General features: G+C 43.4%; 1 protein-coding gene across 6 annotated transcripts; it reads right to left on the bottom strand.

The window, feature by feature from the left end:
• Positions 1-45,741: 45,741 nt before the first annotated feature.
• AMOT (angiomotin) lies at positions 45,742-110,087 on the bottom strand. Of its 6 annotated transcripts, none has more exons than XM_081808379.1 (14): positions 109,668-110,087; positions 101,936-102,013; positions 95,351-95,499; positions 92,422-93,355; positions 85,559-86,039; positions 80,818-80,962; positions 79,859-79,951; positions 77,209-77,354; positions 62,070-62,219; positions 60,911-61,101; positions 52,611-52,733; positions 51,625-51,857; positions 49,890-50,555; positions 45,742-49,522 (listed from the first exon to the last, which is right to left on the bottom strand). In XM_081808379.1, the coding sequence occupies exons 4-14, from the start codon at positions 93,291-93,293 to the stop codon at positions 49,425-49,427; spliced, it is 3,198 nt and encodes a 1,065-aa protein (XP_081664505.1). In that variant the 5' UTR covers positions 93,294-93,355; positions 95,351-95,499; positions 101,936-102,013; positions 109,668-110,087; the 3' UTR covers positions 45,742-49,424. The 6 variants fall into 6 exon arrangements, with proteins under 6 accessions (XP_081664505.1, XP_081664507.1, XP_081664506.1 ...); XM_081808381.1 differs by lacking the exon at positions 109,668-110,087 and adding an exon at positions 109,586-109,610; XM_081808380.1 differs by lacking the exon at positions 95,351-95,499.
• Between the last annotated feature and the right edge of the window lie 34,092 nt (positions 110,088-144,179).

Raw genomic sequence — 144,179 nt, 5'->3', positions numbered from 1 at the left:
TATTTAAAATACTCAAGGAAAGAACATGTGAACCAAAAATTTTATACCTAGGCTGATTTTCACATAAAAAGCCACAAAACAAATTTGTCAACATGTGAGAATTCAGGGAATGCTGTTCCCACAAGTCCCTCCTTATTTTAGAGAATGAGCTTCTAACAACCAAAACACCTGGAGAAATTTCATCAACCTAAAGACGGATGGCATTGATCATTAATAGCAGAAAAAAAGGCAACCGAACATTACGTGCCTCCAAATAGAACACACTACCACCTATGAAGCCAAAAGAAAAAAAAAAAAATAAACCCAAATCTGATCCTGTAGATCAGCCTGTAGAACCAGCTACCCATTTATAGGAAATTCAGGACAGAGCAACATATTAAACTACAACAGAGGATACCACCAAGCAAAATCAAGACTGTGGGAAACTCTAGAGGACAAGATGCCATTTCTTCAACAAATAAGTTACAAAGACAAGCAGGATAGTCTCTAGATTAAAAGAGATATATGGAGAAAGGGAAAGCATAACTAAACTAGTGCTTAGGAAGGAACATTTGAGTGATAAGTTTATAAAGAAAATTAAAAATTCACTACCATAAAGGTCAGTACTGTGATTACTTTTGAGGAGAGAGAAGGCTTTGTGATTAGGATAGGTGGACGGCAAAATTCTTTTAACCTACATTTGTGGTATAAAGCTGTTTGCCTCATAAAAACTGATTAATCTATACATTAATTTTTAAGGGGTTTCTTATAGCTGTTAGATTTTACAATAAAAATTTTTTTAGAAAATACTATGTGTTCTTTTGTATCGGTTATCCTTTTATTTTATAGCAATGAGGCATTAAGACCCAGCCCCAAATACACATAATTTTATATAGTAGGGCAAGTCTAGAATGGTCTAGTTGCTTAGGAAATAAAGAACTACTCAGGGTTTATTCAGATTGCTGCAGTGAAAAAGTAGTAGTAGTAGTAGTAGTAGTAGTAGAAGAAGAAGAAGAAGAGAAGGAGGAGGTGATAAAGAGAGGGAGAGAGAGGGAAAGGGAGGGAGAGGGAGAGGGAAGGAGGGAGGGAGAGGAGATAAACATCATAAAATACATTCCTCTGCTTTTGTCCATGAGAAGTATCATCACTTCCATTATTTCTATTATAAGTTGTGTTTCCTCATGCTTTCAACAAAGTAATCAACATAGAATTGTTTAAGAGAACATTTATGCACAAAGACTTAACCAAATGTTGGCAGTTGATGCCATTACCTACAGAAGACCAAGTCCAACAAAAGCCATACATAGAAAACTCCTAATATTCTGCTCAAGTTGAAATTTCCCACGTTATAGTCGTACTTATACTGCCAGTTACCACCAGTGCTTATGGAAGATCAAAGCCAACAAAATCAACAACTCTGGACATTTTGTAATATCTTACTAAACTTTAAGTTTGCACTGTAAGGGCTGTACTTTAAAGTTCAATTCATCCATATGAATAACAGGAGAATTTACCTGGAAGCAAGATTTGGGCTAGCCCCAGATATGCTCTAGATGAAATCACTTAAAACTTTGAACCTGTCTCCTCACAGGATGAGTGATACCAAAATTTCCTTGAAGCTCTGTATCTTTAATTGTTTAACAAATTGATTTTGAGTAGTGCTATTTTTCTATGGAGCTAGAAAATAACGCTTAAAAGCTCTTCCCAACGAGTTAACTCTAGTTGAAAAATGCTCTAAGAAAAATTAGGTTAGGCTATATTAGCACTTTAAGAAATATTTTAAAGATAAGTTTTAGCTAAATATACAATCGCTGGTATTCTGAGGAGCTACTATTCCTGAGACTTTTTTTCTAGCATAATTTTGGAAATACAAAGAGAGATTTTTCTCTAAAGAGCTGGAAAAGCATTGCCTGGCTATATAATGCAATACTCAACTAAGAAGTGTGTGGAAATAAAAAAGAAGAAGCACTTTAAACCAGGATTCTGTTTCAGATATATTTCAGAGCCAGATTTTTACCCTGATCTTAACCTCTGGAAATGATCATGTTTACACTCAAAATATGGTTAGCATTGTCATTTCTAGAAAAATATTGAATGTGAAAAATGCTTCCTGATAGGAAAAGTAATCTTTGGATTGAAAATGCTTGTTAACCATTAGTTGGGATTATTAGTGCTCCAAACCCATCCTCCTACCACCACGAAAAAAGCCTAGAGTATGGCATGACTGAGCACATTCTGAATGTTGTCCTTTAGCACATTGCAACTGTCATGTCATAGGACCATGCTCCTCAGAACAATGAGACACAGCTCCTAATCCCCTCCAAATACTCACTAAAATCATTGTAATAAAGTCAAATTACTTTCTGATATCTTACCCATGTAGAGAAAGGCTTCAGCTTTCGTTTTTTTGTTGTTGTTGTTTTAATTTAATTTTATTATGTGATGTTAGTCGCCATGCAATACATCATTAATTTTTGATGTGGGATCCACGATTCATTGTTTCGTCTAACACCCAGTGCTCCATGCAGTACGTGCCCTCCTTAATACCCATCACCAGGCTAACCCATCCCCTCTAAAACCCTCAGTTTAAGGCTTCAGCTTTCAATTCCAATTCTGATCCTTCTGTGGCTGCTCTTAACTGGGAGTGGGGGTGGAAGGTTCGACAACTCACTGGCACTTCTCTCAAAAGTCCAGCAGTCCAGTCTCCAAGATCTCTGCTTCTATGTTGCTGACCTAGCAGATCATGGTTGGCTGGCCACTCTCTGCACACATCTCTATCCACTTGAAGACCTGATCAATGATTCCTGACTACCTGGGATTCTCTGTCCTCTCCTCTTTGCCCACGTTCCTTTCCACTGTAATATTTCTGGCTGTTCATCCACAGTCGGGATTCCCTGGCTGTGCAGTTGCCCACTTTCCTTTCCACTAAGAAAACAGATTTGCTTTCTACTGTAGTTGGAATTTCCTATCCATTGACAGATTTCTCATCTGCTGCCACTGTAGCTGGAGTTTCCTGCCCATGTTAGCTGTCCACTTTCTTTTCTACCATGACCCAGGACAATGTTGCCACTATTCTAGAGTTCCCTGCCCACTCTGAGATAAGACTTCCACCATGATATGTCTATCATAGCTTGCTTCTACCATGTTCTGGTGTTTTCCTCTTGCTAGGAGACTCTCTCATGCTCCTACCTATTTTTCTTCACCAAAATTACACTTTGGGATAAAAACCAATGCCAGTTACATCCACATAGTCTTTTTGATAAATAAGTGGCATATAATTCAGCTTATCTAGCCATGTATTTGGTGGTGACTTTTGCCCCCCTCTTTCTTTAGATAAGATTTACTTATATGCATCAGGCAAAACTAGTAACTAGTCCAGAAACAAACATCACTGCAATTAATTTGAGATGACACTTTTTCTCCTCTTTCTTCAAATCAGCATTCACTTATATTGATCAGACCCCATGACTAACTTTCCCAGGATCCTAGGTCGCTGGAACCCTTTTTGGTATTAGCATTTGTCTCCCTCCTCTTTCACATAAGCATTTACTTATAATGATTAGACAACACACATAACTCATCTAGAAACAAACATCACTTCATGTAATTTGGGGAGTGGCTTTTTTCTTTCTCCCTCTTCAGAGAGGGGTTACTTATATGGATTAGACCCCATGACTAATTCATCCAGAATCCTGTATCACTTGGATTGATTTTGGTGGTGACAGTTTTGCCCCTCCTCCTTCAAATAAGCATTTACTTCTGTGGATCAGACAACATAGTAGAGAAACAAACATTGCTGGATGTTATTTTGGTAATGACTTCTTTACCCCCTCTTGCTTCTGATAATCATTTAAATACATTCTCCAGACCCCACAACTATCTCAGCCAGCCTCAAACATCAGTGGGATTCATTTCAGTGTTCACCTAGAGCCTAAGATTTCCCCTGGATGTTTTCAGCTTCTTTGCCCAGTCCCAGCCTCAAGCCTTGCCCTTTTCCTAGTACTATTCCTATTCTTTTTACACTATTTAGCGCTGTATGTCACTTTTCTTCCCCACAAGAGTAAAAGATTCTCCAACTCGGCATCTCTAAAGTACATGGCTATCTGGTTTAAGGAGTGTCTGAGGCTGACATACTCAAGCCCTGGAATTGGATATCCAGAGTCCATATTTAAAGATATAAAGAGGGAGAAAGGAGGGGCAGAAGAAGATCAAGATTAATACAAAGAAGCTGGTCCCATAATGTGACTTATAATCAGAGAGAGCTAGAAAGTGCCAGCTTTGATAAAAGAAAGAAAAGCTACATAATAAAAGAAGTTGGTCCACTGTCTATTTAGAGTCTTGAGAGTCATGATCATATATCATGATCAGTCTCCCTATCCAAAAACAGCCTCTGCTAGGCTCTGCCTTTTATCACATAGCTCTTTTCCAGAAAGTTCTCCCTTCATTCTTCCACCTTCAGAGAAACACCCAGGAGAGGGGGCTTAGTGCAGTGGTTCCTCAACCAAACACATCTGACCTCACACCCCACCATTTGCTTCTTCCAGAATGCGTGTCTTTGGATCTCTGCCCTTGCAGAAATTCCTTGGGAAGGAGTCCTACTCAGCTCTCCTTGAATCAATCCTGAGCCCACCTGTGATATTTTCAACTAGCACTCACAAGCACTCCTGCTCAGTCTTTTCCTTGTCCCATAGTCCACCTTGTCTGGCCTCTCCTTCAGAGCCCTGGGCCCAGACAAGGCCCTGAAGGCATTCTCTCAGGGGCTATAGCAATGGCAACAGAGGGCTGGTTTGGAGCAAGAGGCCTTGTGGATACTGTCTGCCCTGCTACCAACATGCAGCCAGCCCTCCCCTCAGAACACACATGTGGCTAGATATGCAGGTCCTGGGGAGTGAGCCATGAATACAGCTCCTCAGAGGGAGCTGCTGAGAAGAGGCATGCCTGAAGCCTGAGCTCTAGTGACTTTCTTCAGCTTTTCCTCATTTCCCCATCAGTCCAGCTCAAGAGTTCTGCCCACTCATCCAGACCATACACTAGCTTCTTAAATACTACCCTAATGAAATTTATAAATAATGATGAATGGTTTTATCCTCTTCCAGCAAAATAGTCCCATTCCCAGTGTGTACAGTGATGGTATTTTCATGAAGCAAAAATAAGGCATGTTTTAGGGCATAAGGACTTCGTGCCAGTCAGAGATTTTGGAATTGAGGCTACCTTGGGGCGATCCAGGGTTCTTGCTTCCTGGGGAGTAGGTATAGACTAGTCTTTTGAAAGAATCTGAAGTCCACTTCACTAAAATGAACATAACTCAGTCAGCTGGACTTTATGAGGTGCTCTTGTGGTCAATGTTGTGTGCTATCAGATCAGACCTTCAACCATTTCTTTCCTCAAGAGAATGACAGAGATTGTTCCAGTTCCAAAATATTAGAAGGGGCACAAGGTTCTCCTTAAACGTGAACATATATAATAGCTGGATCTGCAGGGATTCTGATGGCTGAACAGTGTGAACATCCAGTAAACATGCTCAGAGTGATTATTTATAAGATGTAAGTTTGTTCATATACCACTGACTGACAGTACATGTTGCAAATATTTCCAAATAATGCCTTTTACAGGTACATTGATGGGTGACAAGAGCTATGAACCAGTCATCAGAACCCCAGGCATTACCATTCACTAGGTTGTTACCTTAAGCCAATATAAGTTGCTTGAAGCAGGTTACTTAAAAATCTTTGCCAACAATGGATCAGAGTCTGGACCTTTTCAGTTTTCAGGATCCAAAAGAAAGGAGAATAGTAGCAATTTGGATCAATAAATTCTTGGCTCTGTAGGCTCTCTTCAAGTCTAGGTGTACCTGGAAATTAGCAAAGGCATCTCAAAGGAGGACTAACTCCTCTCTTTCTCCAGACTAAGAAAGATGCTGTGGTCTACATTGCTACATTTGCTCAAACACACTGCTATATTTACTCCAGAATAAGGTTCAGGCATTTCTCTCTTTCATCCAGAACCAGACACATGCTGATAAATGTGTAACCACTAGCTCTCTAGGGGGAAAGGGGTCTTGATTTGTAGCATCTATGTATTTCTGTGGTATAAAAATCTCCAACTATGGCCTATATCAAGTCACCGAGGTGATGTCACTGAATCACTGAATCAGTGAAGGGAGAGATATACAGAATTAGCTCTGATAAAATGATGTGATCGGCTCCAGTTCTGTGACCAAAAATATAATCCATCCAGAAGAGAAGATCAAATTAAAAGGATAAAGAGCAGAAGCTTCCAGTGGTGAAGGGTTATCATAAAAAATGGTGTTTATTCATTCTTTACTTCAATGGTGCACAAAACAGTGAAACAGTCTATTGCAGGAAGATGAGCAATTGATATAGAACACAGAAATTAGAGCCAATATGGATCCAAATCCTGGTTCTGTCATTACCAACTTGGTCAGTTAATCTTATGAGACTTTAGAATCCTCATCTAGAATAATTCAATATGGTAGTGCATGCAGGGTTCTAAGAACAATACATGGCATACTCAATAAAATACTAGCTTTCATCAACATAATCATCATCACCACCATTATCTGCAGAGTTGGTATAACAACCAGCCTGCTTTTCTCAAAAAGATATTACAAGGGTGCCTGGGTGGCTCAGTTGGTTAATCTCTGACTTTTGATTTCTGCTCAGGTCATGATCTCATGGTCGTGAGATTAAGCCCCACGTCAGGCTCCACTTTGGGCATGGAGCCTGCTTAAGATTCTGTCCCCCTCCCTCTCTAAAAAAAAGGTATTACAAACTGAAATATTGCATGTGAAAATAATTTGTAATCTACAAACACTATTCCAATCATTTCCATGATGATTTGCTGACCTCAGAGATGTAAGTAAACTAAAGGTATTCTTAAGAGAAATGCATGAGTTCTCCAGAAAGCTCTAAAAATAAGAGAATCTCATTGTCTATGAAGAATCCTGTCATAGTCACAGTCACAGGCAATTTCCTTAGACTTTGGAGATCATCTGATCCAACACCCTCATTGTATAGATGTGAAAATAGTTGCTGAAAGTTTAGGAAACTTAACTAAGAGTTAGCATCAGAATTAGGATTAGCATATGGGGCATTTGACTCCATATTCTTGCCACCAAAGGCACATCAATATTGGACCCTTTTGGGAAAGAAACTTCTTAAGAAAGGGAGTTGATTTGAGTCAGACACTGTGCTAAGTCCTGGAGTGAGAACCCAGGGTGATCTGGTTCCAGAGGTCAATTAGACTTGCAGGTTCTGCTGTCTAGCCAGCCAAAGAGGGATAATAATTTTTTTTTTTTTATTTGACAGAGAGACACAGCGAGAGAGGGAACACAAGCAGGGGGAGTGGGAGAGGGAGAAGCAGGCTCCCCGCTGAGCAGGGAGCCTGATGCAGGGCTCGATCCCAGGACCCTGGGATCATGACCTGAGCCGAAGGCAGACGCTTAACGACTGAGCCACCCAGGCGCCCCGAGGGATAATAAATTTTTAAAAATTAACCAACATCCTGAGATCAGAAATCAGTGGAAGTTTTGTTACAGGTTATATGTTTAATTTGGTATCAGGTTTGGGATTTACTCTCATTATATTTTCACACAAAGTGGAAAAACTGAAGGATTTAGGTTAATCTAAGTTCTACTTCCAGTTATAGTAGAATTCTGGGGTCACTTTTTGCCTATTCTTTCCAGGCGCAAGAAAAAAAAAAAACCCTGGTCCACTGGGATCCAAAGTGTGATCTTGTCCAAAAAGTGCCATCAGTTCCCTGAGATTCAATGTCTTCAGTTCGTTTGATTAGATAATTATTTTCAGTCTGGGAAACATTTATTGAGTGCCTATTACGTGGCAAATGTTGTGCCAGACTCTGGAGATACAAGGAGGAAGATAAGCCCCTATCCCTATTGACTTTAAGAGTCTAATGGAGGAAACAAAGTATGCTACAGTGTAATTATACTACAATTTGTGTAATAATAGCAATAATATGTACACAGTGCCACGGAAGAGAAAATGACTCCTGGTAATAAGGAAGGCTTCAAACAGAAGGTGATATTTAAGCTCAGTCCTAAAGGATGAGGAGGAGCTTAATAGGTGAAGAACTTAAGGTAGAGCACTCTAAGTGGGAGAAACAGCCTTCACAAAAGTAGAGAAGCATCAAAGTGCCTGGTCAGTTTTGATAACATCAAGAAATTTGGAATGACCAGAAGTGAGTGTCTTATAACAGCATCTAACATGTATTGAGCACATCACATGGACCAGGAGCTCTTCTGGAATCAATATAAAATTACTGATGAGATACTTTGCTTTCTTTTAAATTTGATATGCATTTTATGTCTGCTTACATCTCAGTTCAAACCAGCCACATGTCAGGTGCTCAGGAGCCACTTGTGACTAGCCACTGCTCAGCTCTTAAGTGGCTCTGTTTGTTGTGCCGTAGTGTGTAGAGGGGTTTTGTTGTTGTTGCTTTGTTTTTTCTTCTGTTTCAACAATATCGCAGTTCATATGGTCATCCAGGGTGATCCCCTGTAGATCCTGAAAACCTAGAGACTCCCTTAACCAACCTGTTCTGTAGTCTTCAAATTTATGACCCCTTGGTTCAGACCAGTTCATCTTCCTCTGGGCAGCTTTTGTATTCTTGGGCTTGTCCAGTAGCTAAGCGATTGTGCATACCTGTACCTCAGCATAGACTAGACTTATAGCAGGAGGTATGCATGGTGACTTATTCATCAGCACATAATGGGAGTTGAAGCCATGAGAATGAGTGAGGTCAGCCAAGGAAAGTATGTATATTTGGCAGAATGAGAAGACAAGATGGCTGAGGGGCTCAGAAAAGCACCCACACTGAAGGGGAGAGCAAAGGACGAGAAATGGTTTAAAAGTTACAGACAGAGCCAGGGACAGAGTGGTGTTTCAGCAACAAAGGAAGGAGAACCTTTAAGGAAAGGAGTAAGCAAACATATCAACCACTGGAGAGAGGTCACCATGATTAAGGAGCCTGTTGGCTCTACCGTTATATGATTCCATGATCAGTTAACTAGTATGTTTTCAAAGATAACAAAGTTCAATTTTTAATGAAAAGAAAATAAAGATGGCAGAGCCTACATTAAATTGCCTTTATTTTCATTTTAGCTAAAAGCTCCCTCTTGTGTTCAGAATGGGCATTTCCTTGACAGCTCAGGAAAAGGTTTGAAGAACAGCATCTGCTGGCTTATATTTATTTTCCTAATATTCTTCCATAATATTCATTTTTGCCAATCCATATGTATTAATGTTATAATCAAACAGAAACATTATGATAAAAAGAAAAAAAACAAGACTATTTTTTCTCTAGATTTAAAGCTGCATTGGAAGGAAAGTCATCATGTAAACACAAAAAATTCCATTGAGTGGTATGCCTTTCTCAAAGGGGTAGAGGGTTCATTGAAATTTAGTAACAGCTGGGCAAGACTGACATGTTTAACAATCAGCTCAGGTGAACCAGATCACTTTGGAATTTGAAAACTATCTCTCTGGGCCCCAAAACTATCACGTCTCCAATAAAAGGAGAAAAGAGGGATAAAAACCTCCCTTTTAGGGACCCAGGAGATCTCTAAGACTCAAGAGTCCAGACACAGGGAATAGAATAGCAGTGGAAGGTGCCAGAAGCAGAGGTCCTAGCCTCATTTGTTCCACTGGTGGATGTGCTGGGGAATTGAGGGAAAAACACTGTTCTAGAAGGCTGGAGGCCTAGGGACTAACATCACAACTCTGCCTCTAAATGGCTGCGTGTGTGTGTGTGTGTGTGTGTGTGTGTGTGTAACTTTGGACTGGCCTTTCCTTTCCTGGACCAGATTTTAGATCCTTCTCTGATGAGACCTTTCTAATCCATGGTCTAAGTAAGTGTCATACCACGAGGGAGGCCAGATTATAAAGCAGGTGATGTTTCCCATCTTCTTCTCTCACCTGTTTTCAGGGCTATTATCCCTCATGAGAGTCCAAGGCCCCAGGACCCTCTATTTCAGCACCTGAGCAAACCAGGAGCACCTTGGACCACCTTCCTCTCCACGGTACAGTTTACCTATCGGACAAGTTAACAGTAGTTTGGCAATGGTTACATTTGCAAGATGAACTGAGGGTTGCTGTGCAAGGAGTAGAGCTTTTGCTGTATACCTTTTGTTAGGCTTGGATTGTTTACCATGTACACACTGTGTGGGTGCAAGTGTGTGTTCCCGTATGTACATTAAGCCACACCCTACTTTGCTGGACAATTGGAATCTGGTTTCCTCATAGCCAAACACATGTGAGAACAGTGGATTCCCAGTGAAAGATTACCGGCACCCTGCAATGATAGAAAAAGCCCAGGAGTGTTGGCATTGCTGCAGGGGGTACTCCAATAGAAACTTCTTAAGAAAGGGAGTTGATTTGAGTCAGACACTGTGCTAGGTCCTGGAGCGAGGACCCAGGGCAATCTGATTCCAGTGCCTCTCCTCCCTCCATCATATCATGTACTTTGCTTGACCCCACAGTAAGGACTGGAAAAGCTGTAGCTCAAAGAAATATTCTTTGTTTAATGAAGTCCTGAGCAGCAAAGGGGGGACAGCCACACGAGCTATGTGTGGAACCTGGAGATAGTTGTTTCAGGGCTTTGCTCTTTTTCCTTTCCTTTCTTTCCACTCCATTCTCCTTTCCTGTTCTTTCCTTTCTTTACCTTACCTGACTTGCCTTTTCTTTTTGTGCCAAAGGCTGCAAAAACACCTCCCTTCTTCTCACCTCCTGGAGACAGAGGTCAATAGAGTGGCAGCAGTGACAAGGACTTGGTGATGGTGAAGGCTGATGTGTTGGGTGTGGTAGCTGTAGCCTGACAAGGGATTAACAAGCCCACTTCGACTGATCAATGCAAGTCTTGCCTTGGATGAGAGCACAGCTGACCCGTGGAGCAGCAAAGAACAGCAGTTTTGTAGGGGAGGCAGGGAGGAGCAGGCTATTGGAACATTGACTAGGGCTGGGCTTTTTTTTTTTTTTTTTTTTAACTCAAAACTGTACTAAAAAAAAGGTATGTAGGAAACAAAGGATTCTATCCTCTTCTCATGAAAAAATCAAGGGTTACATTTGGATTGGATTGTTACTACTAGTCACTGGGAAGGAAATAGCCTTGTGGGATTTAGGACACATCTGGGTATTAACCATTACCAATACAAATCACACACAGAAAAGTAGTGCATGTCAGGGGCAATGCATATTCTCTCCTCTCTGTCTCCCCTTCCCTCCTCCTCCTCTTCCCTTTTTCTTTTTCTTCTTTTCTCTCTCTGTGTCTCTCCTCTCTCTGTCTCCCTCTCTCTCTCCCCCTTCATCCCTCCCCCTTTCTCTCTCCCTGTCCTCCTCCTCCCCCCTCCCCTTTCCTCTCCTTTCCTTCTCCTTCTCCTTCTTCTTCTTCTCTCTCCCCCTTTCTCTCTCTCTCTCTCTCTCTCTCTCTCCCCCTCTCCCTCTCCCTCTCCCTCTCTAACGTAATCCAACCAGGGAGTATCTTCAGAGATTTATTACAACTACGTTGAAAGAAAGCAGAGTAGTTTGGTTCTCTCCTATAAAACCCTATGCACAGATGGCAACTCAGTACTCACCAGGGAGTTCTCTAACTTCCCTTCTCCCTTAGGAGGGAGAGGATGTAAGCAGCTAGTCGGGCCCGCCTGCTGAATGGAGGCCAAGTGTGGTGGAAATGACTGAGTGCTACTCCTGTGCTGTCGAACGGAGTTTGCCTTGAGAGCCAAACCCACTAAAATGGGGTCTGGAAGCTATCAGAGAAGAAATCTGATACATGTATGTTTTTACCCACAGTCGTCCATCACCAAGGATTTTTGCATTTGAGGCATGTTGCATAGACTCAGGCAAGCTGCTGTATATCAACTGTGATCAATTTTTAACATGCTGTAATAATCTAAAGGGAAACAGCCCTTGGAATCTACATACCTTTTTGTTGTTGTTGTTCTTTTACTAATTTGCCCTTTAGTGCCAAAAAAAAATTTTAAAACAAAAACCTGAAAGGCAAGATTTTTTTTTAAAGATTTTATTTATTTATTTTAGAGAGAGATACAGAGATGGAGAGCACAAGTAGGGGGGGGCAGAGGGAGAGGGAAAGAGAGAATCTCAAGCAGACTCCATGCTGGGCACAGAGCCAGACGCAGGGCTTGATCCAAGGACCCTGAGATCATGACCTGAGCTGAAACCAAGAGTTGGATGCTTAACTGACTGAGCCACCCAGTTGCCCCTGCAAGGCAAGATTTAAATTGAGCCATCACTATTTCAGAAAGACCTAACTTACTTGCATGTTTGTCTGTAGCTACAGGGTAGAGTGTGCATATTTAGGTAAACGAATTCAGATAATGCCATTTGAATTGTGTTGGCCACCTCCTATGTTTCTAAGCACTGTGTTTGGTGCTGAGTACTTTGCGTAGGTTAAAACAAAGAGGAGGAAACTCTAACTGGGTCAAAAGGGATGTGACACTTCAAAGCATTTTAGGTCAATGAAACAAAGAAAATACATTCAATTTTCTGCTTAGAGAGGCTTTCAGGTAAGGAGCTCAGAAACCTTTACTGTGAACATTGTTGCAAAGCAATTTGCAACAATATTCAGAAAAAGGTACTATATGAGAAGTTGAAAATAGGCAGTCCTAAAGTTTGTTAATATCCTCAATTATATAGGCTACAAAACTTTTACAAAGTTTCAAGAAGGAAAGATTGAGGTTACTATATTGGGGTTTCTTACCCAATCCCACAGTCCCTACAATATACAGTCCAGACAAGCACCAACTTTCCTGGACCCTCTCTGTCTTCCCCTCGAATTGTGATAGTCTTCCAAGTTTTTACCTTTGGCCCTCCTTTGTTCTCACTGTACATCTTCTCTCTAGGTGATCTCATCCTCTCTGGTGATTTTTACCATCATCCATCTGCTGATCCTTTCCAAATCTAAATCTTCCATCTTGACATCTCCCTGGAGCTCTAGACTCATATACTGAAAAACGTCCAGTGAACATCTCCAGTTGGATGCCTCCAAACCATCTGAAACTCAGGATGACCAAAACTAAACTCATCATTTTCTTCCAGATTCTATTCTCTATTCTTTATCTTGGTTGGTGAAACCCAAGTTCACTCATCATTTAGACCATAAATCTGGGAATCCTTCTCAACTCTTTTCCCTTCAACCAGCATATCAAACCAGTCACCAAGTCCTGCCACCTTTATTCCCCCGCCCCTACACCCCATCACTCCACTCCTCTCTGTCACTGCTGCCTGGCCTTAGTCAAGGCCCTCATCATCTCAAGTGTGAACTATTACAGTAGTTTCCTACTAGGTTTTCCTGCTTCTGTTCTTGCCTCTTTCATTCCCTCCTAACCCACCCTCCACTGCCAGTCTAATGGGTGCATCAGTACATCTGGTAAGCCCCTGGTTAGGTGATTTCAGTGACTCCCCTTCACCTACTAAATGAATCCAAACTCTGTGGCCTGGCATAGAAAGTCCCCTAAACTTGGCCTTTGCCTTTCTCCCTAGCCCCATCTCCTACCACTCTCTTGCCCCTTACCCTCGATGATGCACTTTCTACTCCATCAATACTGAAGCACTTGTGGCTCCTCCCACATTCCATGCTGTTGCATACCTCTGCATCTTTGCTTGTGTTAGTCCTGCAACTAGAGTGACAACCCTATTCTGACCTTTTCTTCGCTTGGATAACTCTTTTCACCCCTCAGGACTTCATTCCAGAGGCCCCTCTTGTGAGAAGACTTTCCTGAAGCCCCTGCCCCCAAAGCATTGTTCTTTCTCTGTGCTTCTCCAACACCCTGTGTGTGTGTGTGTGTGTGTCACTGAATGTACCACATTGTATTGTAACTGTTGGTTTGCCTTTGATTTGGGGTCTGTCTTCTGCACTGTATTGTCAGCTCCTTGAGGTTAGAGTAGAGGCTGCATTGCAGTTGGACTTATCTCGCCATTGGCATGCCTGCTATGTTAGCGCAGACCCTCACTGTTGCTGGCTTGAACTCTCTCCCTGTATGCAGCCTTTCCATGGCCTTGATGATTCTCTAGAGGGTAAAGTCCAAAATCCTTAGTGTGGCATACACAAACCGGCCTCGGCCAACTCCAGGTCTATTTCCTGGCAATATGTATGCTGCTCACGTCTGTAGTCCAACTATGCTCGACTACCATGCATCTGCCTCCGCATACTTTCATCCCTCTTGATGGACCACCTTAGATGTGCCACCCTCTGTGACGCCTTCCTAGATCTCCCCAGGCAGGATTGGACATGTCCATCTTTGTATTGCTATTGAACCTGTCTGTTGTAGCACCTTCTACACTCAATTATAATCATCATTTTAACTTCTCTCAGCCTCGGTTTCCTCATCTGGAAAAGGGAAGATTATTATAACTTCTACTTCATAGAGTAGTTGTAGTAAGTAAAAGAGTAGTTGTAGTAAGTAATGTAAAGCACAAAACACAGAGCCTGGCACGTCATAAGCACTGAATACATAGTAGCTGACATGGGTTGAGCTCTCAGCCTGTGTGAATTCATTTCATCGTCCTCGTGAGGTACATATAATTACTGCCTCCACTTTCCAAATGAGGGGACAGTGACTCAGAGGGGGAAATGACTTGCCTAAGGTCACATGGCTGGCTGGTTAGCGGGAAATCTACTTGAATTCATGTGGCCTGGCACCAGGGCCATGCTCTTAACCATTATACATCTGAGTACACTTTTCTCATTCTGACTCCTCAGAAGAGAGGAACCCCTCCAGGAGAGGAATACTTTTGCTTCCATCCAAATGTCAGACCCACAGTCTCTAACTCTTTCTGGTGTGCTCTCAAGAGGAGATGCGGATGCTGGTGGCCAGCCCTCAACTCTGCTTAGACAACCAGCACTTTGCCTCTGCTCCCTCACTTGCCCCCTGCACTTCAGCCGCATTGCCCTCAAACATCTCTTAAGTGTTTTACATCTCTAGGCCTGTCTCCAGCAGCTGCTTTGCTCCCTCCCACTGCCTCAATGCACTTAATGCATTCCAGATCTACCTGAGGAGCCCGAGTGCACTTCAGGTGAATAACATAGGGTTCGACGCTGCATAAGGATTTCAATCAATGCTCATTAACTGTTTTATTGAGTATAGTTTTATAATGATTACAAACAGAACTGCAAATGCACCACAGAGGCTGCTATTCTGACTGATACGTCCAGGCCAAAATCTGGGCTCTATATACACCAGCTAAATTCAACAACCATGGTAATCTATCTCAAAGATGTTTAAAAGTTCGTATTGTTGAGCAGTCTTGAAAAAGGGAACAGCCTATAAAGTGAATGGCCAGCAGTAGCTCCAGAATTTCTATACGGGCATCTGTCCCCATATGTCTTCTACTGTTTGTGTTCACATTCTGTATGTGAGAAGGGGCTTGGGGAGGCTGCAGAAGAGTAAGGGGTTTGCCTTGAAGGTGCATTTGTAGAGCAAGCAAGCACACTTTTTGCAAGCTTATTTGGGGTAACTCGAGGGTGACTAATAGCCTCTTCCCCAAGCCAAATGCACTGTCACTGAGAATGGCTCACGGTCACCTAGTGAGTCTTGGGTAAAAGACAGAAGTTTCCGCTTCTCGGCTCCAATTGCCGGGTTCCTGAAAACTTAGTTTCACCATCCTTTCCAGACATTTACTAATTTGGGAGAAGATGGAAACCCTTTGCTGGTGAGAAATCCCAATTAGAAAGATAAGAGAGTTAAGCCAGGACAGGAGGGAGTGGGGGAAAAGTGGGACAGGAGCCAGGAAGAAGGAAATCACACCCACACCAGAGTCAAGGCAAGGTTTGTAGTTTCCACTAAGAAACCAAGAAAGCTCGAAACAGGAAGAAAGAGGTGAGGTGCAATCCAAAAAGCAATCAGCTCACTGACATTTTATTTATTTTTACCTGGGGTAAAGGGGTGTGGGGAGGGGGTTGGGGCCCCAAGGCTGACCCAGCAGCTGCAGCTGCCATAAAGGAAGAGGGTGTTGGAGGAGGGGGAGAGGGGACCAGAGCGGGGGGTGGGGGGTGGGGGGTGGGCAGGGACAGCCTGTTCCTTGCTCCCAACAGAGGCCTAGAGAATCTGAAGGAAAGAACCCGAGACTGTGTGAAGCCCAAGAGACTGAGATCTTTCCAAGCCCTGCAGAAAAGGAAGCTGCTCTCCAAGGACATGGAATTTATCCCAGTCCAGACCTGGAGACCCAGAGGAGACTTCCCTCCCGCATTGTCTTCAGACTGCACTGTTCTGTTCGCCTGGGCCATTTCAAGTCCGGGCGAAGTCAATGGAGGTGCAGAGGGGATGAAGAGAAACTATGCCAATAAAATATACAAAATTAACTGAAAACAAGACTTTCCTGGGATTTTTCCCTGGTCTTATAGCATCTGGTTTCATTTCTCTTCCCTGAAGGGAAAAAAGAAAAGAAAAAGAGAAAATGGGTGGGGGTTGGTGACCATCGCACATGTGTTTTCAATGGAGTCCCTTTAAACCGTACACACAGGCAGCTGGGAGCTAGAGCCCCTGAGGTGGAGCTCGTGTTGCTGTGAGGGCTAACACCACCCCTGCCAGGTGGGGATACAGGACTCTGAGTGGTCCTGAGTGAATCATTTCGCTCTCCATCCCAGCTGCTACCTCACAGAATGGGTAGTGAGACTTCCAAAAGAAGTACCGGAAGAAAACACGGTGAAAAGCACCATAACAATGGCACTAACATTTTCTAGAAGCCTTCTTGTGCTGACCTGCATCTTCTCCTTTAATTCCCACAAAACTCAACGTGATTATTATTCTTATTGTCCCCCTGTATAGGTGAGAAAACTGGATTATACTGAGGTCGACTTGTTAAGGTCAAACAGCCATTAATTGGAGGCATTTGAATCCAGCTCTGACTGACTTCTAAAGCTTTCCACTCCTTGATCATATAAGGTGAGATTTGGGGTATTCTCTCTAAATTGTACACTTCTGCATTTTCATATTTTGTCTGGAGCAAATGTACAATCGGAATAGGATGTTCTTAACCAACTCTGAGAGATGAGGACTGGGGTACTTCTGTCTGGAGAGTGGGAATTGAGAGAAGGGCATTTGATGCCACGACCCAAATTCTGAAGTTATAACTGAAGCAAAGGACACCCCCCCATCAGGCATTCTAGACTCAGTACTGTCAGCCTGAGCTGGTCAAGGAATACTTCCGCTAAGTACTGAAGTCCCCGACCTCTCTGTAATTGTTTTCTCATCTATAAAATGGGGCAATAATAGTACTTATGACGTCAGATTTTGTGAGAGTTAAGTGGGAAAAAATGCATGTAAAGCACAGGAAAGCTTCTAGAAAATGTTAGGGCTATTAGTGTATGTCTCCTGTCACTCAAGAGCACCATCCAGGAGTTACTTCCAACTGCACCCTCCTAAAATCCAGATCGCATTGGGGAAGGAGCATATCCACTGGGTATGGAACTGTGGAAAGATCTCTGGAGCTAAGGATGAGATACCTAGGTTCTACCTCTGGCTTTGCTTTTCTCTTGCAGGATAACCATGGGGAAGTCACTTGCCTGTCGGTATATGGGGTTAATCATACTTGTCCAGTCTGCCTCCCAGAGCTGTAGCCTAAAAGAGAGTGAGTCGTACAAATAGAGAGTTCTATAGTTGGTTCCATAGGCCATGTAATAACTATGCGTTGTAATATGAGAGACTGAAAAAGCATTCTGAGAAAGTGAAAGCAGCCTTTTCACAAAGTGGCCCTATTACTATTTATTGGTATGTCACACCATTTTTTCAATGAAGAGACGAGATTTCGTCTTTGTCCACACTGAACAGGAACAGGCCCCCCTTCACTTCCTAAATCTTAAACCTATACATGGGTGGCTAGGAGAGGATACGATGATCAGAGGCGGTCAGTAGAGGAGAATGTGACCAGCCAGGAAATCACCCTGGAGAGGAGAAAATACAGCTCTCTTTTCTGGCTATGACTTAGCAAGTAAAGATGAAAAGGGAGTCGGAGAAGTGGGAGACAAAATCCGATAAAGGAACAGAGAGGCAGGAGACAGAGCCGGGAGGCAGAGGGGAGGAAGGCAGGGTGAAGGACAGAGAATTGAAGAAATCCAGATGGGAGTCTAGGGCTTTAACACATCCAGCAGATGCTTGACCCTGGAGCAGACATGGAAGGGTGTATGGATTTTAATTTCCTCTGTGGAAAAAAAAAATTACAAAAGAAGCCTTTGGCTCACATGAAGATAGCTTGTGATAATTCTTGAGTCACCGATGCTTGCCTGAGCGCAGACACTGTGAGCTGTGTCTGCTGTGAGCTGACTATACTCTTCCTCCAAGTCTTTCCCATTCCCTGAGCTTTGGGCCTCTCAGCAAGTACTGGAAGCACTGGGGATGGAAGCAGAGGAGGAGAGAGGGATTCAGAACCGAGGTCAGCAGGATGAGGACGGGCTTCCTGGCCACTACAATGGTTCCCTGTGTGGCCAAGGATGTCAGTATAGTCATTAGGCATATGGGCACCGAGGTTAGCCAGACCTGGGCTTGAATCCTGATTCTGCCACGTACCAGATGTGTGTCCTTGAGCTAGTTGCGCCCATCCTCTGTGCCTCTGTTTTCTCACAGGTAGTGTAAATAGAATACCAACTTCTGTCTTTCATGTAACCATGAGGATTAAATGAGTTAGGACAAGTAAAGGACAAGTTTTGGGCCTGGCCCGGGGCCCAAAACGCATTTATAGGCACTCAACAAGTGTTTGACATGACTATAAGAATTTGGTACCAAAACAAGTGCCACCTGAGCCGTATTTTGCCGACGTGTCTTGTCTCATTCAGCGGGATTACCAGAACCAGACTAGCCCATAGCCTCCATGCTTTTTCAAAGGCTTTCTCAAAATCCTGAAAAGGTTTTTCTTTTATGGGTCTCTCTCCCGCCCTAGTGCCCTCCCCAGCTCTCTCACGCTCTCTTGTGCTCTCTGCCTCTCTCCCCGCACCCCTCCTCCCCCGCCATCACCAAAGAAGCCCCCAATGCTCCAAACAGATATAAAGATGTGGCGGTACACAGGCCTCGCTTCATTTGAAGCTGGATAGACTTGCCCAAAAGGGATGACAATATTGCTTTTGTTTCTCAGATCCTAGAATCTGCCACAAATCCTTAAGTGGACATTCCAGCGCCTCTTCAATCCACTCCTAGCTACTTCAGCCCAGGCTCTCAGGAATCCAACAGTGCCACCTTTAATGCCTCACTCACAATTCTGACACCTGCATCCTGGCTCCTATAGAAACGTTTTCCCTCTTCTCAATGTATGTGATGTTGAGAAAACTGCAGGATGAATGGGGAAGGCATAATCATAATGTTAATGGGACTTTAGACATGCAAATGTATGTTCTGAGCATGGGTGAGCTGAACAAAGTCGATGTGAGAGGCAGGAATGGACAAGTGCCATCAGAGCCCCAGATGTGCAATGCTGGGAAGAGAGGACCGAGAGATGATGAAAGGAAACACAGGGGTTATTTAGAAAAATAGGACATTTGAAGGACTCAATGAGAGGTGTGTAAATGGATGGACAGCATGAGAAAGTAGGAGAAAGAAGTCTGAGTGTCTGCAAGGAGCACAGATCAGAGAATTCTTGAAAGCCAGGGAGCAGGAGAGGAGGAGCCTGGGTGGGAAACTGCCTGCAGCTGGGGGCTTTGTGCTCAAAGCACTCCAGGATACAAGGCCATGGGAGCCTGTGCGAGCTGTTTCCACCTGGGACCAAAGGACCCACCTAGAAATGAGGCCGCAAGGATCTTGCTTCCCGCTGATGAGTTAAGCTAGACTGCATCTGGACTTTTCTTAGCTCTCTCTCCTTTGCACCTTGCATTTTTTCCCACTGCAATAATGCATTTCAAATGGTGACCCAAAACTCCTGGCTAAGAGAACCAGAAGAGGCCAAGAGGACACAGGGAGGGCCCGCTCTTGCGTCTAGCTCACATCAGTATCCATGCCCCGTTAAACTGCTCTTCTCTTAAGTGTTTTTCAGACTGTCCTCTGAGAGAATGCTGTGTCCTATGAAAACCAGACAAGCAAACAAAACAGAGTATTCTGTCACTAAAAATGAAACAAACTGAACTTTCAATGAAATGGCGGTCTTTCCCCCCAAATTTTTCAAGGAAAAGCAAAACATTGATGGATAGTGTTCCCATAAATTCTGTGGACATCCGGCTTCCATGGGCCCATACTAGAACATAAAAGTTAGCATCTGAGTTACCATGGAATTATACAGAGAGAAATTTTATGGTTCAAATATGAATATTTCATGATATCACTGTGATTTCCAGTGCTGTGTCACTGAAACAGGTTTAAAAGCACCAGAATCAAGGATTGGGATCATAATCTTTATCCCGCATGACAATTTTCTCCCTTTCATTTTTGCTCTGTTCCAGTTCATTCTCCATGCAGTGGCAAGAATGATCTTTCTCACATGTCCACCAGATCATGTCATTTCCTGGCTTTAACCTCTTTCCTGGTTTCTGGTCGGAATATCCTTTCTATGTGTGGTAGGCAGAATTTGGGCACCCATGACCTTCACTCCCTGGGGTCACACTCATTGTTATATAACATTACAGGGCAAAATGAATTATTCCAATGTAATTATGATTACTGGCAAAGCTCCCCTTAAGATTGAAAGGTTATCCTGGATGATCCAGATGGGCCCAGTGTGATCTCACGAGCCCTTGGAAGCCGAGAGATGCAGAAAAAAGGAAGTCAAAGAGATTGGAAGCATGAGAAGGACTCGAGTGACTCTTGCTGGCTTGAAAAGGGAGGGGGCCGTGCGGAAAGCCTGAAAAGGAGAAGAGCCCAGAAGTGGATTCTTTCCCAGAGTCTCCACTAAGGAATGCAGTCTGGCCTCCACCTTGATTTTGGCCTTGAGAGACCTTGAGCAGAGAACCTAGCTGGGCCACACTGTGCCCGGACAACTGACCCATGGAAACTGTGAGACAATAAATCAGTGTTGCTTTCACTGACTAGGTTTGTGGTAGTTTCTTCTAACAGCGATAAAGTATTAACACATCATCCTTCCCATTTCATGGTTATCTCCTCCACATCTTTTGGATCTCAACTGAAATGTCACCACGTCCGAGGGTCCTGTGCTGACCATCCTACTCAAAATGAGTCTACTCTCCCCATTGCCATTATTCTTCTCAGCTCCCATTGTTGGCTTCTTTTATGGCGCTTATCATCTTTTTAGCTGTTTTACTTATTTGACTTTTTTTTTTAACATAACCCCACGAGGACAAGGACTTTTGTTCAGTGCTGTAGTTCTGGAACACAGAAGAATGAATGGCCCAGAGTGGGCATATTTGTTGAATGAATAAATGAATTTTTTTAAGATTTATTTATTTATTAGAGAGAGAAAGAGAGAGAGCATGAGCTGGGGGAGGGGCAGAGGGAGAAGCAGACTCCCCACTGAGCAGGGAGCCAGACATGGGACTCGGCCCCAGGACCCAGGGATCATGACCTGGGCCAAAGGCAGACACTTAACTCACTGAGCCACCCAGGTGCCCCTGAATAAATGAATATTTAGTAAGCACCTACTTTGTGCCGAGCACTATGTTCTGCACTGGATCTACCTTATTTCATTGCAACCTCACAATACCAGCTCAAGTTAGGCACTATTATTTTCCCTATTTTATAGATAGATGATGCTCAGAGTGGTGACATACATTGTTGAAGATCACACAGCTATTCAGTGGTGTAGCCAGAATTCAAAGCCGGGTCTTTCTGGCTCCAAAGCCTATTCCTTTCACTGTGTCACACTGACTCCCAAGTATTAACACAGAGGACTACACTCCGGCCCAATAAGAGCTTCACAAGGGGTAAAATTTTTTTTAAAAAATGCACATATGCACAGGTGCATGAAACTTTGCATACAATTGCAGGGAATTCAGAGAATGCACAATCCTCACGTTAATTTATATCCTACCTGCATCAAAGAGTGTTCACACTTTAATAGAGATTAGCTGGGCTGGATCAGATGCATCTCAGATGTCCTTCTAGTTTTTAGACGGGCATTCCTGAAGATGGGGAGAACAAGTTTCAAACCTTGAAAACTTTAAATGTCAATAGTGAGATGACAGGTATGGTGGCAGCTGGTATTTTAGGGACGAGGCTCTCCCTAATATTCTCTACAACTAAAAAACCACGTAAGTGCCCTACTGGTAAGACCCGTGGGGCTGTAGCAGTTCCTCTGGTGGAACCTAATATTCCAAGTATTTGTGAAGTCACCAGAGATTTGAGAAGAGCCTAAAACAAAGCAAGTAACAAAAGCTCACCCGTGAGTATTGTGAACTTTGAGGTAGGTCAGGATACCTAACCACCCAGCTCCTGTGGTTCAAGGTCTGGGAGCTGTAACAGTTTCCCTTTCTTCAAAAGCTCCCACCCAGCCCTGGCTCTGAGGAGCTTTCCAATCCCCCTCTGAGCACTATTTCATCGAAACCAAGTATTTATGTTCCCTCTCAGCTTTGTGTAACACTTGAAATTCCTTCCAGATAAACAACAGGACTGTGGCCAAGAAGGAGCCAAGAAAGAAGCGAGAGATAAGACCTCGAGGCTTGATTTATGAAGTTGAGTTTCTGAAAGCTGCTCATAGCCCCCAGTGGCCAGACAGCTACGGGCAGACTTCTCTCTTCCAGCTTCGCGGGCGCTGCCCCGGTGCTTGCTGAGGTCCTTCTGGTGCCCGCAGCCTTGGAATGCTACTCTCCCTTTCCCCATTTCTCCCATCCCCTTCCTCACGGTGAGTCATTATGACAGCCCCCACAGTCCCAGGCCGGGCTCCCTGAGTGCAACTGAAACCCCTCTGGGACAGACAGCAAGGAGAGCTTGCGTACAACCAGTTCACACGCAGGGGCTTGCTCATTCTCCATAGATAGGGGCCACCCCCAAACCTGCATTCTCTTAAGAGTCTGGACACTTTCCAGCTATATCCCCTTCACTTGGCTAAATGGCCTCCTCGCTCCCCAGAGGCTCCCCGCCCCGGGGTTTCTGCTTTGAATTTGCAAGGGCATAACATAGTGCTGAAGAGTCCAGGCTCTGGAGCCACACTGTCTAGGTTCGTATCCAGCTCGGCTACTGCTTGCTAGCTGGATTGTGTGGCCTGCAGCCAGTGACCCAACGTCTCTGGGCCTCTTTCCTCCTCAGGAGACTGGAGATAGGAATGATAGCCCTGAACTTGGCCGGGTTCATAGTTAGCACTCAGTGGACATTTTTTTTTTTTTACCTATTCTGGAAGGCAAGGGATTCTTTCGTGTATCCATAGCACAAGCGGATTCCTTACCCGCTGCGTTCAATGCCATTACTACGTACCACCTAGAGCGATGTGTGATGGTTTAACTAGGGACCACGCAATGCCCCACTATGATAATAATAACAGGTAGGACTCTTGAGCACTCACTATGTTTCGGGACCTGCCCTGTTAAATGCTCTCAAAGCGCATTTTTTTTATTGAATACTCACTGGAAACCTAAGAGGTGGATGCTGTTGTTTTCTTCATCTACCCCATCAAGGCACAGAGAAATTAAATAACTATGTAATGAAAAATCAAAGTAAGCTTTGCCTAAGGAGTAATTATCATGGGCTCGGGCAGGAAAGAGATGCTCTAGGGAGGAGATAGAACTTTGATTTTGAATCACGTACTAGAATTTGGCTAAGCAGAAGGGAAGAGGAGGGGGAAATTCAAGCAGAGGAAACCATGGAAATGGGAGGTGAAAAGTGAGCCTAATGTGCGTGGAGTAAAGGGTGTACACTGTCCTGATTGTTCCAGAGGTCAGTGATGGAGAAACGCACTAACCCTAACCTCACCTCATGGATGGAGCCTTGTCCGTAGAACAGCACCACTCAGCACTCCGATCCTGCAGCAACCTTTTGCTCTCCTGCCCTACTCTATCCACTTTAGATCATCATGCTTTCTAGATCATCCCTCTGGGCTCCCCCCAAAATGACCACGTGGTATACCCTCTGTTTCCAAGGCCACAATCCCTCCTTCTTAGCAACCCACAGAGATTTGGCAAGGTGTGTGGGCTGGGTCAGGAGAGCGAGGCTCGTGAGCTCTGAGCTGAAGTTTATCCATTCCCTACCTCAGGATCCCAAAGCAATTTAAATCCGAGACAGAACCTTGTCACACCCCCAGACTTGTCCTCATTTAAATTTCTTGTTTCACTGCTGACCCTGACCCTTGGGTTTTGCTCCAGGTGGGGAGAGCCCTTTAGGAAATATAACATTTATTTTTGTTACAAAAGCTTGAGAATCTCTCAGCCATGTCAGACCATTGGTGGAATCCTATTGTATATGAAATCGGGAGAGAAGAGGTAGGGAGAGCTGGATTTCTAAGGAAGGACATAGAGCCAAAACAATTTTTTTCCAGGTTAGAAAGGGTTAATGGCAGCACAGTGTTTTTATATTGCAAGCAAAATACCAATGGGGGAAAAAAAAAGCCTCTCCCCTTCCTCCCTCCCTCCCTTCTTCTCTCCCTCCCTCTCTTCCTCCCTCCAAACCTCCCTCCCTCTCTCCCTTCCTTCCTTTCCTCTCTCCCTTCACCTTCAAAACTGAGGACATTGCAAACAGGAAGAAAAGAGTGTCCACCTTCCCATCACCCTCTTCCTGCCCCCCCGCCCCCGCCACTTGACAGTTGGAGGTCCAGGCCCTTTGAGTGATGAATCCCGTCTTGACAGGAATGAGAGGCCCGGCAGTATGTGAGAATTCTGTCTTCTCCTTGGAGCCTGAAATGCATGCCCAGATGTTGCCATGGTAACTCACTAGTCATCAGGCTCCGATCCACACAAGCATGATGCTTCTCTAGTGACCACCCAGCTCCATAGCTTTTATGTTTGTTTCCTCTTTTCTGGATATCAGGCACATTCTGGAGTCTTAGCAGATCACAGACTAGTCTGGGAAACAATCGTACCACCAGTAAATACAAAAGGAAGAAGAGGAGGCTAAAACTGGTCTGGGAGGTGGAAGACGGTTTTACTTGCAGCTCTGCATCAGAGCTATGCAAGCTAGCAAGACGCTTCACCTCTCCTGATCTCGCATTCCCTTTCTAGTATATAGCAGGGGTGGACTAGCTGATTTCCAAGGGCTCTTCTCTCCCCCTACATGATTCTGTGCATATCTTAAAAGCACACAGAAATGTCAGTGGTATCTGTTGCTAGAGCATCAACTGGGATCCTGAGAATTTTATTTTTTTTAAAGATTTTATTTATTTGTTTGACAGAGAGAGCCAGCGAGAGTGGGAACACAAGCAGGGGGAGTGGGAGAGGGAGACGCAGGCTTCCCACCGAGCAGGGAGCCCCATACGGGACTCGATTCCAGGACCCCAGGATCAGGACCTGAGCCGAAAGCAGACGCTTAATGACTGAGCCACCCAGTCACCCCGTCCTGAGGATTTTAAAAAGAGGCTATTTAACAAAAAGCCCGTGAAGGGAGTGAGGAAAAGGGAATAAATGGGAGTTAGGGGTGGCTGGGAGCAGGAGATAAGCTGTAACGTCATACCCTCCAGTTTGGTGGAAAAACCGTCAGGGTCAAATATAAGTGGGAAATGGAGCCACCCTTCACTCTTCTGTCGCTTGCACCTTCTAGGTAGGTGGGATCCCTCACTTCACTTTGTCTCCCAAGGTCCCGATTACAGGAGCTCATGCTCACTTTCTGGCCTCTAAGTGGACCGACTTCCCCATCTGAACTCCCTATCAGTTCTACCAACCAAATCCAATGTGTGTGCAGAGTCTAGTGTAAGTCCCAGCACCCCCATGCAAGCTCTCCGTAGCTCTCTCAGGCTACAGGGATCACTCAGCTTCCGAAGGCGTGGGGCTCTTGGGATGAGCTCCTCCTAATTCTTACCACAGACAGCTCTCCTATTTGGGCTATTTTTATTTTTATTGCTGTAAATGCATTTCTTTTCAAAATTTACTTACTGAGTTTCATATTAATTTTCAATATGGAGAGATACAAAGAAGGAAACAAAAATGAGCCATAATCTTCCCCTTCCTAACTCTATTGGGGTTTTTTATATATAAAAGCAATAATACAGGGGTGCCTGGGTGGCCCAGTCAGTTAAGCGTCTGCCTTCAGCTCAGGTCGTGATCCCTGGGGTCCTGGGATCGAGCCCCGCATCGGGCACCCTGCTCAGCAGGGAGTCTTCTTCTCCCTCTGCTGCTCCCCCTGCTTGTGCTCTTGCTCTTGTTCTCTCTCTCTCTGTCTCTCAAATAAATAAATAAATAAAATCTTTTTAAAAAAAGTAATAATACATCTAAAGGTGAGCAAATTCAAACTATGGAAAGGTACCAAATGAAAAGCAAAAGCATTTCCCTGCCATCCGGAGTCCCTTTCTCAAAGATCACTATAAAATATTTCAGGTGGTATCATCCAGAAAAGAAAAGAAAGTAATATATACTGACATACATATGTGTATCTGTATTCAGGTCATAATTGCTTATCTTAAACCCTTGAGGGCGGAAATATGTTGGAATTCAACGTTTGTAAGATTTTAACATGGTGATGTAGTACCTTTGATATTTAGTATGTCACTCCCTCAGCAGGGTTTGGGACAGCAAAGACATAAATTAAACATGTTCAGTATTAATCAAGCACATTAACATTTATGGAGCAAGGTGAAAATTCACACTACTTGGGATAAATGAAGATTACAAATAGCCACATGTCAGTTAATACCAGGATTTCCCCCAAATGAATCTAGGTCAGATTGGGGGGGGGGGAATGTTCAGTTTTCAGAGCTTTTGGGATTAAGGAAAAGTGGATAAGGGATCGTCTTTATATTAATGTTCTCTTTCTCTCTCTCACACACACACACACACACACAAAGAGGGTATAGTACTGCACCCACAGTTCTACCCTTGCTTCCCTTTCCCCTGAAAAACATATATTCTAGATCTTTTTGTATCAGCCCGTACGGTTCTAACTTACTCTTTTCAAGGCTATCCCCCAACATTCCGATGTATGGCTGTACCAATATCTACCTATTTACTTATTTATTTCTCGAGTCCCCTACTGGTGAATGTTTGGGTAATTTCCAGGTTTTTCATTGTGGTTTTTGTAGTTTGGGTGTGTTTTGGCTTGTTTTACTATTACAAAAGTTGCACTGAATATTTCTTCATACTTCCTGGTGAACTTTAGCAAGTCTACCTGTAAGGGAAATTCTTACCAGTAGAATTTGGTAATGTTTTATGTGTTTGGAGAGACAGCAAGTTCCAAAGAACACAGTTTGTATCTTTAAATTCTTTGTATCCACCTGAGTTTTGACATACAATAAGTGGTAGTAAATGTTAAGTGACTAAAAATAATGAAGATTATGAAAAATATGAAGGTAATGAAAACCCTCATGAAGATCTTCATGTAGATCTTAAAATATGTAGCACAAATTTTGTCTATTCTGTAGACAAAAAGATGTAGCAAGAGCTTAAAAATATCATAACATTTGACCATGTAGTTCCACTTCTAGCTGTATTTTTCCTAAATAAATCATTTTAAATGTAGAGATTTAAGAACGAAAATAACCGTTGGAATAGCGTTCCTAATAGCAAAACTTTTGAGAATACCTAAATGCTCAACACTGCTGGGGTGTAGTGTGCATGTTTGCAAAACTTTTTTATGATATGGAGAAAACTTTAAGATCAAGTGGGGGTGGGGAAAATGAGCTAAAAATAACATATACAATTCTCACCTACATAGAGGTGTTTTTTTTTTTGTTTTTTTTTTAAAGATTTTATTTATTTATTTGAGACAGAGAGAATGAGAGACAGAAGGATCAGAGGGAGAAGCAGACTCCCTGCTGAGCAGGGAGCCCAATGTGGGACTCGATCCCGGGACTCCAGGATCATGACCTGAACCGAAGGCAGTCGCTTAACCAACTGAGCCACCCAGGCGCCCCTACATAGAGGTGTTTTAAAGGCGCTGGAAGAAAAGTGGACCAAAGCATGAACAGTGGCTGCACCTAGGTGGAAAGTAATAATGCTTTTATCTGCTGTTTTACACTTTCCTATACTATGCTTATTACATTTCCACACTAGGTTGTATTGTTTTGATAATTGGGACCCAGATTTTTTAAGTTAGCTAGAAGGAAAGTGTCATAGTCTATCTGAGCTGCTCTCACAAAATACCATAGATTGGGTGGCTTATAAACAACAGAAATCTATTTCTCACAGTTCTGGAAGATGGGAAGTCCAAGATCAAGGCACCAGTAGATGTCAGTGTATGGTGAGGGCCTATTTCCCAGTTCATAGCACCTTCTCTCTGTGTCCTCACATAATGGAGGGGATGAGGGATCTCTCTGGGTCCTCTTTTATAAGTCTTGAATCCTATTCATGAAGGCTCCACCCTCAGGACCTAATCAGCTCACAAAGGTTTTACCTCCTAATGCCATCATCTTGGGGGTTAGGATTTTGACATATGAATTTGGTCGGGGTGGGGCGGGGGATACAAACATTCAATCTATGGCAGAAAAGATTCTTATTTCCATCTCCACATAAAAGTAAGGGGACATCTTTTGGTACTTGCTCATACATTCCCCCACTTGGTACCCTCGTGGATTTTGACAAGTTCCCCAGGATGCATTGCCGCCCATAAGGTGTGCACTGTCATGTACCCATTTTATAAACTCCAGCCCAACTTGAACTACCTTCCTCAGAAAGCCCTTTTCTCCTTGTCCCCAACTCCAGACACAACTACCCTTTGGACCCGTTCTAATTCAGATCAGTCAGGTTGGCTACTTGATCATTTTAACAGCTTTTTCATTCTTGGTATTGTCTCCATAAGAGTTGGCTGGTTTCTCTTTCAGATGCTTGCCTACTTGAAGTCCCCTAAGACCTGGGGAATAGTCATACCATATATCAGAAGGACAAAATCCAAAGAGGTTAACCAGAGAGTCTGCCTGATATGGGTCACTATTTGGCACCAGCTCTCTTCTGCCTGATTGGTTTCAGATGGGTATTTTTTTCTGAGTTCTTTATTCTTGCCTTGTCTTTGGGACTTGCACAGAGGGTGGAAGCTGTTTATAAAGCCAGATCTATGTAGTATCCTACCTGTATCCAACCAATATTTTGTCCTCAAGCCAGTCTTGTCTTTATCATAGCCATAACCATGTTTTCCCAACTTATATGCATGATCATATGTCCTAACTGGGGGAAGGGAGCCTCTGATCTACATGCTACCTACCATGTTAAACATATGGATTCTCTAGGCCAAGAATTAGCCAACTGTAGCCTATCAGTCAAATCTGCTCAAGCAGCCTATTTGGGGGGCCTATGAGCTGAGAATGTTTTTAGTTTTTACATTTTTTAATGTTTAAAAAATGAAAAGAGTAATATTTCATGACCATGGAAATTATATGAAATTCCAGTTTCAGAGTCCATATATAAAGTGTTTTGCCAAACCTGGTAGTTTACAGATACGTCTGTCTGCTATTGCACTACAGTGCCAGGGTTGAGTAGGTGATACACAGACTGCATGCCCCACAAAGCCTATAGTATTTACTATCTGTCCCTGCTCTAGTGCACGCTCATCTATTAATTGCTAGTGTTCTCCCAGAGTCCTGTACTTGGGAAGTGCCAGGCTATTGACATAAATGAGTGAAGCAGCCTGGATATAAAGCACTAGGGAAGGATGTGGCAAACTAAAGAGCACACGTCTATCTAAAGATGACAACCATGACTGTGACCATTCATGGTGTAGGCTCAGCTTCGCCATATTTTCTTATTTTCCAAGAGAGGACAAAAATCCAGACTTTTATGTGAACTCTCCTGAGTTTTTATGTTGGCAAACACTGTTCAGGTCAAATAAATCATGTCTGCCAACTACCAGTTTACAACTCCTTCTCTACAGTTTCTAACATGTGAGGAGCCGGTTCAGGTTGTAAGTCAGAGCCCCACACTGCACCATCTTTGCAAACCAAGGGTACAAGCAAAGGACAAGTAAGCTCATTATGATAGTCTGTTCTACTGCAAGTGCCACAGTGCTTGGCAGTATGAGCTAGAAATGAAAATGAGGAGAGAAGCCCGTCAGTTTCTTCTGCTGACTTAGCTATGGTGACTTCTCTGGTGGCTTTTCACACTAGTCACCACTCTCTTGAAACTCTCCACACTATGGGATTTTTCTCTTCCCTCTCTAGCTTGTTTTACTCTTTGTTTCTCTGGCTCCTCTTCTGCTCTCATCTATTTTCTGTCTTTGATTAAACTGGGGTCCTCTCTTCCCTATGGCCACTCTTTCAGGCACCAGAATTTTCCCTTGGCTCTGTTGTTCTTGCAGCTTCCTCCAGATCTACCCAGAAAGTGATAGAAGGAGATGGAAGCCCTACTTAGGCCTGTGACCTAAGCTATGTACACCAACCCAACTTTCCTAGAGAGCCATGCCCTGAGTTTTCAGCTTTTCTATTAAGTGATACTTTGTCCCCCAGTTGGCTACTGTTCTTTGCAAATCTTTCCCTAGGGAATCTCATGAGGGCAAAGACCTAATTGGCAGTGAAGGATTTGAACATGCCCAAGTACTGTGGACAAATGCCATCTAAATACTCATAAAATTTCACACCAGATCCCAACAGAAATCTTCCCTCTTTGTTCTCTTCTTTCCTTTCTGACTGTTCCATCCCAGGCTCCATTGCTAACCACTCTTCTTGTGCCCACCCCTTAAATGCTGCTGTGAGCCAGGGTTCTTTCCCTGCCCCCTTTCTTTTTGCACTCTGTATACCTATCCTACACAATCTCAACTGATCCTGTGGTCTTAAATACAACATACAAGTTGATGATTCTAAAGTCTTTATCTTCAGTCTACATCTCTCTCCTGAGCTTCAGATCCATATATTCATCTGTCTACTAGTCATCTCATCTCGGATGTCCCAAAGGCACCTCAAACTCAACATGTCCCAAACTAAATCAACTGTCTCTACTCCGTCCCCTCAAACTTTCTTCTCTTCCTGTGTACTCCTAGTGCATTGCCCCACTATTCCCCAAGACACACAGGCCAGAAACCTGGGAGTCATCTTAAATTCTCTCTCTACTTTCCCCTACCACATTCAATTACTCACTACGTCCTGTAAATGCCGCCTCCTAATTATCTCTGACATCCATCCCTCCTCTCCATTCTCATTGCTTCTGGTCACCCTAGTTTAGGCATTAATTATTACCTATTGAAAAAGGAAAAAAAAAAAAAAAACTATGGGAACAAGGTGCCTCAAGTCTGTCCCCTTACAATCCATCCACCAGGGTGCTGCCGAGTGACGCTCTTCCAAATGCAAAGCTGGTCACGTCCCTTTCCTGCTTAAAACTTTCTGTACCTCTGCAAAGGGCCAAGTCTAAAACTTTGTGCATGGCATGTGAGACTATATGACACAACTTCTGTTTGGACACTCTTCTTCAAATATGCCCTGCTCCAGTTGTCTTGAGACCCTTGCAGTCCTCAATTCCAAATACACCATGCTATTTCTGACCTTCATGCCTTTGCCTAGAATACCCTTCTCCATGCCACCTCCACCCCTTCCAAATCTGATAGCACTGCTTATCAGAGCTTTGCTAGCTGACAAGCTAGCTAATATCTCATAGACACTCATACTGAAATGTCTGGTGGCTACTTCTTGTCAGAGAACAATGCTAGTTACAGCCAATACTTACATGGTGCTTATCATGTAACAGGCGTTCTTCCAAGTATTTTCTTATATTAATCCATTTAATCCTGATCATAGCTCTATGAGATAGATACCACTAACATCCTCATTTTATAAATGAAAGCAATGATTCAGGGTCACAACAGCTTGAAAGTTGTAGAGCAAATTTAAACCCAGGCATTCTGGTTCCAGGGTGTGTGCTCTTAACTCCAGGTCTCTTGTTATTATGTTGCCTTGTGTTACCACTTTGTGGAAGGCAGTATAGTATAGCAGTTAAGAATCTGGGCTCTAGGGTCACCTGGGTGCCTCAGTCAGTTAAGCATCTGCCATCAGCTCAGGTCATGAGCCTGGGGTCCTGGGATGAAGCCCTGAATCAGACTCTCTGCTCAGCGGGGAGTCTGCTTCTCCCTCTCCCTCTGCTGCTCCCCCTGCTTGTGCTGGCTCTCTCCCCACCACCACCACTGTCAAAAAAATAAATAAAATCTTTTTTTAAAAAAAGAATGTGGGCTCTTCAGACAGAACTTGTTTCAAATCAAAGCTTTGTCACTTGCTCACTGTGCAACCTTGAGCAATGAACTAACCTCTTTGATTCTCAGCTTCCTCTTTCTGAAATGAAGATAGTTGTTGTAAAGTTTAAGTGATAAAGTCATATATGTTAAATGCTTAGTACAGTACCTGATACATAGTAAGATTTTAATAAACATTACCATTGTTGACTGTTATAGTGAATGAAAACAATGACTCTCTGATGGTGGAGATTCCAGATATCAAAGAGAAGGGAATATAAGACAGTGGTTAAGAAAACGACTTTGACCCTTAACTCTGCTTCTTGACAACTTAGGCAAGTTACTTTATCTCTCTGTGTCTCAGTTTCTTCATCTATAAAAGAGGATAATAATAGTACTTATTTCTTGGGATTATTTTGATGGTGAAATGAATTAATAGATGTAAAACATTTAGAACAGTGCCTGGTACTTAGCAAGTACTACATAACTGTTGGGTTATGGCAGTGAATAGATTTCTTTAAGGCTCTTGTCTCTTCTACCCATGTGTATGGTCTACCCTGTAGTCAACTTTGTTTTGGTAACATTTGTGCCAGACAGCTACTGCTTCTTTTTTTCATCATTAATGTCCTTAAAGGCAGATACTTAACTTCTTCATTGTATCTCCAAAGCCAGCACAGTATCTGGGACATGGTTTGATGAATGAATGAATAAATGAATGAATGGGTGTCAATCAAAACACCAATAAATACACAAAAGAATGAAAAATTTGGTTCAAGTTCTGGAACTGTTATAACCTTAGCAGGTAGGACCAATTTTTCTGACCAAACAGTAGAATGGAAAATTCCTTCCTGCCCACTCTGGGGATTTATTAAATATTTACTAAATGACACTGAAATAGCAATATGCACATGACATATTCCCATTCCATTTAGCTCAATGTGCTACTTCAGAGTTCTTCATTTGAAAGTAAGCACGACAGATCATTCACTTGCCTTACATATCAAGTATCAGCATGAAATAACTGCGTTTTTTCAAACCATGGTGGCCTGAGGGTCTGGAACTGATCTACCTAAGGAAAGCTGAGGTTGGCTCTTCTCCAGTTACGTCCACCTCTTAATTTTGGAGACCCTCTAAAGGCAAGGGTTTTCAATCCTGACTACGCATCAGAATAATTTGGGAGTTTATTCAATAGGTGGATACCCAGGTCTCGTAACCAACCTACCAAACCATATCCTCTGGGAACAGATTCTAGGACCCTGTGTTTTGAGAAATCTGCCCCAATGACTCTAAAGCAGTGCCTTACGGATAGTCAAGATTGGCCAGTAGATGTCACTGAATCCTTCCTAGCCTACATCACCCACCTGTCCTGTTGTCCTAAACCTTACACACTTACTGAGAAAATGGTCTATACCAAGTAGCTCTGACCATATCCCGGACGCATCCATAGCTTAGGTCACATAGACCATGAGAGAGAACAAGGGCCCTGTCATACATAGCATCTGGAAACCAAATGTTTTCCTGGGCATCTTGGTGAAGTAAACTTGGTGCAGCCTTTACAGGAAGCAGTCCTCAAGCTTGTGGGGGTTTTTTTTTTGTTGTTGTTCCATCTTGATGCATTGACTGCTAAGGTGATATAGTCTGAAGGAGCTACTGTTAGCTTTAGATGCCTGGAAATAAACAGATCTGTTAAACGGAGCACAGAATCAGAAGCGGCAATAGCAATACTTAAAAAAAAAAAGAAAAGAAAAATAGTTTAATTTCTACATGGACTTCAATTTTGAATTTACTTCTAGTTCTAAAGAAACAGGGGAAAAAACATAGCAGAAGAAGGTACAGAAATAATCCCATCTGCTACAGAATGCCTCTACAGAACTTGACCACTAAAAAAAGAAACAGACTGTTTCTTGCTTCAGCAACTCAGCTTCTCATGGTTCAGTCGAGCCAGCCTTACTACAGAAGGTTTCAGCAATTTGCTCAGAAATGTGGCTTTAGTTTAAAACACAAATGACCCCCTGCTGGAAAACAGTTGTTGATTCCACAAACCTACCACTGACTTTCAGTGATCCTTGTCTGGGAATATAGGCACCACTCATTCACACACCACACACCACTGCTCCCCATGTTTAAGGACCTCAAATCAGCGTGGAGCTTCCATTCCTCTTGATTTGTAGGCTTTTCCTCCACTGCTTCTGTGTACAAGTCTGCATGTGCCCAAAGTGTGATGAGAAGTGTCTTAGTCAGCTAGGGCTGCCATGACAAATACTGTCAACTGTCAGGCCTAAACGACAGGTATTTATTTTCCCTTGTTCTGGAGGCTGGGAAGTCCAAGATCAAGGTCTGGCAGGGTTCGGCTTCTGGTGAGTGCTCTCATCCTGGCTTGCAAACTGCCACCTACTCTTCGGTGTGTTGTGTTTGCATGGCCTTTCCTCGTGGCTTGCTCATGGAGAGAAAGAGACATCTCTCTTCCTCTTCTTATAAAACCACAAATCCCATCAGATTAGGACTCCACCCTTATGACTTCATTCTACCACAATTACTTCCTTTTAGCCCCATCTCCTTTTAGTCACATTGGAGGTGAGGGCTCCACCATATGAATTCTGGGGGGCCACGATTTAGACAATAGCAAGAAGGAAATGTAGGAAGACAGAAAATAGACACTTAGCCCAGCTTGCAAACAGCTTCTGGAAAGACCAACCCAAGCAAGAGAAGCACACCACAGACAAAAGAAACAGCTCCCAAAAGGCCAATCAGCACTCCCTAACTCCCATCCTCCACCCCCACACCCACCCTGCTTCCATCTCCAATGGTTGGATGTGTATGCTCTGCCAAGGAGTGCCTGCTTTAACCCACATTTCAAAAGGGACCCCAGACAGTAGATTTATGCTCCCTACAGCTCAATTTTCCTCCCTCCAAGGAGAAGGGGTAAGGGAAGTTGGATAAATTGGGTACCAGTGATCAGCATAAGTAATAAAAACAAATATTAACTATGTAGCATAAGAGCAAAGACATGAAATGCTTGTACAGAGATGATTACAATAGCATCTGTAGAGCATGTCTTACTTTGACTAAGTGCATTTTAGTCCATTACCCCATTTGGTCCTCAAAGTAAACCAGGAGTTTTTGTTCCCGTTTGACAGATGAGGATAGAGATACAAATGAGCTATGACAGTGCCCAAGATCACAAACCAAGCTACTGTTAGAGTCAATACTGAAGTCTTAAGGAATGTCAGTAGTCATCAATAAATAGGGACACACTGGTTCCCTGAGCAGCAGAGGTGCTGTTATGTAGACAGCACTACACATTTAGTACTGAAGTCCTCTCCTATTATTTCACATATATTTATTCATTCTCCTTAGATTGTGAGCTTCTCAAAATCATGGACCTAGGTTTTTATATCATTGGACTGCCCGTGAGGTCTAGCACAGGGCTGGGCCAAGAGGATGAACTCACTAAAAATACTTAAATGTTGGTATAGTACTTCACAGCTTGCAAAGTGCTTTCACATATATTATTTTATTCCATTTTTATGGCAACCACCAGAATAGTGTTTTAGGGAAGGTCATGTTGTCTCCTCATCCTCTTGATGATTATTTTCATTCTTTCACAATGCGCTCATTTTATGAAACATTAACTGAGATCTTGCCATTATTTTTATCATTAATAACTAACACTGATTGAGCACCTACTATGTAGCAGGCATTGAACCAGGCATTGTGCCAAATGCTGAGAATACAAACATAAATCTTATGTGTCCCTGCCCTGAAGGAGTCTTGTGAATAATTATGCAGTTTGATGAATTCCTGTTAAGTGATCATTTGGCCTCTGGACTGTACTGTTCCAATGATGAGGATCTAATCATCCTCTAAGCAGCTCATTCCATTTTCAGATACTTCTGATAGAAAGATTTTCCTCACCTTGCCTAAATCTTCCTCGCTTTTGCTGCCACTTCTAGCTCCTAGATCTAGCCCTTGGGGCACAGAATGTAAATCTTCCTTTTCATTTGACAACCCTTCAAATATTCAAAGGCAACTATCCTCATCAGCCACCCCCTCTTCAGCTTCCCTGTCTTTGCCTCTGCCTGTCCCAGCTCCCCACAGCTTGGCCTACTGATCTACCCCAAGGACTGAGTCCAGCCCATTTCCAGAGCAAGTGAAGCTTGAGGTAGGAGGTGCTCAAGTGGCCACTCTCAGCCTCCTCCATTCCAAATTCCAATCACAGCTCACCCCCTCCCCCCACATTAGGGCATTCTCCTTGTTCTTTTAGTTCCTTTGCCTTTGAACACCCGTCTAGCAAGAAGTTGCTGTCCAAGGTCAAAGAGGTTGCTGCCTGAGTTCCCCTCTAGAATTTTGATGGATTCGTGTCTCACATTTAGGTCTTTCAACCATTTCGAGTCTATTTTTGTGTATGGTGTAAGAAAATGGTCCAGTTTCATTCTTCTGCATGTGGCTGTCCAATTTGCCCAACACCATTTGTTGAAGAGACTGTCTTTTTTCCATTGGATATTCTTTCCTGCTTTGTCGAAGATTAGTTGATCATGGAGTTGAGGATCCATTTCTGGGTTCTCTATTCTGTTCCATCGATCTATGTGTCTGTTTTTGTGCCAGGACCGTACTGTCTTGATGATGACAGCTTTGTAATAGAGCTTGAAGTCTGGAATCGTGATGCCAACAGCTTTGGTTTTCTTTTTCAACATTCCTTTGACTATTCAAGGTCTTTTCTGGTTCCACACAAATTTTAGGATTATTTGTTCCATTTCTTTGAAAAAAGTGGATGGCATTTTGATAGGGATTTCATTGAATGTGTAGATTGCTCTGGATAACATGATAGTCTATGTTGAAAACCCAAAAGACCACCTCACAATTGCTAGAACTAATACAGGAATTGAGCAAAGTGGCAGGATATAAAATCAATACACAGAAATCAGTTGCATTTCTATACACTAACAATGAGATAGAAGAAAGAGAAATTAAGGAATCGATCCCATTTACAGTTGCACCAGAAACCATAAGACACCTAGGAATAAACCTAGCCAAGGAGGTAAAGGATCTGTACTCTGAAAACTATAGAATACTTACGAAAGAAATTGAGGAAGACACAAAGAGGTGGAAAAACATTCCATGCTCATGGACTAGAAGAACAAATATTGTTAAAATGTGTGGAATACTTTCTGAAGGGAACAAGAAACTGGCCAAGGGCAAATATAGAAGTTCCCAGCTGAAATTGAAGCCTCTGAATGTGTAGTGGCACCAATTTATTCATCTTTCTCCAGGAACCACAATAGCTTAGATACAGGAGTGGAGAATGTAGTTTGCTGGATTGAAAAAAAAAAGTTAGTGAGCAGTTACATTTTTTTTTTTTTTAAGTAGGCTTCACAGCCAATGCGGTGGAGGGGGGCGGTTCAAACTCACAACCTTGAGATCAAGAGTCAAATGCTCAACCAACTGAGCCACCCAGGCACCCCAGTGAGCACCTACTTTTTAATCAGGCACTATTCTAGGCTCTAAGGATATAATAATGAGCAAAAATAGGGTCATTTACAATATTAAAATAGGGCATGTAAGTATTTTCTTGTTCACTCCCTGGGAAATCATGCAAAGGTAACAAGGAGAACAAAAGAAACCTCACAAGCTTCATCTATCCACTAAGACAGATATATACAGGCTCAGAAATAAAATTACAGCTTCCAAAAGTATCTGAGATAGAGGAATAGGAAGAAGGGATGGGAAGTGAAGAACTGAGCATGTAGCAAGCATATAGCAGATCTTAGGAAGCTTCAACAAAAATATACTTCCTGTAACTGACTGGTACATCCTGAGTTGTAAAAGCTATGTCCCTAGTTTGCAGCAACAGGTCCAGGCACTGTGATGAGTAGAGCAGGGGCAGATGTCTTCCTGAACTAGGTTTGGCTCAGAGAGACTGATGACGTGGGACAAGCCAAAGAACCACACAGAGGAGCCACATTTGCAGTAAGATATCTGCCTCTCTGCCTGCAGAGGATAGAGCTTTTGGATAGTGAAGCATGGAAGACTACTCTGCCCCATTTTCCATAGCCAGAATCTTCTGCAAATAGCTGAGACCAGATAATCCAAATCATTCAAGGATGGGTAATAAAAAAGGAACTGACACAGTATTGACAAAAGTATACTATCTTTTAAAAAGTGGAAAAGCGCGACAAAAACAAAACACCATAAAAAATTATACCACCGAGTAGATGAAAATTGTATGCAAATATTCCTCCATAAAATTAAATAAATAGTGAGGTAGCCAGCTTGGCAATACAAAGCAGACATGAAGAAATTGGAAGAGATGGTGATACAACAGAAGGCTAAACCAGCAGAACTCAGTGGGATCATCAGATTCTGGGTATATTTTGAAGGTGGAACTGATGAGATTTGCTGATGGATTGGATATGGGATGTGAATTGCATGGGCCCATTCCAATGCCGTGGGAGGGTCTCTGCTGTGATCGTTAACTCTGTGTGCCAACTTCACTAGGCTATGGTGCCCAATTGTTTGGCAAATACCACTGGAGGTGTTGCTATGAAGATATTTTTTAGATGCGATTAACGTTTAAATCAGTAGCCTGTACAAAGCAGATTACCCTTCATAATATGGGTGGGCCCCATCCAATTAGTTGAATGCCTTAACAGCAAAGACTGAGGTTTCCCAGAGTAAAAGCAATTCTGCCTCAATATTTTGGACTTACCAGTTTCTCTCTCTCTCTCTCTCCGTATACATATACATATACATATACATATACATATACATATACATATACATATGTATACTGTTGTCATTTCTCTGGAGAACCCCAATATAACTGCTGTCTCTTTCCACCTGATTTCCATCCATTACATTCTCTCTCATCTTTGAGATCTAACAAAGGGGAAGTTCAGTTGGAGATAGATTTAGTTTGTGTTCAGTGACATGTATTTAGTGGTTTACAGTCAGTCCTGTGTATAGATATATCATTGCTAAACCATCCTGGTAAAAGAATAGCATCCAGAAATACCCACAACTGCTCACTCTGCTGACCTATCCAGCATGGTAATACAAAGGTGCAAAGCCAGAGGTCTTACCACTATAAGAATGTGTCTTATGGTCCTTGACACTGAAAATATGTGGGTACCGAAGTAAGGTTTGAAATGTATGGATCCAGAATCTGATCCATGGAAAATGCCTTTGATCGCAAGGGATGCAGAGTATTCAGATCTCACTAATGTATAAAGACAGAGGAAGTTTTCTTCGGTTAGGAATATACTCAATAATGTAGTGTATACAGCTATGCGTAGTACTTTTATTCATTCTGTGATGGGAATTGCATACAGTACATATTATGGAAACAGCCAAAGTGTCATCAACTGATGAATAGATAAAGAAGAGGGGGTATATATACACAATGGAATATCACTCAGCCATCAAAAGAATGAAAGGATGCAAGGATGTGGATGCAACCAGAGGTTATTATGCTAAGTGAAGTAAGTCAGTCAGAGAAAGACAAATACCATATGATTTCACTTATATGTGGAATTTAAGAAACAAAACAAACGATCATAGGGGGAAAGAGAGACAAACCAAGAAACAGACTCTTAACTCTAGGGAACAAACTGATGGTCACCAGAGGGGAGGTGGGTGGGGGGATGGGTGAAACAGGTGGTGAGGATGAAGGAGGGCACTTGTTGTGATGACCACTGGGTGTTGTATGGAAGTGTTGAATCGCTAAATTCTACACCTGAAACTAATATTACACTCTGTTAACTAACTGAAATTTAAATAAAAACTTTTAAAAAACGTGTTGTTTTTCTTATTATCATGTTTGTGATATTTGTCAGCTTTTAAAAATTATAATTAGCTGTGATTTCTCTTCCAAAATAAATACTTTAGTATCTAGTGTATGCATAACTTTTTTTTTAATTTATTTTTTATTTACTTATTTTTTTAAAGATTTTATTTATTTATTTGAGAGAGAGAATGAGAGAGAGAGAGAGAGCATGAGAGGGGGGAGGGTCAGAGTGAGAAGCAGACTCCCTGCTGAGCAGGGAGCCCGATGCGGGACTCGATCCAGGGACTCCAGGACCATGACCTGAGCCGAAGGCAGTCGCCCAACCAACTGAGCCACCCAGGCGCCCCGTGTATGCATAACTTTTTAAGGTCCTTTTTTATTAAGAGGGTCTTCCGAATTGTCTAAACTTCAAGAATCACAGATTAGATCTCCCCCTGGGCGTGAGAGGAAGAAAAGAGTTTTAAAAAATACATGCTTTTAATTTTTTGGATCTTTTAGCTTTGGTCGTTGGGAAGAATACATACTTCTTTTAGATTTATTTATTTATTTGAGAGCGAGAGATAGCGAGAGAGGGCACAAACCGGGGGGGGGGGGGGTAGAGGGAGAAGCAGACTCCCCGCTGAGCAGGGAGCCTGATGTGGGGCTCGATCCCAGGACCCTGAGATCATGACCTGAGCTGAAGGCAGACGCTCATCCACTGAGCCACCCAGGTGCCCCGGAAGAATGCATATTTTATGTGTTTGTTGCGCAGCTGGTTTCTAACACCCAACGGGTTACAAAAAAAGTTATTTCCCTTTCCCTAGCCCCACTTAGTCTTACGGATGTAATGGTGGCTCAGCAACCGTCATCGTTTTCTTGGCCATCTACTGCAACGTGACACATGCCTTGATTACTTCCCTTCTACCCTCCCTTGCTTGGGCCACCCAGTCTCCTACAACTGGATAAATGCAAATTACCATTGACTCATGGCTTAAAAGAAATGTAAAGTACCCTGCTTTCCTCCTGTTTTGATCTCAGATTTTCCTGGGAAATTTATTCTTGTGGACATGTCTTCTTTGGAAAATGATAGGCCTAGTAGGAGAATGGAGTAGGTATAGCCAAGACTGAATAAAATGTCAAGCGTGGGCACAACCAGTGGGGAAAAAATTGAAGCTTGGTGAATAGATCTTAGGCCTGTAGAATATTTTCAGTATATTCAGATTTTAAAATGTCTTTTATCTGTGCCGCATAGCCAATTTTGGATGCATGTGAAAGAATTTATGACCTCAGAGGTAGTATTTAGTCTCATGGAATCAAGGAATGTAAGAGCCAGAAGGGACATTAGAGATCATAATCCTGTGACCTCATATTACAGAACGGTCACTGGGGCTAAATGAGCTGGCCAAGATGATAAATATGGTTGTGGTTGTTTCAAAGACTATACACCATGTAAACCCATAACAAAAGTAACCAACAACATGTCTTGTTTGATCAGAGCAGTAAATCCACCTACTTAAGAGTCATATCTGGGGAAGAAAAGACAGCCATTTTGCCATCAGTATTAAGGGTGAATGAAGAAAATAAAATGACTGCCGATTAAAGTAAGGTTATGTGTGATAGCTAATGTCCAAACTGGACTTATTCATTTAACTATGTGCAGCTGGGTGTCAATTATGTAGCAGGGGGACTGGAGAGGGGAAGGGAAGTAAGATATGCCAGGAAATTCTCAGCCAGTGTTCGTCCAAGTATGTAGTCTCTGGATGAGCTACGTCAAAATCTCCCAGGAAGCTTGTTATAATGTAAATTCCAGGGGCTTATCCTAGAACTACAGGGTAAACTGCTCTGGGGGTAAGACCACGGGGTGTGCAGTGAATAAACACTTGAGGTGAGTCCAATACAGACGGTTTGGAGATGACTTCAAGATGTACTGTTTTAGGTTAACATCAGAGAAAATAATGACATCATGGCAGTAGTGTCCTATAAGCATGAGAACAGAAGATACTCAGAACAAAGCATGATGATGATCCTGCTGGAGTAAGAGTCCAAGATATCTGGGTTTTAGTTTTAAATCTGTCAACAGTGAAACTTTGGGTTAGTTGTTTTACCTTTTGTGGCCCCATTTTATTCACTTTGCAATGGGAAGCTTTCAAAAGATTTTAAACAGGAGAATGACATGATATGAATATTTGCTGCTGAATAAATATAAACACAAATACAAGTATAAATATAAATATTTGTTGCTTAATAAATATAATAAAGTAGTAGAACAAAAGTGGACATGGCAAATAAGTTAGTACACTATTAAAATAGGCTAGGTGAGGGATGCCTGGGTGGCTCAGTCAGTTAAGTGTCTGCCTTTGGCTCAGGTCACGATCCCAGGGTCCTGGGATCAACCCCCACATCCCACTTCAGGCTCCCTGCTCAGTGGGGAGTCTGCTTCTCCCTCTCCCTCTGCTCCTCCCCTGGCCCATTGTCTCTCTCTCTCAAATAAATAAATGAATACATCTTGAAAAAAAAAGAAAAGAAATAGGCTGGGTAAGAGATAATGGTAGCTTAAAATAGATTGTTGACTATAATTGGATAGTGGATGGATTTTGTTCATTTTGTTAGGATTAATGATAGATTGGATATCAGCCATGAGGAAGAGAGAGGTGTCAAGGATGACTCATGAGGTTCTGGCTTGCAATGAATGGTTGAGATTCTAAAGGCTATGTATGATTTGAGGGTTCAGGTGATTGAACATGAAGTCCAGATTAAGTAGGTTGGGGCCAAAAGCCTAGGAAGAGATGGGGACATCAAATGATTTCAGGTCTCTTGGAAGTGAAAGGGCAGATAGAGTCAGAATAGGAGAACTGGGAGGATGGATGGGAGCCTGTGGACAGAGGGTGGGGTACTGGTGTATGTAGTTTCCATGGTGGATCAGTTCTACTTGATGACCAGGTCTGGGTTAGGCATGAGCAGAGCAGGCTGAGGTGGAGGGGATGTGGAGGTCAGTGGAGTTGGAAAGGACAGTGAGCTAATAGGCCAGGATGCTGATTGGGTAGTTTGGGCCTGGAGAGGACAACTATGACTTAGGGGCCAAAATCATCAGAGAGCTTGGGATAGTGACCAAATCAGTAGATGATGATAAATAAGGAACAGGTGGATGACAGGGACTTTAACGAAGCTGGAGCTTTCTATATGAGTGGAGGAAAAGTAATAGCTTAGAACCTGCACTGGGGAGCTTTTAAAGACACTGTATTCCCCTTTGATATTTGGATTGTGGGAGAATGAACCCCTCCATTTTTGAGAAAGTAGGTTTTGGTGTAAGGCAGGAGTTGTGAGATCAAACAAAGAAGCTTTGTCAGTGCCAAAACACAAATGTGCTATCGTCTTGTTTGGTTATATATTTTGGTTCCAGGAGTAGCACTTTACACTTTTCATCATCAAAAATTTCATTTTTACGCGTACTGAAATATTTATGGATGCAATGCTATGACGTCTGGGATGTGCTTCAACATAATACAGGGCTGATGGGCACAGGTGATAAATGAAGCAAGATTCATCATGCATTGATAACGCTAAAGCCCAGTAATGGACACATGGAGCTGCCTTGTCCTATCTGTTTTGTGTGTGTTTGAATTTTTCTTTAATAAAAAGTTACAGAAACCTCATCCTTATAGATTCGGCCCATTGTTTTTGACTGGCACTTTTATGTTCTCATTTTATGAAGCTCTCTTATTCCCTCTCCATGAGGTCCACAAGGACAGATACTTATCCCCATTTTACTGATAACCCTCTCTGATCCTGTTAAGGGACTTATCCAAAGGTAAGTATCTGTTTAGCTGCAGATTTAGGACTAGAACTCCCATGTTATTTTGACTACTGGACCAGTACATTCTACCACCTAATCGAGGGAGCTTGTAAGTTTCCATTAAGAGGTGTTAAAATTCAGAGTAATTCTCTCGGGCCTTTGATCTTAGAAACAGTGATCTTCATTTGATTGCAGGTCCACCAAAGGGACATTGCCTTTGCACATGCTATTCCTTCTGCATGGAATGTTCATCCCCATCCCCTAGTTCATCAGTTTAACGCCAATACATCCCTCAAACCTCAACTTAGTCTTCCCCGCCCCCCCCACACATACTCTGTGCCATCCCATCAATCATTCTGGACATCATGTACAACTCGTGCATGCCTGAAACCATTGGTAGAGGCATTCAGCAAATGAAAAAAACACGGGGGACTAAATAAATACTCTGGATTTAGCCAGTTCATGCATCTGAGGAGTATTTGTGACGTGGTATGAAATTTTGGTGTCGTTTTCTTTTGGGAAACTAAGTCCTGTCCCCTGGGGGTCTTCACTCAAGTATCAGGGTGATTGTCAAGCAAGGTAGAAAGTATTCTAAAACTAAATCACGCATTTTTTTTTTTTAAGATTTTGTTTATTTATTTGACAGAGACACAGTGAGAGAGGAAACACAAGCAGGGGGAGTGAGAGAGGGAGAAGCAGGCTTCCCGCGGAGCAGGGAGCCTGATGCAGGGCTCGATCCCAGGACCCTGGAACCACGACCTGAGCAGAAGGCAGACGCTTAATGACTGAGCCACCCAGGCACCATCTAAACCACACACTTTTTTCCTCCCATAAAAACCTCCCTGCAGGAGAAGAGGGAGATGAAGAAGGTGGGAAGCAGCAGGTGTTTTGTTTTGTTTTGTTTTGTTTTTTTGCAACTGTGTAACTCATATAGCCTCACAGTAGGGGAGGCCCACCGCAAGGGGAGATGAAGTGCTCACACAGATGATCAGATCGGTTATAATACCAGCTAATAGCTACAAAGCTCATACAAGGCAATCTCAGTCACTTTTGAAGGAACACTGTTTTTCTCTCCCTATAAATGACTGTTCATTAAGAACTGGGCACAATATACTTCTGAAAGAAATGCTTCACAGAGCTTTGTAAGGTGTGGTTGAGGGCGCCTGCGTGGCTCAGTTGGTTAAGCATCTGCCTTCCGCTCAGGTCGTGATCCCAGGCTCCTGGGATCTAGCCCCACATCGGCTGCCCTGCTCCGCGGGCAGCCTGCTTCTCCCTCTCCCCACCGCCCCTCTCTCTCAAATAAATAAATAAATAAAATCTTAAAAAAAAGCTGTGGTTGACTTAATGCCATCTTCGTCCTGAAAAAGAGGAGTGGGCTTTCATACCTCGTGTGAGTTTCCAACACACTCATCATACATATGGAGGGAATGTAGGCCGACTTTATCATAACAAATCAAACTTAAGAGTTTAATGAAGTCTATCTCCTCTTCCCATCCATTTTGCAACACCCATCCAGCCAATTTCACTGTAAAAAGTGTCATTTCAAAGCCCGTGGGGGGCTCTTACCCTCCCCAGTCAGGGTGGGACCCAGTGGTAAACGGGAGGTGCAGGGAGGGCAGTGTAAAGGCGGCTTTAACATTTTCGGTGAAAAAAAGCCAACTTGTTTGCGGTTTTGATTTGCTTTTAATAACAAGCTCCTTCAACCAAAACTGATGAATTGGCATAAGAACAAGGGTACAAAAGAAACATCAAGGGGGCCTTCCAAATTGCTAACTAAAGGATGAATTCTCTGCTTTGGGTGGCCATCATTTTATCCCTCGGAAACAGGAGATAAAAAGATGCAAAGCTTTTAATATATGCTGCCTGAATATAGAAAGGAACCAATTAGAGCATGTGGCCTGTGGTGTTGTCTTAATACTTTATAATCACATTCCATACTTTAAGCAAATGCAAATTGTCTTGCGCGCTGCCCTTGAAAGGCAATTTCACTGCATACTAAATTTGAAGTAATCACCGATACAGTGTAAATAAAGCCTCTGTTGGGTAAACACCAAAGCATTTTCCACGCGGCACTGCATTTTAAAATAGCTAACTTTATTGTCAGTGAAAAGATAGGCACAAAGTGGATTCAAACCTGCTTAACTTTATTGGAACTAGCTCAGTCGATTACAGAATGGGGTCTCAATCATTACGGAGCCACATACATTCCAAACAGAAGGTGCTTCTTCTCTAGCCATCTGCCAACGCCAGCTATCCATTTTATAAACACATGCCATTAATCACAAGGGAGGCCAGAAGGAGGTTTGATGATTCCATGTAACCCATCGTTGCTACTGGGAAAAAATAAACAAACTCCCACCACTTGTCCTACTGATGATGACTGACACTTGGGAGATCTCTTTCCAAGGATCATGGCGGGCTGAAATGGATGGCAATTAGCCCATAGCTGATGCCTTCCTTTGAAAATATGTTCAGGAAGAATGCACACATTTGAAGTAACCCATTCCATATGTGAAATGAGCAATTGAGATAACAGGAGATTGTATGGCTAACAGACATGAAAATATCATCTATAAAAGTTAGTCCATATGTATGCACTTTAAGCTGCCGCATTATGAGTGTTTAGGCTGTTCATAAAAAGTAGTCTGCACAGTCAGTTTGTTCGTTTTCCAACTGTTGTACCCACCCAACTGCGTAACAAGAGAACACTTGGTGTTTCCTACGGCAGATGATGGCAGATATTTCAGGTTCCTGCTATCCTGTCATCCTGAAACTCGAAAGCAGCATGGAAAATAAATCCTTCATTGAAACAACAATCCAGATACATGATTTTAAAAGAATATTCAAGCTACTTTTATTTAATAAAAAATCATTAATAGGAGTTTTATATCAAGTAAAGTTCATTCTAATGAAGTTTTTCTGTACATGGGACATTGGGGTACAACTGACTTAAAAGGTCCCCAGAGACCACCAGGCAGTACACGTTTAAGACAACAAGGTCACCCTCCTGTCCTGAGGTGCCGGTAAAATGCATAGATAAGTGGGAGTCCAGAAAGATCCCCCAAATGTTTCATATCCACACAACTGTGGAAAGGTGACTAACTTGACGTTCCTCCCATAAACCTGAAATTTTAAAAGGACACCTAGTAGAGATTTTCTGAAAAGGCTGAATCTACCTTCTTCGTAAACATAATACACTGACATGGACTTCTTCCATCCCTTAGATGTACGCTGTTACTTTAGCAAATTACCTGGGAGTAAAAACTGAGCCAAAAAGGACTGCCTCTGGTGTGAGGGGGCAGAGATGCGGCAGAAAGTTCAAGGTAGCACTCAGCCAAGAACTTCCTCCTTTCCCAAAAATACATGAGTCTAAAGAGATGGCTGCCACACAGTGTGGAATGTATGACATTTGTCACCTTACAGAATGTGATTAAAATCATGGCTCCCAGAGCTAGCAAAAATTCTGGCAATGTGTTATAACCACAAAAGGAGTAGATGAAAGGTTTCAATTTATTTGGATTTATTTATTTGGCTAGAAAGCAGCAGTCCCGAAGTTCGCTACTTGTGGCTTCTACTAGTTCAGGACTTTCCCCCTTATGACTAAAGGGTAGTATGAACGAGGATGAACACAACTGCGCTTTTAACTTCTATTTGGGATTCACTTGATGACCGAAGACTAATGCGTAGGATGATCACTTCATTACTGAAATGGCAAGACTGGCTGAAAATCACATCACTCTCCCTCTTGTCTCTCCCTCTGCCCCACCGAATGATCCCTCTGGAAGAGAATTAGGAATGGCGCAAAAACACTGTTAAATAGGCCGCCATTCCTGTGGTCACAGAGGAACCCTGTAAGATGATCTGAGGCAGCCAATCCCATAGCAACAGAAGAAGAGAGGTCGATTTCTTCGGGGGGAGTTTCATGTGACTCAGTGTTGAAATGAGGACCAGGACAGGGAAGACCTTGCAAAAGGCACTGCAGGAGAGGCAAGGTAGGAAATCAGAACCCTGGACAAACTATTACTCAAGCCAGGGACGTTTTACAAAATCCGTATGCCCTGGTCCGTGAAGATGCCTTTCCTTAAAATGAGGCTTGCTGTAGATAAGGGTTTCCTGAAAGAAGCATGGTAATTCGGCAAAATGGAAAGCTGTGTTGTGTGATCTTGAAAAAGTCCCGTAACCTCTCCGGGTCTCAGATGCCTCATCACTCAACTGAGGGGGTAGTTCTCTACTGCTACAGCTCCTTCCAGCCACTATGCCTCACAACGTAATATAGCAGGCCTACTCTTCTATTAATCTGGTTTCTAACTAACACATCCCCGAACTTCTACCCCCCACCCTTACCTAACACCCCCCCCACTCCCCTCACCCTCCCATACCCCTGAAACCTGATCTTAATGACATTGTCTGCGGATCTGTCACCTTAATGAAGGGCAGAGAGGTGACACAGAGCAGGGACCCGTGGCAAAAAGCAGTCCTTTTGTGTCCCTGGAGGCAGCCCCATGGCAAAGCTTGGAGCCCTGGCCTCCTTGGTCCCTGTCCACATGTGCATTTCCTGCTGCTCTCCAAAGGTATTCCGAGATGGAGTCACTGGCAGCGAGAAGGGGTAACTAAGGGTACACCTGCAGCGCCCCTCTCCCCGCCGGCTGCAGCATAGTACTTTGGGCTTCTGATGCTATTCCCTTGGAGGTGATAGTCAACGATGCCTTTTAAGACGTATGCTAAGAATTGGGGAAAACAAAAGGAGTTACTTCCAAGTAGTCACCAGAAAGTCAAAGCATTCGGCCCGTCACCGAAAATGCTTCCTCGTTTTGCCAACGATTGGAAATTTGAGACTGGTGACACAGCCAGTGAGTTTGTGCTGGAGAAGAAATAAACACTAAGCAGATTGGTCTCAGGAAAGGCAAGCGAGCTGTGTTCGTGGCCACACACAGCACCTCATGCAACTCTCCGTCAAGGCCTCTGATGGTCTAACTCCCTAAGAAAGAGGAAGTTGTCCATCACACAGCTAATTTACTCTCCTAGCATCTGAAAGCAATATATTAATTATCCAAATGCATAAATTACTCCAGAGTATATATATGAATGTATGAACCTCCACAAGGGAACCAAAAGAATCCACTTCCAAAGCACCACTGAAATGAAGATAAACACAATCTCCTGGCACAGGGCAGCTGGGAAATTGGGAAGGAAAATTAGCTCCAGCACCCTTCCACACCCCAATATTCCCTGCCTTTTCTCCAGCTTACACAGCTCCCAAAACTATTCCCTTTTGTGAGCCCGAGACGAGAGCTCTCTCTCTCTGGATGCTTGTCTAGATGGTAAGTATACAAAACAGCACACGTGCAAATTCTCTCCGACTTCCCACTTCTGAACTACATGTTACACACTGTCTTCCAAACGTACTGTGCTCTTCAATCAAAATGATCTGGAATATGGAAATGCGAAATAAAATTACGCATGTTGAAAACATTCACGTATATCCAGCTATCAACAGTCCAAGGATTTGTATAAATCCACACAATAACTTTAGAGCACATTCTGATTAATCGGTCTTTAGAGGTACTCTCTAAGTGTGTACCAGAGTAGACTGGAGTTTGTATGGTATTACTTAAGTACTACATCGTTTCAATAAAAAGTCCCTTTAAAAAACATCCCCCCCAACCCTTGTCCTCACCCTCAAAATAAGAACAAACAAAAGGGAAAAATGATTAAAAGCACTCTCGCTGATAAACTGCAGCTCTCGAACACGCCGTTTAGATGAGATATTCCACCATCTCCGCATCAGGCTCTTGTCCCAGGATCTGAATGGGAGCTTTTCTTTCCAGAGTATTGGAGTGGAAAACAGGGCCATCTAAATGGAAACAGGGGGTTAGAAAGCACTCAGGCACAAGGTAAAGACGCAGATTCCTAGAAATCGACAGCTTGGGAGCCATGAAGCCGATGGCGGATGGAGACTTGCCCGCCTGCCACCCCCTCCCCTTGTTCACCTGAGCATTTACTTCTGCTGGAAGAATGGCCTTGGCTCAACCCTGTTCCCATCCTGGTGTCCCAAGGAGCCATTGACAGACTCTGTCTGCCCTTGTGTCTAGTGATGGCTCCCCTTTAGCACACGACCAGCTCTGGCCAAATGACCAACAGTGTCTACGCAGCAGGGTGCCAACAAACAACCTGTAATTGAGGGCAGAGCCCAAAGCTGCCCCGGCATGGAGAATCATTACCTGTCTTATCCGGACTGCAGGTCAAACTTGGTACAGACAAACGACGCGACCCAGAACCGGCAGCTGGACTTGCAGAAGCCTCAGCCGGAGCCACAGCCGGAGCCGGAGCTGGAGCTGGAGCTGGAGGAGCAGCGGCAGCCGGAGCTGGACTTGGCGCTTGAGTCTGAGCCGGATCAGAAGCCTGAGACGCTGTCGGAGCCGGAGCCGGAGCCGGAGCCGGAGCAGCTGGAGCAACCTGAACAGCCGCGGCGGGAGCAACAGCAGCAGCCGCCGCCGCGGCAACCGCAGAGGCCGCGGCTGGAAGCTGAGCAGCGGCGGCTGGAGAAATGGCAGCAGCGAGAGCAGCAGCAGCAGCAGCAGTTGCCGGAGATGGGGCGGCGGCGGCGGCGGCGGCTGGAGCGGCGGCTCCCATGGTGGTGCTGTTGGGGGCAGCGGCAGCGCTGTTGGCGGCGGCGTTGGCAGTGATGGCGGCGGCAGCGGCCGGCGCGGGAACCGACACTGGAGCGACAGCTGCGGTTTTGCTCGGTTCGGTTCCCCGTTCCGTTTGGGTGCTGCAGTCTCGGCTGCCTGTCTTGGAGTGAGCCGAGAGCAGGGGAGTGGACGGCGGCACCGGCGACGGTGTGGAAGGGACAGACTCAGCGCGGTAGTCTCCACCCAGGAGAATACCTAGGAGGCAAAGAGGGAAAAGAGGTGAGAGAGGTTCAGGCTCTTCAAACGCAGACCTCTGGTTGCCTCTTCTTCCTTGCAGGAGGTTCAGGAGAAACTTCCCCTGTGCCTCCAGAGAGCCCAGGAATCGGCTGGGCAGGCACCGTCCCTCCTGGTCCTCGTTCTCTACCCGAGCACAAGCTATGAAACCTTGAAGTGTCCTGCGAATCTGTTGTGACTCCTTTTTCCGATGGCGACTGACCTCCAAGGAGCTTTCAGAATGCTTCTACTTGGTTCCACTTATTGCCAACATCATCCGCTACCGGATGGCTGGAAAGGATTGGGGGAAGAAGTCTGTGGTCACGGATGAGTGTCATGGTAATCGTGCAACCTAAGGTTCTAATCAGGACCGTGATCCCCAGAATACCTCCTCTACCCAAAAGGACGCTGCAAGTCAGAGGGCCAAGAAAGGTATTCGAAGCAACGAAAAGACCTAAAATTAAAATACAAAGGGGGCTCTCGCAGGCTCTAAAAATGCGCCTCGTGATATCCACGATATTTCTGGGCTTTTGATCCGAGGGGAAGGAATGGACGGGAATGGAATGAAAAAGTACACTCAGTTCTCATCTCAGAACATTCTGGTAACAAAACCCTGCCACCCAGCTCCATTCAGCTCAACTAGAACTCTGAGTCCTCCTATTCTATGGGGGCAAAGAACAGAGAAAAATCTGGAAGTCTGACATTTTGACTGACGTGGAGGTCACGTGGGCTCTGGACAAAGACAAAAGGTCTCACATGGCAAGGCCAGATCTGAGAATTTTTTTTAAAGGAAACTGAAGTTGTCTTCCTTCCCACCCAAACAGAACTCAGAATTCTTATCTTCTGAGGCCTTGGCTTCAACCAGTGTTCTCTCAGTGAGACGTCAAGAGTGTAGAGGAGCTCCTCTCAGGAGGACAGAAACCCAACCTGGTATATCATCCTCTCTCTAGATTCCGGACCCTCACTCCTTTTCCTTGCCGAGTGGGCACATATCTAAGTCGGGGCTCCCTTTAAACACGTCACTCGCATCTTCTTTATTTACTGTCATTACCTAGGCTCCCCTTCCAATTCTTGTCATCCCGCTTCTCCTCCATGATGGGGGTGCCGGTCAGGGCAGAAGAATGTGAGAGCAAGCCTGACCCGGCGTTGGAAATGGACATCAGAGACTTTGCAGGTCGCATGGATGACAGCTGCTCTGTCTTACTCGGCTCCTTCCGGGAACGCTGCTGGAGTACTTTGATCATGGCATCCTTCTCAATGATCTGGGCATGGAGGGTCTTAATCCTAGGAGCCAAAGACAGAGAACGTATAAAAACGTTGTCGCCACCTCCATGTTCTGGTCTCACGGCCTGCTTGGACTTGAGCTTCCAGTATCTTTTCGACTGAGGAGTGGTTTACTTATTTCTGGGGCGTAAAGCAAGGGGCGGTGTGCTACGTTTCTTAAAATGCCTTTCTCCACGCCCAGATGAGTAGAGCAGAGCATCCAGGAGTTGTTGCTTAAACCTCAGGAGGCCAAAGTAAGGTCATGGTGGAAAAGAAGGCTGCAGATGAGAGAGTAGACTGATGTAGTGGGTGCCGAAGTGAGGAATCGGAGTCATTGGAACGATGTATTTAGTGAGAAGATGAGAACTACGAATGGGCCACAACTGCAGCTAATAAGTAAATGATCATGAGTTTATAAGAGGTATCAGGGGCCCTACGTCCAAGTTGGAATGGATATTCTCTTACTGTGCACTCTGCTGTATCACAGGGTTGAAGTCCAATGCTAGAAAGAATACCCCAGAGTGCAAATGCCAGCAATACAGTTCTGGCAGAGGGAAGATGGAAAGCAATTACCAAGGCCAATGGGGAAAGCAAGGTAAAGGTCATTGCATTTCAAATCCCAAGTAACAGGCTGGCAGGGGTGCAGGGGTCGGGGGAAGCTGCATTATCGGGTTTCCCGGTTGTGAATGAAGATGCCGCCTGCCCTTCCCTTCTGACCTATCTGGTCTCGATACCTTCTTCTCAGATCTACCAGGGTCCAGATCGGTATTTTACCTGCCCTCCATGTCAAGGCAGCGCTTGTTGGCCATCAAGATTTCTTCCTCCTCTTTCTGGATGCGAGCTTCCAGGGCCGTGTCATAGCTGGTGTTGGGAGAGTGGCTGATTACTGTTGTGTCCCTGGAAGGAAGATGGCAGTGATGATGATGACAAGGCAGCAAAACCAACGAATCCTATCGTCTCCCTCCCAAGTCAAAGGTATTGCTGGAAGACAGTCAAACTCATTAGGAATGGTTGGTTTCTGGACGACTTATTGAAAAGAGCCTCCAAGGGGCGCCTGGGTGGCTCAGTCGTTAGGTGTCTGCCTTCGGCTCGGGTCATAATCCCAGGGTCCTGGGATTGAGCCCTGCATTGGGCTCCCTGCTTAGCGGGGAGTCTGCTTCTCCCTCTCCCCCTGCTTGTGTTCCCTCTCTGGCAATATCTCTCTCTATCAAATAAATAAATAAAATCTTTAAAAAAAAAAAAGAACCTCCAAGATAGGAAGGTGCAGCTTTCAGAGCTAGAAGAGGTTTTTGGCATGAGTACAGTTGCAAAAGTCAACGAGGGATTCTACGAGAGGTGCACAGGCTTGCCTTCAGGACTAGACAGATGGCCTCCCAAAGCCTTCTGGCAGAGTCCCTTCGAGGTTTTAGATCATGGCCAGGTAATAGGAAGATATTTATATTTCCACTTTATATTATTATTTATATTACACATAAGATAGTATCGATTTCCACTTTATTCTCATGACAGTTATAAACGGGAAAAGGCTAGACTTTGCTGAAAGACAGAGAATGTACTACTAGACAGCTCTTGTTATAGATGTAGAACAACTACACTGACTGCTAGACACAAACTATAGACACGTCAACAGCGAAGGTCAGATAGAGCACGTGAGCTGAGTGAGAAGCAGGGCCTTTGAATCAGTGCCACTTCATTCCTATCTGACCTACATCAGAAACATTCTAGTGCCAAATCGAAAAGTCTCTTCCCCAACTACACGACTGTTCTCTTGCCAGAGTCCCAACTGCACGAGGCACCATCCTGTTTCATTTGAAAGTGTCTCAGGCCATTAACTCAAAGACTAATTAATAAGTAGTAAAGTGTGTGTGTGTGTGTGTGTGTGTGTGTGTGAGAGAGAGAGAGAGAGAAGGAGAAGGAGAGGAGGAGGAGGACGTGGTGCTGGGGAGAGGGTCTAGCCCATGGGTGGCTGATGTCTAAACAGCACAAGTCAAAGATATATGGGAATCCTATATCGTCCTGATAAATGAGGTCATGCATCTTTCTTTAGTTTATTTAGAACTAGCGGTAGAAAAAAGAGGGAAAGGAATGAAGAAAACTGGATCTTCCTTGAATCACTTGGAGGGAAAAAAAAGGGATTAGGAAGAATATTGATGTAATTATATGGGTCTTCAAGGAAAGCCAACAATAGACCAAGAAAACAATGAACTGGCACAGCTTCATTATACTTCCTTTGAGAACGAGGATCTGTGGGAGAATTTTCTGCTGGCAGCTAGCTGTGTTCTCTTAGCTTAGAGATTGTGACCAGTGCAGATGGGAAGGAAAGGGCAGGGGAATGAAGAGGCAGAGAATTGGTATTAAAGTTAGGGAAATCGGGTGAGTTTTTACAAAACTACTGTTTCCCCAAATGCTTGCACTTTTATATGCAAGGCTGAAACAATGTATTTGAGTGGTGAAATAATTGGGAGAGCAAGAAGGACGAGGACTGCAGTGGCTCTCATCAGTTGCTGAATTCGAAATATTTTAGCATCTCAGAATTCCACACTTGACTCTGGTGAGTTCACCTGCTTCCGGTCCTACGAGGAATGGCTCTTGTGTTCCAAGGTACCCAAGGGGAAATGGCATTGTGTAATGTCTGACTATAGACCACACCAGGGTCAAATCCCACTTTCCTAAGTACTCTGCCACTAACAAATGCTATGAGCTCAGGAAATCAGTTAACTCCTCTAAAGCTCAGTCTCCTCATATGCAAGATAGAAATCATCATCATAACCTTTATCTCATGGCATTCTGGGGGGATGATGTCAAAGTATGCACGTAAAAGACACAGTGCCAGCCACTGGCACTGTAAAAACACTCAACAAATTTACCTGTTATTTAAGAAAGAAAAGTACCTAGGTAGAAGGAGGGTAATAAACAAGAGAGGATGACTTTAGAGAATTCCAGCTCAGGGATTCTATCGTGGAGCCAATTCCTGCAGTGCACAGTTCCAAGGGGATGGCTGCTTCAGAGCCAGGCCTCTCTAAAGAGTGCACGGTGTCTAGGGACACTGGGGACACGAGCATACGGTTTGTCACTGGGGGGAGCCGGGCCACTTTCGTTGCATAAAAGATCATTTCGGGGACTCAGAGCCCTGCCAGCTAATTGATACGGACACTGTGAGCTCCTAAGGAATGGAGACTGAAAATGTGGGGTGCTTAGTGAATTCCTACAGAGCTGCCAGGACGGCCTTCAACATCAATCTTCCTTCTAGAAGACTGGGGCTACTAAGCCAATGGCTCAGGCAAAAGCAAGCAAGCACAGTGTTGGAAGGAGCAACCTGACCTAACTTCCAATATTCCGAGATGACCCTTAGGCACATCTGGAGTGAGCTGCTGACTTGAAAACACCACCTGTGTACTCCAAAATGTAGATCCCTGAATTTGACATCCTACATCTAAATTCTTAAGTAAAGGAGTTTCTGGCGACTCTCCCCCTCTGGTCATCTCTCTCCTTCCTTTGTCCGATGAAGTTATCCCCATCACACTGCTTACACTGCTTTCTCGAATGTCACCCCTGATTTCCTCATTAAAACATCTAGTGTTTTAAACTTTTAAACTTCAAATCCATCTTTTCCTATCGGTAGCATCTGTTTGTTTATTTAATATGTGAACTCGACCGTGAGTGGAGCACTTGTGTTTGAAGTTACTGCGATGCTAAAAAGTGGCTAGACATGCATAAGACTAGTCCCTGATGGCAGGAGACTTGCAAGGCGAGGCACACACACAAAAAGAAAAGACAGGTAAATAATTAATTATTACAGAAGCAAGTCTGAATTTTATTCCAATAGGCACTGAAAATCATTAGAGCTTTTTGAAGGGAGTGAAATGATCCAAGCTGTGCTTTAGAAAGACAGCATTATCTCTGGCCAAAATACGATGGACTTGGGCAAAGCAGTCAGAATGGTTATTGTAACAATCCCAGCCAGAGATACTGAAATCATGAACCAATGCAACAGCAAGGGGAATGGAACAGGCCATAGGAGGCAATTTGGAGACTGTTTAAATGTGGCTGTTGGAGAGAGGGAAGAATGCATGAGAACTTTGTTGTTTCTAAGTCAAATGACTAGAAAAGATGGCACACCACTCATTTTCTGTGCTAGGAAAGTAAGGAGAGATCTTTGGGAAAGCATTATAATGGGTCTTCATTTTAGTTACATCAGAGTTAACATGTCTTATGAATAGACATATGACAATATCCAAGTTGTTGACAAGTCTAACTTTAATCTAAGGGATGTCAGACTTACTATTTGAAGCTGTAACAGAGAACAAGATAACTAAGACAGAAGGTAGAACGAAGAGACAGCTGAGGACGGAAACTGAGGAAAGCCTACCAAGAAGGAACAGGTAGGCATGTATAATGTGTGTGAGCAGCTTCTAACTTCTGCTTTCCCCTTCCTTCCTTCTTTCCCAGATTTACATCACCCAAAATAAAAACAAAACACTGCACGTTTGAAGAAGGTTAACAACCTACTTCAGGAAATGCAAACTTGTAAATGGCATGGCTGATCGGGTTTGTTACCTTTTTATATCCTTTTGCTGCTATTCAGAAATATATTCACCATTTGTGAACTTCAATCTGCATTGACAAATCCGTTCTTCTAGGATGAACTACTCGGTAATAATTTCCCTCATCTATATTAAGCATCTAGAGAATCTCTAGGAGCACAACAACATGGAGTTATAATCTGGGCCATATTATTGTAATTATTTATAGTATTTTTTTTAAAAATTTACTTATTTATTTGAGAGAGAGAGAAAGCATGAGAGAGGGGAGGGTCAGAGGGAGAAGCAGACTCCCGGCGGAGCAGGAAGCCCGATGTGGGACTCGATCCTGGGACTCCAGGATCATGACCTGAGCTGAAGGCAATGGCTTAACCAACTGAGCCACCCAGGCGCCCCTATTTATAGTATTTTTAAGAGACTAAATAATAAGCCTCAAATAGTACCTCTTGAACAGTTCATAATCCCTATTACACCATCTTGAAATCATCATATCTGGGGCGCCTGGGTGGCTCAGATGTTAAGCGTCTGCCTTCGGCTCAGGTCATGGTCCCGGAGTCCTGGGATCGAGCCCCGTATTGGGCTCCTTGCTCGCTGGGAAGTCTGCTTCTCCCTCTCCCACTCCCCCTGCTTGTGTTCCTGCTCTCGCTGTCTCTCTCTCTGTCAAATAAATAAAATCTTTAAAAAAAAAAATGGAAAAAAAAAAAAGAAATCATCTTATCTGGGAAGCAGCAGAGGATAGTGGTGGAAGTGTCAAAATGTCATTTCAATCCCAGTTCTTCTTCTTAGTAACTGTGTGTGATCTTGGACAAATTATTTAACCTGTCTTTGCTTCAGTTTCCTCATCTGTACAATAGATAATAATACTTATCTCAAAGAATTATTGTGAGGATAAGCAATAATTGTAAAGTACTTAGCAGAGTACCTTATATAGAAAAGACTACATGTGGGCACCTGGGTGGCTCAGTTGGTTAAGCGACTGCCTTCGGCTCAGGTCATGATCCCCGAGTCCCGTGATCGAGTCCCACATCGGGCTTCCTGCTCCGTGGGGAGTCTGCTTCTCCCTCTGACCCTACCCCCTCTTGTGCTCTCTCTCACTCTCTCTCTCAAATAAATAAATAAAATCTTAAAAAAAAAAAAGAAAAGACTACATGTGATTTCTTGCATTGACCACTTTCCCTTTGACAAGGGGTGCTTCGTAGAATTCAAGTGCTAACAGGGGTAAAAATTGATCACCTAATAGGTTTTCTCACCTGAGAAAAGACAGTTGTCTGTTATTATATTCAAATCTGTATTTTATTATTCACAATGGCCAAAAAAGGGAAACAATCCAAATATCCATCATCAAGTGAATGGATAAGCACCTGTGGTATGACCCAAACTATGGAACACTACTCAGCAGCGAAAAGAAATAAAATACTGATACATGCATCAGCTTGTACAAATCTCAAAATAATGATGCCAGGTGAAGGAAATCAAACATAAAGAGTATACACTAGGGGCACCTGGGTGGCTCAGTCATTAAGCGTCTGCCTTCGGCTCAGGTCATGATCCCAGGGTCCTGGGATCGAACCCCGCATCGGGCTCCCTGCTCAGCAGGAAGCCTGCTTCTCCCTCTCCCATTCCCCCTGCTTGTGTTCCCTCTCTTGCTGTGTCTCTCTCTGTCAAATACATAAAAAAAAAAAAAGAGTATACACTATATGAGTCCTTTTATACAACATTCTAGAAAAGGCAAAACTATAATGACCAAAAAACAGATGAACTGTTGTCTGGGGCCAGGTGGGGGAGGAAGGGATCAAGTTGAAGGGGCACAAGAGCACTTTAGAATGTGTCCTCTATCTTGACTCTGGTGGCGGCTCCATTATTGTATACATCTGCCAACGTGCATCAACCCATACACTTGAACTAGGTGTTTTCTTGGTATGTAAATAATACCTTAATTGAAAAGATTCTACAACTACCATTGATACCACCCAAGCAACATCTCCTAAATGTGCAACCTGTTATCTCCCTATGAGATATTACACTGAGAATATATTAAAGTTTGAGATACTAGCGGAATACACAGGAACCAAGCAGGTCATTAAAATGTGGCACTAGATTTAGGGATTTTGTTATAGAGTTAGCAATCATTTCCCTCTCTTTCACTTCTTCTTTTCTCCTTCCTTCCTTTTTACTTCTTTCTCTCCTTCCTTACTCAAATACATGTTGAGCACATTCTATCTTCAGCCAATACCCTAGGCACTTAAAAATTATTTAGAAAGAAAACAATGTAAAGCTTTTACCACAGAAGGGGGCAAAGAGCAGAACCTTGGTCAAAGTTTTAGGGCTGAGAGGAGACAGAATGGACAGAAAAGGAATGGCAAGAGATGTTGGAAGGGAAGGTGGAAAAGCTCACAGGTTCTGAAAGAAAGTTTTCTGAATGCTCCCTTCCAAATTTGAAATCTCACTGAGGAAGGAGGAAAAGGAAACTAGTCTCTGTGGCCAAGCATAAGAGGCATTCTTTGAAAAAAATAGTATAGTCCTGGAAATAGAAGGTTCTAGAGGAATTGCCTAGTCCAATTTTCTCATTTTGCAGGAATTTGAACACAATCTCTCAATTTCTCCTGTGGGCTGGATTAATAGGCATGCAAAAAGTATACAGTCCCGATACACGATGCTTGCCTGAGGAACTAACATAAGGTATTTCTACTAGGTGGAAACTCGCTGCTTTTTATCATATGAAATGATAAGCATGCACATTTTACTAAAAACAGTGATTCCATGGAAACTTTCTACCTGGTGATTTAAAAGAATTTGACTTAAATCTACCTTACGGAAGGCAACAGATGCTGGAAAGAAATCTGTCTGAAAGGGGTTTTCCCCCAACACTCAAAACTTTCCAGGGAGGAAGGAAGGGGGGGTCGTTTCTTTATACAAGGACCCCGGGGACAACATTCTAGCTTTCCTGCCTTTCCTGACCTGAAGTCTATTCTGGAGTTCGTTTTAGCGTCGAACGTCCCAGCACCGAGAACCTTGGCTGTCCACCATTTTCTCACACGGCACACCTTCACGAGCGGTATCTGTCTCGGTTTCTGTGCAATGAGAATAGAAATCGTCCTGCATCTCCTTTACAGATTTAGGGTTGCCTGAATAACCTTTGTGAAATAAGCACAGGCCACAGGTGTTTCTCTTGGGAGGTAGCAGCCAAAATGACGCTTAATTGTGCTTCTAATCTGCCTACAAACTTCCCGACCATCTTCGAGAGCAGCTGGGGCTTCCGCACACTCTGCTACCGCCCTGGCATGTACTGAGCACACCGTTTGCAGAAAACAAAGACAGGTCAGCTTAAGCCCATGAGGACCTCAGAATCGGGGCAGAGGCGATTCTGATCCATTTAAGGTTTATAGAGGATACCTGGAGATGGGCGGAGTGTGTTAGAGAAACGTTTAAGATGTCTTCCTGGAGAACTGGGAGTAGGTTTTCAAACCACCAGCCCAGCTCTTCAGCACTGCCTTCCCTCTGATTTGGCATGAGAAGGAATCACAGATAAAATGTATTCGCCACCCCCTCCGCACAGCACACACATCCCAGCCTGCACTCTGGCAAGCGTTTCCAGATTCCTCCAGCTTACCATGTTTAGGAGAACATTAAAAACAGCACCGTGGTTCTTAATAACTTTCTGCGTAGAGACTCTATGGCCTCTCTCAGATACCCAACTGCAGACCCAGGCTCTGTCCATCTCTCCAACAAGCCAGGCCATCTCCTGATTCAAATTTAGTTTTTGCTGTTGTTTCTTTCTTTCTTTTCCAACTCTCGATTCTGAACAGCGGCAAGACAGCCAGACAAGGTAAGAGCACAGTTTCCTCCAAAGACCAATGTTTAATGTTTTCACATGAAAGGGGCAAGGAGGCAAAAAAAAAAAAAAAAAAAATCCTCCTGCCACTTTCTCTCCCTGACCAAATGGAATGTGACCGTTTCCATGTGATGCACTCATGGCCGCAGAGAATGTGGCCTTCAAATATAGACCTGCTCAAAGGGCAAGGATGGATCCATGTTGACCACAGCCTTTGGCATACCTGGGGTGAGCCAGAGCTATCAAATGGCGGCACCACTCCTGAGTGACATTTAATTTCTGAGTGGCATTTCTCTGGCGAGGCCTCCACTCCAGTCCCGGGGCTCAACAAAGAAAGCTAGACACGTGGCTGCAAGAAGCCGTGGCTCTGGTGAAAAGAGGTGCGTGAACGTTCGGTTGATCCCACCTGCAATGTTTCTGACTCCCGAGGAAAGCCGAGCTAGGATTCCAGTAAGTTCATAAGTCAACATTAATTTTCAAATTCTTGACCCTCTGCCCTCACAGTCCCTGCTTCACCAGATGAAAGAAAACACATTTAAGCAGAAATTGGGGAGGTGGGGGCGGGGAAGAGCATTACAGGAAAAACAAGAAAAAACACTGAAAAATCTTTTCATCAGTCACCTTTCTGTTTTGCCCCCCCCCGCGCCCCTCCCCCTACCCCTGGGCCCTTCAAGCAGTGACTCTGGCCGCCAGCTCCTTACCTCTGAGCAGCTACGGTCGCGGCAGCATCTAGAGCGAAATGTCTCATCACGTTCTCCTCCAAATACTTCTGCTCCCACTTAGTCATATCGGCTTCCAGGGCCAGGATCCTCTCCTCCTTCTCACGGAGGAGCTCCATCAACGCTGTGGCATTGTATTCAGAAACGTTGGTGGGCTGAGAGTTGCCCTGGCGCTGGTTGGGGAGATGAGGGAGACCCCTCAGGTTAGTGCAAGAAGCGTGGTGGCCGAGTCCCCTTCGAAGAGCCCCCCATTCTTGGAGAGGATTACTGCCCCAGCCACTTCAGTTTGGATTCTGATTCAGAAGCAAAGGAAATTCAGATTTCCTCCTGAGGCCCGGGACTCTCAACTTTGGGCTTGAATAGGAGACTCCTTTGATCAGGAAAGAAGCTTGTCATATCCAATGGTCATGCTGCTCAGAAAGCAGATCGGTGGCTGAAAAAAAAATCGCTATCCCTGCCTGCCAGCATGGTACACAACAGAAAGGGACATTAAAAATCTAGGATTTGGGCCCTACCTTGCCCCTAACTTGTTGTGTAGCCTTAAGTGAGTCATGCAACCTTTTCTGAGTCTTGATTTTCTCCCATCTAAAAATGAGGAGGGGTACGGGGTGCCTGGGTGGCTCTGTCGGTTAAGTGGCTACCTTCGGATCAGGTCATGATCCCAGGGTCCTGGGATCGAGCCCCACGTCAGGCTCCCTGCTCAGTGGGAGTCTGCTTCTCCCTCTCCCTCTGCCTGCTGCTCCCCCTGCTTGTGCTCTCTCTGTCAAATAGATAAATAAAATCTTTTTAAACAAATAAATAAATAAATAAAAATGAGGACAGGCATGGTCAGATGATTCTAAAGACCACATCCAATTCTAAAATGTCTAAGAGTCTATTTGCACAGCATCTTCACTTCTTACAGGGTCTACTGCTCATCTGACGATAAAAGGCAAGGGATAATAGGCATTAAGGATTTTGCTGGGACAGGAAGCTAAGGAAGCCGACTTCATCTTTACCATGAGGAGGCAGTCTGGAAGTAAGGTCGGGTGGGACGGAAGACCGAAAAGATGAGCCAAAGTGTGGTTTTTGTCTTCACGTCAGACACCAAATGAAGCATAACCAAACCAGGAACGATCTCATTTTCTTAAGTTCTCCATACCTGCTGAATCCTGAGGGACTCCAGTTCCCTCTCTAGCCGTGTCCGGAGACGATGCTCCAACTGCTCGCGTTTTTCACATGCTGCCTGGAGCTGTACAAGGGCTTGCTGCATCTTCTCCACCTTATCCACATACACCTGCTTCTTTTTCAGCTGAAATTCCAGGGTGGGAGAGTTGCAAGATGGAACAAAAGAGAACAACGGGGTCAGTTATGCAGCCCCCAAATCCAGCCTTGTGTTTAGATCTCTTTCTGTCCAGCTCCAAAAAAAAAAAAAAAGAATGAATGGCAAGAAGGTCCTTCGTGATGAGTGGTATGCTGTCTTGTATTTAGCGTACAGAGAATGTGACAAGGAAGAGGAATTAGGAGCTCCCTTTTATTTTTGCTTCTTTCCCCACCTCTCTGTCTTCCCCAGACCTATTTCCATCAGTGGAGTCTGTCTTAGATGGCAAGCTTTTAAAATTATTAAAACAATAATCCTGATGGGAAGGTCCTCACCTCTGCTCTTCTTCACTCTAAACTGGAATACTCTGGGGGCAGCGATATCTTATTTTGGTCATTAGAGTAGAGAAATTCTAAAAAAAATAAAATGGGGGCTCTCCAGGGAGAAAACCTTAATTTGGTATGGAAGGAAACCGCACCCCCCCCCCACCACCATATAGGTGTTTCCTCTCCAAGCGACAGAGAATGGGTGCTGAAGGTACAAGGAAGCCAGAATTGTCTTTTTGAAGCCCGTGGTCCTTGTAATTACCCAATATGGGCATCGCTGCTCTCTTGGACAGTTTCTGCTTCTCAAAAGTGAAGCTACCATACAATGGTTTTAGAGTTTTTAATCTCCTCATTGACTAGCACTGTCCCACTAGATATTTATTTAAAAAACACAGGTTATTTGCAATTTCTGCCTCAGTCATGAGCCTGAGTGGGTAACAGTGGGCCATAATTTCTCAACTTTATTCTGGGACCTTTAAAGATATCTAAAGACTCGAACTAATGAGTCGAATCTAAGACAAAATGAGTCAAACACGATTCTTCCTCTTTCCAAGCCTATGAGCCATAACTAAAAGCAAAGGGAGAAGCAGGTTGGGACCAAGAAACTGAGTTCTTTGTATCCTTGTAATTCATAAGCTAAATCCTCGCTCCACTGGAATGGAGGAATGAGGAGGATCTCGGGGCTCTTTACAGAAGGCGTACACCGCCCCAACACTTAAGAAGACAGGGTTAAATGCAGCCTTCCCAGCTTGTTAGTCAACAAAGAGGTTCTGCTTTTCATCATATTTGTGGGGTGCCTCTTGCTAATAAAATCAACCCATGGACTCTTTCTCAAGCAGAAGTTCCTCCAAGCCAGTCACATCTGTCACTATCATCTTCATGGAAGCTGAGGTTAGGGATACTTTCACTATTAAGATCCAAATCAAAATATTATTGATAACCTTGTCAAAAGGAAATTGAAGAATTCAGCTCAACTCTAACTTTTCAACAAATTCCCAAGCCCTTGAGCTACCTAGGCAGAGAGTTGCAATGTTAGACGTTACCCAATGTTCCCGCCTTGCTCACCCCTATTTAGCTGGGACCAAGCCAGCAGGACCAACCCGCGACTCCCCCATTGCAGAAACCAGGTAACTTCTTAATGGTAATGAGCCCAAATCACTGCTGTCTAGAAGGTCCAGTCAGACAGCAAAAGCCTGTGCTGAACTGTCCTTGTCTTATATCTGTCTTCTCCCCAAATCAGAATTGCTAAACTTTATCTAGGTTGCAGAAAACCTATCTTATATTTTCCCACCAGACCTGTGGTATGCTTTGCCTAGGTGACTGAGAAAAGAAAACTTAAAATTTTTTTTGCCTATACTTTTTCATTCCAAGACCTAGTTCAATTTAGCCTTGTAAACCGGTTGAGGTGAGTTGGAAGTCTACATGTTTTTATCTACTCGACCTTTCCCTAGGAAATAAAATCAACCATAATCACCATTCTCTTTCTTTCAGTAAGCTTACACTTTTCTTTCCTGGGATGGGTGACTATTTGTAACAACACTGACTAGGGCAATGAAGACTGTTAGGCCATGGATGTCTCTGCCTTCCTATTTGCTAAGCTTTGAATAACTGGAGAGCAGGGAATATTCTCTATCTTCACCTTTTAGGTTCTATAATCCTCATGAGCTATTTAAAGGTGAATGCATTTATTTGTGAATCACTCTGAAAATCCTAAGGGAGCAGTGCAATGTTAATGCAGAGGATGTTAACTATAATTACTCAGGCTTACAGCAGTTATACTTAAAGGCAATTAAAGTGAGCATGCAGTTCTTGCCTTGATGGTAAAGTACTCTGGTGTAAGCACAGAGAACTGAAAAAGCAGCAGTCCAGGGCTAGGTGGATATCTCCATGTCCTCCCTTTCTTGAGAAAGAAAACCTTAACATCTTAGCAAAAGCATCTCCAGCAGCAGGAGTCACTGAGCCAACCCTCTGGAAGGGAAAAGCAGCAAAGGCCCAGGAACTTTTCTGAGTTGGCTGAAGATAGGCATGCAGGTCAGACAACATCCACAAAACAGGCCGAGAGAAGTCCAATTATGCTTTGTCACTGGGATGATTATACATAAGGTACCAGGACCACTGCTGCTGGCATAATTCTCCTCCTACGTCTTTTACAAGAAGAACGAGGATAGCCCACCCATAAATGCCAGGGTCACCTAGTAAATGCTTAATCCCTAGATAACTTATGACAGAAAAGGACAACTCGAGGATGTTACCAATGTGAGACCCTATAGATGAAATCAACAGGTCAGCTATATTCTAAGTTATGTACTCTGTTTTCTAGAGCTCATCTTCCTTCCTTCCTTCCTTCCTTCCTTCCTTCCTTCCTTCCTTCCTTCCTTCCTTCCTTCCTTCCTTCCTTCTCTCTCTCTCTCTTTCTTTCTTTCTTTCTCTCTCTCTCTTTCTTTCTTTCAGAGAGGGAGGAGAAGGGGCAGAGGGAGAAAGAGAATGTTAAGCAGGATCCATGCCCAGCGAGGAGCCCGACACAGGGCTCGATCTAATGACCCTGAGATCATGACCTGAGCCAAAATCAAGAGTCGGATGCTCAACTGACTGAGCCACCCAGATGCCCCTAGATCTCATCTATATTTAGAAAGGACCAAAGGTCTATATGGTTTATTAATTCCTCTACTATCATTATATGCTTCACTTTTACCTTCCTCATGATAAATCCCCTTTTCTTTTCTGACTCGCCTCTGTATACTTATCTCCTGTGCTAAGCTCCTCAAATGTTAGATCGGTAATGAGGACATTCTGGGTCCCCAGCTTCACCTTCCAATGTCATCAGAAATGTCAGTGGTTCCTTCTTAGGTAAAGAGAGAGGCCACATAGTAAAGTGGTTATGGTTATGAGCTTTGGCCTCAGACTGAGTTCAAATCCTGGTTCTCCCACTCACTAGTTTTGCAACCTTAGGTAAGACACAATCTCTCTGAGCTTCCATTTATTCATTCATCAACAACATGGAGATGATGATGTGATATATCTCTATAAAAATCAAATGAGATAACACATGAAGTGCTTAGTAGACCACCCAGGACAAAAAGTACTGTTCTTTTTTTTAAAGAAAAAGTTAATGCCAAATCACACATGCTCTAATCCTTTCAACTTGGAACATTCATGCCAGATAGCCTTGATATGGTTTTCATTATTTCAATCTCTCATTATCACATTAGTGTCTAATTAAGACAAACCAAACAGACAAATAACAACAAAGAGAGAAACAGATTGATAAATACAGAGAACAAACTGGCGGTTGCCAAAGGGAGAGGAGTGAGGGAATGGGCAAAATGGGTGAAGGGGATTAAGAGGTACAAACTTCCAGTTATAAAATAAGTAAGTCATGGGGATGAAAAGCACGGCATAAAGAATGTAGCCAATAATATTGTAATACACTTATCATGGTGAGCATTTTATCATGTACATAATTGTTGAATCACTGTGTTGTACACCTCCAACTAATATTATATGTCAACTATACTTAAAGATAAAAAAACTTAAAGACATTAAAAATACAGCCATTTTCCCCTAGGAAGACGTATAAAACTAAGCCTTGGGGCAGTTGGGTGGCTCAGTCAGTTAAGCATCTGACTGTTGATTTTAGCTGGGGTCATGATCTCATGGTCGTGAGATCGAGCCCCATGTTGGGCTCCACACTGGGTGCTGAGCCTGATTAAGATTCTCTCTCTCCCCCTTTGCCCCCCCCCACACAAAAAAACTCATAAGCCTCAAACACTTCATATGACAGAGCTTCAGATATCTTTATAGGACAAGGCCATTCATTGGCGGTACAATTAAAAGCAAGCACTAAGTTGCTGCAAGGACACCATCTTTTCTCCAAATGACCTGATTTTGGGGGCACCTCCACTTTATGAGAAATAAATACTTTACTTATGGTCAACGGTACTGTTGAAAGAGCCATAGGCAGAGCTCATTCCCCACCACATGCACGCACGCACACCATCAGATATTTCTACTTGACATCAAATGAAAGGTAAAGGAACAAAGTGGTAACCAGGAGACTTGGATTCTAGCCCTAGCTGTGCTACTGATGGTAATTTGCTTCCCTGTTTTCGGCCTCAGAGTCCCCATTTGTTAAAAATGAGGAGGGTTGGGGTGCCTGGGTGGCTCAGTCGTTAAGCGTCTGCCTTCGGCTCAGGTCATGATCCCAGGGTCCTGGGATTGAGCCCCGCATCAGGCTCTCTGCTCAGCAGGAGGCCTGCTTCTCCCTCTCCCACTCCCTCTGCTTGTGTTCCCTCTCTCACTGTCTGTCAAAAAAAAAAAAAAAATGAGGAGGGTTTTAGGAGTCAGCCAAGCAAACTGGTCAGCAGCAGGCCAAATCCATTCATCCCCATCCACGTATATACTGGTTATAGATGCCTTCTGGCTAGATTGGCAGAGCTGAGCAGGCCTATGGTCTACAAAGCTGAAACTATTTACTATCTGGTCCTTTGTAGATAAAATGCCAGACCCTGGAGTGATTTTCAAACTGTTCTGTGGGGTGCTTCAGAGGCCACTATGGTGGGTACGTTGTATCAGATGGCTTCTCTTTTATGTGTTTTATATATTAGGGTTCTGCGTAAAATTTAATTTCCAAAAAAGATTACTACATTTATACTATATTACCTCACTCCATCATCTTTCATACTTAACTCTTCAGCATGGTTAAATAATTTAAGGTTCCTGAGGACCCCATGGCATTTCACGCCTCATTGCCTTTGGGTGTGGCATTCTCTCTCTTAGGAGAGGACCACTGACCAGTAGGTTTTAAGAAGTTAAAAAAAAAAAAAGCTACATAGGCTAGATAGTCTCAGATGGTCTCTGATAGTCTTTCAATTCACAGGTATTTTATGGATCTGCTCTTCCCCTTTTCACCTCCAACACTGACCAATAACTAAGATAGGAGGCAAAATGAAATCCTAGAATTCTGTATGGGCACATTCTTGGAGGTAAAAACAAAATAGAAGTTGTGCCTCAGTTTGTGTGTATGTACATGTAAAAGACAGAACATATAACGTGTGTACTCTCCATAGGATCCTAGATGATTTGTTTTTCTATGTCTTCAGTATTCATGGAAGTGAAAGTTCACTTGAAAAGTTTCTAAAGCCAAGGTGGTGGCTCAGGTCTAGAGACGAGTACCCATGCACCTCCACAAGAAGCCAAGTAAATCCATCATTTAAACCAAATTCCCTCCAGATATTCAGTGAATAGGGGAAATCATTCTATCCATTCAAGTTTTCTTACCAAAGGTCAATTTTCAAAAACTTGTCAAAGCTTCCCTTCCCTTGCTTTTTTTTTTTTTTTAATTCCATGTTCTCCTAACATGGTTCCTTAAATCACTCTTACTTTCTGTCTTGATACTTTAGACCCACCTTCCCTTCCAACCCCATCCCTACCTCTTGCTATACCACAAAGGTCTAATCTACGATAGTTTATTCTTTTGCATCTATACCAATGGTTCTTAACCGGGGGCTATTTCTCCCCCAGGGATCATGCAGCAATGTGTGGCAACGTTTTTGATTGTTACAGCTAGGGGTAGGTTGCTACCAGCTTCTTGTAGGTAGAAACCAGGTAGACTGCTAAACATCCCACAGTGCACAAGACAGCCTCCTCTATTACTACCAGTGAAGAATTATCTGGCCCCAAATGCCAATAATATTGAGATCGAGAATCCTTGATCTACACTTCAGGACTACTGGAGATCTCATTCATGCCACACTTTCAACAACTGCTTATATTCACATTTTAATGTTATCATGCTCTCTTTAGTCACAGACCCCTAGCTGAGTGCAAGACTTCTCACTCCGACACTTAATGTGTCCCAGACTGCTTTCATCATTCTCCAAAAGGCTATCCTTTTGATAGTTCAGTCATTATCATCACTTACTCTATTTTTCAGTCTCAAAATCTTGAAATTATTGTTCTTCCCTCCTTCCTCTGTCCACCATACCCAATCTCTCACTATTACTATGTGTTAATTTTAACATATCTCATATTCTTTTGTTCCCTTATATTTTCATGGCCTACATAGTTTTTTTCTTTAAAGATTTATTTATTTACTTTAGAGAGAGAGAGCACGAGTGGGAGGGGCAGAAGGAGAGGGAGAGAGAATCTCATGCAGACTCCACGCTGACCATGGAGCCTGACGCCGGGCTTTATCCTACGGCCCTGGGACCACGACCCAAGCCGCAACCAAGAGTCAGATGCTCAACTGACTGTGCCACCCAGGTGCCCCTTTGGCCTACACAGTTTTAAGTCCTAATTTCACAACTAAGTTATTATAATAATAACCTAACAGATCTCCTTACTTTCAGTTGCCCTCTCCCATTTACACATAAGCACATGTACACACAGACACACACGCACAATCAATCCATCCTATATATGGTGGCTGTAATAGACTTCTTCAAGTAGTACATTATGGCACTGCTTTATTTAAGAACAAAGCAATCTGCTGCTAGCATATCCATTCCAGTAGTATTGATTAGGTACCTACTATATCCAAGGCACCTGTATACCTCCTCTCTCACTTCGTTAGGTCAGAGCTCTTCTCTCTCATCCATATCTCAAGCTACTTGATGCTTTTCATTTCATCTCCAGTCTGCTCTCACACTGTCCCCTGTCCAGTCTAGATATGGCTCTTAAAAATGTTTTTATCAAAATGTTGCTGCCTCCTACTGCCTTAAAATTCAACCAGGCCTACCCTGCAAATACTCAATCTTTGTAGTAATCTGATCACTTCTTCCTTTCTTTCTTTCTTTCTTTCTTTCTTTCTTTCTTTTTCTTTCGTCTGATCATTTTTTCATCCCTCCTCACCATATCACTAATCTCTCCAGGAGTTTTTCCTTTACTAATCTTATCTGACCCTGATTGCTGCTTTTCTCAAAAGCCTCTCATAATGTGTACTCTACTAGTAGTCATTGTAAAAGATTTTATTCATGTGTGGATTCATTCATTCATTCAACAGATATTTACTGAATGCTTATCATATGTCAGACCCTATTCTACATAGGAGAGCAGTAGTGATATAATGGGAAGCAAGACAAAGTCCCTGCCCCACTGGAGAGCAGTATCCCATAAGCCCCATAAGAGCAGGGACGTTCCACTCCTTTGCATCTCTCTGAGATTCTAGTTCTAGTTCATTGTTCACTACCCTCTTGGTAACCAGTTAATATTAATTAGCAGTCAAATAGAAGAATAAAAATGAGCATAGCATATCTTAGCTATAACACTACAAATATATGAACAATAAACACATACATTCATCAATGTATTTACTTTGTCTGGCAAGTCAAGGGTTTCAAATCATTGTGAATCAGAGATAAATTTTTATTTATTTTTTATTTATTTATTTATTTATTTTTAAAGATTTTATTTATTTATTTGAGAGAGAGAGAATGAGAGAGAGCACATGAGAGGGGGGAGGGTCAGAGGGAGAAGCAGACTCCCCGCCGTGCAGGGAGCCCGATGCGGGACTCGATCCAGGGACTCCAGGACCATGACCTGAGCCAAAGGCAGTTGCTCAACCAACTGAGCCACCCAGGCGCCCATATTTTTTATTTATTTATTAAATTTATTTATTTGACACAGAGAGAGAGATAGGAGAGAGGGAACACAAGCAGGGGAAGTGGGAGAGAGAGAAACAGGCTTCCCGCTGAGCAGGGAGCCTGATGTGGGCCTCTATCCCAGGACCCTGAGATCATGACCTGAGCCGAAGGCAGACGCTTAACGACTGAGCCACCCAGGCGCCCCCAGAGATAAATTTTTAAAGGAGAATCATAAAGTGGGAAGAACAGCAGAAAGGCAATCCCATGAAGAATAAGGCAAATATTCTCGAGCTCAATCAATCATATTTTTCCATTGCTCTTCTGCAATAATTTGAACCCATTCCCAAGCATTTGGCAGATCTCTTAACCCCCTTCTGACTCAGGAAAATCTGATCCCTGCAAATGAATACCACGTGATGGCATCCCTTCCCCTCCCTCCAACAACTGTGGACGTCTTTCAAATTTATTTTTTAAAAGATGGCTATATACAAAATTACTTCTAGGGCCCCTAAAGCTACCCATTTACCTCAGCCATTTGCAAGGAAGTCATTTAATCATTGACCTTTTCCATGTATGCACTGGTGGACAAAGCATAGGGTAGGATGTTTTGGAATTAAGAGATCTGGGTTTTGTCCTAGATTTATCACAATCTGTCCGCACTTTAATTTCCTAATCGGTTAAAAGAAGACAAAACGTGCAAGGTTCATGGTGGGAGATACAATAATAGATTTGGAAATGTTCTCAAAAAGTTAAAAAAAAAATTACATAGGGGGTAGGGATGAATAAGCAGAACACAGAATTTTTAGGGAGTGGAAATACTCTATATGATACCATAATGGTAGATACATGTCATTATACATTTGTCCAAACCCACAGACGTAAAACACCAAGAGTGAACTCTAATATAAACTATGGACTTCAGATCACTGATGTGTGAACATAAGCTCATCAGTTGTAACAAATATGACCTCTCTGGTGGGGGGTGTTGATAACGGCAGAGGCTATGCAGGTGTGGGAGCAGGGGGTAGATGGAAAATCTCTATACCTTACCTTCTCTTTTCCTGGAAACCTCAAACTGCTCTGAAAAAGTAAAGTCTTAATAAATAAAAAATATGCAGATGGATAGGTGGGGGGGTAGGCTATTATTACTGGCTGGACGAACACCATCATAGGCACACACTTCACTGGCTATGAGACACTAAAACTAGTTATACAGAGCTAAGTCCAGTGCCATAGAGGACATCCTTCACTGTGTTTGATTTTCATCTTCCTTTCCATTGCCACAACTCCACTCACTATGTCCCAGATGTCACAGTTCCAGTGTACCTTCTTTGGTCCTCTCCTTCATACAACTAGTTCATATGTTGCTGCCTTGACCCTTCAGTGATTTCTGTGTGATCTGAGTTAGTCTTACTCAGGAGCCCCTGGCTCCAAGTAAGAGTTCCCTCTGAAGCAATTTGGTAACACTACCCTGGTATTAGCAAGCTGCCTCTGTCCATTGCCAAGAGGCTGTGGTCCACTGGTGGATATTAAAAGAACTGAAGAGTAGAAACCACCTCTAGAAACTTGCTACCAAGACAAAAGAGTTCATTCTGTTACGGAGGCTAAAGAAATTATACAAGGCTTCCAACTTGGGAATTTAAAAAGTGAAAATCACAGGAAAAACAGAAAATCAAGCTCTGAGAGGTCACTCCATCTCTTTTTGGGGTGGGGACAGAATTTCTTAACATATTGGGTGGAGTAACACCTACTTCAAAAAAAAAATATGTTGCCAGGGCGCCTCGGTGGCTCAGTAGGTTAAGGGCCTAGAGTGGAGCCTGCTTAAGATTCTCTCTCTCTACCCCCCTCAGGCTCTCTCTAAAAAAAAATGCTGCCACAAATATGGGGAATGTTATCCTTAGATGAAATGCCCTTCAAATAAGTCAATAATCCATCAGCAGAACACCTTGGAAGATTCCTGGGTAGATAACGTACTTTATCTGAATTCCTATCAAGACTCTAAATGCGCACATAATTAGTACCCTCAGACCTTCCAACCACATTTATAATCCATCATAACTATTGTGTGAGTTTTACCTACTCACACAATATGCTATTGTGTGGAGATGATTTTGGATGAGACATAAATGTCTATGCCTAGCACATCTTCCTCTAATACTGGGAAAGGAGACTAGTTATGGTACTGTGTGGGTAAGTGTGACAGCAGAAAACTGTCCATCTCCAAAAGCAAAATGACAAATCAAGTAAGTGGCAAGGGAATTAGAAATAAGAAAAACTATCAGCCATAAAAGAATAATGGTGGAAATGGGAGGAAAGCATACGAATTTTGTTTTGAAGAACTGAGTGGAGTGGCAAAAGGACACTGGAAAATTCACTGCCTTCAAGAGTTATCACTGTGATGTCTAAATCATCACCAGCCACTGCAGTTCAGAAAAGGTTAACACTTGGGCCCCTTTTCCCTGAATCTCTGTGGCTGTCATTCTAGCCTAAAGCCAAAGAACGAGGCTCACTGGCTTTTTTTTGTCAGCCCTCCCACATTCCGCTCTCTCCCGTCCAGTGCACTCTGCTCAGTAGGCAGCCCACCCGCAGCATCTTCCCTCTTTGATCCTGCCAGGGCCTTTTTCCCACCATGCGTGAAACAATTACCCAAGCAGTGGCTCAGCTCTGGATCATGATAAGACAGTAGCCAGCCAGAAGCCTGGGCTGCCTTGAGCCTTGTGAGTGGATATGCCAGGCATCTGTCGAAACTCTCCAGTGAGGTCAAATTAGTGGTAGTGGGTGGGGGGGGGATTGGGGGAGGTCCTTTGCATGGGAGAATGCCACGGTTGCTGTGGGACACAGAGTTCTTTTGCCTTGGAGTTTAATGAGCCTCCACTTCAACACGACCTACGTGTCCCGAAAGATAAGGGCAAGGATGGAAAGGCACCATTTACCTTGGCTACTACTTGCTGCATAGGCTGCAGATTGTGGCAAGACCCTGATTATAGTGAATCACCACAAAACCAGGTCTCTCCTTTAGTAAAAGTACTAGCCCCTTCCAGCAAGATACCTCCCCAGATGTCAACAGAGCAGGGTCCCTCCGAGAATCTCTGCTGAGCTTGGAAGAGGAAGAAGTTATGATTGCGGGAGAAAGTTCTCTGTAAGCCTGAGGCACATTTCTGTATAGAGCTTAGAGCACAGTGAAGAGTATCATGGGCAAGAGACTTAATGGGATTAGAAAAATGAGATGAATTTCAGGAAGAGCATCTAAATGAGGACTTTGTACAGAGAAAGACATAAATACATGCAAGGGTCCTCGGACTATTAAACTAGTCATAATATTTCCCTGGCCATCTTCTTTTTAAATGAGATATATGTGACATATAACATTATATCAGTTTCAGGTAAACAACATAATAACTCGATAAATGTATTGACCTGACATTGCACTTAGTAGGCTAAGAAAATACTCCCTAGACCAACGACTTAATTTGGGAAAGTTTCCCTAATTCTCATTTGCTAAGTAGAGTACAGAGGTTTCCCGTGGAAGAACTTCTAAGGAAAATTCATGGTACCATTTGTAAGCCATAACTAAATTCTCTGTTTATACGAGACATAGCAAATGTCTGACATATCCCTCTGTCTTCAAAAACGATTTTATGTGAGTTATCTCCCAACAGATAGAGGACTACATTTTCTATTCATGAATACCCTTCTTGATTTGGAGATGTTCACTAATTTTGTGAACACTGAAGACTCCTTAGTTCCAGAGCTACCTTCTGTAATGTTCCATACTTAAAAATTTTACCCCAGACAGAAGGAGCCTAATGGGGGTTGAGTTGCAGCAGACGAGGAAAACTTCAATAATCTGTTCTTGTATTGGGGACTAAAGAAAAGGAATGTTTTCCTTTGAATATTATAAAGGAGATAAGGCAAACACCACCCAGGAGCAAACCCAGGTCTGATAGGCTGCTAAGACAGAAAAGAAAAGAAGAATCAGTGGATTTTTCCTGAGACACGGTTTCAAGCCCCTACGTGGGCTTGAGAGTCTGGGAGACATTACATGACCTCTGTCTTTTGATGCCATTGGGTAGAAGGCTCCCAGCCCGCTCTCTCCATCAAATATCCCACCGCCTTTAGCAACAGCAACTCAAATCTCCCAACAACTAGACTCTGAGCAGAAGTACAAGTGGGAGGAGGACTAAAAAATTAACAATAATTGATGAACTCATTTAAGATACCTGGACACTAGATGCCATGACTGAATCCTAGCCCAATTTTCAGAACTTCTTTTTTAAATTGTAAACCTATGTGTTTCGGGGGCAGGGCCCTGGAAAATGACTAAAAATCTCTGGAACGAATGCCCAGAAAAGCCTCAGAAGCCAGAAATATATTTCAGGCAACTGTTGCAGTGAGGGCTGCCCAGTGGGAACTACAAATTAACATCCTCTCCTTAGATGTATATTGTATATTATTTTCATGATTAACAACCAGTTACCACTGAGCCCTAGGACACAGCAAACCAAGAGAGTTGCAGAGTCTTTGTCCCCATTTATCTCCTACCGGATGGGCACCCTTCCTGGAGGGGCAGTAGGGCTGTGTCTACACTCCAATCTCAAATCACTCTGGACAAGCTTCTCACGGTCTTGTTGAAAAAGAGGGGCCCAACGAGTGAAGCATTTTTTTTTAAATGAAAAGATGCAGGGGTTACTAAATTTGAACAAGCGCCCACATTTTCTCTTTGGGAATGGAACCAAAGGATGATTCAGACAGGGAGACAGGCAGCAAGGTTTAGGGAATGAAGAGTCATGAGATTCCAGTTTTATTCCTGGCTTTACCCAAGACTTGCCATGTGACCACCAGCAAGCTACTTCTCAGCCAGTCTCTCAGTTTTCCCTTCTCTAAAAGAACACAGTCTTATCCTTGTCCTGTAATTTAGTCTGTGATTTCCTCACAAAAAGGGGAAGGAAAAGCATAGATGAAGTATAGCAAAAGGTTAAAGGGTGTGCTCCTTAGGTCTGGATACCAGACATATACAAGTATTCCTCATGTTCAATAAAGCAACTTAGCAGTATTTCTGATGTAGACAACTGATGAAGCTGGACATTAGCTTGATTTTATGCAACCTGATGTTTAATGATTAAGCAAATCAGGTCAAGGACATCATAGGTTAGGTGACATTATCTACTGGAAATGTATGAACCCACAAGCATTTTTTTTAAAGATTTATTTATTTGAGAGAGCAAGCAGGAGGAGGGCCAGAGGGAGAGGGAAATGGAGAGAATCTCAAGCAGACTCCCCGCTGAGCGTAGAGCCCACTCAGGGCTCGATCTCACAACCCCTGAGGATCATGACCTGAGCCAAAATCAGGAGTCGGACCCTTAGCTGACTGAATCACCTAGGCGCCCCTCCAACAAGCATTTTAATCCCGACCCCAAAAAGCAAAGGATATCTGGAAGTCAAGAGATCTCTAGGAAATAGAACCATTCTTACTGAGGGAGAAGAAGCAGGCAATGAATGAAGGTAGGAAAGACAGCTCATACATACAAAAGCCACAATGCTGAGGGCTTGGTCACTAAACACTTTTTTTTTTGGTCTCAAGTTTATAAAGCTTCCAATGTTACAATGGAGGCTATTTCTTCTCTTAAAACAATTCAAATTTTAGAATAGTTAGTGAGATGTGAAATTTTCTTCACCAAGTTACACTTTGGCATCAATTTTTGCTGGAACACACCCATTCCCTGAAGTACAAAACATTGAAGACTTAGTAGTACTTCAATACAATGACAACTGGTATGCAAGATTAATTAATGACAGGCCAGCAGCAATATTCCCTCTATTTCACATGAACACAGTTCAGTGTTGCAATCGAGTAACATCTACATCAAGACTAATCAGATACATATTTATCATACGCTTAATAGTTTGGGGGCCCCTGTATTTGTCAAAGAAAGACTCTATACTCGCACACACAAAAAAGTGACCATTTCACCCCACCACGTACCTCCATTCCACAAGCTAGCCAGGAAGAGCCAGGGCACAGCTCCCGGCCTGCCACAAACTGTAAATTGTCCCTGGGTCCCATCCTGTTCAAGATTGCTTCTATTTGAGGGGCGCCTGGGTGGCTCAGTCATTAAGCGTCTGTCGTCGGCTCAGGTCATGATCCCAGGGTCCTGGGATCGAGCCCCGCATCGGGCTCCCTGCTCTGCGGGAAGCCTGCTTCTCCCTCTCTCACTCCCCCTGCTTGTGTTCCCTCTCTCGCTGTGTCTCTCTGTCAAATAAATAAATAAAATCTTTTTTTTTTTTTTTAAAAAAAGACTGCTTCTATTTGAAAACCAGTCTGCAAAATAAATCCTAGGATAAGGGGCATAGCCATCAAGATTCATTTATTTTAGTTTAGTTTTTTACCTAAGGGGACCAACTTCCCACTGAGTATGGGGAGACAAGGACCATTTTGATGTTAAGATCCTTGGAGTACTTTAAAATATCTGGAATCATTTTTTTAGCCCTTCTAAAAAAAAAAAGCTTTAAAGCCCTATAACGGCAGGAATTAAAAAGTATATATCTGTCACAGGCTTAAGGCAGGGCTAGGTCCACAGTAAGAACTTGGAGGGGGGTGGCTAGCTTATTACATGAATGAGCAAATGGAAATTGCTCCTTGACCTTGGTGATTTTCTATTCGGGAACCAAAGGAAGGAACTTGCAGAGAAGAGAAAAGAAATCAAAGTGCACTCACATCAGCGCAGCTATGACTAGAAGTAGCAGAGGGCGGGGCTCAGTCACTTAAGTGTCCGACTCATGATTTTGGCTCAGGTAGTGAGATGGATCCACAAGTCAGGCTGCGTGCCCCGCGGGGAGCCTGCTTGGGATTCTCTCTCTCCCTCTGCCCCTCCCTCCGCTTGTGTTCTCACTCTTGCACTCTCAAATAAATAAATAAATCTTAAAAAAAAAAAAAAAGTAGCAGATGGTACCTTCCTACTGGGGGATTGTGTAGCTGCCAGTTCACCAAACTGGGGAGTCCCCAGTGCCCTTGATCCCTTGATTTCCCAGCCCTTCCCCACCTCAGGCTCATATACCTAAGGAAACTACACATACCTCTTCTTCCAGCTTGACCACCTTGGCCTGGGCATTGCTCAGGGCCTGGTCTCGGATTTCGATGTGTCGCCGTTGGTCCTCATTGGTAGAACGGGCAGTGGCCAGCTCGGCCTCCAGCTTCTCCTTCTCCCTCTGGCTTTCCTTATCTATCAAGACATGAATCATCATTACTGCCATTCTGGGGCTGGCTCAAAACCTTACCTGGGTAAAACTGACAATCATACCCATTATTAAACATTGTCTAACACACAGCCAAAAGAACCAGCACACCCAAGATCTGGACTCTCTCGCTGGCTCTGCCACCAACTTGCTATGTAAATTCAGAAAAGTCACTTAACAATGGTTGTTGTGCAGAAGCAATGTGAAAGTAGATGTAAAGAGTGTGATGAAAAGTATGATGCAAAGAATACACACACATCAGAAGAACAGGTAGGTTTGTCTCTTCAATTTTATTTCTTCAAGTGGTTTTGTATTCACAAAAGAGCCACTGAGTCCCCCAGAGTTTACCCTCTTATCTTGTGACAGTATATTAAATCAATCTAAAAATGGTATTTCACAGAATGTATAAAACTCAAAATCCTATTCTTTACTAACATTATTTTCCAACTGAAATAAGTCCAGGATTGCACTGTAGGTACAGAAGACCAAGACACGTGTAATCATCCCCTCGGCCTTTCTAGGACCCTCCCCTTTTACCTAGGACAGCCCTCATGCCAGAAACTCAAAGGAGCAGTTCTGATTCTCATTTGGAGGTAGAGTGCCCTTCCTCTGGAGACCATGATACTTAAGTTTGTAAGAGAAACTTTAATAGGGCAGCCTCGCCTTCCTTCCCACTCTGATGTTACTTATCTATTCAGCTGTACCTTGGAAAAGAAATGAGCATCTGTCGAATACTTATTGCCTACCAAGTATTGTGCTAACTTAGTCCTCAGAAGGACTCCCCTGCAAGGAAAAGTGTTATTCTCTTCTCCATTTTGTATATGAAAAGACAGAGACCCAGAGGGCTTGAGTAACTTGTACGAGGTCTCACAATTAGTAAATGAGTACACGGCGGAGCCCATACTTAAGGCCAGGCTGTTCTAAACTCCTTCTAACCAGACTGCCTTCTCCTAGGGTTGCGTTAGGTTTGGCCTCTCGAGGGTAAGTGGAACACATTCCCCAGGGAGGCTTTTCAAGAGGGCTTTCTTGCCGCTTGCCACAGTTCCAACCACGCAGCACCCTGTCGATGTCCAAAGGCAAAAAGAACTAAGAGGCCACAAATCATGCCCTCGCCTCTGCTTGCTGAGTGGAGTCCATTTTTCCCTTCTAGAACCATGAGACAGCCTTTCCCCCTGCTGTTAATACACTTTTTATCTATTAAGTTCCCACATTTTATAAACCAGTAGCCGAGCTCCCAGGACCCCTGAAATACCATCGCCACATAGGGAGGAAGGAGTATGAACTAGCAGATCCGGGGCAAGAACCCATACATTTTCTCTTTTGTTTTGGGGGGCCACCACCTTCTCCACCAGGGAACCTACTTCCAGGGTCACCGTGACACCCCAAAAGCAACAATTTACACCAGGTACTGAGGACACCAGAACAACTGCATTCTTCCCTCTGAGACAGACTGACAAAGGAACAGGAGGCTCAGGGAAATGAGGAAGAAAAAAAGCCCCACTTCTAAGGCCAGTGCACAACAGAGCAACCCAGGGAGGGAGGGGGATATTGTAAGTGAAGATCAAACAAACTTGTAAAAGCTGACTGGAAGCTGCATGGAATGACTTGAAAGAGGCATGTGGAGGCCCCGTGAAGATGGGGCCTGACAAGTCCCCACCGTGCGCTACTCCAGCTGGGAGCCGCAGGGAGGGGGGCAGGGGGTAGGCAGCACCAATCACGGGCATCTGCAGAGTGAGGGTAGTTCATCTGTTTCCCCCTATGGGCTCAACCCACTGCAGAGTTTTTATTGCTGGTTTTATTGTGGCAATTGGAAAGAATGAGGCATTGTCTAGCTGGGTGGAGTCTATTAGGGACCGATAAAGAAGAGGATTAGTTCATTGTCACGGTCCTCGGAGTATTTCCAGACAAAGGAAACACTATTATGAGGAAGATGTAGTTCTGCCCTCCCCCACATCCTCCAACTCTGTGACCAGAGTCAGTAGCTCAGGCCATGGCAGTGGTCCTCCTCTAGCTCCCTTTGCCCTCAGCCAATATGGAATGATATGATGTAATACGGGGTGTTTAACTAAGGGAGCCACAGGTGCCGATTAGGTATTCCAAACGCTAATCATCGATTTCGCATGTTAATCCTGTCTCTACCACAGCCAGCCCATGGAGCCTTCAACAATAAATCCCTCCAACATGCAGAGACCCCATGTTCACTAAGGTCCTTTTCAGCTAGCCGTGACAAAAGCAGGGATTTTGAGGGGCTTCTCTGGTCTAATACAGAAGGAGCCATGTTGATGTGGCTAAATGTGGCAAGCAGCCTTCGTGGCCTCGAAGGAAAAAAGAACAAGAATCCCAATTTTATGCTTGAACAGGAAAAAGAATCCCTAGATGGCATTTGCTCTGTCCCAGCTATTCTAGAAGGATATGCAGAACTGTGTAACCTTTTTACACATTTGGCTCCCAACCACACATTAATACCTGCTGCCGGAGCTTTCAGACTTACTTTTTGCAAAGAGCTGAGAGATGGTTTTTCTGGTATCCTCTGATCCCTCATATTCCTTCTCCGCAAGCTGCTTGTTGGCAGTCTCTAGACGCTCTGTGGAATTCAGAGACAATCAACAGGGCCTCATATACAAACTTCCAAGCCCATGGTGTTTGCCCTCTAAATACTGATCTTGGGCAAAACAAGCCTGCTTCTTCTTGTTACTCAGGAATAGGTGACACAGACATAGATTTACAAATGTGGAGCCCCAAACAAAACTAAACCATGGTTGGGAAGGAGGAGGTGAGCACTTAACACTTTCACCCCTCCCTGACAAAACCGAAGTGCCAAATTCTTAATTCCGATGAAGGAATCTATCCCTGAATATATGACATCTTTCATTTGCCAGGAAAAAGAGCATCAAAGTTATTATGAAGTCTTTAAAATCATGTAACATCAAAGCTAGAAGGGGACCATGGGCAGTGTCTAGTTCAGTTGTCTCATTTTATCAGTAAGACAATCTAAGTCCAAAGACAGAAAATAAGATCCCCAAGGTCATCAGTTTTGAAGGTGTTGAAGGTGGTCATTTCTCCCCATCTTCAGTGTTATCGTGTTAAGGTAAAAATAAAAGGAGGGAGTCCCAGAAACAATGGAGGACATCACTATCTCAAGCTTGCACAGCCCAAAGACAGACCTCTGCAAAACCTATAAAGGAGAAAGGCAGCATGGATTGTGGGGCAGGCCAGGCGGGTCCAGGAGTCCCGGGGGGGATACTGTCTGATTAACACCTGAGCTCATCCCACTCTGATTAAGCAAGCTTGGGACCAAGTTCTGTTGCAGTCCCCAAAACCTAGCTCGGTCTATGCCCTGCAATTTACTGGCCATACTAGTGGGCTGGACAAGCCCTGAGAGCCTCAATGTATACTCCTCAGCCCTTCCCTTCGCCATCTTGGCCAATGCTTCAGAAGTGACTCCCTCACCTCTCAGATCCCTGTTGAAGTCATGCATCCTTCGAATTTCACCCTCAAGCTTGTTTCTCATGGCTTTCTCCAGGGCCTCTCTTTTGGAGGATGATTTTACAAGGTTCTCATATGCCTCTGAGACACGCTGGATTTCTGTCTCCACCTGAAAAAAAAAAAAAAAAAAGAGGAAAGATAGTGGGGATGGTAGGAGCTTAATGGGATAGATGGTCTGAAAGCATATATGCAAATCCTTAGTGACAGCTTCTCCCAGGGCTTTACAGATGGCTAGGAGGCCAGCATAACACAGTCAGATAAGAAAAGTTTCCCAGAAGGATTTCTTAAAAAAAAAAAAAAAAAGATTTATTTATTTGAGAGAGAGATCTGGAGTGCATGGGCAGGGTCGGGGGAGGGGCAGAGGGAGAGGGAGAATAAATCTCAAGGAGACTCTGCACTGAACACGGAGCCCTACATGGGGCTCAATCCCAGAACCCTGAGATCACGACCTGAGCCGAAACCAAGAGTCGGACGCTTAACCGACTGAACCCCCAAGTGCCCCCCAGAAGGATTTCTAAAGTCAACGTTCAGCTCAGCAACTAATTCACAGGGTCATGAGATTCCCTCAGGTTAAAAACAAATACAGTTTCTGCCTTCAGAGAAGGTGGTAGGAGAGAATAAATTTCATAAGTATAGTTATAAATGATTTTCATTTCTGTGTAAGAATTTTCTTAATTTTGGCGTGCCTGGGTGGCTCAGTCATTGGGCATCTGCCTTCGGCTCAGGTCATGATCCTAGAGTCCTGGGATCGAGCCCTGCATCAGGTTCCCTGCTCTGCGGGAGGCCTGCTTCTCCCTCTCCCACTCCCCTGCTTGTGTTCCCTCTCTTGCTGTGTCTCTCTCTGTCAAATGGATAAATAAAATCTTTTTTTAAAAAAAGAATTTTCTTAATTTTGAAAGTACTATTGACACTGTATATAGTATGTAGATAACATTATTTCAGAGAGTCCAAAGGACTTTCACATGTTTATTTCTATTTGCGCTGCTATCCACCTTTACAAGGACACCTCTCTCCCGTCGTAGCAGAGGGAAAAGTGAAATTGACCTTTCTGAGATCAAGTCAGTGGCAGAGTCGAATCCTAAAAACTCTAAGCCTCAGCCCTTATGCAGTAGTTCAATTCACTCTAACAAACGTTCACCATGGGCCAAATAGTCACAGAGCTCTTTAAAATGTTCACAATAGCCAAACTATGGAAAGAGCCTAGATGTCCATCAACAGATGAATGGAGAAAGAAGATGTGGTAGATATATGTACAATGGAATATTATGCAGCCATCAAAAAATGAAATCTTGCCATTTGCAAGGATGTGGATGGAACTAGAAGGTATTATGCTAAGCGAAATAAGTCAATCAGAGAACGACAAGTATCCTATGATCTCACTGATATGAGGAATTAGAGAAATAAGACAGAGGATCATAGAGGAAGGGAGGGAAAAATGAAACAAGACGAAACCAGAGAGGGAGACAAACCATAAGAGACTCTTAATCTCAGGAAACAAACTGAGGGTTGCTGGAGTGGAGGCGGGTTGGAGGGATGGGGTGGCTGGGTGATGGACATTGGGGAGGGTAAGTACTATCGTGAGCGCTGTGAACTGTGTAAGACTGATGAATCACAGACCTGTACCCCTGAAACAAATAATACATTATATGTTCATAAAAAAAATTTTAAAAAAAGATAATCAGAAAAAAAAAAAGGAAAATAAAAGTAAAAAATAAAATACCCGTGGGGTGTGTAGGTATGAATGAGGACATTATTGTTTCCCTTCAAGGAGCTTTCGATGTAATCAAATAAAAGAATAAAGAGAAGGATGCCTTATTCAGAGCAGTAGAAGTAAGTGCTACAAAAGCGCAGGAAAGGAAAAGGTTATTCCTGATTGGGGTGAAGGGAGAGGAGACCAATTTCAGGCAGGCGGTGGCATATCAAGTCAGATCCTAAAAGCTAGGTCAGATTTCAATGAGCAGAGGTGAGGGGAAGGGTGTTCTATTCTGAGTGAGTGAATGCATTCCCAGAATGACCAGTAGTCTCATTTGGCTGGACACTGTGGGGTACACGGAGGGAAGCTGGTGAGATCTGGCTGTAAAGATAGACTGGAGTCAGATCATAAAAGGGCTTAAATGCCAGGTATTTGGACTTTATCCCGTAGTCAGTGGGAAACCAGTACAGATTTTTGAACAGAAATTCATGATCGGAGTTATGTTTTATGACACCACTGCAAATCTTGTAAAATGGGGGGAAAAAAAAGAAACCATACACACAAAACCTCAAAGAGAAAGGGTCTTGCCCCAAATCAGCGCAAATCGGGAAGAAACTAAGAAATTAGACTCCAGAGTCTTTCTGTAACCAGTAGAGCTTCATTGCACATGAAATAACCACAGAGATATTTGCATATAATTTGTATAAGATAAATAAACCCCGTGGCCTATGAGGCAATTTGCAAATTAAATTTGACTCCTGCAACCATTCTGCATTCCTTCTCAGTTTCCCACTATCCTCCTTAACAAAGCTTAGGGTATTTTATGGGGAGAAATATCAGGTCCCCAGTGGGATACTGGGGGAAAGGTGGGGTTACCAAACAACTCAGATTCCACTTGCCCCAGCTCCAAAATTATGCCCGAGGCAGGACTGCCTGCAAACAAATGAGGCTTACACCACAGAAAAGAGCAGGCTCCAGAATGTTTTTCTCCTCGCAGATGGCACCAAGATAGCAGCACAGAAGGTGAAAACTGGTGGTGAATGGCATTTAGAGACAAGATCTGCAAGGCCTGGGCCTGATCAAGCTTTTGCATGAAATTCAAGTGCGGGGTACAGAAAATAAACATTTCCATTTGAAAGAGCAGGCTTGGTCTTAGTCTGCACTGGGCAGCCTTTAGAGGGCAAGGCTTTCCAGTTCCCCACAGAATGCCACACCTGGAAGGCAGGCCCTTTACTCACGTTGTTCAGAGTACTATTTCGAGATCTGGTACCAATCTTTCTCTTCCCCCCCTCCCCCTGCCTTGCCCCGTGTAGATACTCCAAATGGGCGAGTTTTACATCCGTCAACAGGACCTTCCAGGAAAGAAGTCACAGAAGGGCAGACCCACTGGTTTGGTTGGGGATGGTGAGGGCAAGGAAGAGGGAGGTGGTGGTGGGTTTCTGTCTCATTATTTCCCTCATGAGCCTCGGGCCTCTGTATTTTTTTCTAGCACCAGCTGATATCTCCCATACTCTTCCCACTTTCCTTTTCCTCTTCTACCCCACTTAGGCTTCTAATCCACTGCAGCATCGGGTCAGCCTTCACTTCCCCCAGCACTCAATTACACTTGGTTGAGGCATCTTGCCCCTCGCTGGGGAAAAAGCAAACAACAATGCCACAAATCCTATTTGGCTCCTCTTCCCTGTCACCCACCTTCCCGATTACTGCATCAAAGGTGGGGCCGGGGCCACCCTGAATAGAGAGTTTGGGGAGGGGTGTCAACAGTTAAACCCAATCAGCCAAACAGGGCCAGTCTGCTTTTAGTGCGTGAATAGGATTAATTTGTTGCACCGATATGATTTGGGGGGGCGGGGGTTGGCGTATAGTTAAATGAGAGGAGGCAGAAAATGGAAAATTGGGGGCAAAGTCAGGGAGAAACAGTTCTCACTGAACCCCAACAAACCCCACCCAGATTTTGGGACACTGTGAGGGGGGTGTTTCTGTTACATAAAAATACTCAGCTGACAGTAAGCCCTCCTCTACTTTAGGACCCAGATCTGGTGTTTACAAATTCTCAGTTTCATTCAGGCCCCTAAAATTTCCACTCCTGGGTGTCTCCTAAGGACAGAGTTGCTGAACAAAACCGGGCAATGTCCCCTCCCTCCCACACCTTCACCCTCACCTCCCCGAACAGTTCACACTGTCGGGAGATCAAACCACATGAGCTCCACAATGACAAAAGCTGCAAAGAGGCTGCCAAAGGTATAACCCTATTCACCGACAGCTGCTGGAAGCCAAGAGCTAAGGTTCTTAGCTTAGGGCACTTGAGAGCTAAAGTCCCAGCTGGAGGAGACAGGAGGGGCCCAGGGAAGAATGTGAACTCTATGGGACATACACTGCTTTTTCTACTTCCTCAGCCTAGGGCTGTCACCTGTCACCCAGCTGTGGTGCTAAGCCCCTCCTGCCCCCCCTTCCCCAACACACACACCAGAGAAAGCCAGCAGATGTTGAATGTGAGCTGCAGGGAAAAGCCAAAGCAAAGAGGAGGCAAAGGACGAGGTGTTGAAAAAGAGTTCCTATGAGAACTCCCACTCGGAAAAGTGTTCTAAGCCCCTTCCAGAATGAGGCAGGGCACGATCTAACTTCAGTGGTGAGATGTTTGTGGGAATTATGGTTTTACATTTAAGATCCAAATCCAGTTATTTGGGAAAATACACTCAAGACACAAGGTCTTTAGGCATATACAGGCATCTCCAGTGTTCTTGACGTTATGAGGAAGTTTCTCGGCCTTCCAGAATTCGAAAACAATCAATTAAGTTTTCATTAGGGCTACGGTATCTGGGAAAACTGTACGAATATGTTGTTTTCTCCCCACATAAGTGTCAAATGTGACTCCTCCTAGAAAGACAGGCAGAAGGCTTTTTGCAAAGTTGGGTCCATATCTACCCTTCAGATACGAGAATCTAGAAGGCCCGCACCTAACACATGAGGAGATCGAAGGAAGACTCGGCTACCCTGAAACGGACGCCTCACCTTCTGCAGTCTCGCCACCTTCTCGTAGCATCCTTCCAGTTCCTGCCGCAAGTTCCGGTTCTCATCCGACAGGATCTCAACCATCTGCTGGGCTCTGGAAACAATGGCAAACGGGTCCGCTGGCATTGGCTGATAGGAAGCGGAGGACTGCTGAGCCCGGGGCATAGCTGAATAGGCTTCACCCGGCTGGGGCTGCTGGTGGTGGTGATGGTGATGCGGCTGCGGCGGGCTCAGGCCGGGCTGAGGTGGCCGGTAATGATCGCTCTGGTGAGCCGGGGTCGGGAGGAAATGCTGCTGCGGCCTAGGCAGGTGAGCTGAGTGGTCTCCTTGGCTTGGCACCAGGGGGTGTTGGGCAGGAGACAATCTCGTGGCTGGCGGAGACTGCAGCAAGGACAAGGAACCCCCAGATGTGAGGGAAGAAGTAGGACTGTGAGGCCGTGAGCTCCGGGCCGACAGTGGCAATGAGATGTCCTGCGCTGGCCTGGAAAACATGGTTTACACGCTCAGGTTAAGCTTTCTCCCACGGCACTGGGGCACAAGGGCGCGAGAAAGTGAGATGAGGGGCCTTCCGGTGCCCCCTCCCTCAAGGAGACCCACAAACTGAGCAGCAGGCAGGGTTAGACCCAGAAATCTCGGCACAGAGCTCCACAGCCCTTTCCAGGCCTGACCTGTGAGTGCCTGACGGAGGTGTGATCCCATGGAGGACGGAACCAGGTGACCTCCAGGGTCGCTTGGTGAAAATCTAAGTGACGTGTACCTGTGCTCTTCTTGCTCAAATGTAAGCATTTTAAGTGAGTCTTCCAGAAGGTAATTTTCATGTCATTATTTTAAACGAAACCTTCTCTGACATTCTCTATGTGGTCAGCACATGTAAAGAGTCAAATTCAGAAAATGTGTTCCACTTGCCCACAAGGAAATGGCAAACTGCAGTCAAAGTCAGTCCTCTTCTCGCTATTGGCAACTCTCTTAATGCCTATAGTCACAAAACATTACTGGAGGATGTGTAGATCCTTATTATGTTAGAGACACCAAATCATCATTGTTGATACAGTTAATAACTGAATGAGGCCCATTAGCAGCGATGATACCAAGGTTTGGAGGGGATGACAGGCAACACTGTCATACTATTTTTGATGAACTGAATCACAAAATGTAAGGACTGGAAAAGCCTTCAAGAAATAATTTAATCCGCTCTGTCACTGGACAGACGGGGAAACCGAAGTCCAAGAGAGAGGAAGCAATCTGTCAGATATTACAGAATGACTTACTGGTAGTGCCAGGGTAGAACCCCTATGTCCAAATTCCCTTTTTCTGCTCCTTCCACTACCATAATACATTGACTTCCACACAATGATGTTCAGATCCCAGATCGATTTCTTATAGAAAGTTCCACAAAGAGAACTTCGGTACATGGTTTAATGTGGCTCTCCCATTTTTGTACCTACGACCGGACTGTTAGCCATTAAGGGAAATAAGGACAGTATGTAAATGGATCACTTCCACCATCTCCACTACCAGCAAGAATATCTGTAAGTATACACTGAAGATGAAAAGCTTGTTCATCCCCCAGCCCATGCCCAACTAACCTCATATACTCCCACATCCTGTGGATGCTTGTCCTACAGTTGATATGTCTCAATCCAGGGAAGACAGATGGCTAAGAGCATGGGATTTGGATCCCAACAGAATTTGGAGACCTTTTCTACTGCCTACTGGCTGTGTAACCTTGCTCATGTTACTTAATCTGCATGAGCCTGTTTTGTTCCTGAGGTCACAAATGAATTACAAAAATACTGGGCTCTTCTCATTTTTGAGCTCGACAGTAATTACAAAGAGTCTCTTATCTACCTCCCAGTGAGATAGGTTGACCCTGTTAGGGATTTTACTTATGGGATATCCATTTAATCTTTGCACTAAATTGCATAAAATTCATGCTGGAACTGGGACAAATCACTAGGAGCAATTAACTTTTAACTGGCATTCCAGATGCTAAAGCACATCCCTCCCACATACATTTCAGTTATCATTATTGTTCACGTATCTATCCCTACAAGAGATCCTCACTGTAAGGGCTTTTTTATGGCTGCAAAGTCATTCCAAACACTTGCTAATGGATACCCAATAACCCAGATGCTTGCCAGAGCCCTCAAACCTGCTCAAGCCCTGGGTTCTGTATCTCAGCCCCATCGATGCTCTTGTTGTACTGACGTTCTTCCAATTCCATACATACGGCACTATCAGTAATTGCTGAATACTGAAGAGGGAATGCAACCTATTTGTGGACAGAAGAATTTACATGGTTCCCATTATTACACCTGGAAAGTTGCTACCGTACATTACCTTTCTTTGGAAATGCTCAAAACACTCGTCCTATCAAAAGCCTTGGAGCTATTTATAAATTTATTTGGGGAAGAGTCTTTCCCCTTTTCTGTACCATGGATCTTCGGGCTCCTTAGGGGTAAAATGGACTCTGTGCACTCCCTCTTCTTTGAGTAAGAGCTATTATAATTTTATACATCCCTAGAGTTAAAATATTATGTACTGGGATTTGTTAGGGCTTTTGGATCTCCTGGGCAGAAGAGAGGGGCTTAAATTTCATGTTCTCCAATCCAGCTCTCATAATTTAAGGGAAAAATGACAAAATTAATCTTCATCCTTGTTGCCAGGATTTGGAAACCCCAGGCCTGGGAGGCGTTCTCTTTTAAAGACTGAATGCCCAGTTCGGAAGTGGGCTTCCTCCCCCCAGCTCCTCTGGGCCCCATCGGCAGTCCAGGCCTCTTTCTCAAACAGACCGGCCACTGGCCTCCCTCCTGCCTGGAGGCTGAAAGGCCCCTCCATGCCCTGGACAGTACATGGCCTCCCAGGGGCCTCGGGAAGGAGGAGACCACAAGGTCTCCGGAAAGAGGTCTCTGGAGTCAGATAAGCCCAGGACAGCAACGGCTCTGGCCTTGACTCTGAGCTCTACTTAGAAATAACGGAGACAAGGTAGCTGCCCCTCTCAGGCTCCCCAGGCTGGAAAAGGAAGCAGATTTCAGTGCACCATGATGTTGGGAAAACCAAGGCAGTCCGTCCCTGGCAGGTTTGCAAACATGAAGCAAGGCTTGGGCAGTCACAAAAGGAGAGAAAGCCCTCCAGCCAACGAACTCCATCTGGGCTCCAGCATCCACCCACCACAAAAAAAAACAGGACTGTATTAACACTCCGGTGAAGTTCCCCCTGAGAGAAGGGGACTGAGGCATGACAGGGATGGGGAAGAGGCCGGGGGAGGGGGGGATGTCAGAGGAAGCAAAAGTACATTCAGGATGAAATAACAAGAGTAATAGTAAGGACCGTAATAATACAGGTGGCAGCTGGGCCAGCACACTCCCCAAGTGCTTCTAAGGCACAGCAGTGTGAATGGCTTCCCGCTGACATATTAACCAGGAACAACAAGTTGCCGGCAGACAATAGAATCACATGATCCCGTGGAAGCCCTGACCTGCCTCCCTACCCCTTCCCTCCCTTCATCCAGCTCTCTCCTAAGACAACCTGGGCCCCTGGGGCTCGGTGGAAAAGGGGAGGACGAGGCATACACACAGGGCAGAGACCAGTGACCAAAATCAGCATCCTTCCCCAAAGCCAGGGTGGGGGTGGGGGGGGACTCCTTCCCGAAGACGGCTTCTGAGGACACAAAGGGAAAGCAAAAGCCTGTCCATGGAGCTGACACAGCACCTTCCACCCTGCCACCTCACTGGGAGCCCCCGCCCTCCTCAGTCACATACACACACACACACACACACACACACACACACACACACACATGCCTCCTCCCCACACACCCACACACCACACCACTCCTAGCCCACACGTGTGCAAACCCACACATGCTCACTCTCACCAGAGCAGGTGCCACCAACAGCCTGGAACCCAATTTATTCTCCCCACAGAAACTGCCTTTCCCAGGCTCTGTGACGGTGGATCTGTGAATCCTGGAGGGGCCTGCAGATTCTTGATTGTTTCTCTTGCACAACCAGCTCTGCTCTGAACTACAGCGTTAGGTCACCCTTAGATTCCACTAAACAAGGATTTCAAGAAACCTCAGATCTGGGCATGATTTCAACAATTGAAAGGAGGTGGCTGCTTCACAAACAGAAAGGTTTTCATTTTTAAAAAAGCACTTGATAAATGTGTAAACCCCAGACGCAGAAAAGGCTCAGCACTTAGAAAGACAAAGATTCAGAAATTTTTTAATTCTTCAGATGGCTTGGCCTTGTTTCCCATCTGGAGTTCTGGGCATGCGGGATATTTATTTTTCAAGTGGGGAGGAGGGCACAGGGAAGATGAAGTAATAAAAAAAATTGTTTATAACATTTTGTTAATTCGAACAGCCAATCTCTAGCCTTTCACTGCACCTCTAAAAGCAAACAAAGGTTTTCTGAACAGCAATTTGTTCAAAGAGCTTGCTGTTCATTCTTGATCTGTAATTTATGGATTAAGAACTAAGAATTTTGTCATCTAATTGGTGCTAGCAGCAGTTACTTGGAAAGGTACTCACAAAGTGTCTAGCAAGTTGGTTCAAGGAAATAAAGGAGGAAAAATGTGTCACCACCTAAAAGCAGTCCATTTCTGGAAAGCGGTTCGACTACCTCCCCTTGCCAGTAATTTGTCAACAGGTGCCACTCCCTCACCCCAGGCCCTGAAGAAATTTTATTGCCAGAATTTGTCTAATGCAGACCCAAACTTCACACAGAGCATCTTCCGATGAGGACCGTTTTAGGTTTGATTATTCACCGAGCATATCAAGTACCTTGTTCCTCTCCCATAGAGGGAAAAAAAAACTATATAACTAACCTGTGTATTAAAATTCTGCTCAAGAGAGGGGGATCAGCATGGGCTCTACTGCTTCTGGGGATAGGGAGAGAGCTCCACAGATAACACAGGAGGAAAGAGAAACTACAAGTATCTTCCTGTAAAATATATGCAGCTAAATTTCTCTGGTGGCTTAATCAGTATGGGAAGAAAAAAAATCCCTCTTTGGGCTCCTTATTATTTATTTAGGCAGATCAAAGGGCTTTTCCATCTAGCTTCAAACACTGTGGGAGTCATTTCAGATCACAAACAATACTGGTGAATGAGTTCTGAAAATAGCTTTCCTGGGAAGGCGGGCCTTGTGCTAAGCGGGGCTTTGGATTCTGCTCCACACCCCAGCCAACATGCTCCCCTCCCACAAAGCAACAGACGTCAGCCCATCCACATAAGGGACAGAGTCCCACAGACTCTTCCATGCTGATGGCAAGCGCAAAACAAAAATCCCCAGCTTCACTGACATTTTGCTGGCTTGGATGGGTTTCCACTAAGCTAAGCAGTCCGACTGACCAACCCCTCCCTGGGTCTTCCGTTTCATTGGGCAGATGGGAATCGGGTTCTTGCTCTCATTTAAACCGGAAGGGCCCTGTCCGTTACCCCATATCCTGTTCTAAGGCACTTATCAGAACTTAGGCTCCTGCCCTTTGAGAGCTGCATAGAAGAGGTTGAAAAAGGTTAGGAAATCAACCTGGGTTAAGGCGAAAAAAAAATCCTAAACTGGCCAAGTTACGGCTGGAGCGCAAAGTGAATTGCTTCTGGCTATAATAAAGGACCTGGAGGGGGAAAAAACAACAACAACGAAATACCAGGAAATGCCAGGTGCGTTCTCTTACCTTCACCCTACTCCACCCCCTGACTGCCTTCTCTCCTGAGTCACCCAATGAACTTCAAGCCAAGCGGTTCTTTCCCAAATAAGTGAGAAGGAGACAGGAGGTGAAGAGTCAGGCATCGAAGAGATCACAGGCCTAATCTGGGAAAAGGCTCCCCACCAGGTCCGGGGACTTCAAACCTCACGGTAACCCATAATTACCCATGGTAACAGGGCAGGAGTGCCACACAAAATTGCCATCGTTGTTGGCCATGGTCAAAACCTTCCCCTCTGCCCCATATGCTGAACTCCTACCGATCAGAGACATGGCCCCAACAGTAACAATAGGTACAACAAAGAGAATCATGGCATCATAAGGTCCGGTTGATACAGCAGTGGGACAACGGGCCTCTGAATAATGCAAAAGTACATTTAGGAGTAACTGGACAATATGAAATAGTCCTCCTGAACTAATGACACATGGTAAAGGAGTCGTGGGGCTATGATTCTTTCTGCATTTTAGCATCTGACCGAAAGTTCTATGTGACATGATGTGAGTTTAACTTAGATGGTTCAAAAACGTGACAGGCAACTAACAAACACTCTGCAGAAGAAAGATGAAGCAGTGCAGAGTTCATGAACTGCCAGGACATCCAAGGCAAGTGACATTCTGAACGTGCACATATCCCCCCCGCCAAAGTAATATCTAGGTGTCTAATTTTTAGTGTCCAAAAGAATCATAGGAATTCTGTAGCAAGATTCGTTCCTAAAAAAGTGATGAGAGTTCTGTGGAAGGGAATAACTGAAAGTGATAGGCTACTCCAGATTAAAGTCCAGGAAAACTTGCTTCTGCTCCTCCAGGAAGGGCTTAATAACTCACAAGAAGAGGCACACTGACCCTTCCTTCACAATCCCAGGAGACAGGACAGCGTGTAGCTGTAGAAATCAAGACTTGAGTTCCTGTTCATCCACTAGGCATTTGGGGCCATGCTCAACCTATAAAGTCAAGGGAATGTTAATACAGCACTAATTACGGCTGAAGAGGCTAGAAATTCAGGTTGGCAGGAAATTTACTAAGCCAGGGGCCAGCCATGCATTGCAGAGTTTGTTATACCAAACACCTGCCCATTCCTTCCCTTCAGATTCCCAACACACAGCAGAAGCTGGTTGGGTATGAGGCCAGGAAATGACAGAAAGGGAACTCTCTTACCTGGCTGCTCCATACTCAGGGGGATGCTGATACCTCATCAGTTGCCCCTCTGTTCTCCCTGGCTGGTTCAGACGATGCTCACTATAGAAGTGCCCTGGCTCTTGGGGCTTGCACACTACAGACTGGGGTGGCATGCCCTTGAAGGGATACTCTGGTGGGGGGCCTCGGTGTTCCATGCCCTTCAGGCTATGCTGGCTGGGAGGTGGCCCCTGGGCCTTGTAGAATTCACTGGAACTTGTGGGAGTCTTGTAGAGGTCACTGGGTTGTGGTGGGGAGAGGGGAGCGCTGGTGACAGGTGGATGGGCCTTAACTCCACTGGTGGCCAGTGACATCTGCATTAGTCGTTCACTTAAGGAGCGGACATGTCCTTGCTTAAGGTCTCTGAGTCCTTCATCCTGGTGCATCTTCCCAGGATTGAGCCGCTGCACCGATGGGCGTCCCTCGGTCCTCATCTTCTGGTTGGTGACTCCAGTGACATAGAAGGCAGCTCCAACACTGGCATGCTGTTGGCCCCGAAAGTACTGGGATTGGACCTTGGCTTCTTCATAAGTTGGGAGTTCTTCGTTATTCTGCATTCTAGGGGAGAGCTGCTTCTCCATGATGATGTTTTCTGCCTGGATTTCCTGCCCCTGGGGTTCTTGTCGAGCAGCATGAGCCACAAGCTGTTGGTGGTGGTCTTGGGGACTCAACACATCATTCTGAGGGCCTGGATTCCCACTGCTACTGGGGAAAGGAGGGCCATTCCCTGTGGCTTGCTGGTGTATGGCAAGCAGGTTGCGATTCTCATTAGGATTGCCATAGCGAAGCTGCTCTTGTAGCAGACGCTGCAACACTGTGGTTCCTCCACTTGGCTGTTCTTCAGAATTTCTCATCTCTATTGCTGGTGGTGCCTTGTGAAGAGAGAGAGAAATTGGGCACCTGGGCTGCCCTTGACCTGGGAAGGGGAAACAGGAAGCTTAACACCCAGTTGATGGATAAATCATTCCTCTAAAGGGGAAGAAAATGGGTATTTGGGGGTGAGGATTCCACTCCAGAGACAAAGGAGAGAATTGAGTCTAGAATTAATAGGTTAATTGTTGGTGACTCCTGGCTCTAGCATTGATATGAGGAACTTGGGGGCATAAGAGCTCACTGTTTCCTCTTTCGCTTTTAGCATGGGTTAAATATCCAATCTTGACTTAACTTCTAAAAGAACTGGGGAGACCTGGAACAGTCAGGTAGGATGACCAGAGAGGGCAATTCTCCTAGGTCCTTACTCAGAAGGTTCATCTCTCTGTATTCTATTTAAATGAAAAATCCAACTCTTATGGCCGTGACACTGGGGGCAGGCCAGTAGGGAGAATTTACCCCACAGGCAGGATCTGTAAAGCAGGTCATCATGTGAAGGGAGCTACAGAATGCCAAATAATAACTAAAATAAATAAGAGGTGAAGAGAGCTTGGCTTGCACTGAGTAGAAATGATCCCCGCTTGACGCAAATGGTTTTCTCTGATCTCATAAAACTCTAAAACATAGCTTTTTCTTAAAAAAAAAAAAAATCCTTTTTGTATTGTCCATTTTGGATTCTCCTTGGCTTAATAAGAGAAGGGCTTGAGATAACTGCTATTGACAAAATTTCTCTTTCAGCCATCCAGGAATAGTCATTGAGGTTTTTTTTGGTTTTTTTTTTTTTGGTGTTGTTGTTGGCTAGGAGGAGCTTAAATGGGAAGCCCTCTTTCATTTGAAGTGTGCCTCTGACAGCATTTAGAAATTGAAAAAGAAAAAAGGTCATCCTTCTAGAAAGGGTACGATTACCGTATCCCTCCCCCTCCACCACCACCACCACTAATTCTTCTTAAGGAAGAAATATGGGTTGAGTGAAACAGGTATTGGTAGTAAGACAACTCAAGGTTCAAATTCTAATCATGATAATGGATTTATAGGGTAACCTAAGCAACTGATTCCTCTTTTCTTGTCTTCTATTTTCTCACCTGAGAAACTAGTAGTAGGTGACATCTCTATTTCTCTCTCTCTCTCTCTGCAGGGTATAGGACACACAAATTCATCAGAGGCTCATAAACTCTTTGGACAGAATCTGTCATGTGAAGTACTGCAATTCAACACTCATGTTCAGTAATGAAAGTTTCACTCTAAGGATCTTAAGTGGTGTTGGAGCATGGGCATGATGTCACAGAAAAAGTCACAGTAAAGGTCAACCTAACCAGCCTCAGGTTCTTAGATGAGAACTCTGGAATCCTGGTTCCCGGGCTCTGATTTCTATGATATCAAACAGCCTCCAATCTCTCTGGAAACATGATCCCTTTCCTTTAGTCGTGCAGGGAATGGCCAGAAGATGTGTATGGTGGATAGAAAATGGTCATCTTCTCTTCTTTTTTGCACTTCTTGCATGATTACTGCTACCTGGTTTCCAATTGTTCTAAGGAGCAGTTTGACCCCACAGTTAACCTTCCAAAGGCCCTTTTTAAATGCCATTCATCATATTCTCTGGGGAAAGGGTGCACCAAAGGGCCGAGCAGCCTGCCCTTTCCCTCCCTCCCTCCCAGTGACCATCTGGGACTCCTGGATTTAAACTGTCAGACTGGGATTTTCTGATAGGCTGACAAACATAACATGTAAATCTCTTTTGGTGCCTTTAAACTGGGAAGATGACTACCAAACTACCTTTCCTCTCTCAGAAAATGGAAACGGGAGCATGTATGGTTAAACAAAATCACTTGCAAACCCATCCTACCAGGCAGGGAAACCCAGACATTGAGCGGCCCCGGACCCTGAAAGTACACCACCCCCTCCCAGTCCACACCCGCCCCACCCTGCACACACACATACGCTCACACGCACACACAGGCGTGCACGTGTGTGTGCGTGCACGCGCGCACACACACACACGCTCACACACACACACACACACACACACACAGATGGTGCATACCTATTTCTGCTTTCTTTTAGGCTTAAAGCCTTGATCAGGATAGGGAATTCTTGCTTATGAGCAGCTCCAGAAACCGCAACGGCAGATTCCCTCTCCCCTAACACTCAGGTTCAGGGTAAGCGCCGCCAAGAGTCCAACCACTGGTCACTCTGAAATGTTCAGGAGGGGGAGGGAGGAAGAAATAAAAACGTCGTTTCTATTTTGCCACCAATGGCCAAAAGTTCACCAAACCAGTCCTTCCAAGGGAATGACTTCTCCTCCCGTATGTTTGCCTTTTATGTGAGTGGCAGAATCCATCTCCATTAGGACAAAAAGAAACCTCACTACCAGCAGCTGTGTTCAGGAGATCAGCCATTTTCCAGAGGATGGAAATGTTCAGGTCTGGGACTGGAAAAGATTGCTCTGTTCTAGCCTCATGGCCCCCAAAAGCTGCTGCTTCCACTCTGAGTTGGAATGGTGGCTGAGGACAAAAGACAGACCCAACGTCACCTGTAGGGTGTGACCTTGAAACTGCTATCAGCAGGGGGGCACATGAGTGAGGCTCATGGCCCCACATCCCAGGAGGGAAGGCAGTCATCAGAAGGCAGGTTTTTGATTAAAAAAAAAGGGGGGGATACTCTATGAAGCTCCCAATTTAACTGCCACAGCCTCAGATGGGCAGAGGAAAACCAAAACTTCTTTTCCACCAAATCATTAAGTAGTTATTGCATGCTGGCTATTCCAGACGTTCGCCAGCCTCGTGCCAGACACAAGGAAGGATACAAAAGACACACATCTGGTTCCTACCCTCACAGAGCTTACAATCTGATTGCCGGCCGGTCCATTCTTACTGGAGTAGCAAAGGTGATCGCTCTTCTCAACACACAGCAGCAACTCTTCTCCAAGGACAAGATGCCTCCCTCCACTTGCTTTCTCAGCACTTCCATGGCCCCGGCATCTCCCCAGAAGTAAACTCCTAGGCTCACATTATAAGGGCTAGATGCAAATGCCCACCACGTATGGATTTGCGATAGTCCTCATTTCTAATTACTGCGTTGGCCCTCTGATGAGCCCTGCAGGGCCAACCAAAATGATTATGAACTGAGGAGTTTGTGTTTAGGTGAGATGCACATGATCCACATTCCTATTTTCTGTCCCAGCCTAGCCATGACTCACTCATGTCACTTGAAAGAAAGGCTTTAATCCACATCAGAGATGCCATTTGAAGAGCAAGGCAATGCAAAGGAAGCACACAGCGTCTCTGTATTTTGGGAGCCTGTCCAAAACATCCAAGTTAAAAAAAAATCCACAAAACCACACAGTGATTAATTTAACATTATTTCCTTGCAATGTTGCCAAAAATAAAGTGAAGAGATACAGAGTGAGCAAACACGGAAATCTGTCTTTCAATCTTGTTTGGGCCCAACATATAATCACAATCAAAAGCAAAATCATCTCCAATCTGCAAGGTAATTATTTTAGGGGGTCTTCCCTAATTTCAAAGCAGAGGAACAACTTCTAGTTGGAATCAAAGCTGAACTATTAACAGAGTGTGGTAAATAACCACCGTGCTTCTATTGTGCGATTCTGAACAAAACAGTTCTTTTTTTTTTTTTCAACCAAAACATGCAGAAAACAGCCTGAGGCCTTTAAACTTGAGCCCCTGGCGAGAAAGCACCATACAATTATTTTCCAGGACGATTTCGATTCTTCATGCCGATTTTGACTGGCTTGCTCCTCATACCTAGCTTCTCACAAAGAAAACTTTCCTTGTCCAAAATCTTACTCTCTTCCCTTAATTTTGTCCCCTCTCGTCCATATCCTTTTCAAAACCCAAATCACTTTATGTCAACCGGACACAGATTGTCCCTCCCCACCACCCCGCCCCCTGGCCTTTTTTGTTTCTGTCTAAAAGAGGAAAAGAAATCAGCCTAAGAAAAAAAGCTGTGCTGATTCCTCTCCAGTGTACTGATTTTTTTTTTCTTCAAGAACTTATGTTCGTCTACATGTTAAGAGTCACATAAGAAGGAAAACACTACTCCATTTATTTATTAGAGAAAGGAAGGGAAAAGATTCCTTGTCTCATGCGCAAGAACTAAAATAGTATGAACTCTGCAACCTTCAATCTGCCCGCAGCTTTAATCACGCCACTGCCAGGGTTCTGACGTCATCTTCAATCAATAAAATAACTTTGTTTCTCCTGGACAAACAGACTGTCCCCGAGGATATTTGATATGGGAAGAAAGGCTTTCCAATGGTTCTCTCTTTAAAAATACAATTTGAATCTATATATTCAACTCTGCTGTTAACAACAACAGGGCAGCAAGGCCAAGCTAAATTCTTACTGTATCTGCAGTCATTGGCCTCTCCCAGTATACCTCGGTCAAACCCAGTTCTGGTTGAACCAAAACACATGAGTGAGAGCCCAGATGTTTCTCAAGCCACGTCCCAGAAAAAGCAACATTACAAGGTGGCCAGGGTAGACCAAATTCCTACCCTTCAAATAAATTTTGAAATATGCCTGTAAGATTTTCTTTCTATCCCTTCCACCTCCTCTCCCTATTCTTCCCCCAACCTTCACTCCACCAACCAAGATGAAGAACCTAAGTCTAGGAAACCTGTGTCTCTGCTAAATCTCAGTCAACTTGTTCTGGACAGTTCTACTTTGAGCTAAATGTAAAGGAGCCAGTTCAAAGTTTCCCCTATGTCTACATATCTACGTGCATATATTTGTGCAGAAAACACACACACCACACATGCGCGCACACACACACACACACGCAAAACCTCCCACACAAAGAGAGAGGCAAAAAAGCCCTCTAAATTCTCTCGTGTCTCCTCAGGTTGGTCCAGGTTTTGGCCTGAAGTGTCCTAGAGAACACCTTGCCCAACAGTCTTGCAACCCAGGATACTAATTCATTTCCTCTGGGAGGTAAGAAATAATAATCCCTTTGCAGGTTATCTCTAACCTTTCAATGCATGATGGGCAGAGAGTATAAACGCTATGGTTAAGGGCCTGGGCCTAGATTCACACTGCTTAAGTTCAAATCCTGGATCTATGGCTTATTAGCTGGCCTCATACATTTCTTCTGACCTCCTTAAATCTCATTTCATCATTTTCAAGATAGGGATAGCAGTGCCCATACCTCACAATGTTGTTATAAAGATTAAGGGAGGTAACTCATGTAAAGTGCTAAGCACAGAGCCTGGCACAAAGTAAAGGCTCAATAAAATCTATTAATATTATTATTTCAAAGTGGCTTTTTTTTCCCTAGAAGACTACAGCAAATTTATGAATTAAGGTTTTCTTTAAAACCTTTATCTACAACTCAGTCTTTGTGCAGGGGTTCTCAGATCAGCGAAGGCCAGAACTAGAAAGACTCTAAGGAGACCATCTAGTGATCCAACCCCCTCTTTCTGTATATGAAGGTACAAGAGCTTAACAAGGGTCAGAGCCTGGGCCAGAATGCAGGTTTTATGACTCCCAGGGCAATAGTCCTTCCACTCTAATATATTATCTAGCATATTAGTGTAACATAGAAGATGCTTAATAAACATTTATTGAATTGAACTGACTCTGGTTTTAATAGACTATAAACCTGGCTCAATGTTACCACCAATTTTCCAATTCCATCAGAAGTCAAATGTTAACAGCAGGAGGAAAAATTCAAAGAGGTAAGAGAGAGAGATGTGTGTAGGTAGAAGCATGGCAGAAGGCCCTTGCAAAATCTTTCTTCTTTAGGTCAAGATTTGTAGGTGGGATGGAGAGTAACATGAACCTCCACTGATCAATGTCTCCAGGCCCATGTTCTTGGTCCTGCCAACATCAAACCAACTTGGAACTTGCCCTTATGTAAGTCCAGTGCTAAGAAAAGGCTTTGAGTTGGTCCCACCTCTTTGCTTCTAGCTCTACCTCTATCTAGATTATGTTGGAAGATTATTTTAAGAACCACAGCAAGGCCTTGGCATTTCCAAATCTTACTGACAATCAGTGTCAGGTACCTGTTTCTGAGATGGTTAACTCAAAGGTGTGGCCAACTGGATCCCAGTTCTACTTTTCTGTACTCTAAAGCAATTAACTTGAACATGTTAATAGGCAACAAAGGTGATTAACCCTGAAGTGTACATGAACAGTGACATACTGAGTAACAAGAAGAATCCTGTTGCCACCACCACACCACCTCCCTCCACACACACCCATTCCAAGGGAGGAAGAGGGCATGTCATGACATCCCATTTCTCCTTACCTCAGAAAAAGGAAAAGCAGTCCATGAAATCAGACTGAGCATAACCTGAGAAAACTTTAGGAATATACCTAGAAGATGCCTGCTTTACCAATTTCCTATCTTCGATGCCATACTACTCACTTTTATTTTTGTTTCTACTTTTACAAATAATATAAACACAACGTGCAAATATTTATAATGAAGAGGAAAAAAATCGCTCAAGGTCCCAGCACCTCAACCTAAACGTTGTTACCAATAAAGAATATTTCCTTCAGTTGTTTCTATGTGTATTTGTGTTTTTACAAAGCCATGAAATATTGACATATGTACAATTTTGGATCCTATGTTTCACTTCCTCATAAGCACTTTCTCCATGGTATAGACTGTGGTGTAGACTTCATAACAAACATTGCAATGACTGTGTCATAGTCCGTGACAGGAGTGTATCAAGACTCACTTACCCATTCTCCAATTATTAAGACATTTAAATTGCTTTCAATTTTGTGCTAGTCTAAATAATGTTACAAAAACATCTTTAAGACTTAGCCCTTTTCGATATTTTGGATTGTTTCCTAATGATAGAATCCCACAAGTGAAATCAATGGGTCAAGGTGCACGAATGTTTTTAGACGGCCCACTAAAAAAATAAAAGTAGCAAAACACCAAAGCCCCATGAAATCTCTCCTTCATTTAATGAAGAGTTCTCCTCTCCCATTTTTCCACCAGGGCAGAGCAGGACTCCTGGGAGGGAAAAAAGCCAAGAGAAGCAGTGTAGTATCCCAGCGACTTGTGAAATGGCAGAGTGGAATGTGGGCTCCCCTGTGAATCCAGCTTGCATGCACTTGCCCCAAATTGCCACCCGGCCAAGAAGCTAATTAGTAAAAGCATCAGGTGGGTGAGAACAGGTTCATGGCCTGTAATGGCTTATATCATGTTTCATTTTTGCCCTTGGAAAGATCTGACAGTCAGCTTGAAGACATTCAGTTCTAGTGACCCAGCATGCTACAGTCTGAGAATTAAATTTGTTAGTTTTCAGATACCAATCTTCCCTATATCTTAAAGGGTATCTTTCTGTTTAGAACTAAGCATACATGACCAATGAGCCTCTGTTTTCAGCCACAGGTAAGGTGGCACATTTAAGGTCAGCCCTGTTTAATGTTATATGACTAAGTGGCACCTGTCTGAAATGGTCAATGTGTTATAGACAGAGGTTTATTTGCAGACCCAGCTGTAAAAGTCATCCAGTCCTAAGCAGAGAAGGCAACGGGCCAGAGATGCCCTGGCTTAGCAAGAGCAGACCCAACAGGCATTTCTTTCCTGGGCTGCTTAGTCAGAGCCCTCAGAAGAGGCCAGGTCCACATGCCACCTTCCCCTTGAAGGTTTTTCTCTAATCCTCCTCCATCTTCCCTCTGCCCCCAACTCGGCCCAATATGGAAAACTAATTCTCTCTTGTTGGTGTTGCCACTGGACTTTGTACACAGCTCGACTGCAGGACTGTCACACACACGATGTAGTTTCCACAAACTTTTACTGACCGTTTGCTGTAGCCAGGCATTGGCTAGGCCCTAGGGTGGATAAAAAAGAGAAATAAACCACAGTCCAGTCCTCATGAAGCTCCCAGTCGAGCAGAGTGGGGACAATCCAATGGGAAGCTCTGGCAATGCAGAGGACCCTGCCAAAAACTCTGGGCCACCTGAGCAAAGCTTCCCAGAGGAAAAGACCATTAAGCTGAATAGGAGACATCTGATAACCAACTTGATGTTGGGGAAGTTGGAAAGGGAGGAGCCTAAGATAGGATGAGATAGATCTTTGGGAGTCATTAGCATACGGATAACAGGTAAGGTCAAAGAGTGGGCTAGAACATGTAGGGCGGGAGCAGAACAGAACCAAGGATGAAACTAAGGACGGACCCTCGGGAGAAACCATCATTCAAGGGTCAGGTACTTTGCAAATGTGGTAGTGAGAGAGAAATTTCTTTATTTACCCCAGTGCCTTGCCCACCCCGCCTCCCATACCTTCAATCTAGATGTTGGAATACATGCTCCAGGGACAGAAGTCCGCAGTTACAATGCAGAGAGGAAGACGGAGAGAGAGAAAGAGAGAAGTTAATTTTGTATCCTAAGCTTCTAAGTACCAAGGCAGAAATCGCTCTAATAGTTTGAGCCAGAAATGGAAGATCTTAGAGATCACCGGCTGGGTGCATGATTTCCCTCTGTATCCTTCCCAACACCTACAACATTAACTGGCACCTGGAATACCCAGAAGAACTGCATATTGCATATTGAGTAAATCACAACTCCCCAAAGACTTTGCTGGAAGCAACAGAAAGAGAAGACAAGGGATGAAAGACATGGAATAGCAAGAACAATAATTCTGTTACCTTTAGTTTCTCAGCTTTTCTTCTAAGGAGACAAAACCTCTTTCACTTCTGTTATCCTACTTGTCCTTCTCCACCGCTCTGTGAGGAAATAAAGGCAGATGTGATTGATTCCATTTCACAACTGGAGAAGGCTTTAAGCCCAGAACAGATAGCTAATGATAACTCATTTGACCAAGGTTTCACCGTGGCTTACTTGTGGGGCCAGGATCAGAACCTAGGTCTGATGACTTCCTGCCCTCTGCAGGGTTACCAGACACAAACCTCTGTGGACCTGACTCTCCATTTTTTAAGAGGACAGTTCACAAGAGAAACTCGTTAGGAACGCGAAATTCTCTCAGGACTCTACCGTATCTTGAGCAAGCCAGTGCGCTGCACCCTTAAGAAAAAACCTAAGACGTTTTCCCGTATCGACACTGGAGCGGTGAGGTGTAATTTGCAGTGATGCTGCGCTAACATAATTGGGAGTTCCCTGTGCTGCTCTACCCCTTTTGAAGGGAGCCCCATCTGCCTTCAGTCTGGTTTTTGTGTCTGAGTGGGGCTCAGGTGCTGACTGCAGGTGTGGCATCCAGCAGGTGCATGGACGGGAGCCAGAGTTTCATATCTTCATACCAAAGGGCTTGAGTCACTCCCCAAAGGCAGCCCCTCCTCCTCACACTGACTTGCAAGCCCCAGGAACCTGTCTTGACCGAGTTGCCATTGCAAAACTAAACCTAGACTCTGCCTTCCCAGGAAGGCCTAGGGTAAAATCAGTTAAAGTACAAATCTTATAACCCAGCCAACTTTCCCACTCTCTGAAACTAGGGTAGGCATATGCTGCAGGCATAGCATCAGGGGATATATGTACAGAATGACTGTTCCCTACTAGCTATGGAGAAAAGGAGGACCACAGCAGGCCCATATTATGTGTTTAGTACTTATTCTATTGCAGATGGCCCTGAAACCTCATGTGTAAGTATTCATTCCTCTAAAAAACACAGAGTACAGTAGAAAGAACGCACTAGGAATCCTGGACTCCAGTTGCCATCGTGACCAGTCTCCTCCAGGCTGCCAAGAGACAACCACTTAGCCTAGTCACAAAAAGTACCAGGTCAAAAAAGTCATCACATTGCCCTCATGGAAGCCCAACTGAGAGCCTGGGGCAGAAAGAATGCTCTTTGGGGATAGAGGGGGTCATCCAAATTTCCTTAGCTGCAAAACTTGTTTGCTTTTAAAAAAACAATTTGCCCCCCACCAAAGACACACACACACACACACACACACACACACACACGAGCAAAGAGAAACTAATTGCAGGAAAAGAAAAACCCAAATGTTACCTTAATAAAATGGCTTATTGTCATTCATCATATTTTTCCAGTTCATATGGAAGACTCAAATTAATAAGCTTTGGTTTACAGCCGGTGATCCCAAAAGTAAAACTGGTTACTAAACTAAAATGTGATCACTGTATATAAACAGAGTGAAACAAAATTCTGAAGTGAAAACCTAAATGTAATAAAGAGGAAATTAGACTTCTTCAAAATAGGCTATCTAATAATTTTCCCCATCTGTGAATTTTATCTTAGTTTGCTGTCACATGGAAAGAAATGCCATTAAGTCAATGCAAATCCTGCCCCTTGAAAACAACCAAAATGAGTAAGTGATGTACTAATTAGCTTCCTAATGGGGAAGGTTTTAATTGAACTATTCTATAACAACCTTCATCAAAGTTTCCAGGGCAACTTCATAAAAGGATGTCAAACCTGGCCCATATTTTTATCCCCTTAAAAATAATTCTTGATGCACAGAAACACAGAAAGCTTATTTCTCTTCAATGCTGTTAACACTCAGGCCACTACATTTTCTGATGTCAGCAATCCCCTTCCCACAAATATTCCAAGTATGCACCACCGTCATTCTCCTTTCAATTATGTGGTTTCTCTGCTCCTTTACTGATTGAGTCCAGGCCTCTCGGATAATGAGAAGCATGTGCAGGGAAAATATGCTCTTAAAAAACACATACATCAGTTTCATCTGCATTATTGGGGGGGAGATCATTTGTCCATATCAAAAAGATCAAAATGTGAAGTTTGCTATGGGATATATAAAGGAAAAAAAAGATCAGCACCAATGCCTAAAGTTGGGGGGCAGTTATGGTGATCTGAAGCAACACCAGTAAGAATAAGGGAGACCCCCCAAAATCCACCCTTTCTAGCTTGGCCACATGTATATTTAATGTTATCTTAATGTTGCTTTGGGGGGTATTTGAGTTCTGACATACACATGGAAATGAGCCACGAATTGTACAGCAAGCATAAATATTCCATCATTAATAAAAACCAGCTGTGTATAAAACACTACAACGGCTGGGTTTCAGTGACTGGCTATCATCAGTATGTGTCACAAGCAAATATTACTCAAACCTTTCTCCCTTAAAACACACACACACATTCACATACACAGACACACGCAGAAATTTGTTGTACTCTTTTTAATCTTTTGGAAGAGCTTTGAAGAACTCACTGATCTCTATGGCACATTTCAACTAATGTCTCTTTTCGAAGCAATTTTTCATCACCCTGGAAGATGCTAGAGTCCTCTTATTAGAACTTCAGTTTACCACATAGAATGAAAATGTTTAATTGTTTTTTAAGAGCCAAGAGGGTCAATAATACAAATGTTGGGATGATCAGTTATAGTCAGTAAGGCAATGGGGCACCAAAGGGCGCTGCAGGCTATAAGAGAGCAAAGCTCATTAAAAGCAAACACCTGCTCAGGACCTTATAATAAACCTGCTCTGCCATCATGCAAACACCTTTCATCCAATGACCTCGAAGCATGTGTCCAATATGAAGCATGCCCAACCACCTCTGTGAAGTATTAATATCTCTGCTTCCCAGAAGGGTAACTGAAGCTCAGAGCAGCTAATTCATTTATGCTTGGTCACATGGCAAGTCAAAGAGGGTTGGGCACAGAAACCCAGATCCTGGCTTCAAGTCACACAGTCTAACGATATTTCATGGAGTTGGGGCAATAATGAAAGTGACTTTACAAACATCAAGAGCAGCCTATAGCGTTAAAAAAAAAAAAAAAAAGGAGATTTTCAAAAACTAGCTTCGGAGGTATTAGCAAATATATCCATCTGCATTTTCCCCATGAATACATATCATAAAAAATGTACTTAACTTGGAGCTTTCTAAGGACTAAAAACCCATACTTCACTTTCCTATTCTGGTTAAAGAAATTTAATCTAATTTACGATGAGCCACTGGTTTCCAGGAATGAATTCATCCAAAATGGAGATCATATGTATATTATACCTTCTCTTTTTCAAAGGAAAATTAAAAGACCGGGTAACTGAACTCCCACTGTACAGGGAAGGCCTCAAATGAAGAACCCATTATGTGTGGGTCATTCTGCCACACCTATACCTCTTTAATTGTCTCAAATCCTTAGTTTCCTTACTATTTTTTAGTCTAATTTTCAACATTATTTTCAAAGCCATGAAACAGAACATTTGTGCTTTCCCGCTTTTCCTTTCTCATTGGGGAAATTTTATAGTCTACTCAAACTTGTACTTTCTTGATGGGATATCATGATACAGTGATTTAAGAATCCATTGCTAATGGTTTAGACAAGGTAAACAGTGGAACCTAGTTTTCTTTTTTGCTTAAATAGAATGGGGGAGGGGTAACAGGAGGTCAAGGGAGTGGACTGAACAGCCTTGCTAGATACGTGAACACCCTTAAATCACAGAAAGGGTTAGGGATTACTTACTAAATCTAGAGACTAATTAAATATTAGTCTCTCTTGGCATTCGAGGAACATACATACATGATTCTTCATGCATACTCAGTCAGGTTCTCATTTCATTCTTCCCCACAGGTTTACAAAGCTAAGTCTTAGGTGAGCACTTAGTTAAAAGAAACTTTGTAAATTTCTGTGACCCACCCCCAACTATGTAAAGGAACTAGGAAAAATGAAAGTGGGTGATCCGTTAGAACGATGGGATTCTTGATGAAGTTTTGGGCAGGATCCTAGCTTTTTAATTTGATATGTTGTTAAAACACAAAACACAATGCATTTATATTGATATATCTTTCTAGGCTTTTTTTTTTTTTTTAACATCCAGATTATTACATGATTGTATTTCTAACAATTGTCGCACCTCATTCTAGTAGGAATCATTCACATTCACATCACAAGTAGAGGTCTAGGAAGGGAAGCATAAACTTTTGAGAAATGGTTCTCAAAATCACCCTGTCCAATTTCTCACAATTTACAGAGGAGGACCTGCCAAGGGTGGTAAACTAAGTTAGAGGTGGGCCTAGAGCCCAGGTCCCATTCACCAATAATAGGCTCACTAGGAAAGCTTATTATAGATTCTTCTACTAAAAATGGCATTAGTTGCTGTTATTTACCAGAAACAATTTTCTGGATCCTGGGATTATTCAAATACAATAACTAGAATTAAATTTTGTAACCTATGTGGGGTAGACAGTCCCATCCTTAGACTTATCGAAATCTGTGAAGTCTGATTTATCTCCAGAAAGTCATACTAGCTCCCTTCTACAAGTGGTTGTAGGCTGAAGCTAAACGTGGCCAGCATTATTACAAGCCAGAATGATTTAGACAATTAACTCCATCCCATATAACAAAAAGATTTCAAAGGCCAAATAATGGCCTCACTTAATTCAAGCTATAATCATTACAACAAAATTCTAATGTCTTCCTTTATGCAATAAATATGTTTCTGAGAAGGCCCAGTTATAGTGAATTTTTATATATCAAGTCATAGCTCAAAGGCACGAACTAGGAAAGCTAGTTTTTCCAAAGAAACCTGTAGTGGGTTCTTTTAGAAAGCAAGTGACCTCCTTATTTTCCTTTTTTTTTTTCAGTTCAGATTTTGTGTGTTGTGTGAGGAAGGGGCAACTTCCCTCCTTTCTCTGGGTTCAAGGGGGTCAGAAGCTGACCATGGAGGAGAGTGGTGCAGGGTGGGCAGCCTGTTTTAATGCCCCCTTAGGTCCTGGGACCAAATTCTAACCTTTGACTTGGGGGTGGGACCCTAGATTTTGGACCAAAGTCCACAAATGGCAGCAAGGAATGAAGAAGTAAGCAAGACTGAGGACAACACGTCATAGAAAACCACCAACAAAAATTCCTGGGGACAGGAAATCAATGGAGCACAATTCTGAACAAATTGGTTTAGTCCCAAGCTAATTAATTTGTCAAGCAGATCTCCAAACCCACTGAATCCATGGGGGAAAGAGGTGATGTAATAGGAGATTGGGGAACATTTACCCATTTACCATCTTAAAAGGCTCAGCCACGACCACACACACCTCTCTCCACCCCTTTCAGTGGGTTTTAGCTGCACTTAATGGGTGCAAAGGACAATTTCTTCCAGACAGTCCCTAAGAATAGACTGTTCTCATGCATTCCAAATGCTCAGTCTCCATGGAGGAGGCTACCTGGTCACAAGCATTTCCCAAGAGGGAATATATCCTCTACTTCGCCTCACTGGTAACATCCCCTCCACCCCAACAAAACAAAACAACTTCTAACCATCCTGAGAACTTCGAGGGACTTTTTGGGGGTAAAGGAAAAGAAACCTTAAGAGGGGCGTAGAAGAGTGTGAGAAACTCCTCTTGTCTCCAAATGGAAAAAAAGGCCTTAAAAAGCTGGATCAAAGGAAGAAAGGGGGATGGGGGAGACAGGCTGCTTAATTACAAAGACACCCTTTTAAAGAAGGCACAGGCCCTGGGAGAGGGCTCTTAGGATAGGCACAGAAGCAGATGTACCCACTTAGCATTCTGGCACTCAATGGGACCTCAAGGTCATAGCATCCATCCCTCTGCGTTCTGAATAGAAAGTTTTTAAGGGCATTCTAGAAAGAGTCTCATTCGCTCTTTACAAAACTTCAGAAAAAGCAACTCCACAAAATGCCTTGGGTATGCATCTGTCTAATAATTCCTACTTCACAAACCAGAAATGAGCTTTCAATTTCCAAATCCAAAATAGTATTGAAAAATAATTTTAAAATTTCCTTCTAAAATCTTTTAAAATAGGTAAGCAGATCCACAACTTGCACGTAAAAGTTACTCTACATACAAGCATGGCCAGAGGTTTTACTGCATATCTAGACCATGAAGTTAGAAAAAGCACTTTCAATTTTACAGAGCCACACAGTTTTCCAAAGAAAGAAGTATCTTAAAATGAAGTATGATGTAGTGACAGAAAGTGTCTGTAAATGACACCGGATATACCCATACAGAATAACTGGAACCTGAGTTATCATCTGTAAATACTCTACAACCACCTGGCTATTAAAATGTCCCAGGCCAGTTATAAAATGTAGTTTGGTCAGGCCAACTTTTCCCTCCCAGCTGATCTGAAAGACGATAGCCTTTAAAATTGTCGCCCTGGCCGGTTCCTTCTCTCCCTTCCTGCTTTCCTTTCCCCCGTTAAAATCAACCAACACAACTATTTAAAAATGTAAGTAAATAATTTGTTCCCAAATAAGCAATGGGTTGGTGACATCTTGATAACAGGTCTTTGAGTACCACCACCCTTCTCATTTTGCCATGCTCGCCCAGTTGGAGATAGGTGGGGAGATGGGTGAAAATTTATCCCGCATCCAAAATGGTATTGCAAAGTACTCTTAGCTACTAAATGAGGGTGCGGAAAGGTCTAACCGAGAAGGCTTCACAAAGGCTGGCCCGAGAAAGGGCTTTTCACAAAACCTAGTTCAAGGAGACTTAAATAACCTTAGCCCTCCATTATTGAAGATTATGGTGACTAATTATCTTCCTCTCTGAATAGAAGAGGGTTATATTAAAAAAAAAAGTTTTAAATGCCTCCCAACTTCTAGTCTTAACGTGGGGGTGGGGGACGGGAGGAGGTTAGGAGAACTACATCAGAAACAACTCTCCAGTCTAAACTACATGCTAGAGATTGAAAATGCTGTTTCTCACAAACATCCCCTTTCCTCTCTCATTTAATTGTATCTAGTCCCTTGCTGCAGATTATTATTACACTACTATTAGTGGCAATTTACCAGACTACAAAGACTGTCACTCTCCCTCTCACTTTTCCTTTTCTTTGTTTTCATGTATCGATAAAATCCATCTTGCTGTTGAAGCACCAGTATACAGTGACCCAGGCTTGGGACCCTCAAGACACCTGCATGATCTTGCAAAACTGGTCACTAACATCTATAAAGCAGATACTGGGCAATCCCGTCCTCACCACATACACACACACATAGACCCAAAAAAAGTGTAGCATTGTAGATTACTCCCAGACTTCAGGACTTCAAGAATTCACAGCCCCCGGGGGAGGGCAGTGTGAGCCCCCACCCCAACTCTAAGCATTCAAGGAGGAACGTATCTAGCAATCTGAGATAAGCGCAGACATTCCTTCTAGGTAAATGTAGACCTGAAGTTCCCTCGCTCCTTTTGTGCTTAATTACCTAGAGACCTACAAGGACCCCAGGAGGCAAGGAAGTAGAAGTACCATCAAGTAGTGGTACCCACTAGCATCTCTGTAGGACGGGAAAGGAGCGCACACTCTTTAACCGATTTAAGTTGCTGCTCCTCCCGGAAAACTCACGGCCAGCTGCAAAGAAAGTAGAACACACGGGCATCCCCACACGCATCTAGATCGACTCACTCACGCCGAGGGCACGATCAAGTTCATGCCACCATGGATTCCTGCCCCAGTTCCCCGCGAAAAGTAACCATGCGTCTCCTACCCCTGAAGGCACCGAAGACAAGGTGACGACTCTCTGCTCGCTCAAGTGGCTTCAGTCCCGGGCCGGAGGCCAGGGATGGGCAGGGGGAAGCCCCAACTCCCCGCTGCTCCGCTCCTCGCCGCTCCGTCCGGGCTCTCCTTGGTGGCAGTGGACAGGCAGGATACCGGGCCGGAGGGTGGAGCAGCGGATGGTCGGAGGCAAGACAGGCTGGAGGTGGGGGTGGAGGGGGCGGTGAGAACTAAGCGAAGATGAGGCGAAAGAGAGCGGAGATGGAGGAATAAATCAGGGGGTCTACCAGCTTGGGCAGCCAGAAAGCTCCTCAGAAGGAAGGGGCGTGACTGCGATGAAGGCAGCTCCTGGGCAAAGGATGGGAGGTAGGGGAGGGGGACGAATGGGTGGCTTTTCTTCTTGCGGTGAGCGGCTAGGACCGCCCCGGAGCGGGGGGTGGACTAGAGAGTGGGGCGGAGTAGAGGGCGGGGAACGGAGGGAGGGAGCCGGCCTGGACCCTGAGCGGGAGGGGGGGGGTTGGGGGCGGAAGAGAGGCGGGGCCAGGGGGCGGGGAAGTTTCAAACAATTGAACGGCGGGGTCCAGCCACTCTGGCGAAAGCGGGGGGTCCTAGCTCTAGTCCTCCCGCTAACGTGGCTTAACGCGCTCACTGCGGTCCTGAGAGGCTACGCAAGCACTGGCTGGGGGGAAGGAAAGGGTTCTGCAAAGACTACAATCATAATCTACGACATGAGCGGAGCGGAGGCGCGTGGGAGAGCTCGTGCCGCTCCCCGCCCAACAGCGGGAGGAAGAAACACAAATAATAGAAATGCTGAAAAGCAGCTTCTCGCAAAGCCTGCTCAAAATAATGCAGGAAGGAGCAGCGCTCCTTCTTTTTCCTTCCCCTCTTGCTTCCTATTACCAGCAGGCCCCCACCCAGGTCGCAGCTCTGCGCGACACCCTTCTTTCTTCCTCCGCTCCCCCTAGCCTCCCCCTTCCATCTCACCCCCGCGTCCCCGCCCCCCTTCCCTTTGGCGGGCCTCGCTGGGGGTGGGGGTGGCGTGGGCGGAGCTTCGCGGAGTCTCCGCCTCTTGGGCGGGCTGGGAGGGCTGGCCTGGGCGGAGCAGGCCGCGAAGAGTAAGTCCCACCCACCAATCTTTTCCTGCTACCGGTTGGCGAATCCTGGCCCCGGATTCGCTCGCGATTGGTCACTTGAGTCGTCGATCTGATCTTTTTGACCCACCCGCCCTGAAAATTAATAAAACTGAACAAGAGACTATTGTCTAGCTCTCCGTTCTCCCCCAGCTACTGCTGAGAAGAGAAAGAAGAGACGCTTGGTTTCTCAGTCTCCTGAGAGAGTGCGACGGTGTGTCGGCTGGCTCCCGTACACCTTTGTGGCACTGTCCGGCCCTCTGGGAATAGGTAACTTTTCTTCCCCCTTAATTCATTAGGCCAGGAGGGGGAAAAAGTACGTGAAGTGTCAATGTGGTGTTCACGTTTCCCGGCTGCCAAAAAAAATGATACTGCCTGAGAACACAGAGGGTTGAGAACGGCATCCTGGGACACTGAAAATCTCCCATTTTACATCTGGGGAACAAAAGCACAAAGAAAACAGTGTAAGGATAGCAGAATAACATGGAATTTGGAACTAAAGGAAGAACTCATTTTGGACTGTAGCACTTACCAGCTAGTTGTGCGACTTTTGTTGAGTCGCTTAACTTCTCTGAGCCTTGATCTTTCTATCTGTAAATAAAGGCTGTAAGACATTCCCTATTAACTTGACACTGATATATGAAAATAAAATGAATTGTGTGTGAAAACTCTGTAAACCACAGAGCACTCCACACATATGTGTCTTCCTCCTTGCATATGTCCCATGGTGGAGAGTCTTGCATGTGTCCAGGAATCAAATATTCTGCTCCTGTGTTTTAAGCATCTACATCCAAGGTGTGTAGGTTTGGTGGCTTTATTTTTAAAAAGTCAACTCTTTTCCTACAGTTTTGAGGGTGGATATGAAGTCAGATCCCTGCAGTTAGAATAATAAATTGTCCCTTTTCTAACCAGGGTGGGTGAGATTTCTCTTTTAAACAGTTCTGAAGTGGCGCCGTAACCTACGTCTATTGTGGTTGCTGGTACTGAAAGAGGAAATCATGCTGTGTATCTCCGAAGTGAACTTGAGAAAACAAACATGAGGGAACACTTACCATGGAAATCACCATTCTCCACAGATCCATATTTCCTAGAAAACGTTACAAGGTGGAAATGAGTCTAATTGTAAAGGTCTTGACAATGCAGAGCTATTATAATGATCTCATGCCAATAAAAAAGTGACATCCAATTCAAGCCCCTCCCCCCCCAAAGGGAGCCTTCTGAGAGGCCATGGATCAAGGCACACAAGGAAACACTATCTCACTGTGAACGGGGTCCCAGAATATAACGGGGTCCAGGAAGAGTAATAGGCTGGTGGCATGCTGTGGGGTAGCCTGGATGTGCAGGTTGCTCTGCTAGGGCTGCTCAAAGATTCAGAAGCAGGAACAAGTGCAAAGTAGATTCTTGGTGTGATTCAGGTTACAGGTGAGGTGAAGTTATTTGGGTGATTTTCAATGGGGAAAGTAAGATTTTGAGAGTTCAAGACATGGGCACGTGGTTTGTGAGGCAAGGGAAGATTATCCCAGCCTTATTTGGAGGGGTGGACAGCAGAGCTAGATTGGGTGGGTATATGCTGCAGACTACTACTGATCACAATGGCAAGAGGATACTTTTTAAAATGAACAATGCTGGTAAAATGGAAAAAGTAACATATGCACATGGTAAAATCAAAACTGTAATGAAAGGAGTAAAAAGTTCCTCTCTGCCACTGTTCTCATAGTCCCTTTTTCCCCTTCTCTCCCTGCCTTTGTACAATCTTCAAAATATATTATTTACTTATAGATGTTCCATTTTGGCATCATCAGTCACAGCACACCTTGCATTTCTTTACTCAACAATGTCTCCTACTACTCTTCCATCTCAGGATAACTTCCGTTACTTCATTCTTTTTCATGATAGCTCAGTGTTCCATTGCACAAATGTGCCAAAATTCCTTTATGCATTCCCCTATTGAGAGGCCGCTGAGGCTAGTTCCCATCTTTTGCCGTTACAGAAAACACTGGGAAGCAAATCCTAGTAGCAAAGGCATGGTGGCTCTTTGTCGGCTGTCTGTCCCTGGCTTTGAAGTTGCCCTCAAAAGACTTTTCCAGCCTGTCTTCCCTACAGCTACAGGGGCCTTCATGCAATGGAAACCCCTAAAACACTTAAATCCTTTAATACCCCCTCCTCAGATCCCGCCTGGGGCATTGCTGTTCTTCTCCAAATGTGACTTTTGATGGAGTAGAGTCATCAAGAGCTCTGAATTTAATGGTGGATTCAGGCTGTGCATGAGTCACTTCTCAGGCCTGTGGCAAACAACAGGTTTTGTGGTACCTGGGCTTGGCCCAGGTCTTCAAGCGTCTTAGGTGTTCCTTCTCTCCCGCCACGCAAGACTTCCTTTTGTTTTTACCCTGAAAACCCTTCAGTTTGTTTAAACTGGGCTTGAATTTAAAGTTATGCTTTGCCAGCTCTACTTAAAAGGAAGGGGGAGGGGGAGGCCAACATCAACAAACATTGATCAAGCTGCTATTATGGACAGGACTGAAAAAACAAAGAGGGATGAGACTTGGCTCCTGCCTTCAAGGGTATATACAGAAAAAGACAACTAACAAGCATATGCTAAGTGCTAAATGAATGGGATTGACAGTAAAAGCTGTGGAAGTTGAGAGCAGGGAGCGAAAACTAGTTCCAGAGAGTGAGTTTATACAGCAAAGTATGCCACACACATTTAACTAATCCCCAGAGCATCCCTGTGTCTTCATATCCTGACTATAAAATATGGAGAGGCCTCTGGGGGATACCAGAAGAATTAACCACTAACTGTAAAACACCTGTGTAAAGACACTGGGTTGCCTAAGAACATTAAGACCCTCCATATATTAATAATGGATATAATGATCATTTTAAGCTTATAAATAAAGAGCCTCTACACAAAACCACTTGTCCTGTTTGGCCTTTTTTTCTCTAACAAAATAAAACTCCTCCTTTAACATGCAATAAAAATCAGTGTCTATGCTCTTAAAAAAAAAAAAAAGGCACCTTAAAAAATCAGTTTCTCCCTTAAAAGAAATTATGCTAAGTGAAAGAAGCCAGACACAAAGGGACAAATGTACAGTTCCACTTACATGAGGTGCCTAGAATAGGCAAATTCATAGAGACAGAAAGTAGCATAGTGGTGATCAGGGCCCAAGGGGAGGGTGGAATGGGGAGTTACTGTTTAATGACCACAGTTTCTGTTTGGAATGATGAAAAAGTTCTGGAAATAGATTGTGGTGATGGTTGTACAACATTTGGAATGTATTTAATGCCACTGAATTGTATGCTTAAAAATGGCTAAAATGTTAAATTTTATTTTATGTGCATTTTACTGCAATAAAAATTTTTTTTTAAAGGTAACAACTCTCAGGCTAAGTGTCAGGAGACAAGACTGATGATGAGGCTACCTTCTTCTTGGCAGCAAAGGGAGCATGTAAAGGGGACAGCTTGGTTAACACCATGGGAAATGCAGGCCCAATGTGTCCAGGACTTCTGAAAGAGAAACCAGAAGTGAAATGTTTTAATGTAAAATTTCCTGGTTTTTAATTTTGGCAATTAAGAAATGTTCAAACTTTTAAAAATCTGCCCTTTGCATGCAAAATTTTGCCCAGCGTACAGGCAAAGTAGGAAGGAGAACGTGGCTTACTGTAATCTATTCCTCAATCCCTGGCTAGGTTCTTCTAGAGGAAAAGACCACAAAACCATAGTGCTTTGTATTGAGTGGCATTCTCCTCCACCCACCAAGTCAACTGGGAGTGTGAAATGAGCACATCTTCCTCTAATTGCCTGGTGAACCACTAAATCATTTAAATGCATTTAGAAACAAAAGCAGAGGCAAGCACGTACACCAGGGAAAATAAATCCTAAGGATTTATGGCTCCACATAACTCTCCCCTCCCCCTCCAAAAAAGCACCCTACAAAATACATTGGCCAAACACTGGAAAGGAAAAGTAGCCTTCTTGAGGACATCTCCTAAACTCACTCCTGTTTATTCACAAGGATACTGGCCCTGCACATGCAGAAGCCAGCTGATCAGAATATAGCACAGCTTTATCTGAACGGGAAAGGAACAAAGGGACACATATACAATATAAACTCTTCGTTTTGGATTCCTTCTCCCCCCTCTCCACCCTTTGCAAGCATATAAACACCACACACACACACACACGAGTGCGTGCGTGCGCATGCACACGCACGTGCCTATGCTCACAAACGGTCCAGACACAGGAAGTTTGAAGCCCGATCCATGTGTGGAAAACAGCAATGTGGGAATTCAGGAAACAACACCACAACTGTGCTCCAAGGCCAAGACCTGCTCCAGCATCTGGGAGCCAAGTTACTCCTGGGGTACTTGTGGGCCCCAGCATTTTGGAAGTAAATCGGCTGTAGAAAAATAAAGCTGCCTGCAAGACTATTCCCCAAGCACTTCCTAGGGTCCTGTTTGAGTAACCCGGGTTCGCCTCTTTATGATTTATGCAGGGCTTCACTTCAGCTTAACTAAATACCATATCTCCTTCAGCAGCTTGAGTTTCTGGAAAGGCCCAGGCTGTCCATACTTCTCAGTAGGGTTTGTTTGCAAAGCCCTAAGTTAGCTGGAGCAAGAGGGAGGTGGCAAGACCTAGGAACACACATCGAAGTCTGCACTCCAAAAGGTAGGTGGTGGGATGAGAGAAAGAATATGATTTAGTCAATGATAAAAACAAATCCCTGACAGCAAATCAGAGGGAAATCAAATTTCCTGAGCCAGTAAGCTCTTTAACTGTACAGAGTTAGCAGGATTTAAAGGAAGTCCGTCCTCTGACATTACCCTTTACAAATAAACTCTTGATTGATTCGGCTCTCTGTTTCTATAGTTGCCAGAGTGTCTGAGAGCTGTTATCCCAGTTGGAGGAGAAGAAGCCTGGGACAGGAGTGGAGATTTATCTTCCCTGGCACACTGCCCCACTTTAGGAACTACAGGAAGAAGGTAGGTCAATGCCATTCCGGTGTGATTTAAGGCAGGCCCACCCTGCCGTCACCAATCAGCCTTCCTTCCCAGTCCGCCATGGTTCTGTGAGATTCACACAGGAAAGACCCTTGTTAAAGTGCAAATATGTAACCAGGGAAGGGTTAAATATTAAGCCATCTTTGGTGTGCTCTGATGGAAAGGGTATAGACTTCGTGGAGTCACTAGAGCCTGGATTCCGGTCACAGCCCCAGTACTTACCGAAGAGGTAAATAGCTTAACCACCCTGGGCCACGGTTCCCTCATGTGTAAATGGGGGATAATATTTTTTCCCCCACGAGGAGTTGCTGTGAGGATTAAATGAAATAACACATTTAGGGTTATCTATCATGATGCCTGGCATTTAGTAGCTAGTTAACACAGTTTAGTTCCTCATGCCCCTCCATTCAGTCTTAGGGAATTCCAGGGGGTAGGACAACAGGTTTGCTTAAGGCCCTCATAATCACTCTTCCCTAGGAACCCTGCTCAGAAGTACAGTGTGGTACTAAGTATATGGGCTTTAGCACCAAAGGGACCTAGTGTCATAGTCTTTGTTCTGTTGCTCACTAGCTGTGTGACTTTGGGTACATTTGGAGCCTGTTTCCTCATTCGTAAAGTAAGAGTAACAATAGCACCTATTTCAAAAGGTGGTGGTGAAGATCAAATATATAAATATTAGCTGATTTTGTTATTTGTAGTTTATACGATGTGCTGACTAGTTTACTTTTTATACCAGGCAGTTTCTAATCTAAACCAGTGGATGGTTTTAAGCAAGCGTGTTGAAAATCCTTAAGCAATGATAGCTATGTGTTCCTGGCTTCCTGGTCTCGGCTAAGGAATTTGGGGGTGATGCTGGAGCAGCTGTGGACATCTCAGTTCCAGGCTGTTGGCCCTCCTCCCCTAAGATTTTCAGTGTTTGGGCAGGATGTGAGCAAAAAGGGACTCCTCGGAGGAGCTGCAAGAGATCCTGGGATAATTGAATATTCTCACTGTGGAGTGTGGGCCTGGGGCACTCAGACCTCCTGCTCTTCAAATCCTGCATTTTTTCTCTGTCCTAGAACTCTTCTTGTACATGTTATTCTTCCTGCCAAGGACACTACACACACCTCCCTCCACTCTACTCTCTTCCCACTCTTCCCGATGCTAACTGAATCTTATTCATTAAGCCTCAACTCAAATATCACTTCTTCAGGGAAATATTCCCTGAGCAGTCACCTCTACCTCAGTCTCCTGTTTATCTTTAAACATTAATGTGAATTAGGTATTTCCTGCGATAAACTATATCAGAAGTGGCTTAAACATAAAAATAATATTTATTCAGTAGGTGAATTATTCAGCTTTGTCTCCCAATTTAGAAAATTATTGGTCCAGGAAGAAGCCTCAGGCTTATCCTGGAGTTTTGTGTACACCCTGGTACTCTTTTGCCTACCCCCTTAGTGATGTTCATGGGCTGGCCCAAGTTAGTTGTTTTTTAGAATTATTCCTGCTCTAGGTGGGGACATTGAACTAGATGATGTGTGGGGTTCCTTGCAACTCTGTACTGCTGACAGTTGTCAGAGCGCTGACAAGTTTTCTGAATGCTGGAGTGAGGAGCTGTATCAGAAGTGTCATCTACATCCTCCTTCCTCCCAGTGCCTTGATCTTGGTGTATAATGGGGAGTTTTGAAGAGTGGTGTGGAAATGTAGGTGTGAACTGTTTCAGCAGAAGGTGGTATGTTTATTTGGTGCCTAGCAAATGAATGCTTCGAGATCAGAAGAAAGGCAGCATAGGCATGAGTGCTGGAGAGTAGATGAATTAGAAAGGCATCAGTGCCTTTGATGGCCAAGAAGATGGTTCCAGATGACTTTATGGACGGTGTCACTTCCTATGCCCCCATCACAACCGTAAACCAGGAATAGATTTTACCAAAAGGCAGCCTAGTATAGTGGAAGAAACAAAGAGATTTTCATTCAGATAGAAGTGGGTTAAGATCGCCACATTCATTTGGCTATGTGACCATGGATAAATCACTTAACTTCTCAAGTCTCAATTTTATAATCTATTGGCTATGTATTGAGAATCCACTATGTCTTCAACACTGTTCTAAGCACTTGGGATGCACTGGTAAACAAAACAGGCAAATGCCTGCCCTTACAAAGACTACGTTTCAGGGATGTGGGAAGAGTGGGTAGACCTTTAAATCTGTGAAGCTTCATGATGTTGTCCACACAGTCCTGGAACATGGTTGAGTACTCAATAAATGGTAGTTATTATTATTATTTAATAAAGCAATCACCATCTTGTGAAAACAGGTAATTTCTACACAAGCTTAAATTTCTATACAAAGGATTGTCAAAAAGAAACAAAGAAGAAAACTCAGGTGTAGCCAAGTAGTTTCTGTATAAGAGACAAATAGATGGCTTGAACAAAGCACTTGGGATTCTTGCAATATGGTAATAGCAGGAGGCTTGTATGAGTTTTTCCGTCCTAAGTGGCAATATTTTTTCTACCATGGTTTCCTCAGCAGCAGTTCCATTTGTGGCAAAATTTAGCCTAGGGTGGCCCTAAGCGGTAGGTTGAACCTCCAGCTGAATAAACTTTCCTTCTTCATTACCTCCAGGTGATCAAAGAGCATAAATCTGGGATCATAACATTACCCTACAAGCACTCCAGTCGTGCTCCTACCCAGGTGACATTAACCAACCAAAAAAGTTCGGTGTTCCAGCCTTCTAGTCCCATAGCCTCCTTTCTAGAAGCATCGTGTCAGAAGGGGGAAAAGAATGGAATACTGCTCATAGGTTTTCATGGTTCATAGTTTCTAACTTGATAAAAAAGTGCAGTTTTTACCTTGTTATAGAACAATAGGACCATGACTTAGGTTTCACAATTTATGTAGTTCATTTCACGAGGCGTCATGTTTCACGTACTATCACATTTCTGCTCCCCTCCTGCGCGGGCGTGGGACAGGCATTGGGTCAGGGTGTTAGGGAAGCATGGTGCACAGTGGACTTCCTCCCCCTTACCCTAGGCTTCAGGTCTCATCCTAGTTCCTCTCTCTATCAGATTACTTATCACATTGTTTTGTAGCTATTTATTCTCTGGATTCCCAGCTAGACTTTAGGTTCCCTTGAGGTCACGGACAGTGTCTTATTCGCTGCTGTATCCCCAACACCTAGCATTTATGACCCTTTTCAATTCCCCCATCCTACTTTGTGTTTAAATCCAAAATCAAAGTTGTTTTTCTCAGCATCTATGATCAACCGAGCAGGTAAAGTCATTGCTCTAGTGTAACCCTCTGCCCCAGGTGAAAACCCTGGGAAAGCCAATCTTTGTGGCTTTCCCAGGTTACCCTCAACATTTTAAAAACTCATCTCCCCATTTCCTTGGAATGCAGACTCTGGCTTCAGAATGGTTTCCATTTAAAAGCCTTTAAAGGGGCGCCTGGGTGGCTCAGTGGGTGGAGCATCGGACTCGGTTTCAGCTCAGGTCATGATCTTAGGGTCCTGTGATGGAACCCAGTGTCAGTCTCCATGCTCAGCGGGGAGTCTACCTGAGATTTTCCTCTTTCCCTCTCCCACTGCCCCTCCCCCCAGCTCTTGTGCACATGCGCAAGCACTCTCTCTTACTCTCTCTCTAAAATAAATAAATAAATCTTTAAGAGCCTTTTCAATTCCCAGCCTTCGGAAAGCCTTACATTTCTACACAACTATATCATCCTCACCTTCTAATTGTTCATTTCCATCCTACCCTCTCCAGCTGCCAAGTGGGTCACCTCTCCCAGGGATGTACTTCTTGGCCAGCCATTTCCCACCTTGGTGTTTTCTCACTAAGAACACGGGCAGTACTATAAAAGGGAGCATTGCATTTGGAATCTTGAGAGATTTGAGTGTGTCGCTGTTGCTTGAAAGCTGTGCGAAATTGGGCACGGAGCTCAACCCTTTGGAGCCTCAGTTTCTTTACCTTGTAAAACTTGGGAAAATAATCTCTGTCCCATCTTAGGATCACACTGGCTTGTGAGCTTCAGATCAAACAACGGTTGTGAAAACACCTTGGAAACTGAAATATATGGTTATTTTTAGGACACCTGTGGTAAGTGTGGTTACCACCCACACTAACCCTTCCTCCTCCCAATTAGGCACTGAACATTTATTCAGTCTTGAACACTCTAGCCCTGGGCTATAGCTGGGTGGGGGAAGCATTGTTCTTCCTATCTTCCTGACAAGTTGATCTCAGTTTAAGACTTGCTGCCCTTGGGCCTTTTCAGTCAGCATTTGTTGGGGGGGGAGCCCCTCCCTTGGTTTCTCAAAAGCATTTTTGTCAGGTGTGCTTCAGATACCCTGTAGTTTCTACCTTCTGGCCTGCTTTGTGCTCCCTAGTGAAAAGTGGTTCCTGTGGGGGAAGGGGAAAGGGAACATTTCTAACCTCTTCCTCTCTTGCACCAGAACTCCCAGTGTCCCCAGACTCCAATTTTTCAGGCATAATTTCTTTACATCCATCAGGGTGTACCCCGTAAGGTATTTTAGACTGATCCCAGGCAGGTAAGTTACATTATGCAGAAATTTCACTTATTCCCAAAGTGCAGTCTCAGCGGCTTGGTAATTACAAAGCCCAGGACTTCCCCCTGCCTTTGTGGTCAAAAAAACACCCTCAGCGTTTGCCTCTCCTTGACCCCAGCTTCCAGACTGCGTTTGGGTCTGTTCTGAAAGCTCCTGGGGGAGTTCCCCAGCTTTAATTTGGCCAGATGCTCAGTGTCCTGCTCAAATCACACTCACCGATTTTTTTCCCCCACTTTGAATGGCTTTTTTCAGACCCTTAGATTCACCCAAACCTGCTCCCGTCCTCCAGCTAGCACTCAATGTTGAGAGTACGTGCTCTATTTGCTGGCTGAGGATCCCTGATTAGACAACCTGGGGTTTTAGTGGTTCCCTCATTCAAAATCCTCTTCACGTTTACCCTAGAGGGTTTCCACTGCTGATTCTGCAGTTAATCTTACCACAAGAAAATACTTTTTCAAGTTGAAATCTAATTGAAATTTACACACATGCCATCTTTTAGAGCAAAGGTGGACAAACGGCTGCTACATTTTTTTTAAAGGGTCGTTAAGAGAAACTAAGGAGCATGTGCCACTGAGACTATCGGTTTGTAGCTTGTAAAGCCTAAAACATTTACTATCTGGCCCTTTATAGAAAACGTTTGCTGACTCCCAGAGTTTCTTTGGATATCCAAAAACAGTGTGAAGCAGTTTGACCCTATCGCCTTCTCTCCCAAGGTTACAGGAAATTTCTGACTTATTTATTGTCGCATTTTACCATCTCATCTATCTCTTCCATTCGGTTTCTAGTCTAGCCGTGAAGAGTTTAAAGGGTTTCTGTTCTACCTTCCGAACTCCCATTTCATTTCTTTCCCAGGGAATAAACTAACTTCCTTCGGTGAGACCAGCTTCTTGCTCCCTCCCCTCCTGCCTCTAGTTAATGTCCCTTTGGCTTTGGTGGACACTTTGGAAAGTGAGAGCTCCTTGCTCATTTTCACAGAGTCTTAGAAAAATGCCGAGGTAATTTGAAGACGGAGCAGATGTTAAATATGGGGAGATTTTTCTGGAGGACTAAAACCATGGAGACACTTAAAATCCCCCTGCAAACGAAGACTAACTCTGTTTCACCCACAAGGTGATTTATTTCCGTAGCTCTTTGGAAGGAGGCAGGATCAGTTTACTAGGGCTCAGTTTACTCAGCAGAAGGGCTAATCTCCTCTGTTAAAATGTATTTTCTGCCGAATTTAACCTACTCTCATTGGTTTTCCTTGAGCACTACCTTCATAGCTAGCGGGTGGGCCACGCCTAAAGAATGTTGCCAAACTCAAACAAAGAACATCAGCGACTAGTCCTAACACAAATACTTACTGAAAAACTATTACATACCTACCATGTGATTGGTGCCATGTGGGATACAAAGAAGTCCAAACTTGGTATTCAGCCTCCAAAACCTCCAGGGTAGCTGGAGAGACAAAATGCTAAAATAACAATGTGAGGGGTTCTCTGATACAATTCAGATGAGTGAATAGACTCAATTTTAAATAGCCTCTCCTTGATTGTCCCAGAGCACACATATATTTGCCAAATTGTCATTTGATCCTGAATATATAGTTGCTGTAACCATGCTCATTGTAAAAGGGAGGAGAAGGGAGAGAGAGCAGAATGAACTTTGATTGGCAAAGAAGGTACATAGTATGTGTTCAATGAAGAGTCAATGTAGGTAGAGAAGCTGGTAGACAGTATTCCAAGTTCATGGAATAATAGCATTAACAAGGGTTTACAATCTGAAAATCTCTGGTTTGTTTTCAGTACAAGTGAGTAGACAGTTTGTGTAGAGGCTAGGAAAGGTTTAGTTCAGCTATGTAAGGTAGGACCAGAATTTTGAGGAACTTGAATGCGAACTAGAACAATTGGAAATTGTTCTTTTGGAGGTTTGGGGGACTGATGAAAGTGGTGTTTTATGAACAGTAACCTGGTGGTATACAGAATGGCTTGGAGGGTATACCAACTGGAGGCCAGGAAGACTTTACAAAGCATTAAGAACAAAGAAAGCCAAAGCCAAAAATGTACCAACCCCTTATTCATTCTATCCAGTTCTCCTTGATGCATAAATGCTATCTAGTGAGGGAAACAAGACTGACAGACCCCATGTTGGACTTTCTAGGGTCTCTTATCACTCTCTGAAGAATATCTTAACCACTGCATAAGCCACACTTCACAACCAAAGTCCACACACCTATCCTGGGTCAAAAGCAGCTAGATTGAGCTGGGAGAGCTCAGGCCAGCTAGTGGCCAAGACCATGAAAGTGTTTCAAGGATACCTGGAAGTTTCTATCCCTTTAAAAATGTCTCACCCACCTGCTGTTGAAGATTCAGAAGCCAAAGACGTATTATGACCTCACAGAACAACAAAGAAACATGTTGACTGATGATTCCAGAATCAATACCACCTGCCACATCTCTTATACGATCCACGTATCAAACTGCCTCCTGAAATCCCCTGAATGCTACATAGGCATCCTATGAAACCAAATATATCTTCTGCCTCCATCCCTATCCATCATTCTCATCTGCCTCTTCCTGTATCCCTCATCTCCATGAGTGACACCACTGTCTACCTCATTGCCTAGTTACCCAAGGCAGAATCACAGGAGACATACAAAAATTTAAAAAATATGACAGAGTACAGGATTCCTGCCCCAAAGGATTGATCCACTGCATGCCAGTCCATCATTAAAGCTATATTTCTTTTCGTTTTGAGAGCTTTTTGATCCCTAAGGTAGGCCCCTTTAAGAATAAAATACTTCTGTGAGGGGTCATACCTCAAGCTGACCCCTTGCTATCAGTTACTACCTTAGCAGGCAAAATTAAGACAGCGAAAGCAAGAATGTGGCAAGGACACAAGTCAGGGCACCTTACTGAGAGTAGGCAGAGGAGAGAAGGTGGAACATTATGGAAAATGGGGTCTCTAACCATGAATACCGGAGTAAAATAAAAACAAATACTGCCCACTTCATCAATTTGCCAAGGGCTTACTATGGGAGCACCAAGGTTCAAGAGATAAGGCCTGGGCTCTGTTACTGAGATTGACATTTAATTGGTCTTAGATATGCACTCTCCCCTCCCCACACCATAAACCCTGAAGTGAAGGCCTCATATTGTCACATAAAATGAACTGTGTATTTTATTAAATTTTAAGAATGAAACAGTGCCACATTGTGGTCCCTGCATAGTGTTTCATAAAATGTGTGAAGAGCTCCTCATTTTAGAGCACACGAAATGTCATTGGGAAGATGGATACAGCAGGAAAGATACGGGCAGGAAATGTAATGAAAGGTGTCCTAGAACCTTCCCCACTCTTCTCTCATGGCCACCCCAAGGAGAGGGAGCTGTGTAACTGTGTCCCTGGATAAATCGAATACACCAAAATGCCAGGAGAAACCTGGTTTTTAGAGTACTTAAGTACTGTACATACATGAGCAAATAAGACAAAAAAACAGTTCCCTGGTGCCTAACACAGTGCCTGGCACATGGTTCTTATTCAGTAAATGTCTCATTGATGCCCAAATAAGGGCGTGTATTAGTTTCCTAGGGCTGCCGTAACAAAGTGCCACAAATTGAATGGCTTAAAAGAACAGAAATTTATTCTCTCGCAGTTCTGGAGACCAGAAGTCCAAAATCAAGGTGTTAACAGGGCCCTGCTCCCTCTGAAGGTGTGAGGGGAACCCCAGGTGTCACTTGACTTCTGGCAGCATAGTAACTCCAATCTCTGCCTCCATCTTCACATGACCATCTTTCTTCCATGTGTCTCTGTATCTCCACATAGTGCTTTCCTCTGTATGTGTCTGTCCCTTTTCCTCTTGCAAGAACACCAGTCTGGAGCGCCTGGATCACTTGGTCATTAAAGCGTCCAACTCTTGATTTCAGCTTAGGTCATGATCTCAGGGTCATGAGATGGAGCCCCATGTGGGGCTCCGAGCTCAGTGTGGAGTTTGCTCATCCCTCTCCTTCTGCTCCTACCCCCCAACTCAAATAAATAAATAAATAAATAAATAAAATCTTTAAGAACATCGGTCATACTGGATTAGGGCACACCCTAATGGCTTTATCTTAACTTGATTAGATCTGCAAAGACCCTATTTCTTTCTTATTCTTTTTTATTTTTAAAAAATTTTCATTTATTTAAGTAATCTCTACACCCAATATGGGGCTGGAATTCACAACCCCGAGATCAAGAGTCACATATGAGCCAGCCAGGTACCCCTGCAAAGACCCTATTTCTAATGGTTACATTCACAAGTACTGTGGGCTGGGATTTCAACATGTCTTTTTGGGGTCAGAGTTCAACCCACAACAGGGCCCAAATGAGCCCAGGTTCCTAATAGCATTTCCTGGTTATTAAGTTTAGAGAACATAGTCTTTCTCCAAACCTAGCTTTAGGCTTGATCTCCATCATGGTCAAGCTCTCTCTCTCCCAAACATTATTTTTCAGGGAAAAATATATGTATAATCTTTTTTGAATGGCCATGCTTTTAATATCTTAATTTACTTGAACAAATGGTATGCCCATCCCCATTGTGTTAGGTTTGCTTACTTTCTCTTTTAAAGTGCTCTTTGTTCAAATTCTTTCAGTGTGACAATATGTTTATTTTCTCTAGCTTGCAAATATTGGAGGTGGGGAAAGGAGGGCTCTTGAGGAAGCAGGAAGAACTGAGATACTGATGAAGCAAATGGAAAATGTTTCAGTCCTACCCCATGCTATAGAGGACCTTATTGGGCCAATTGACAAAGCTTGGATAAAATATCGTGCCAATGTTATTATCACTGAAGTTGTTAAGTGGACTGTGGTATGTCAGACAATATCCTTATACCTAGGAAATGTACACCATAGCATTAGGGGCAAAAGGTCATGATGCATGCAACTTATCCTCAAATGATTCAAGAATATAGATAGATTGGATAGATAGATAAAAGAAAATGGGGTAAAATGCTAATAATAGGTGAATCTGGGTAAAGGGTATGTGGGTGTTCTTTGTGCCATTTTATTCTTGCAACTTCTGTAACTTAGAAATTTTTTTAAAGATTTTATTTATTTATTTGAGAGGGAGAGTGAGTGAAAGAGAGAGCACGAGTTGGGGGGAGGTGTAGAGGGAGAGGGAGAAGCAGACTCCCCGCTGAGCAGGAAGCCCGAAGCAGGGCTCGATCCCAGGACCCCAGGATCATGACCTGAGCCAAAGGCAGACGCTTCACCGACTCAGCCACCCAGGCACCCCAATTAGAAATTATTACCAAATAAAAAGCAGTTAAAAAATCTATGGAACATTAACTGGGGAACTGGATGTCTCCCCTTTGTTAAAGTATTTGCATTTTATGCTCAATAAGCAAATAACATATTTTAGCATTATTATTCAAATATGGTAACATTTATTGAGTACCTCCTGTGTGCTAGGGATAGTTACACATATTTTCTTATTTATTAATCCCCCAAACACTATGCTATTTATTACTAATCCTCTTTCATGGGTGAAGAAACTGAGGTCCATAGAGGGCCAGCGTTTAACTTAAAATCACAGGACAATTATGCGACAGAGCTGGGATGTGAACCCAGCTCCTCTGGCCCCAGGTCTAGTGCTTTTTACACTACACCACAGCTACCTCCAACTACAAATGGCCCATTTCAACATTTCTGAACATAGAAATCTTTAACTATTTTCAGCTTAACTTTCTAACCCAGTGGTCAGGAGGTCAGTGGGAGGGTTTTCTCCCTTCTCTGGCTCCATAGGGATTATAGCCTTGGACCCTGAGGAGCCAGAAAGGGAGGCCCAGCCTAAAGAAACAATGTTTCTGTCCTTGTTTGATAAATGGAATTAGCATTCCCACAGGAACAGGAAATGTTGAATTGTTAATAGCCTCCCTTGGGTTTATTATATACAGTATATCTACATGCCTTAGCTATATACCCAGGAGGTATTCAAGATAAGCCGTCCCATCTGAAAGTAATGTTGTCCTGTTTTTTGTCAGTCTGTCTACTGACAAGAGTAGAGATTAAGCATACTGCTTAATTTTATAATATTACAACACAGCACAAACATATAAAGTTAGTTCCATGTTGATTGAAACATTTTTTTATGATAGGTTGGACATAAACCAGCCAGCTTATTTATTGAATGTCCATAATGTACATAGCACTGGACTAAGTACAGTGGGGGGTGTAATGTAGATAGAGACTATGTCCTCAGGACTTAGAAACTAAGTAGGAAAATGAGACATAAAAGCAGAGAATGTTAACCAATACAAGGTGATATGGGCCAAACTGCTAGAGGTGCCCAGGGGGTAGATAATCACTGTGGTGTGGATTCCTTAGGGAAAGCTTCTTCTTGGATGGACAGGGCCTTGAAGGATGAGTGAGATTTGGATAGGCAGAGAAGAGGTGTTCAGCAGATGGTCATGGAGGTGGGAAGGCATAGGTTTCGTGAGATTGAATTGAGTCAGATTGTGAGGAGCCTTGATGTTGGTCAGTGGAGGCTGATTAAAGGTTTTGAGCCAGTAACTTACATAATGAAAGCAGTGTTGGTAAAATTCCTGGCAGTAGTGAGTGGAATGGAATAAGCTTTGATTCACACACAGCATTGGATGTACATTAAAATCAACCGGCAGCTTTACAAAAATACTGATACCAGAGTCCTAACCCCAGAGATTCTGACTTAAAGGTGTGAGATGTAGCCTGGGCCTTAGGATTTTAAAAAGATCCCCACCTATTACTAATATGCAGCAAAATTTGAGAACCTCTGTCATGGAGGAAGGAGAGATACTAGCATGGAAACTGGCAAGGAGGCAATTATAATACAAGCTTAAAACCATGAGTCCTGGGACTGCTGGAGTGGATGGCAAAGGGAAGAGAGAGGGTTTGGATATGGGTGACATTTCACAAGAAGAACTGACTGAGCCTCTGGATAGGCTGAAGACAGGGAATGAGAGGGAAGATTTAAAGATGCCCACATGATTGCTGGGCTCCATGTCTTGTTCATGGTAGGCACCCAATTAATAATTATTGAAATAAGATGAACTTACTGAACTTATTGGAGACTCATGCTCCATTAGCAGGAATCTGTATGTCAGGGAGGAAAAGTCAGTTTGCAAAGAAGAGGGGGATTTTGTTCCCAGGCCAAGTTATGAGATGACAGCCAGTCATCCAGGTCATCAGTCCCTTTTGAGAGGTAGCATTAGAATTCTGAGGCAAAATCAGAGCTGGAGACCACCAGTAAGAAATCATCTTCATGGTTGATAGTTGAAATCCTGAGACTGGATGATATCACCTAGGGAAAAGAATATAGTAAGAAGAGCAGCAGATTGAAGAGAAAACCTTACAGAAGGCAGACTTACTATGTTTTTGTTGTTTTTACCAATCAGAGGATCCTGTGCATGTTGGTAAGCAAAGAAGATCAAGGTAAAATATCTACCAGGAAGGGTGCCTGGGTGGCTCAGTTGGTTAAGCGTCTGCCTTCGGCTCAGGTCATGATCCCGGAGTCCTAGGATCGAGCCCACTTCTCCCTCTGACCCTCCCCCATCTCGTGCTCCCTCTCTCTTGCTCTCAAATAAATAAATAAAATCTTTTAAAAAAATATCTACCAGAAGCAGGAAGAGAAGAGATGCCCAGCATTGCATAGCCAACCTAAGAAGTAGAAGTCAAGGTCCCTCTCTTCAGATAGATTATAATCCAGTTAAGTAGACAAGTTGTGGTACTGGCTCTATTAGTCAGTAGAGCTGTCCATGCTAAATGTGACACTCAGTACTAAAAATGTTCATAGGAAAGGCTGGAAGGTTGAGCCTGGACAATGACTGAGTATACAACTTGTGTTGAAGTTAGAGAGAGGAATGAAAAGATGAATTCAGAGATAGATAAAAGCAGAGGTAGAGAGAACAAGTTGACCCCTCTGAAAAAGTAGGACCCCTATCTTTTCTGTCACCTTCCCTGAACACTTCAGCCCATTACCTACTCCTCCCCTCCATAGGACCCATCCTTAATATATGGCTTCTTTTGAAATCAGCCTTGCCCTAAGTCCACAGACAAGCAAGCAGATCAATCCCCTTAATTTGCCTTAGCCTAAGATGTCCCCAGCAGAACATTTTTTAAAAATATTGCACGTCTGAGTACATGGTTCCTTTAAGTGAGTATGAATCAGATGGTTAAAATAGGACAAAATCAGGTGATTTTAGTACATCTCAGAAAGATCTGAGAGTCTTTCCTTAGGGTTCATTCATTGAAGTGTTTAATGAATGAATGTGTTCTACGTGTTCAGAACCGTGTATCAAGATGAGATGTGGGAGGGTGGCCCAGACAATTCCTCAACTTCACAGGACAAGCCTGACTGTGCCTCTCAGAAGAATTTCAAGTTGCCAACCTCTGGTGTAGGCACAACCTGAGACACTCCACAGGTTACTGAATCAGCTCATTATTTGTTTAGTGCCCTACCATTTGTTTGACATTATGTAGACACAAGGCTCTATTGAATGAGGAGAGTGTGTTCCCTGGTAGGGTCATAACTGGGGCCTTGGGATTGCAATCCAAACAACCTGTCACACATTTCAGTCACACATAGCAGCAATATAATTCTGTTGCTTTGGAAATAGTTAAAAGCTAGTTTTACAATAAGAAGACAAGCTCTTGAAAACAGGGAGGGGTGGGGTTGGGGTGTGATTGACAGACTGTCATTAGTATTTGACAGATATCCATGATTGTTTTTTCTAACAGGAAAATGGTGATTCTTAAAAGCAGTTTTAAATTCCTGCTTCTATTTTTTTTTTTTTTAAAGAAGAAAGCCTCTTTCTTCAACTTTTCTGTGTAGTGTCAGTAAATGAACTGTTTCCTCTCAAATCATGCATATTGCCTTGCAGCCTTCAACTGCATAGTAATATATCACAAACATTTGGATGTGGGAAGGAGAATGGCCAGAAATAACCAGTTAGGTCATGAGGGCTTGCAAATGCATCTGTTTACGCACAGAGGGTCCCTACAGAAGACTGTTTTATTTCAGGGAATATTTTACCCTGATGACAAACTGTAAGTCAGTGAGTCATTTTCATGGCCTGACATTTTGCTGTAAAAATGCTTGAAAGAGGGTGCGTCACTTTTGCAGCCTGCTTGTGTCCTGAAGCAAAGTTGCAGGCATCTTATAGGACACTCATTGGTTATGTTGGATGGTAGACTTTTGTGAGATGGGGTTAAAACGGAAACTTGCATTTTTCTTTTTTTTTTTTTTAAAGATTTTATTTATTTATTTGACAGAGAGAGACACAGCAAGAGAGGGAACACGAGCAGGGAGAGTGGGAGAGGGAGAAGCAGGCTCCCCGCTGAGCAAGGAGCCTGATGAGGGTCTTGATCCCAGGACCCTGGGATCATGACCTGAGCCGAAGGCAGAGGCTCAACAACTGAGCCACCCAGGCGCCCCAAGGAAACTTGCATTTTTCAGCTTTATTTCGATTACCTTGTTATGGAATACGATACTAGTTGCAATAACGTGTAATTCAAGAACTACAGAATAGAATTGGTATACAATCTAGTCATAATACCTGTAATGTGACCATTAAATATAGCCATCATTGCTTTCTCCTGATTAAAACCCTCCATTTTCATGTATCTCTAGATTTCCATTGATATACTCACAGTACTTTCTAAAAGAATTCCGGAAGTCACCAACTTAAGTTCCAAAGGTTTGTTTTTTTGAACTCAGAAACAATTTTCCCATATAAACAATGTTATAAATTATGGGCATACTCCCAAACCAGTTCACCCAAGGCTACTTAACCCATAATATGCTTGAAGTAAAGTAGTGGGTACATCATCTGTAATAGCATTTCTCGGAAACACAGAGTTCAGCTCCAACGTGGGAAAACCAGAATACATTTCCCTTCCCTTCAGGGAGTCCCCTCCAGTGCTGCTCCCTACCCCAACTATGACTCCTTTATTAGTCAGACAGTGTGAAAGGGAAACAGTCTTGGTTCCAAGCCTGATGTGGTTTCTTTAGGGGCAGAAAAGAAGAAAGAAGGCAGAGACTTCTGGGCATTGGAGGTTGGCTACTCTTTTTCTTTTCCATCACCGGCTATCGGTCTACCTGCTGCCCTGACAACAGAGAGTCTCTTTAAGGGTTGTGTTTTTGGATTTTTATTGATAGTCATGGTGGAAACCGGGATAAAAATGAACAGATCTGTGCTGCCACTTCTCTCTATTCATTCACTCACTCAACAATGCATTAATCAATTCCTATGTAGCAAGCACTGAGCTCTAAACCCTGGGGATACGAACATGAATGAGCCCTTGAGGTCCTCCCAGTCTAGTGACAGGCACAGACATATAAACACTGCAGTGCTAGAGTGCCATATTAGGTAGAGTGGTAGCACAAAAGAGGTAGTGTTCTGCTTGGCCTGGGGCGGGGGGGTGTCAAAGAAGGCTCCACGGAGCAGACACCAAACCTTGCCTTGAAGGATGAGGTGTTTGTCAGGCAGATAAGGGAGTCTGAAAAGGCATTTTATTTTATTTTATTTTAAAGATTTTATTTATTTGAGAAAGAGAGTGAGAGAGAGAGCGCGAGAGAGAACATGAGTGGGGGCGGGGGAGAGGGAGAAGCAGATTCCCTGCTGAGCAGGGAGCCCGACAACGTGGGGCTCGATCCCAGGACCCTGAGATCACGACCTGAGCCGAAGGCAGACGCTCAATTGACTGAGCCGCCCAGGCGCCCCTGAAAAGGCAATTTAGGCAGACAACAAGTCATGAAGTACCACATTTGGAAAAATACGAGCAAAGTGGTATGGTTTGACCAGAGATACAAAATAGGGCAGTGTTAGGAAATGAGGCTAAGTAGGGGCTTTAGGCTAAGAGCCTTGCATGTCAGGCTGAAGACTGCATTTTATCTCATAGTGGTTAATAGGGAGGATTGTGATCAGACTCACAGTTCTAGTGGCAGTATGGAAAATTGGTTGAATGGGAGACTAAAAGGAGGCAGAGATCTTTTAAGGAGAAGAGGGAGAGGGAGAAACATTTTTGTTTAGTTATATTTTTAACTTTAATTGAAAAAATTAAATTGGGGTAAAATGCACCTAACACAAAATTTACTATCTTAACCATTTTTTAAGTATACAGTTCAGTGACATTAAGTACATTCACACTGTTGTGAACACCATCAATCTCCAGAAATTTTTCATCTTCCCAAACTGAAACTCCCTACCCATTAGTAACTCCCCATTCCCCCCTCCCCCACAGCCCCTGGCCACCACCCTTCTACTTTCTCTTTCTATGAATTTGACTACTCTAGGTACCTAATATAAATGGAATCATACAGTACTTGTGTTTTGGGGACTGGCTTCTGTAGTTGTTTTAATTTTTAAAATAAAGGTGATTCATGTTTGTGCTTTAAAAAAAGTCCAAATAATATCAAAATGTGCACAAATGAAAAGTAAAAGCATTGAATGGATGGTAGAGATTTTGTTAAAGAGATTTTCAAGACCCATTTGGGAACTAACATTTGCTGAGTGAATGCCATATGACACTGTCTCCAGTGCTTTACATATGTAATTTAATTTAGCTCTTAAGACGTATGTGATTTGGGCGCCTGGGTGGCTCAGTTGTTAAGCGTCTGCCTTCGGCTCAGGTCAAAATCCAGGAGTCCTGGGATCGAGCCCCCTGTCAGGCTCCCTGCTCGGCGGAGAGCCTGCTTCTCCCTCTCCCACTCCCCCTGCTTGTGTTCCTTCTCTTGCTGTGTCTCTCTCTGTCAAATAAATAAATAAAATCTTAAGAAAAAGACATATGTGATTTTATTTACTCATCAGAGTCAATCATTTAATCATCTATAGTCGCCAGAGAGGGGGATGACAAGAACTAGGCAAACAGTCAGGGTTAATGCCATAATGACTGAGATGTGGAGAAGAGCTTCCCTGACAGTGAGAAAAGTGCAATATACTCCTGGAACTAAGAAAGCCCAGCCTTCAACACTGAACAGTGCAGAGCAAGGCAGGGGGATGGTATACAGCCCAGGTGGGCCTGGAGCTCATAGGACCCTCCTCAGATACACTGACTTCTGAGTTTGAAAGACTAGTCAGACATGTTGCCTGGTGGGGATGGTGTTCATATGGAGCTGTCTCTGGGTTGACTCGAGAACTTTTAGATTGGCTTCCAGAAACTTCTGCCACCATCTTGATCCTCTTGTGTAGATACAGTGGGTATACGTCATACATATTATTGCAACACTAGCCTAGACTAGTATTCCTTAAACTATTTCAAGCGAAACCCTGGTCAAATACATTTGGAACACTGTTCTTACTAGATGCTTCTCCTAAAGATTCATAACGTATACCTCTAAGATGTCCCATAATGAATAATAAACCTGTGGAAAATTTAACCACTATTTCCCAAACATTTTGACCTCATAGTTTTATTTTATTTTATTTTATTTTAATTTTACTTTATTTTACTTCTTTCCCTAGAAACATCAATATATGTGTGGTAGGACCCTAGTGTTATATGGAGCCCAGAAGCACAGTGAGTAGGTAGCAACTATCCAGGAATTGACAGAGGCCGCCCTGAGGAAGCATCCCAGATATGTAGGAATCAGAACTGGGCTTAATAAGCAAGACGCCAAGGCAATATCTTCAAGTGTGATTAGACTATCGCCAAAATGCCTGGGGTGATAACTTCTGCCAAGAGGTTTAGCTAAGTTATAAATCCGTAAGTTCAAAGGTTTTAAAAACTGCTTACAAAGAGCTAGCCTAACCACATCCCATTCCCACTCTAGTTTTATAACTATTATTGAGGCTTCAGTGCCTTCACTGTCCAAGGGTGAGGACTGAAACCTCTTAGGCTACATTTACTTTTGCCTAGGTTTCTGGAAGACAAACAAGTTGATATGAATTTGGAAGGAAGGTAAGGAGAAATCCACTTTCCAACTGAATGTAGACAATGTGAATACCAGATCACTTTCCTCTGTGTAACAACCCTGAAGTCTCCCAGAGACTTATGAACATGATATTTCATTATGCACTAGAACAGTGTGGGATTTCAGTCTACTTTAGCAATAATGTGATATACACCAATAATATGATGTACTCTAATATCCTTGCTTGAGTGAATAGAACACCTCCTTCTGGACGGATCTAGTGGCATCATTAACTCTATGAAAAATGGCAGAAATGTCAAGCCAGCCTTCTAAACATCAGATTTCTCATCCTATAAGGGATAAAGGTGCTAACTACCAAAGTCTCCACCATGCTCTAAACATCAAAAATAGACCATAAATTGCCTGGTCATCATGGGTTTCATGGGATATCATCAGCATTCTGTGGGATGTAGCATAATGGTAAGAACACACACCTTGGAGTCAGATCTGCTAGATTTAAATTCCAACTCTGCAAAGAACATTTCCGTTATCTTTGCAAATTGTTTAAATACCTATTAAATAGGGTTATCATCACGTATTGTACATATTGTATGGGCATAATGCCATGCCCATAGTAATAGTAATAATAGAACCATTGACTGAATACCTAATATGTGCTCATTGTGTTAATACTTCATATGCATTATATAATTTAGTATATCTAACACTATTTTGTGCATGGACCTTCATAATTTGATTATGGGTGTGTCACAACTTTGGAGTTATGATGCCATCCATTGTTTTGAAACTGGATTCTCTCAAAAATATGTGCAAATATATGCATCTTTGGGCAAACATCCTGCTCCCTATCTTTCTTTGACCATTACATTTCCAATTATGGCCCAGATTCATCTCCTGATCTATAGGGTTCATTTTTTTTTTTTTAGATTTTATTTATTTATTTGACAGAGAGAGACACAACGAGAGAGGGAACACAAGCAGGGGGAGTGGGAGAGGGAGAAGCAGGCTTCCCTCAGAGCAGGGAGCCCAATGCGGGGCTGGATCCCAGGACCCTGGGATCATGACCTGCCGAAGGCAGGCACTTTAACGACTGAGCCACCCAGGTGCCTGGTTCATGTTTGACACCTTACTCATTACATTACACTTCTCTTCTGTACATCATCTCCAGATTTTTGAGCAATGACTCCATTTCTATACCCGTTATAGCAAAATATGCAGGTTGCCTTACAACCTTCCCTGGACTTCTTAGAAGATTACATATCTTACAGATTACATATCGATTGAGAATCTTCCATGCTACACCAAATGTGACTTCACCTTTATATCTTTCAATTCCAGCCATGCCCACTGCTATCTTAATTAGACATGACTGCCTGATAAAGATTCTAACACTACAAATATTCTTCAGCTAGCAACATCCTAGAACAAATTTAGTTCCAATCTGTGTCAAACCCCTGGATAATATCTGAGTAGAGGTCCAAGTGTTGACTTTTCTCAGAAAATTAGATTATAGGTTCTTGGACCTTGTGCTGGTTATATCTTGGTTTTTCTGTCTAGCATCCCCATTTCCTTTGGGGAAATGTTCCTCCTGTCCAATCAAGTGATTCTGGTGAGGTAGCTGCTAATCATAGTGCCCTCACTGGTCACAGGGGTGGGCTTCTGACCCAGGCCCCTCCAAATATAAAACTTCATTCCTCTAACCACACTGATTGTTCTGGGTTGAGCATGTAACTAAGCTTAGCCAATTTGAGTCCTTCCTTGAGGTTTTCAATTTTGAGCTAGAGAAACATGGCCTTGCTTTCTATGTCATAAATCTAGAAAGAGTCATCATCCCTGCATAAGGAAAAACCTAACTTATTAGAAGAGAATGAGGCCAACAAACAAAGGAAAGCAAAGGCAAAAGATGGACAGAGATATTCCTGGTGGTATCACTTGAGTGTCTGGTCCAGATGTTTCAGATGTACTTTAGATTTCGATTTAGAGCCAATAATTTTCTTTTCTTTTCTTTTCTTTTCTTTTCTTTTCTTTTCTCTTCTCTTCTCTTCTCTTCTCTTCTCTTCTCTTTGCAAGTGACTTCGATTTGGGATTATGTCATTTGCAAATGTACTTTGCTGTAACTGCCATTGTCTATCTGGTTGCCTGGCTCTCTCCATATTTCAGATATATTCTGTGTTCCAGCAACTCCTTCTCCTTTTGTGTAAACAGGACCTCACTCCATACCTGGCTCTTTGTGGCCCACTACCACTGAGCACAATCCAGCGGTATTCGACTCTAACTTGTAATGGAGCAGACATTTTGGAAGTAGACATCCAGTCAAGAAATTGGTTTTCAACATCAGGATAGTGTGAAGAGCGAGCAGATAGGGTTTACGATGAAACGGTGAGGCATCCTAATAGGGAACATATTACAATAATGTGGAAATCCAGAGCTAGACAATACTCAGAGCGTGAAATAAGAAGTTAAAGTTGAGAAGAATGGGGCGCCTGGTGGCTCAGTTGGTTAAGCGACTGCCTTCGGCTCAGGTCATGATCCTGGAGTCCCGGGATCGAGTCCCGCATCGGGCTCCCTGCTCGGCAGGGAGTCTGCTTCTCCCTCTGACCCTCCTCCCTCTCATGCTCTCTGTCTCTCATTCTCTCTCTCAAAATAAAAAAAAAAAAAAAAAAAAAAGTTGAGAAGAATGTGATTTTTGGTTTTTGGTGTCCTCTAGTTATTCTAGTTTCTGTAGTCAACTATTTAGCTAGTTACTGCCAGCAATATCTAGTAACCCATTGTTATTCAAATAAGAAATGGGACATTAGTATTGAGTGGAATATGTGTTTCTGATTCTCTTGGCTTATTCCAGTTATTCTACTTGTCTGTAGTATGTAGCTGTTAGTTATCTTGTCACTAGTTAACTAATCATACAATTTTTCTCTAGTTTTCTGTAGTTCTCAATTGCTCTTCTAACAAAAAATAAGAAGTTAGTTTTGGGAAGAATGAGTTTTTTAGCTTCTTGGTTTACTCTGCTTATTCTAGTTATTTTCACTTAAGTGGTTGTGTAGTCAACACTAGTTACATCTAGTTATCAATAGTTATTCAAGCAAGAAATGAGAATTTAGAGTTGAAAGTATCATTCTAAGCCTCTTGGCTTACTCAAGTTATTCATTATCTAGTTCTTAGCTAGTTACTAGTTAACTTTCTCCTCCATTTTTTCCTGTTTTCTATAGTTCTTACTTATTCTAACAAGAAATACAAGGTTAGATTTGAGAGGACTTTTTTTTTTACTTTCTTGGCTTTCTCTAGTTGCCACTAGTTACATCTACTTATCAATAGTTGTTCACCAAGCCTGTTTCCTTCTCTTAGGACACTGCTGAACTGCCTTTCCCAGTTATCCTTTGTCTAAGTGGGGCCATCTGACTGGTTCTCCCCTGTGCAATGTGAGCAAAAGTGATGTGTCTCTTCTGGGCAGAGACAGGTAAGAGTGGATGTGTTTTCTCCCACACTCTCTTTCTTTCCTCTCCATAATGATTTTAGAAACCATGTGTTGAAGGTGGTGGTATTATTATAAGATTGAAGGAGTCTGGGTCCCTAAATGACTGGCCAGAGTAGAGCCCCCTCCACTTCCTTCTGATTACATTGGACTTTGACTTGGATCAGCAAAAAAAAAAATCCCTTTAAAGAGTTAAGCCACTGATACCGGGAGATTTGTTATAGCATGTAACCTATCCTGACAAATATATCCTATCGTAGTACTTATCATACTCTATTGTAAATTGCCTGTCTTATTTCTCCATCTCCTCCATTAGACTGTGAGTTCCTTAAGGGCAGGGCTAGTGTCTCTTTATGCATCATTATATCCCTAGTGTTTAGTGCAGGGTTCAGCACACAGTAATTACAGTAATGGATATTATTGTAAGAATACAGTAAACAAATATGTATGCACTGACAGGATCCCCCTTATTGTCTCACTAATAAGGACCACTCTTCATTAAAGAGGAGATGCTAATGCTTTACTTGGAGCCTCAGTGCCTGTTCCTTAAGTTTCGATTGAAGGTAGGTAGAAGAGCTTTGTAATGAGTTTGATCTAAGTGATAAGGTTGAAAGATTAGCCAGTGGCTTACTCACAGTAGATTTAGAGATTCTTCATCTATGCAGTTGAGTTACATTTTAAGTTGCTTATAAGCAGCCAACAGAATTTTTCTAAAAAGCTGAATTTCTCTTATGGAGTCCATAGATGTCAGTATAACATAAAACAAATGTACTGAAAACTGGCTTCATGGAATATACATAGCAGGGATATTTTGAAATTCATATATATGAGGGCCTATGAAATGGCAATTTGATTAGTCATTCTGGATAAAAATCCAACCAAACAAACAAACATAATCAGCTAAACTGGTATTTGGCAATACACAACAAAAAAGAAATCTGGTTTTTTGAGTTTTTGACTTTCTCAGGTAGAGCAATCATATATAGAAATGAACCTAGTGTTTTTTAAATGAGTGTTTAAATCATCAAGCAAATTTAACTAAAATCTCATCAATCTCTAGCACATGTTTTGAAATGCGACAGGAATTTTCTAAGCTGGTAGGAAAAAGAAACTTGCAGTGTTAGGTGGAAACATTTTTTGAGTCTTAGAAAAGTTCACTAAAAAGATTTCTGAGAAAATTCCAGAACAGTCAGGCCATGCTACTTCCTGAATCGGTTTGTCCAGTTGAAAAGGAAACTGAATCCAATTAAACAACAACAACAAAACAAAACAAAACAAAACAAAACAAAACTGGGTGTTATCTCAAGTTCGACTTCATGCCAAATAACCATTTTGCTTTTATTTTCCAACTCTCCTTTTGGCTTTGTTCAATGCAACCTGAGTATGTGCGGTATTCCAGAGTTCTACCGGGCACTCCGACTGGGTAGACTTGTTTTTACTGCTCTACACGTATCCTTAGAACAGATCCTCTAAGGAAAGTGCAGAGTGACAGGGAGCTATTGTACCACTTCTAAAAGACAATGAAGATAAGGTTGCAGTTTTCTAAATGAAAGTTTTTAGTTATAACTGCATCCGTGGCACCTTTCTTAACCCACTTACACAGAAGACATTGCCAATTACTTCTGAGAGTCAAAAAGGGACAATTAGGTCCATATTCGTACACTAATAAGCATTGCATTATTTAAACCTGTTTTTCTTTTTCAACTATGAAAATGAGAATTGAGCAGTGGCAATGGAAACATATAAAAGTAGTAATTACCTTCTTCAAAGTGCAGCTTTTCACATAAACACATTTCCATTAGCAGGCTTAGTAGCTGTTTTTCAACAATAAAATTTGGTGAATAAACTTCATTTTCCCCCAAGAAGTGGCCTTTAGAATACAGAATATCGAGTTACCTTAAAAACATCTCTAAGGAAAGGAAAGTTTGGTACCAAGGTTGCAAACCTCCCATTTCTTATTTTTGAAAGCCTGCCTTCATAGAATATGCTAGAACCTCCATTTATTTTTTTTTCCCTTTTGGAAAAAAATTCAGCAGGAAGGGGAGCCGAAGGTTTTGTCGTGTTCTCGTTAATTGGTATTTCTTGTTAAACTCCAGAGAGATTGGGGAACATGGCTATTTTAGGTCTTGGAAATTAATCCCAATAGATCTCGTGGAGTATCTGTCTTGAGATGTGTCTGTCACCGTAAATGTTCAACAACAGGCTAATGTTTGACATTTGTCAGGTGGTCTGGCTGCTGGTTAGTAAAAATCAAGCCATAAGGAAATTACTCCCTGACTTCCTAGAGGGGTAGATTTTCATTTACCGAGTTTATCAGGAAATAAACAAGCACGAAATCCAAACGAATCCACACCTTAATCAGGGTGTTTTGTGGGGCTTAGGTTACAGTGCACATTGATTATTTGGCACATGATGTTGAGCATTCGCTCATTATTGAACATTAGCCTGCACGTCTGCTGCTTCTGCACGTTTAACACACTGAAAACACTAGTGGAAATAAAGATGAGCATACCACACACCGCCGTGGCATTTTCCTCTCAATCAGGACTCTTAGGGGACAGAATTGTGAGTTCTTCAGTTACCTCCATTCCTCATTTATCTAGCACAAAACGCAACTGATTCTTATGCATACCAACTCACAGTGCAACCTTGGGTAAGTCACTTAACCTTTTTCTGCCTGAATTTCTTCATCTGTCAAGTGCCTGTCCTGCTGAGCCCCAGTCCCATGGGGCTGGTGTGAGTATAAAAGGAGATAATGGCTGTAAAAAGGCTTTGGAAGTTGTAAAGTCCTGTACAAGTGCAGTGTTTTAATAATAATAATAATAATAATGTGGTAAGAAATGGATGTGGCTTTGGTTTCTGCTGCTACATTTTTGCCTTAGAGAAGCTAGTCATTTTCCCTCCTTTTTGCCTTAGAGAAGCTAGCCATTTGCCCTCTTGCCCTTTAAAAAAAAATTAAAAAAAGAAATTCTGAATCAATCTATCTGCCTACTCTGTGTTTATGAGGTTGTTCCAGGGTGAATTGCCGGTTAGCAAATTGTACAAGCTGCAGCTCTGGTTCAAACCAGAAATAAGCTAGAAGGTGTGCTCCGCAGCATTTGAAGTCTGGTAAAAGTTATTTCTATACAGGACAGGATAAAATGATCAGAGCAGAACAACGCACACAGATTCTTCTTGATTGTGCCTTAGAAGCAGGACAACCAAGCAAAGAAACAATCATGTTTTGAAACTACTAAGTAGTGTGAGTGAATGAAAAGGGGTTATTTGCCATTTTTGCTTTTCCCCACGAAATAATCCTAGATCCTTATCAATTCCAGAGTTAAATCCAGACTTCGGGTAGAAATTCTTTTAATCAATGGGAGAATGAAAAATATATAATATGTTATATTGTATGAAAAGATGAAAAGGCCTTGTAAGCCACGACATCTCAGCATGCAGTATATTGTTAGGTCTGTGTGAAAATACTCCTTTGGAAAGCCCATCTTCCTGCTGATGCCAATGCTATGATTTCCCGGATGCCAGGTGAGCCTGCTGCCTTCAGACAGATGTCTGTCCACTAGTTGACTGCATTTGAATGTTCCCTTTTAGTTGGAGCTTCATTCCAGTACCTTAAGAATTTTATTCTTCTCCTAATTTTTCTTCTCAACATATTGCAAGTGCTTGTGTATTCTTTAAACTTTTTAAAAAACGGGATCTGTTGTTTACAACCGAAAGTCAAACAAAATTAGACAACCTCGCGACAGACGAAGAGAAGTAACCTCTAGGTTAGTCCTCAGGGACTAAGAGAAGGATCCTCGAATCCTTTTGTGAGAGCAGGGGTGGATCATGAAAAAGCATTCCAGGACAGAGAGCCTGAGGTTATTTGGTGCCCCCGTGGAAGGGGGATAAGTTGGAGGCTAAAGAGGCCTCCCCTACTTGAGCATTTTTCCCTTGTAGACACAGTCGAAAGATACATTTTATGACTGCAGGACCTTGGAAAGAGAGGATTCCACAATTTCACACACCTGTTACAGTGGCAATCTTTAGAAGTTGGCTTCTATCAGGCATCTGGCCAGCTTAAAAAGAATTTTAATCAAGAAGAAGTTTATGAGGTAACATCACTTGGTCTCTCTCTTCTCTGAAGCCCTCTTGATACCAGGCAAAGGTTGTTCAATCAGTTGCTTATCAGGCCTATCTTAATTATACCTTGGAAATCAGTATGCGAATTAAATTGTCGTTAAGCTGTTACTCTACTGTCTTAGAAAGTGTGTGCTCTGTCTGTTCATTTCTGAAAGGAGATTTTCTTCATCTTGAGAGTCACAGCTGGAGCATGACTAAAACCTAAAACCAGCCAGGAAACCTCCTGCTGTGTGCAGTTTCCCTAGCTTGCAGCATAATTATGCAAATCCATCTTTGACATTAGAGAAAGACCAATGACGATGTCAGACAAATGTTATCCAATGTTCACTTAGCCCCATTTTAGGTATTCACAGAGCTGATGCTCAAGTGCTAAAATACGAACATCATTTAAATGTCTAAGGGGGTTGTCGTTTGGTTCCTGCTACCGGAGTGGTTCAATTAAAGGAAGAAACTCTGGCCTCTCCACTTTTCTCTCCTCCACCAGCTCTGGTGCTTTCGGTTCACTGGTGGTTCTTGTAACACTCCCAGGTGGTGGTTTCCAGGACACTGACCACTGTGAACTGTGCTATTCTGGAATTTGGTTATGTCTGAATGTAAAACAGAAGCACCTGCAGCCCACGCTTTATCTTGACTCTTTTGTTCATTTGTTTATTTTTATGTAGCCCCTCCCAGTGCAGCCACGTGGTCTAGGAACCATAAACATGTGGCTTTCCAAATCAAATAAAGTGGCTACAGAAATCTATCTTATTGGTTATAGAGGCTATAGAAATAGATCTGTGGACATCATGAGCTGGCAACAGAGAATGATTTAGAATGGTGTCTACAATTCTGCATGTGAGTTACCAGAAGCCTGCCACAAAGGACTTGTCCACAGTCTCAAAGTAAATCAGTGGCATAGCGAGGAGGACAACCCAGACTTTCTGATATCCAATATAACATTCATTCTACTGCATTACATTGTTCCCAGGGAGTGTTTGAGGACTAGGGTCCAGCCTTCCACTGAGGCAATATGGGCATCTTCTTATGCCACGGAATTTGGGAGGTTTTCAAAACCTCTGGAGAGGACCAGAATCCAAAGCCTTACCTCTACCAAAACAGGGAGCTGGGATCCTTGCCCAGCAATGATGATGACCATGAAGTGCAAATGACCCAGAGGACAATGTTTTTAAGAAGGCTGACTACTGAAGAGCTTCCCACATTTCAGAAAAGATCAGTTGGCTTTGAGAGACTCTGAGGACTTCGCTGAAGTAGGTTTCTTTGATTGGGCAAGCTGGATTCCATGTCTGCTATGTCAGCCTTGGTATCCAGGATGTCTGGAAAATATGCACAGTCCATTAAGAAATGTGTGATGGCTTTTCAGGCTTTATCAAAGAGCGACTTGGGAGATTACCAGTGTAGATTACCAGGGCTTTAAAGGGTACAGGCCAGAGGATAAAAAGGGTGAAGCCAGAGGGATGGAAGGGGAAAATAAGACCAATATAGATGAGAGGATAATTGAACAAAAAAAGAGATGTAAGAGCAGGAATTCAAAGAAAGGAGACAGGGATCTTAGTATCCATCATGGGCTTACAAACCAGTTGAGCTCTTACCACTGAAGTAGAAATAGCAAAGGCAGATTGGCAAATTCTGTGATTATTATAGATGGGATATAGGGTACCAAACACTGGATATAGTCTAAAAGTAGATCTGCTGCTGAACCAAACCCTGATACTTGGGTTTAGAAACTGTATCTCTGAGTAAGAGCAAACAAAACCAGAGTTGGAAGGAACAAATCTGATATACGAACAAATAAAATGGAGCCAGGACACTTCTCTTTTGTGCAACTTAAAGTGTTTTCTGTTGGTGGTGGAACAAGGCCCAATTAAGGAAGACACTCTATGTTTCTGCAGTTTTATTCCCAACACTTAGCATAGTGCCTGGCACATAGTAGGAGTTCAATAAATGTTTTTTGAATGAAGGAATTAATGAAGTATGTTCTTCCTGAAAGACCCATTCTTCTGAGTTGGGTGATTGGTGATAGGGACAGAAAAAAAGTCCAGAGGATATGCAGAATGAGAAGAACATGGCAGAAAGGTGTGGGGTAGATTTGAGAGTATAACTTGGAGGGCCTGGACAGATGCCTAAAAGATAGACTGAGTATAGTTTATTATTCTGCTGAAAGCAAAGCTTTTGTTTCCTTTCATATAAAATGAGATGATATCTCTTTGTGAGCATATTTCGAAGTTTGGAGTGTCAACGTAAATATGAATTATTATCATCATTGTGCACCTTAGCTGAGTCGAGATAGGTTTGTTTGCCCTGGTCTGTTTCTTTGGGGCCTTTGTGAGTGCAGAATGGGTTTGGGATATGTACAGATTGGATAAATCTCTATGTATTTCTTTTCCTCCCCATTTGAAAAGGAATAATGTGAAGAAATTTCTTGTTAGGTTCATATGTCACGACTTGTATTGACATGAAAAGGGAGTCTTTAATGCCCTTATGATCAAAGAGTACAAGCAGAGTCACTGAGTTACCATGCCAAAGTGTTTATTGGTCATGAAAATTCAGAAGTGCCATGTTCATAAGAGTCTCCCACCCCCTCAATTGTTTGTTGCTCTGTGTTTTCATGGCACATTGCAGATTGTCCTCAAATTCTAGTCCAGTTTAGGCTCATAGGAGCTACTTAACAAATGTGTAGTATGCAAATGAATGAATCAGTGAACTCAGAGACATTATTTGTATTGTACAGTAAGGGAGATATTCAAATGTCTCACTGGTACTCATTAAAGAAAAAAAATAGTATGGGAACCTTCTTTTCTCCACTCAACTTCTTATAACCGCTTCTGGGTCATGATGTCCTTGACATTCAGCAAAATGGACTGTGTGAAAATGAATCATTATAGAGCGTTAAGTTTTTTAGAAAATCTAAATTCCCACTGCTTGGATTTTTGCTTACTGGTCCTTAGTAGTTTAGTAGTGTAGTGTGTTTGGGTTTGAAGTTTGCCTTCCTTCCTTCCTTCTTCACTATTAACTTGGTCAAGTTATTTAATTTTTGGTGTCTCAGTTTCCTTTTCCATAAAATTATGATAATGACAATCTCTGCTCTGTAAGGTTATGATGAGGTTTGTGTGATGCTAAATGTATATCATTATATATACATAGAAAATGCTCAATAAGTGTTTTCTGTTATTATTTTTCATTATTATTATTTTAAAAGATTTTTATTAGCAGATAGAGTATAGAAAGAGACAGGGACCTCAGGCTTGAACCTGGGAGCTAACCCATAAACTAGAGTTAAAGAAGGAGCTAGCAAAGCCAATAGAGGAGGGCTGAAGAAGAACTAGAATATCTACACAAAACACAAGGGAGGAGATATCTTTTACAAGGGATAGTCAACCGTTTCAAATACATC

Source organism: Leptonychotes weddellii, chromosome X, assembly GCF_054177405.1.
Source record: "Leptonychotes weddellii isolate Sample4059 chromosome X, ASM5417740v2, whole genome shotgun sequence".
Taxonomy (NCBI): domain Eukaryota; kingdom Metazoa; phylum Chordata; class Mammalia; order Carnivora; family Phocidae; genus Leptonychotes; species Leptonychotes weddellii.
Note: the sequence above shows the minus strand (reverse complement) of the source record. Positions and strands in the feature narration are given on the sequence as shown.

Coding starts and splice junctions, on each gene's coding strand:
- AMOT (XM_081808379.1), bottom strand. CDS start 93,293: ATGAGAAATTCTGAAGAACAGCCAAGTGGAGGAACCACAGTGTTGCAG. Junction 77,355..79,858: donor CTCTCAGCTCTTTGCAAAAA/GTAAGTCTGAAA, acceptor ATGTCTTGATAG/ATAAGGAAAGCCAGAGGGAG. Junction 50,556..51,624: donor GAATTGGAAGGGGAGCCTAG/GTAATGACAGTA, acceptor TTTGCCTCCTAG/GTATTCTCCTGGGTGGAGAC.